At 48.7% G+C, this 124,531-nt stretch overlaps 2 protein-coding genes, 1 long non-coding RNA gene and 6 pseudogenes across 9 annotated transcripts; 4 read left to right on the top strand and 5 right to left on the bottom strand.

The window, feature by feature from the left end:
* The first annotated feature begins 15,918 nt into the window (after positions 1 to 15,918).
* Positions 15,919 to 26,043, top strand: LOC136165149 (UL16-binding protein 1-like). Of its 2 annotated transcripts, XM_065931141.1 has the most exons (5): positions 15,919 to 16,071; positions 23,576 to 23,839; positions 24,078 to 24,353; positions 24,976 to 25,108; positions 25,943 to 26,043. In XM_065931141.1, the coding sequence occupies exons 1-4, from the start codon at positions 15,999 to 16,001 to the stop codon at positions 25,089 to 25,091; spliced, it is 729 nt and encodes a 242-aa protein (XP_065787213.1). In that variant the 5' UTR covers positions 15,919 to 15,998; the 3' UTR covers positions 25,092 to 25,108; positions 25,943 to 26,043. The 2 variants fall into 2 exon arrangements, with proteins under 2 accessions (XP_065787213.1, XP_065787214.1); XM_065931142.1 differs by lacking the exon at positions 25,943 to 26,043 and having other exon boundaries at positions 24,078 to 24,366; positions 24,976 to 25,038.
* Positions 17,464 to 19,475, top strand: LOC136162878 (tyrosine-protein kinase RYK-like; annotated as a pseudogene).
* Positions 26,044 to 35,216: 9,173 nt separating the features above from the next.
* Positions 35,217 to 78,791, bottom strand: LOC136165144 (UL16-binding protein 3-like). Of its 6 annotated transcripts, none has more exons than XM_065931133.1 (5): positions 78,619 to 78,791; positions 74,721 to 74,984; positions 74,074 to 74,349; positions 72,863 to 72,992; positions 35,217 to 35,723 (listed from the first exon to the last, which is right to left on the bottom strand). In XM_065931133.1, the coding sequence occupies exons 1-5, from the start codon at positions 78,704 to 78,706 to the stop codon at positions 35,579 to 35,581; spliced, it is 903 nt and encodes a 300-aa protein (XP_065787205.1). In that variant the 5' UTR covers positions 78,707 to 78,791; the 3' UTR covers positions 35,217 to 35,578. The 6 variants fall into 6 exon arrangements, with proteins under 6 accessions (XP_065787205.1, XP_065787207.1, XP_065787204.1 ...); XM_065931132.1 differs by lacking the exon at positions 35,217 to 35,723 and adding an exon at positions 71,193 to 71,695; XM_065931137.1 differs by lacking the exon at positions 35,217 to 35,723 and adding an exon at positions 71,193 to 71,695 and having other exon boundaries at positions 74,074 to 74,238.
* Positions 36,846 to 38,900, bottom strand: LOC136165158 (uncharacterized). Its single transcript, XR_010662466.1, has 3 exons — positions 38,765 to 38,900; positions 38,097 to 38,355; positions 36,846 to 36,976 (listed from the first exon to the last, which is right to left on the bottom strand). It is a non-coding gene; the product is annotated as an uncharacterized lncRNA (long non-coding RNA).
* On the bottom strand, positions 42,833 to 59,926 carry LOC136162867 (UL16-binding protein 3-like; annotated as a pseudogene).
* On the bottom strand, positions 57,610 to 59,782 carry LOC136162874 (tyrosine-protein kinase RYK-like; annotated as a pseudogene).
* Positions 78,792 to 83,372: 4,581 nt separating the features above from the next.
* On the bottom strand, positions 83,373 to 97,955 carry LOC136164159 (tyrosine-protein kinase RYK-like; annotated as a pseudogene).
* Positions 97,956 to 103,922: 5,967 nt separating this feature from the next.
* Positions 103,923 to 115,557, top strand: LOC136165157 (UL16-binding protein 3-like; annotated as a pseudogene).
* On the top strand, positions 107,460 to 108,703 carry LOC136162863 (tyrosine-protein kinase RYK-like; annotated as a pseudogene).
* Positions 115,558 to 124,531: the final 8,974 nt, after the last annotated feature.

The raw sequence follows: 124,531 nt of genomic DNA, 5'->3' as shown, positions 1-124,531 counted from the left end.
TTCTAAAATCAAAGTTATAAATTATATTTATCTATTTATTTAGTCTCATGTACTTAATTCCTATTGATCTTCAGGAATTAGTCAGATTTTCTATTATAGTGTGCCATTTGTTACCCAATTTAGTGGCATTACCCAGTTAGTGGCTATCAGAAACTTACATATTTTTTAAACAGGTTCTTTTTATGAGTCTTTTTGAAAATCTTTGTTTTGTACAAGCAGTGCAAAATTATAATACTCTATGAAGGACAAATTTAAAATAGTATAGTTAAAAATTTGCATACAATGAAACTAGCAGGAAACTTGGATATTTCTGTAACATATAACCTTTTAGGATAATAACTAGATTATGACTGATAACATTATGTCAGGACATATCAGATGTTAGTGATAAATTTTAGAAAATCTATAATAATGACATTTACCTATACATTACAACCTAAAGTTTACCTTCAATAACTTGACAATGTTTTTGAATTAAAAATAAACTTAATTTAGTATTTCTCTCTGAGATGTCTCAGAGATTTTTTTTTTTATGTTCTTTTTTTTCATTTATTTTTACTAGTTGGAGGCTAATTACTTTACAATGTTGCAGTGGGTTTTGTCATACATTGACATTAATCAGTCATGGATCTACATGTATTCCCCATCCCGATCCCCCCTCCCCCCTCCCTCTCTACCCGATCCCTCTGGGTCTTCCCAGTGCACCAGGCCAGAGCACTTGTCTCATGCATCCAACCTGGGCTGGTGATCTGTTTCACCATAGATAATATACATGTTTCGATGCTGTTCTGTCAAAACATCCCACCCTCACCTTCTCCCACAGAGTCCAAAAGTCTGTTCTGTACATGAGAGATGTTTTTTTGAAGCATCCCTGAGCCAGCTGGAGACTAAAGGAGCTTTAGTTAGATTTTGCTATTTGGGAAGCTTGTTAGAAATTCTGAAAGAGACACGTGCACCCCAATGTTCATCGCAGCACTGTTTATAATAGCCAGGACATGGAAGCAACCCAGATGCCCATCAGCAGATGAATGGATAAGGAAGCTGTGGTACATATACACCATGGAATATTACTCAGCCTTTAAAAAGAATTCATTTGAATCAGTTCTAATGAGATGGATGAAACTGGAGCCCATTATACAGAGTGAAGTAAGCCAGAAAGATAAAGAACATTACAGTATACTAACACATATATACGGAATTTAGATAGATGGTAGCGATAACCCTATATGCAAAACAGAAAAAGAGACACAGAAGTACAGAACAGACTTTTGAACTCTGGGGGAGAACGTGAGGGTGGGATGTTTTGAAAGAACAGCATGTATATTATCTATGGTGAAACAGACCACCAGCCCAGGTGGGATGCATGAGTCAAGTGCTTGGGCCTGGTGCACTGGGAGGACCCTGAGGAGTCGGGTGGAGAGGAAGGTGGGAGGGGGGATCGGGATGGGGAATACGTGTAACTATATGGCTGATTCATGTCAATGTATGACAAAACCCACTGAAATGTTGTGAAGTGATTGGCCTCCAACTAATAAAATAATATTAAAAAAAAAAAAAAGAAATATTAAAAAATGTTTTAAAACACAACACGATCGTAGGTCACTGAAACAGTACTTATTCACTTCACCAAAGTCACAAAAACAGTGAAAATAAATATGGCTCACGTAAGGGCACAGACACCCATGCGATTTGCTCTCGAACAGGAGCGCTTTGAACAGAGAGAGAAATCAGATTCCAGCCTTGCGATAGCTTCCTTAACAAAATCCGTTTATTTAGCTTCAATCTAAGTGTTGTCCATCCTAACTGTGTATAAAATTTTTCCTCCTCACGGTTCCTTTCATTAATCTCTCATCACTGTCTGTATTCATCCTGTCTCTCATTTTTCCATATAAATATGATCAACCAGCTAATTTTTTTCCTCCATAAAATGTAATCTCATTTCTCATATCTTTTTGAACTGAAAACATATATTTTACTTCTTCCTATATACTGAAATGCTACTGTATTATTCCTTATAGCTTTACTGACATGTTTAAATTAGAATCCTCAACACTTAAAAACTTAGTTTTTAGTAGAAGCTAAGAGTTAAGCAATGAACTGTCTTTTACACTGGCATTTTATAGACTGGTTATCATAAACACCAGTGATAAGTTTTTTAAATTTTTGTTCTCTAATAGAGAACATCTCGATGTGATACCAACATTTTTATTGATATTTCTAAATACCTTTAGTTTTTTTAATCTAGTAATTGATGTCTCAGTATCTTTTATTTAATAAACTTTTATCACTTAAATTAACACAGTTCTAGAACTTTCAGTCAGTCAGTCATTTCTGTTGCTCAATCATGTCCAACTCTGCAACCCCATGGACTTCAGCATGCCAGGCTTCCCTGTCCATCACCAATTCTGGAGCTTACTCAAACTCACTTATCAAGTATCTAGAAAGATTATTTTAAGTAGACATTTTTAAAATATAATTATTTTAAAGAGTTTATCCCAATGTTTTCATCTCATTTGCATTTATTTTCAGATTTCATCATATCAAGTCATTTTTCTTATAACAGATCTAGTAAGGTCTTATGTATTAAATCTAGGTACAATAAACAGTTACATAATTTTGATGACTCTTGACATATCTATATCAATTAGATAAACAAACAAACATTAATACCAGATATCAACCAGATATCAACTTGAATATTTCCCATTTCACATGAACCTGAAAGTCACTTTAGCCACGGTCTTTGAATGTAAGTGCTTTTTTATTAAAATTAAATAGTTATTTATAAAGCTAATATTGATAAAACTTTTTGGAACTAGAAATATCTCCAAATTTAGTTATTATCTCCTGGGTGGCAATCTACATCTTTTATCTTATTACCACAAAGGAGAACTATTCTCCAGTGAAAAATGTCTATCCATAGTATAATTAAACAAGAGATTTAACCATTTTCCATAAATCCGTTTAAATATACCAATTTTATATACTTTTATCTAAATTTCATTAAATTATATACCTCTTAACTTTAGTTTCTATCGTTATTGTTGTTGTTCAGTAGCTCAGTCGTGTCCGACTCTTTGTGACTCCATGGACTGTGGCCCATCAGGCTTCTCTGTCCATGGATTTCCCAGGCAAGAACACTGGAGTAGGTTGCCATTTCCTTCTCCAGAGGATCATCCTGACCCAGCGTTGGAACCTATGCCACCTGCATCACAGGCAGATTTTTTACCACTGAGCCACAGGGGAAGCGTATTGGAAGTTTTTTGTTGTTGTTGTTCCCTGTCCATTTTATCTGGTTTTATATAAAAAACTCTGGAATCCCCAGAGTGGGGTTGAGCCAAGATGATCAGGCCCCTTGGCCTAATTCTCACCCCAAATAACTGTTGGTCAGATATCTCAACGTACATTTTTCTAGCTCCTTAACTAACGGCTGCAGCCTGATGGCTGCTAGATCACAGGTGTTCTTCTCCTTCCCGAGTGGCCTTAGGGCTCACCAGCTCTCATAGGAAGGCTACAATCACTGGTGACTATAGCACCCTTGTTTGCCGATATGGCAGAAGATATTCCATTTCTCACTTTCTTAAACATCTTTTATCCCCCCTAATCCTACATCTCTCTCCTCTCTCATTTCCTTATTAATGGGATATTTTGTGTGTATGTGATATAAACTGCTTTTTTTTATTTATTAATTTTTTTGGATTGTGGTATTGAGATATCTATTATATAAGTCTCAGGTGTATAGCGCAGTGATTCACAGTGTTAAAATGTTATTCCCCACTTATAGTTATAAAATATTGGCTGTATTCCCTGTGGTATACAATTAAAGGTAGTATTTAAGTCTGAATTCTAAGGAGATACTCATTTTCCCCTGGGTATCTCCCATATGTACATGATGTATACATGTTAATAAACTTAGCTACCTGATGCAAAGAACTGACTCATTGGAAAAGACCCTGATGCTGGGAAAGATTGAAGGCGGGAGAAGAAGGGGACAACAGAGGATGAGGTGGTTGGGTGGCATCACTGACTCGATGGACATGAGTTTGCTTAAACTCTGGGAGTTGGTGATAGACAGGGAAGCCTGGCGTGCTGCAGTCCATGGGGTTGCAAAGAGTCAGACACCACTGAGCAACTGATCTGAAGAAACTTTTATTTCTTTTTCTCTTGTTAATCTGTCTTTTATTACAGCCTAGAACTCAGAGGGGTGGAGGGGAAATTATTTTTCCTCCCCTACAGTACGAATATTTTATTTCATAAAATAATTTTATGTATCTATTTATTTAGTTGTGGCTGTGCTGGGTCTTCGTTGCTGTGAGGCTCTTCTCTAGTTACGGAGAGCTTTTCTCTATGAGGAGCCGGGCTCTGCTCCAGCGTGGTGTGCAGGCGTCTCCCGCCTTGCAGCGGCTTCTCCCGCCGTGGAGCACCGCTCTAGGGTGCGAGGGCTTCAGTGGCTGAGCCCCACGGTCTCAGGAGCTGAGCTTCCCGGGCTTTGGAGCAAGAGCTGTGGCAACGAACCCCTGTCTGCTGCATTGACAGGCAGATTCTTTCCCACTGAGCCACCAGGGAAACACCCCAGTGTTTACAGAAAACTCATTCTTTCTCAAGCTGAGTGCCTTGCTGGGCTTGAGAAGGTGGACCTCAGGCCTTGCACTGCAGTGTGCTTACTTGACCACAAGCCCCGAGCTGAGCTCTGAAGTCCATCACTGTGCTCGTGTCAAGGTCATTCTCCCCACATCTGCTCCCAGCCAAGAAATAAGCCTGATAGTCTTGGGGGCTGAGGCAGGCCCCTTCCTGGGGGACACAGATTTCTCATGAGGTTACGGAACTTTCCCCAGACAACCCAGCAGTGTGGGATGCCACCACCCTGCCTCCCACCCCTCTCTCCTTCACTTTGGGTCAGAACTGTGCCCGTCTGAGTGGTTCTCCAGCTCCTCAGACTTCCTCCTTTTCTCTCACAGGGGTTTTCTTCAATAAAATCCCTGTGGGTTAATCCCATCTTGCCATCCACTTCTCATACCTGGACTACCATCTGGATTTATGAGCTGAATGCATCTTATTTATTGAATATCAGGAGAAAAGTAAGAGAAGGGGGAATGTGTAAATTAAGCAGGGCTGTCCAGGTTTGGAACGAGTGTGGAGAGTGAAAAGGTAGTCCAGAGAGTGAGCAACTGAGAGCGGAACACTCAGATGACTGCTGGTTGGGCAGAAAAGGATGCTTTATGTCCCCGGTGTCCCTGAGACCACAGGGAAACCTTTAAAGGGCTGGGCCAACAGTGGGAGGGGCCTCCATTCTGGGTCCCAGCAGTCTCAGCCCCCAGATCCTGAGCCCTAACTCCTCTGACTCTCTGAAGTTCAGAAAAAATGGCAGATTCTGCAGATCACTAAGCGTGTTCACTGTTGCCAGGTGCATTCCCATGGTCAGACGCTGGGGGAGCAGCTACTATAAGCAGAGTGTGAGGTAGGGTCCGGGGCAAATTATGACAGTACAAAACAGGGTCCGTCCTCCACCAGGGCTTCCCAGGTGGCTCAGCAATAACAAATCTGCCTGCAATGTAGGAGGCTCGAGTTCGATCCCTGGGTTAGGAAGATCCCCTGGAGAAGGAATGGCAACCCACTCCAGTATTCTTGCCTGGAAAATCCCTGGTGGGCTACAGTCAGTGGGGTTGCAGAATCAGACATGCCTGAGCTACTAACACACGTATCCTCCAAAGGTTCACAGTCTTTCTGGACTCATAAGATGTTCAGTGGACAGTGAAGAGGCAGAACATCTTGGGAAACATGGTAAATGAACACAGGGCCCAGGGTGGCCAGAGGCCTCCTGGGGAAGAAGGTGGGACTCAGCAACAGGCAGAGTGAAGAGGAGGAAGACTAGAGGGAGGAGTTATAAACCGAGGGTCCGCTTTCCAGAAGATCCAGAGAAAGGGGCAATGCGAGGAGAGATCTACCTTGGGGTGTAAGAGGCAAGATTCAAGAGTAGTGATGAAAGAGATTTTCAGATATTGAGAAACGGGGAAGTCATTCTGGCTTATACATGAGTTCACTTGAATTTTATGTCAGTTAAAATAGCCTATCAAACATACATTGTACATCTGCTTTAATTACTGGGGCAAAGGGCACCCTGACCAGAAGTAAAGAATGTCCATGCTAAAATTGAAGAATTAAATGCCCTTCCTCCTGGGATTCCAGTCCTGGTCCTTCTTTAATGGTAAGACGCCCTTCCCAGGGGCCAAGGCTGTAGTGATAGATGTATATATGCTGGTTTGTGCTTTTTTGAAACATTGGAGAAATGTAAACCTCACTTGTTTAATGTTCTTTGTTCTGACAAGATATAAGACTGGGCCAAAAACCCTGCTTCTCTGGAACATTTACAGAGTAATCTGAAAGCTGGCTTCTGGGCTAGTTGTTCGTTTGGCTCCAATAGAACTCTTTTCTATCCTTATTATAAAATGTTTTTTGATTATTTCTGTTGACAGAGGGCCGGGCTCTCTCTCAAATACTGGGAGGGAACAACTTCCCTGGTACCTCTTGGATAATCTACAGGCCCCTCTAAACACACTTGGAAATCAGACAGACAGACAGACAGACACACACACATTGGAAGAAAGAAACAGGCAAAGTCCAAGCACCTGGCTCAGAAGATCGAGGGAAGGATGAGAAAGACTCATCTTCTTCCTTCACCAAGACAGAGTTCCCTCCTCCTTGGCCGGGTCCATGTCCTAATTGTGGCATAAAGGGATGTTGGAAGGTAGACTGCCCTAATCCCCCTTAGGGATCCGGACATCTCCTCCCAGTCCTGAGCAGGAGTCCTCAGACCCAGCTCTGCCCAGGCTCTTCGGACTGGCTGCTGAAGACTGAAAGTGCCCAAGGCCCCAAGCCCCAACTCTCATCACCTTTTCGGGGCCCAGATTATCTCACAGTGGCAGGGAAGCAGATTTCTTTTCTTATCAACACAGGGGCCGCCTATTCTGCCATGCCTGCTTATTCCAGAAAAACCAAAGTCTCTCAGATCTCTGTCGTGGAGGTTGGTGGTTTAGCGCCGACACCACGGACTACCAAGCCTCTGCCTTGCACACTTCAAAATACCCCATTCTCTCATTCTTTCCTCGTACTCCCAAATTGCCCCCCTCCAATCCTTGGAAGGGATCTACTCTCCAAATTCAAGGCTTTCCTCACTGTTCCAAACCTTTCTCCCGACCTGGCCTGGCTACTGCTTCTCCAATCTACTATTTCCTCGCCTCCCCCATTACCCTCCTCATCGGTAAACCCTATAGTCTGGGATACTAATAACCCGTCCATCGCCTCCCACCATACTCCCATTTATATTTGTCTAAAAGATCCAACAAAGTTTCCCAATCAACCTCAATATCCTATTCCCCAAACACATCAACAGGGACTAAAACCCCTCATCTCTAAGCTGCTGCATCAGGGTCCCTTGTGCCCTACTCACTCTCCTTATAACACACCTATTCTACCAGTTAAAAAGTCAAATGGCTCCTACAGCCTGGGTCAGGACTTGAGACTTATTCATGCTGCTGTTGTCCCCTTTGACCCAGTAGTCCCAAATCCTTAAACCCTTCTTTCCCTTATTTCTCCTTCTACCAACTATTTCAGCATCCTGGACCTCAAGAATGCATTTTCCACCATCCTTTACACCCAGACTCTCAAAATCTTTTCACTCCTACCTGGACAGATCCAGACACTCATCGCTCCGAACAATTAATGTGAACTGTCCTTCCCCAAGGATTTCATGATAGTCCTCATTTCTTGGGCCAAGCCCTGACCTCAGACTTAACCTTCATCATTCTTGCCCCAATCTCCATCCTCCAATATGTAGATGATCTTCTTCGCAGCCCCTCACTCATACACTCTCAGCGACAAACAATACAGCTCCTCAACTTCCTAGCCAAGCGGAGCAATCAAGTATCTCCTATTAAAACTCAACTTTCCCTTCCTGACGTCACCTATCTTGGAGTTCTCCTGATACCAACAAAGAGACATATAACTACTGATAGAAACTCCCTTATATCTGCCCTACCACTCCCTACATCAAAAACAGACATTCTGACCTTTTGGGGCTTGGCAGGGTATCTACACCTCTGGATTCGCAGTTTTGCCCTTCTAGCCCAACCCCTATACCAAGCTACCCGGGGGGATCTTTTGAAGCCTCTTGAGCCTAAGTCAAACATCTTTTAGCCTTTAATGCTCTAAAACAAGCTATTCTCTCGGCCCCAGCTTTAACATTGTTTGATCTTTCTCGCCTTTTTATACTTATATTACTGAGAGACATAAAATTGCCTTAGGAGTCTTAGGACAGATGAAGGCCCTTCCTTGGCCCCCATGGCTTATCTGTCAACACAACTGGATACCACCCTACAGGGATGGCCAGCCTGCCTTCGTGCTCTGCCCATGGCTACACTACCGCTCAAAGCAGCCAAAAACTTACTTTGGGCACCCACGGTCATTTGCTCACCACATGACCTTAAGGACTTACTCTCACACAAGGCCATGGCTTCCCTATCGCCTTCTCGTATCCAACTAATTCACGTCACCCTCCTCAAATCTCCCGAGGTCTCTTTTGAATGCTATCCTCCTCTTAGCCCTGCCACTCTCATCCCTATTCTTCTTAGCCTCTGATTCACACTTGTAATGAGACATTAGAAGCCTTGATACCTCATTTCCCCCATATCTCCTCAGTCCCTTCAATAACCCTCTTCTTACTTGGTATATCTCTGTTGCTCCTAACAACAAAACCCTCCCTATCACACTAACCCAAGTAAGCAATTCAATTTATTCTGTTATTGATAAGCTTAGGAATAGCAGTGGTATTGGAACAGGGACTGCAAGGCTCACGAACTCTTTAAACTACCATCAGAGTCTATCTAAGGATCTTACTGAAAACCTAGAAGAAGTAGCCGCCAGCCTCATCACTCTCCAGAGCCAACTAGATTCCCTGATAGCTGTGGTCCATCAAAACAGAAGAGAGTTAGGCCTAGTCATAGCAGTAAAAGAGACCTATATCTTTTTCTAGATGAAGCTTGCTGTTTCTACACCAATAAATCAGGTGTTGTAAAAGAAGCAGCAAGGAATGTGACAAATAGGGCCTCAAGAATATATCAACATCTCAATAATTCATGGGAAAACCAGTTAAGCAATTGAGATTGGATGCTGTGGGTCCTAACTTGCCTGGGCCCCCTTCTAATATTAATGGTCATTCTAATTTCAGCCCGTGTCTAATGTGTGTTTTTTCAAAGTTTCTCCAGGATCGCCTATGAGCCTTCACCAACCAGACTGTTCATGAGCTACTTCTAACTCCCTTCAGTTATCAAAAGCTTTGAGCCCAGTCAGACTTCCTCTAACCCACATACCAACCTTTTCTTATATTGCCCCATGACGTCACCCCAAACCAGCATGAAGCAGATACAGAAGACTGACCTTCAGCCCTTCATTTCAGTTCAGCTCAGTTCAGTCGCTCAGTCGTGTCCAACTCTGTGTGACCCCATGAACTGTAGCACACCAGGCCTCCCTGTCCATCACCAACTCCTGGAGTTGACCCAAACCCATGTCCATTTTGGTGATGCCATCCAACCATCTCATTCTCTGTCGTCCCCTTCTCCTCCTGCCCTCAATCCTACCCAGCATCAGGGTTTTTTCAAATGAGTCAGCTCTTTGCATCAGGTGGCCAAAGAAATGGAGTTTCAGCTTCAACATCAGTCCTTCCAATGAACACCCAGGACTGATCTCCTTTAGGATGGACTGGTTGGATTCCCTTGCAGTCCAAGGGACTCTCAAGAGTCTTCTCCAATACCACAGTTCAAAAGCATCAATTCTTCTGTGCTCAGATTTCTTTATAGTCCAGCTCTCACATCCATACATGACTACTGGAAAAACCATAGCCTTGTCTAGACAGACCTTTGTTGACAAGTAATGTCTCTGCTTTTTAATATGCTGTCTAGGTTGGTCATAACTTTCCTTCCAAGGAGTAAGCGTCTTTTAATTTCATGGCTGCAATCACCATCTGCAGTGATTTTGGAGCCACCCAAAATAAAGTCAGCCACTATTTCCACTCTTTCCCCATCTATTTGCCATGAAGTGATGGGACCGGATGCCATGGTCTTAAATTTCTGAATGTTGAGCTTTAAGCCAACTTTTCACTCTCCTCTTTCACTTTCATCAGAGGCTCTTTAGTTCTTCTTCCCTTATCCTATATCAAAAAGCCTGGAAGTTAGGGTTCACAAGGGGCTCTTAGTGTGTAGTTAAAATATGGCCCATTGTGGTGGCCTGAAAACAAGGGATGAAGTCACAGTGGCCACATTGCCCTCGTGGGCATCCTGTTTCTTCCTTAAGGTGATATCTTGTTTTTCCTGCTGGTGCCAGTTTCTCAAGACTCCTTGACCACCCGCCTGTGAGGCCCCTTCGCCTAAGTGACCACAAGACCCCAGCGGTGGGCTAAAGATAAACTGGGGCCCCCTCCCTCTGGGGCACAACTTCCCATCAATAGGGTATAAGAAGGGCTGGCTGTAAAAAGAGAGAACTGGTTTCTCTCTAAAGCCAGTCACATTATTCTCTTCCTATGAGAAAATCTTTCTCTACCTGAATTCCCGGCTCACTCTCTTTTCCTCCACACTCACCTTACAGCACAGGCATCTTGGGGAGGGTCCATGCACCAGTCAGGTGTGAAGAAAGAAACAAGATAATTGGCCAAAGGTGAACAAAGGCCCGGAAGGAATGTCCTATATAAGGAATTTACATCACCTTCATGCTGAGCTCCTCCTCACTCAGGATGCCAGCACTCCTCTCCCGTGTGTGTCTCTACAGGGCTTCTGACATTCTGCACTCCTCCTTGTTAAGGACGATGCCCATACCCTTTCTCTCTGGGTGTTTATTTCTGCCTTGCTTCTGTCTTAAATAAACAGCCAGTTTCTCTGTGTGCTCTCTCAAACATTGAACTGTGTCTCTAATAATAAGCTTTGTACCTATTTTACAGGTTTTGCCTCCTTGAAACATTCTTGCTTTCAAATGGGGCAAAGAGCTAGAGCCACGTTGCTTCTAGCCTCCAGTCCCTGGTCGTCTGGTGGCTAAGGTTCCGGGGTTTTCATCCAGGCTACCCAGGTTCAATCCCTGTCCAGGGAAGCAAGGTCTCTCTTTAGGACCACTCACTGCTCTCCCTCCAAAATCACTGGGAGTATTTAATCAATAGAAATTGATAAGAGGCCAGACGAGAAATTCAGGCAAGCTTTTATTGGTGTTCCTGAAACTAGGGTCTGGCTACTTGCTGCTCAAAAGTCATTAAAGAGGTCAGGTTGATGCAAAGGAAAGTTTGCTTTATTTTGGATGGCAGCAATAGTTGGGGGGGGGGGGGGTAGGGAACTTCCATGGTGGCACAGTGATAAAGAATCTGCCCAGAATCCACCTGTCAATGCAGGGGATGTGGGTTCAATCCTGCCTCAGAAAGATTCCTTGCAGAAGGAAATAGCAACCCACCCCAGTATTCTTGCCTGGAAAATCCCATGGACAAAGGACTCTGCAGGCGACAGTCCATGGGGTCACAAAGAGTCACACACTTAGCGACTAAACAACAAATAGAGGTGAGGGGGGAGTGGGAAAGATGGACATCTGTCCAAAGGCTGACTCCCCCCAGCCGAAAATCAGTGGGCAAGAACTTTTATAGACAGAGGGAGGGGGCTGCATGCAGATACAGCACCGTCAGCTCTGAGTCAGCTCCAAATGGGTAATGGATGGTCTGACCAGAGTCATCTTGATTGTTTCAAGTACAGTCCATCTTTGGTTCCATGTTTGGTTTGTTCTACAATTCTTGGAATTGTGACAGCTTATGTCATGGCTACAGTCTGGTCATCAAGTAGCTAACTTCTTCCAGTGGTGGGAGTTTCTGGGTCTATAAGACAGCTCACAGGATAGAGCTCAGAATATTAACCATAGCCCTTGAGAAGGACCTAAAAGTCCTTGACTACGCTTAATGACTACATTATTCTTATTTGGTCTCCTTTGACTATTTTCTTAGTTTCTGCATTTTCTCACTTCTCTGATTAAGCTTAGCATGTGGCTAAAGCTCTTCCACAGACAAAAGGCAGGCTGAGGCCATGGTGGGGCAAGGACCATAGGGTCCTGCTCTGTTTCACTGGAATTCTTGCTACAGTTCGAGGGAAGGGAAAGAAGTTCCCTCGCTCGACCCTGAGGGGGACAAGCCGGTCCCTTATGTGGGGTGGGGTTGGGGGCGGATCCGTGGCTCGGGCAGGAGGGGTGGCTTAGGTGGTCTGCCCACCCCCTTGGTGGTGCTGTGTGCCGGCTTATACTCAGTACTTGCTTTTGCTCCCAGCACCTCAGTAGAGGCAGCTGGGGTTTGATCTTTTTGTATCTTGTTGCTCATAATTTGTCCCAACTGGGCCTGCATGCAGCACTTTTTCTCCCTTTATAGCGTCTTTGCCTTTTGATGCTTGGTGAGACCTTTGTTCAGGTCCCAGCCTGTCTCAGGAGTGAGAGAAGCAGGAGGAGAAGAGGGAATTCTGGCTTGGGACTCCCGGTCATAAACTTTCCCACGGTCTATACTCAACACCTAGAAAATGATTTCTCAAAATAAGTGAACCCCTTCCATCTGATTTCATCAATCTTGTTAATTGGAAGAACCGCTATATGGAGTTAATTTCACAGTGTGTAGTGAATTAACTTCTCATCCAGACGTCTAAAAATGGTTCTGACTACGTGCCATCTTGTGGGATGAATTGAGGATATGGTCACTGAACTCAATTACTGTGCTCCATGGTTCAGATGAAGAGTGTAGTTGACACAGAGAGAGATCCTGGCCACACTGTGTGAGGAGATGGTCAACAGGGGCAGCTGCTGTCTCGATGACTGCCAAGTTCCCATTTCTCAGCAAGAGTCCAATAAATATTTATTGAATGAATACATGTTCAGTCACTGCTTGTTTTCTAGCATTAATGAATATGTTATCAGCCCAGGATCATCAATAGATGGTAAAATTATGGGCTGAAATAATGTCAGGGAACAGGATATTCCTGTTTTATAAGAGAGGAATATTACAATATTTCTATTATTTTTATTGTTTTATAATAGAGGAATATCCCTCTATTCTAACACAGAAATGAAGTTTCAACCCACATTTTTTTGTCTGTGCAAATATCAGAATCAAACTCACCTTTTATTTTTATCGTCATCATTGTCATCGTGATCATGTGCTAGTCTTTGTATCTTATTGACATTCTGGAGACTTTGGTTTGACCGCCTTTATCCTGACTACTGAGGACTTTTTCTTCCTTATGTGAGTTGCTCTGTGGTTTCCATTGGCTTTATTTTGAGAAGTGTGACCAGGGTAACCTTAATATTTCTTTTAGCTGCACTAAACTTGACATGAAACTTGAGCTCTTTCCAGGCTCTATCTAGGCCCCTGACTTCCATTTTCTTACAGTATCCTGTTTCAAAATCTTGTCATTGTCATTTTTTTCTCTTACCAGTTTTACAACTCAGGACTGTTTCCGCAAGGCCCTGGGAGCCATCTCTTTCTTTCTTTCTCTTAAGGTGACTTTTTAAGGCCATTTATTGCTTAAACGTGCGAGCATACTCTATGACTAACCCCACCCAGATGAAAGGTAGAACGAGAAACTCAGACAAGCTATCCACCTAGTGGAAAAGGAATCAGTGAAGGATAATAATTTGCCAGTCTATGTGACACGAGCTTTTCTCCTGCGTATTATCTATTAAGGTGTAACTTCCTGTGCTGCTGTTTAGTCCCTAAGTCATGTCCAACTCTTTGTGACCTCATGGCTGTAGCCAGCCAGGCTCCTCTGTCCATGGGATTTCCCAGGGAAGAATCCTGGAGTGGCATCTGTTTATGGATTTTTTTTTTTTGGTGCCCTGGGTCTATGTTTCTGCATGCAGGCTTTCTCCAGCTGCAGCTAGCAGGGGCTACTCTCTAGTTGCGGTGCTTGGGCTTCTCACTGAGGTGGCTTCTCTTGCTGTGGAGCACTGGCCTTAGGCGCGTGGGGTTCAGTAGTCACGGTACTGGGTTCGGTAGTTGTGGCCTGCAGGCTCTGGAGCCCGGGCACTGGGAGCCATCTCTTTGACTCTGAAGTGTTAAAGGAGATAGTGCTGGCATCTCCCAGTCTCTGTAGGAGGGTAGGAGCCTATATTTGGCTCCCAACTAGCTCAGCTGGTAAAGAATCCACCTGCAGGGCAGGAGTCCCTGGTTTGATTCCTGGGTTGGGAAGATCCCCTGGAGAAGGGATAGACTACCCACTCCAGTATTCTTGGGCTTCCCTTGTGGATCAGATGGTAAAAGAATCCACCTGCAATGCCAGAGACCCAGGTTCAGTGCTTGGGTTGGGAAGATGCCCTGGAGGAGGGCCTGGCAACTCACTCCAGTATTCTTGCCTGGAGTATCCCTGAGGACAGAGGAGTCTGGGGGGCTATAGTAGGTGGAGTCGCAAAGAGTCAGACAGGACTGAGTGACTAAGCACAGCACCGGAGCCTGATGAGTCAGCTTCTCCTTCCACACAAAGGACTGCAGGCTGCGTGGCTCACACAGCAAACCCAGGTTTTCCTACAGTTCTGGAGGTAGGAAGTCCAAGACCACGGGGCTGGAGGGTTTGTATCTTCATAAGATCAATGTATCCTATTTTTTGATGCATTTCAAACTTGAAGACAATACATTTGCCTCAAACACTTCATCATGTATTTCAATAACTAATAGTCTTTTCTGCCTTTGAATCTGTACTCTTTCCCCATGTCACCTTGAACTTCTAATTTAATGAATATTGCTGCATTTTCTTTAACGGACTGTATTAATTTTTTAGTTTTAATATTTAAAGGTTAAGGTTTAAAATTTAGTTTCCCTGGATGGACATTAAGATGCATCATTTTTATTTTTTGACTGTGCCATGAGGCATGTAGGATCTGGTTCCTTAACCAGGGATCAAACCTCACCCCTGGCAGACTAAGCATGGAGTCCTTACCACTGGACCACCAGGGAAGCCCCCCTGATCCACCATTTATATATATATATATGTGTAAGTATATATTTATAATACAGATATTATGAATATATTTTACATTTACCTTTTGACTTCCCCGGTGGCTCAAACAGTAAAGCGTCTGGCTACAATGCAGGAGACCTGGGTTCAATGCCTGCGTTGAGAAGATCTCCTGGAGAAGGAAATGGCAGCCCACTCCAGTACTCTTGCCTGGAAAATCCCATGGACGGAGGAGCCTGGTAGGCTACAGTCCATGGGGTTGTGAACAGTGGAAAAGACTGAGCGACTTCACTTTCACTCTATCTCGGTAAGAGATAAATGACGACTAAAGGGAAACTCCCCAACTGCATAAATCGTACAAATTGAAGAGTTCAGGTCTTGGATTTGCATTGGATGCAAATGAAGAAGAACATAAGATAAAAATAGACATCAGGATTCAAACTCCAATCCTTTGGCCACCTGATGCAAAGAACTGACTCATTGGAAATGACCCTGAGCTGGGAAAGATTGACGGCGGGAGGAGAAGGGGACGACAGAGGATGGTTGGATGGATCACAGACTCTGTGGACATGAGTTTGAGTAAACTGCAGGAGTTGGTGATGGACAGGGAGGCTTGGCGTGCTGCAGTCCATGGGGTCGCAAGGACTCGGCCAGGACTGAGCGACTGAACTGAACTGAACTGAATTGAAGGAAAAGAGCGTTTCGGTCTCCTGTAACGAGCGCACGGTGGCGCCCAGTGTAAACTGGCGGGTAGGCTGGTTTACAGGAAGGCGGGCGTGTTAGTGAGGGAGCTGGCAAGAAGGCCCCGCCCAAACCCCGGGGCCCAGCCCCCGAGTGGAAACCTGGGGCGGGGCCTGTCGGCCGAGGTGCCGCCCAGGCAGTCTGCGCAGAACCGGAGGTCCAGACGCAGCTGCGGGCTAGCGGGAGAGGACCATAGGTTCTAACTTGGCAGCCTCGCACTCCTGCAAAATTGGGATCCAGGTGGCAAAGGGAGAGATGGGTGGCTCCAAGACCAGTCTTGGCTTCCTCATTTTGCTTCTGATTGTCTTGTTGAGCGGGACGTCCAGCGGTGAGTTCGGGGATGACCCTGCGGGGGAACGTGAGGAGGTTGGATGGGTTACGACCTGGAAAGGGGATGGGGGTGGTGTCCGCGGGGGCTCGCGAAACTTCTTACAAGGTGGCGCCGCCGCCTCCACCTCTTTCCCTTCCCTCGGCCTGTCTGGTCCCCGGAGGCTCCTCCCGGCTTCTTGCCGGCTCTCCGGGCCAGAACAGGGGTGCCTTGGGGAAAGTAGTAATGCCGGGAGTTTGGGAGGTGACGCTGGGAGAAGAGGGGGCCAGGACGCGGCAGGAAATGCGGTTGAAACCCCCCAAGGGTCCAGACCGCCCCTGGGAAGTGGGAGCCCTGGAGCCGGGCGGTTTGGGACCAGTCGGCCTTCCCGCGGAGAAGGGACCCAGACCCGCCCCGAAAAGCACACCCTCCCGCCCCGACCTGTGCAACAGAGACCCTTCTGGTCCCTAAATCTCCCGGTCCTTGAAGGACGGGCGCTCTTTCCCGGCCGCGTAAGTTATAAACGCAGAGCGGACCCGGGTGCCCAGGAGGCGGCGGCGGCGCGCCCCCGGCTGAAACGTGCTTGAGTTGCTCTTGTCTAAGTCGCAGCTGCTGGCTCCACCCCAACCCCCGGGCTCCGCGGTGTGGCTCCTCCCGGATAACGGGGCTCCGCGGCGCGGCTCCACTCCGATCCCGGGGCTCAGCGGCGCGGCTTCATCGGCGATCCTGGGGCTCCGCGGCGGGGGTGCATCCGCGATCCCCGAGACTCCGCGGTGCGGTCCACCCGCCATCCTGGGGCTCCGCGACTCGGCTCCTCCCGGATCCTGGGGCTCCGCGAAACGGCTCCTCCCCGATCCCGGGGCTCCGTGGCGCGGCTTCATCGGCGATCCCCGAGACTCCGCAGCGCGGCTCCTCCGGTATCACCGAGACTCCGCGGCGCGGCTTCTCCCCGAACACCGGGCTCCGCTGCGAGGCTCCACCCCCCGACCCCGAGGCTCTTTGCGCGGCTCCACTCGCGATCGCCGTGCTCCGCGGCGCGGTTCCTTTCCCATTCCGGGGCTCCGCTGCGCGGCTCAGTCCCCGGCCCCGGGGGGCGGTTGCAAGCCTCTTCCTGAGCTGGGACCAGGGGCGCTGGCTCCTTGGTCTAGAGGAAGAACTTTTTTATTAGAGAAGTGACCTTGTTGGGCACTACTTCTATCCTTTAACCTGTTAGTACCCAGCGAAACAGATGTTCTGCCTATTACTTGGCCTGCAGAGTCCAAGTCGAATATAAAAAGGTTTCCAAGTAGACAGTTTCGTGGACTTGCCCCAGGTCAGCATTTCTGCTTGGTGGGGGTGGGGGTGCGAGGGGCACGGGGGGGGGGGGATTTCCACGCACTTTATCGGCTCTAGCTTTCCTTTTCTGCAAAGTAGATGGTGAGGTTATGATACTAAATGCAGCTCAACTTGACAGTAAATTCTTCAAAAACTTCACTTCTTCAAAAATTTGAAACGAAGGAAAATCTGCTACCAAAATCTTGAAGTAAAAACTTCGGTCTTGGACAAAGCCACTAGCAAAACTATCTGTGATCCTGTTCATGCAGCTCAGCTACTTCTACCCGCGTGTTTTATATCAGCTCAGGGGTTTGCCGTGCAGTTATATTTCTTGTAGTGATAATATTCGAACTGGAAGACAGCATCAGTGCACAGTAGTTCCCAAGGGTTGTCTCAGCCATGTCCCAGATGACTCAGAATCTGAGAGGCCACACACCCAACAATGGTACGTCCTCCCGGTTATCCTACCTTGTGGGCGGGTAGAGGAGTGTCTTGAGAAGTGCCACTCTTTTGGAGGCCAGAGCTAAGGTGAAGGATTTCGAAATATCCAAGGAGAGGATAACTGTATCCACGGAGAGGATGTACTCCAAAAAGGTAGTTTTGCTCGTATTTTCCATGGGATTTAGGTAGATGCTGCTGCTGTTGCTGCTAAGTTGCTTCAGTCGTGTCCGAATCTGTGCGACCCCATAGAGGCCAGTCCACCAGGCTCCGCCATCCCTGGGATTCTCCAGGCAAGAACACTGGAGTGGGTTGCCATTTCCTTCTCCAATGCATGAAAGTGAAAAGTGAAAGTGAAGTCACTCAGTACTGTCTGACTCTTTGAGACCCCATGGACTGCCGCCTACCAGGCAAGAGTACTGGAGTGGGTTGCCATTGCCTTCTCCTTAGGTAGATGAAAAAGATCCAAATAAAGAACAGCAATCATTTGTAAAAACAGAGATTAAGTTTCTGAAATCCAGGTGACAATGATACTCACTAAATGTTGTAAGCTATGAGATCTTCATTACAGAAATCTTCCTCCTATTTCCCTTGTGTGTATAGAAGAAAGAGAAAACCCCTCGTGATATTGCCTTACATGAATTGGGAGAATCCTAAATAGTTTTCACAGCATTGCAAATTGTGTGTCTGTGTGTATTAGTCAGTCAGTCCTGTCCGACTCTTGCCACCCCATGGACTGTAGCCCGCCAAGCTCTTCTGTCCGAGGAATTCTTCAGGCAAGAATACTGGAGTGGGTGGCCATTCCCTTCTCCAGGCATCTTTCCAACCCAGGGAACAAACTCGGGTCTCCTGAACTGCAGGCAGATTCTTCACTGTCTGAGCCACCAGGGGAGCCTGCAGCACCAATTAATAGAGGCCAGTAATCCGCAGGCGATTTCTCAACAGGACCTGGTCCACAAGGTCAGACTGCCTGTGGAATGAGTTACCTGGTCAGAAGAGAAGTCCTCCACAAAGAGCTGGCTGCTAGGAGCTCTGCCATTGATGATAACCTCCTGTTAAGAGTACAGATAGCCCCTCTCCAGAGTCTTGTTCCACATGGACTCTCACTGTCTGGGGGCGAATGAAAACGTGGGATCCATGGATGGCTATGAAAGTCTGGTTAAGAATGGGTTCTCTGGAGTTCCCTGGTGATCCAGTCGCTAAGACTCCACACTCCCAATGATGGGGCCCTGTTCGATCCTTGGTCGGGGAACTGGATCCTACATGCCACGACTAAGAAGTCGGCATGTTGCAACTAAGAGTCTTCATGCTGCAAAAAGACCCCAAGTGCCACAACTAACACCCAGTACCGCCAAAAAAAAAAAAAAAAGATATTAAAGAAATAATTTTTTTTTAGTTCTCCAGTGCTAGTGATGTGTGGGCCTTCAGAGTGATAGGGTAGGAGCTCATGGCTCTGGGCCAAACACCCTACACGGTGTTTTGACTGTGTAGTCAGTGTTGACTGTTTAGAGATCTGAAAGAAGGTTACCGAATACCCCAGCCTGTCAACTGTCCTGATGAACCGTTTGCTGTGATGGCTTGTGCTGGGCCTTAGATTCGGAGGAGAGGCCCAGTTCCAGCAGCTGACCCCGTGTCTCACAGAGGTCCATGCAGCCCTGGGGGCCTGTGTCTGACTGTCCTCTCTCAGTCCCCCAGCGTCAGGAGGAAGGTGCCCGCTGAGGCCCACTTGGAGCCAGCCGGTCACGTACATCACCCAGCACCACAGAAGCACATTGTCTTCTAGAACACTGTGCCTTAGGAATGCCATAGCATCTAAACTTTCTGAGACAGACTTAGTGATGTGGAGTATTTTCTAGATATCACTTTCATTAGGTTGAACTGAAAGTGTTTGTATAAATTTTTTGATGGAGAAATTTTTAAACAATGTTATAAAATAAATAGCTTTTAAGATTGTTTCAACACTAATACTTGGACCAGCTTAGTGCCACGTGCTTTTTAGTTTCTACTTCCTCAAAGTAATGTAGTTGATTCACGCTTGAATGTGCCCTGCTTAGTTGCTCAGTTGTGTCTGACTCTTTATGACCCCATGGACTACACAGTCCGTGTAATTCTCCAGGGTTGAATAGTGGAGTGGATAGCCTTTCCCTTCTCCAGGGGATCTTGCCAACCCAGGGATCGAACTCAGGTCTCCCACATTGCAGGTGGATTCTTTACCGTCTAAGGCACCAGGGAAGCTCAAGAATACTGGAGTGGATAGCCTCTCCCTTCTCCAGGGGATCTTTCTGACCCAGGAATTGAACTGGGGTCTCCTGCATTGCAGGTGGAGTCATTACCTGCTGAGCCACCAGGGAAACCCTTAAGTTTCTTTCTTTTTCTTTTTAATATTTATCACTAGTCTTGGGAATTATTTGTCTATAAGATGAAATACTTTGTCTTAGGAAAAGAAAAACGAAAAAATGCTGTTGCCTTGTACAGGAAAAAGCAGTGTTCAAGGAAAAAAACTTAAAAGCTAGAAGGAAAAAAAAGAGAAAAATACAATATAATAATAAAAAATACAATAGAAGCAGAAACTACTCTTTCATAGAAAATTGCCTTTTTAAATTTTTTTTAATAAAGAGGAGTCTGCCTTCTTACTTTGGGGAAAGTAGGAATGGAATTCACTGAAACATCTTAAATTTGATCCTAGCATTTCTGAGAGCCAGAAGTGGGCTTGGGGCAGGTCAAGAGTAAACAGTTGTGATTTTATTTATTTTTACTTTCTGGAAAAGGAGATAACACAATTACAGAAGGTGCAATCATGTTTTTAAGGTTAAGAATCCATTTTACTGCACTTAGAATAGTGCCATGCACAGAATGGGTGCCCGAGTTGTGTTGCATTAAAAAAAAAAAAAAAAAGTAAACAGATTTTGTGCTTATCTTCAAGGCTGGCTTAAGTATAAAATGGATTTTTAAAACCACTTGAAAAAATTAAAGCATTCAATTTATTTAAAAAAAAAAATTACATATGCATCCCAAGGAAGGCACTCAATGCCTAGCCACTGATCAGTGCCTCCCTGGAGTCAAAGCTCCTCCCAGACAGCTCACGCTGTTGCTTATTGAAGCTGGTTATGACTGAGATCCTAATACTGGTGAAGTTAACAAGTGTGGAAAAGGAAAAGTCGGTTTGTTCAGGAGCCCTGGGAAAACAGTGACCTAATGTGCTCAGATGTCTCCAAGCTTCCCGGTTAGAGAAGGGGGCGGAGGGGCTGCTGCGGGCGCATCCGCGTCCTGTGCAGTCAGTTTTTTGGCACAAGGCGGACGTCTGAGCCTCACCAGGCTTATGGTTTCAGCCAGTCTGGGGGTCTGTGTGCTTGCAGTCAGCAGTTTTTATGTGCTGGGGGTCTGCTTCCTGTAGAAACAACTTGAGACTTGTGTCAGATCTTTGTTATCTTTCAGGGAACTGGTAATTTCATGACACTGCTATGTGGCTGGTCACAGTCTGAATTGTCACCAGTTTCCCAGCCTAAGGAGTATTCATTTCTCCATCTCTACATGTCCTAATCCTTAACTCAAACCACTGTTTTGAGACTCACAGGAGGCCTGGCTGACTAAAACTTTTCTACAAACAAGAGGAAGGCCGAGACGATGGGGGACGGGTCTTTCCACTAAGGCCGCCTAGAGCCCTTTTGGTTACAAGACCATTTATTACCCATTTCCCCATGGTCCCAAGAAGCCCAGGGCCTCCAGCAGCTTCCTGTCTCTTGAAGAGAATCTAAACATGGCCTCTCTCAACTGGCATCCTATCCCTTTGTCTGATAACTCGCCCAGCAAAACCCCCGACCTGGCCCACAGTACCTAAGGTAGGAGGGACGGGACAGGGTCTCCCAGAGTGTGACACAGGGCCCGAGGGTGAGGCTGGGCATGCCCACGTCTACCCTCTAGTCCCACACTCATGTTGTCTAGGAATTGGGACGGTGGCAGCCTCTAATGGTTATTGATTAAGGCAGGAGCTGACAGATTTTTTTCTACAGAACAAAGTAAATGTCATTGTCTCTTTAGGCCATTTGGTATCTGTCTCTGGGTGCAAAAGGAGCTTCCACATTTGTGGAGCACCAGAGGCAAAATATAATGTGTAAATCAACAGAGAACCAGACTTGTCCACTGTCCTGGTTTCTGACCCCGTAATGAGTGACCCACCCCCTAGAGAATCATCCAAGAGCTGCCTCAGTTGTCTGTTTATGAACCAGAAACTTACCCTGTCCTGCCCTGTAGCTTCTGGTGGTGGGAATGTGATAGGAGTGTGGGTCTGGCTGTTATGAGCTAATGCACCCCCTTCTGCTGTAGACTGGCTTTCTTGGTTCAAGGAGCGGTAGGGGACACTGCATGAAGCCCCAGGTGTGAGCAGGGGATAGTGGCCCTGTATCAACTCTGGTGTCAGGCCTAGGTCACCTGCTGGTACATCTCATTTGTTCCCTGTGGCCCTGGTTATGCCAAGCCACATAATCACTTTTGTCCTATGACAGCTGGTCTATCTGAAGTAATGGTTAGGGGTTGATGAACCCAGATCATAATGGGCAACTCTGACGTTCCATGACCAGAAGCCTCATCTCTGACAGGCCCTAGGACCATACCAGGAGCCAGTTGGTAAAGAATCTGCCTGCAATGCAGGAGACCCCAGTTCAATTCCTGGGTTGGGAAGATCTGCTGGAGAAGGGATAGGCTACCCACTCCAGCATTCTTGGGCTTCACTAGTAGCTCAGCTGGTAAAGAATCCGCCTGCAATGTGGGAAACCTGGGTTCGATCCCTGGGTTGGGAAGATCCCCTGGAGAAGGGAAAGGCTACTCACTCCAGTATTCTGGCCTGGAGAATTCCATGGACTGTATAGTCCATGGGGTCACAAGAGTCAGACACAAGTGAGCGATTTTCACTAGTCGCTTTGACCATTGTACCAACTTTGCTTCTGACATACAACACTCCACCTGGAATCTGATCTTCCTGCATTTTCCATCCCTGTTCCTGCTGGAAGCCCACAGCGACACCATCTCCTACCACCATCCCTGACCTTCCACAAAAGTCAACCTTGAGCTGTTGGAGATGCTTCTCATCCACGCTTTCCTCTCGGACTCCATAGAGTCCATCAGGCTTTCGCATGGCGCCTGGTGGCCTGGACACTTTCCTGCCCTTTCACACCATGTCCGCCCTGGCAGATTCACTTCTCTGAGCCTTGGATCCCCTCCTCTACCACCTGCCTCGGAAGTTCTGGATTTTCTCTTTCATGCCATGTGGGCCAGGCCTTCTCCAGGCTTCCAAGACCCATCCTAGTGGGAGATCAGCAGCGTCTCCCCGACCTTGCTAAGTCCTGTGACCCCTGATTGTGAACTCTCCCTTCTCCAGCTTTGGGTTCTGTGTCACCCGCCACCTCTTTGCCCCTCTCCCTGTGATCCTGCTTCCTCAAGAGCAACCCCACAGGCTCCCCATCTCTCACAGGACATGGGGTTAGACTCTGACAGTCCTCTGTCATCTAGACTTTTCCTGCATAGCAGCCTGGCATGTCTGTGCAAAGGTTATGATGCTGGGACCTGACCTGGTGGACACGGGGACACACCCCGGATGAGTGACCTTTGCCAGGCGGGGCTCCTCCTTCTCCACGAGGAGGGGGCACTGGTGTGTGTGTGTGTGTTGGGGGGGTCATTGCTCTGTCAGCCCCGCCCTGCACTTTGCTCTCACATAACTGGGGGAAGGGGCCTGCGGGGCTTTTATCCCAAGCTCACCTTCACTGTTTTGCCTTCACAGATGCTGATTCTCTTTCCTGTAACATCACCATCGATGCTTGGCCCAGATATGGTCAGTCATGGTGTGAGGTTCAAGGCAAAGTGGGTCAAAAGGTCTTTCTCTCCTACGACTGTGACAGAGCTGAGATCAAGTACCTGAGTCCATTGGGAGAGGAAGTGAAACGTATGAACGTATCGGAAACACAGACAGACACACTCAGAGACACTGGGGACTTGCTCAAGGAGCAAATGTCTGACGTTACACCAGAGAGATACATAGAAAAGGGTGAGTGAGGAAGTCCAAATGCAGGAGGAGCAGACTGGGGGCTCAGCTGCATCCACTGTTTTGGGGTAAAAAAAAAAAAAAATGGATATTGTCCTTCCCTAGTAGCCCAGTGGAAAGAGCAGCTGTTGCAGGAGAGACCAGGGCCAGATTAGCTGGGCCCAGGGGAGGTTGACCCAGGTGGGGCAAAGAATCTGTCAAGCCCAGAGGCTGAGCTCTTTCTTTTCCTTGGTGGGGTCAGGCCCTCTGATCCTGCAGGCCAGGATGACGTGCTGGCGTGAAGACAACAGACACATCAATGGATCCAGGAAGTTTGGATTCCATAGAAAACTGTGCCTCCTCTTTGATTTGGAGAATGGACATTGGACACTGGTTCATTCTAAAGGGAGGCTGATGAAAGAGAAGTGGGGGAATGCCAGAGCTGTGACTGACTTCTTCAAAAAGGTCTCCATGGGAGACTGTTGGCGCTGGTATCCGGCTTTCTTGGAGCGCTGGGAGAGAATGTTGAAGACCACGGGTAAATGACAAGAGTAAGAGAAAGTGGTAGTTCTCTCGTGGTGACATGGACACACCCCTGTGTGTGTGTGTATGTGTGAAAATGATCTGTCAGAAGTGAGTTGCTCCTGAAAGAACAATGACCCGGGGATGCTCTGTCATCCTCTTTCCTCTTTTACCTCCTGACGTCTCTCCTCACAGCACAGGCCTTTGTATGATTGAACATGGATTCTCACTGATCCTAAACATGAGAGCATCTCTATGATTCCAATCTCCTTCTTACTCTTCCCTCTTTCCAGAACCTCCTTTTAAATGTCACCAATTCTCCTTCTGGAAATCTGGCACCTCCTTCTGGAAATCTGGAAAGCTGACACCTCTGCTGTCAGCTCCTAAGGAATCCATTCTCATGTCACCGTCTCTGACGTCACAGCAGGACTGAGTGACTGTTGGAAACCTTGCTCCCCCATCAGCTGTCAGAGTCCCATGGGGACGGGGCTCCTCCCTCCTCCTCATCTCTCCTGAGGACCTGTCACAGGGCCTCCACGTGTGGGTGGAGGGGTAGGGGTACCTGGGTCAGAGGGGCTGAGGCGGCATCTGCCGAGTTTGGGGTCTGGACAAGGGCTTCACCCTTACTCTCCTTGCAGCATCACCGACCACAGGCCCCCCTACAGTCCATTCCTCAGCTCCAGCCATCAAGCATATCACCTGGATCCTCCCCGCGGTCTTCACCAGTTTCATCATAACTGTCTTCCTGGGCTGAGTCCTTTCCAGGAGCAGGTACTGAGGGCAGAATTCAGAGGAAGGGCAGGGGCACAGGGCCTGGTGTGAGGACGGGGAAGGTGAATCCCAGCCGACCCCTGCCCTCACTGAACCTCCTCATCCTGGAAATGAGCAGGTGGCTAAGATCCCATATCACCTGAGAGAAATAATTGCAGACCCAGCTCCAAAGGCCTGTCCTCACAGGAAGTGGCTTGGGCCAAGCAGGCAAGGCAGGAGCCCCCAGCAGAGACTGTGGGGAGGGGCGAGGCCAGGCCTGACTCAGCCTGTGGCCTGCCCATCACCAGCCTCCTGGGGACCCAGAGCCTCCATCACTGAGCGGCTCTGCCTTGAGCAGAGGTGCCTGGGGGTGGTGGGCCTGAGCTGGGGTGGAGGCGCCCAGCTGGGCGGGACCAGGAAGAGATGGGGGCAGGGACCCTGGTCCTGAGAGCTGTGTGTGCTGCTGACTCAGAGGCTGGAGGGGAGCGAAGGGAGGAGGTTTGCCTGCAGCCCCCCAGGGCTGTCAGGAAGCAAGGCCCCTCCTCTGGGGACTTGCTCCCTGGCCCTGTAGGCCCCCCTCGGGGAGGATCCGGACCTGAGTGAAGGGAGCAGGTTGATTCCTCACTGGCTCCTGTCCTGAGCCTGAGCAGGGCGTGTCAGGCCTGGGGTGACTCTGTGATGCAGGAAGGAAGGAGGAGGGGACAAGAGGCTGCTGGGCCTGGGGTGGGGGTGGGGGTGGAGGACATAGGAGCCCCTCAGTGAGGGCGGGGCTGGAGGGGGCTGGGGAGGAGCAGCCCCAGGAAAGTGACAGGAGTTCCTCCGCCCCCTGGACCAAGGCCTCTTTCTTTTCTGCAGGAGACGGTGCTCCCAGGAAGCCCACAGGTGCTCTGTCTGCCTTTCTTCTGCTCTTCACTTTAGATCCAGGAGATCAGACCCCATGGATCCTGAGTCTGTTTTCCAGTTACGATGACACAGTAGACACATCATCTCATGGGTTTTATCACGTTTGACAAAATCCTACTCAGCATCTTAAAAAAAAAAAGAGAAACAAGTTATTTCACCACTTTCTCCTGGTGCTAAGCGATGGAATTTCTACGCTGAAATGTCCAGGTACTTGAAGAAATCTCCACAAACAGGACATTTTTCATCGTATTCTAGTTTGTGGATAATTAACTCTGCCTCTTGACCTCATTCTTGCAAATGGTATTGCAAGAAAAATACCATCTGCTATTATAGGGCTCAGGGATTCTTTCTGTGTCTGGAGAAACCACCTCAGCCTATTTTCAATAGAACAAAGTTTTATTTATGACTGTTTCTCTTAGTAATTTATTATGCTGAAAGTGACAATGTTATTTGCTCAGTCGTGTCCGACTCTTTGAGACCCCGTGGACTGTAGCCCGCCAGGTTCCTCTGTCCATGGGATGCTCCAGGCAAGAACACTGAAGTGGGATGCTGTTTCCTTCTCCAGGGACCTCTCCAACTCAGGGATTGAACCTGCGTCTCCTGTGTCTCCTGCATTGACAGGCAGATTCTTTACCATCTGAGCCACTGGGGAAGCCCATTTATTATGCTACTGCTATGTAAATCAAAATCTCAGTACTCCAGAAAACTTGAAGTAGTTAAGTTTCTCTCTCACGAGAGAAGTCATGATGTGTCACCATTTCTCCACCTTATGGGATTAAATGTACCTGGTGCTTCTGAGAAAACATGGTCTGAGCGGATGCATGCGCCCTGTGTTCACGGCAGCGCTGTTCCCAGCAGCCAGGCCTGGAAGCCACCTCGTGTCCACTGACATATGAATGGAGAGAGAAGATGTGGACATATATCCAGTGCAATATTACTCAGCGTCAAAAAGAATGAAATAATGCCATATGTAGCAACATGGATGGACCTGGAGATTGTCATATTGAGCGACATACGTCAGACAGAGAAGCAGAAACACCTTTGGACATCACTTATATGTGGAATCCAAAAAGTTGTGATACAAGTGCTGAAACTTACAAAACAGAAAGGGACTCACAGACTTAGAGAATGAATTTATGGTTGCCAGGGGGAAAGGATGGGGGGGATAGTTAGGGAGTCTGGGATCAACATGTACACACTGATTTATTTAAAGTGGATAACCAGCAAGGACCTTCAGTGTAGCACATAGAACTCTGCTCAATGTTATGTGGCAGCCTGGGTGGGGATGGGAGGGGAGTCGGGGAAGAATAGATGCATGTATGGAAGTGAAAGTGAAAGAAAGTTAGTTGCACAGTCATGTCTGACTCTTTGGGATCCCGTGGGCTGTAAGCTGCCAGCTCCTCTGTCCATGGATTCTCTAGGCAAGGGAGTACTGGGGTGGGTTGCCGTTTTCTTCTCCAGGGGATCTTCCCAACCTGGGGATCGAACCCGGGTCTCTTGCATTGCAAGCAAATCCTTTACCAACTGAGTCACCAGGGAAAATAGAGACATGTATGTGTGTGTTAAATCCCTAGCCTGGCTTCTTTGTGCTGCTCATTCAGGACGCCTACACTCCTCTCTGGGTGTGTATTTCCACTTTGCTTCCATCTTAAATAAGCAAACTGTTTCTCTGTATGTCTCCAGTAATTACTTTGGTAGCTGTTTTTGCAGTTTTTGCCTCCTTGAAACATGCTTGCTGTCAAAGATGGTAAGAGCGAAGGGAACTTTGCATCTGGCCCCTGGTGTTCGGTGTCTAGAATTCCTCGTTTTACACCAAGCTTCCCAAGTTCAATTCCTGTGTAGGAAACTAAGGTCCCTCTTTAGCATAGCTCACTGCTGCCTCTCTGAGATCAATATTAAGGTAATATACATCTTATATCAAGGTGGAAATATGCACCTTATATTTACAGGTTGAGGGGCTTCACAAGTTTGTCATGGGAGATTTTGCCACCGCCGAGAGTTTGGAACAAAAAAAGAAAATCCTTTCAAAGTTAACCTGGTTCTTTCCCTCTCTAGGCCCTTTAATGGCTATTTTTCTTTCCTTTCTAGTCCTTGTTTATTTAACCTTTTGATTGACTTTGTGTCTGTAGGATCTACCAGTTTGAAATAACACTCATGGTGGCTCAAGGAATATACCTTGTACCAGTGGAGGGTGGCCCAGATCCATGTAGGTCCTTGTGAGGCACTTCTGCACCTTGAGGGGAGGCTCAGTTCAGTGGTCCCTGTCCAGCAGGGAGAAGGTTGGATAGAAGAAAGCTTCGGCCCCTTAACCCTTAAGAATAAGGGTGTGGAACCCCTCAGTGGGTCATGAGACAGACTGGGACAGTTTGCTGCAGTGAATGTACCTGGACAAAAGTCACATCAAGCATCAAAATATAAAGAAATTATAAGGGGCTAAAAATAATTGCATGCATGTGCAGTTGGGGCAAATAATCAACAACAAGATACAAAAAGACCAAAAACCCAAGGCGATTTCAGAGCAGCCAGGAGCAAAAGCAGGTACTTGGTCATGATCCCTGCACACAGCACCACCAAGGGGGAACAAACCACCCAGGTCACCGCTCTGGTCTGAACCCAGGACCCGCCCCCACCCTCATCTCATATGTGGGACCGGATCCCCCACGCTTTGGAGCCCGCAAGGGAACATGTTACTTGTTTTTGTTCCCTCATGAGTCCCAATAAATCTGTTTTCCCCCCTGAATCTGTGTCTTGCCTTTTATCAACTTCTATTGATTGAGTCCAAGAACTCTGGTCGGTAACACAGGAGGACTTTGGCTAAAGTTCAGGAATGCTGGTTGGAGATGGGGTCTCCAGTGGGCTTCAAGCAAAAACAGGGATTGAACACATGCAGATCCCAGGTGGGGGCCCACGGTGTCAGGAACAGAGTAGGTGCAGTGGCTGATGTGAGCAGAGAGATGAGAAGACCAGCTGGGTCCTGACCGCAGAGAGTGTGATGCTGGTTCACAGCACATGGAGACCCTAGAGGCAGACAGCCTGGATGGGTGGCCAACCTGGATACAAAGTGCACGATGGAAAGGAAAGAAAGATAGGAGTTCCCTGCTGGTCCGCTGGTTAGGACTCTGGGCTTTCACTGCCAGGTGCCCGGGTTTGATCACTGGTCAGGGAACTAAGATTCCAAAAGCCAGGCAGCCAACCAAAAAACAAAAAACCCCAGAACGAAAAGAAAATAAAACACAAGCTAGATGATCATGAGGCTGAAAACAGCCATTGCAACAGCTTGTCTGGATACTTTGCCTTGTTTCTAGAACTGAGCCAGTTATCAGAACCGAGAATCTGTTACTAGAGAGAGATGCCAGTTTCCAGCAGGAAGGCCTTCTTATCACCATGGCAAGGGCAGTTCAGCAGTCTCTGGCCTTCCCCATCCTTGGGAGCCACATGGCAGAAGCCACCCCACATTCCTATGGACCCAGTGTGTGACTCACATCATGTCCAGGGATCTGAAGCATCGTCATGGTCCCACTGTTATTAATGTATCCAGGAGATGCAGGATATTGAATGCATAACCATCCTGCTTCCTGCTTACAGGGGTATCACCGTGTCTGAAGACCCATACAGTGGGTCAGATTTATCTTCTGTAGAAGATTTCCCCAGCTCCTGTCTTAATAAATAACCATTATAAGCTGCCATCTCCACAGTCTCTGGATGATATGAATGTGGGACCAAAGGGTAGAAGTGGGGTGCCCCTCCTCACCCTCAGGCACCATGTCACAATTTGGGGGACTGGGCTCCTGTCCCTCCTGGGGACCAGGCTGGGAGATTTTTACTGGGGGGAGTCCTCAGGCAGGGGATAAGATGCCAGGTGGTGGAGAGTGTGACTCGGGTCCCTTCTCAGGTGGGAAGGTATTGGCAGCCTGGGCTTCTCGGGATGCAGAAGTGTGGAGTGAACTCAGTGAGCTGCAGGGGAGGAGCTGTGACCCCAAGGGGATGTTTCTGGGGAAGTGAGAGCCCAGGGTGGCACGGGTGGTTTATGGCTGGTAAAGTGGCCTGGGAGTTCAAGGGCAGGAGGTCATGTGGAGGAAAAGGGTCTGTGTGAACAGATGAGGTCAGTGCTGTGCTTCTCAAGGGGTGTCTGTGCTCCCCCCACAGGAAGGGGGCCTGTCCCAGTCCTGCATCAGGGGCTCCCACTCCTGGGGGCGTGGGTGAGGGGCTGGAAGCTTAGGGATAGCAGTGTTCCCTCCATGTTCCCTCCTCGGCCTCTCGCCGCCCCACCTCCCACTGTCTGAGCATTGCTTTTTCAACCAATTTGCCCTTTTGCTGGCCTGAAAGTGGCCAACCAGCCCAGCAGCTGCCAAGAAGGAAAGGAGCTCACCTAAGGATTGGGAGGCGGAGGTGGAGGCAACCCCGCGCCCGTAGGCTCTCCAACCAAGGCCAGCTTAGGTCCTGCTCTCTGGTTATAATGCATCATCCCGCCTTCTCCCAGCTGGTCTCCAGGAGCTACCACCCTGCGCTCCATGGACACAGTTGGGCCGCAGAAGCAGGACCAGGAAGCAAGACTGACGTTGGTGCCAGCAGCCCTTGTCACCTGGAGCCCGGGGTGACCCACCATGGGGAGGAGCCTGGCTGGCCAGCGGAGGAGGGGATGAGTTCCCAAAGTCCTCCCACTGGAGTCTCTCCTGGGGGCTCCCCCCAGGCTCCCCACACCCTCTGTGGGACTGTTGTTCATCAAAATTGCAATCATCTGTGCCTCACCTTTCTTCTGTCCATCCCCTTCTCTGGATCCCCGGTTCCTTGTGTATCTTTAGGGGTAGTAACACCTGATAAGGGGCTTCCCAGGTGGCTCAGCAGTAAAGAATCTGCCTGTCAGTGTGGGAGATGTCTGTTCCATCCCCGGATGGGGAGGATCCCCTGGAGGAAGAAATGGCAACCCACTCCACTATTCTTGCCTGAGGACATCTCATGGACAGTGGAGGCTAGCGGGCTACAGTCCACAGGATCACAGAGATACGACTTAGTGACTCAACAACAACTCCTGAGAGAGGGGTTGGTGAATGCTCAGATATACAAATTAGGGTTAGCTGCATGATCGCCTCAGGTCCTAAGTGGATATTTAGCCTCTATTTATTCCCTTAGGTAGCGTTTCCCATTTACAAATGTGTAAATTGAGGCATGGCAAGATGAAGAAACTAGCACAGTCAGAATTGTGTCCAGATTCCTGTTTCTATAGTCCACATCCATGAAACTGCTTCAGGTACTAATTCCAACATCCCCAGCCCTCCGCCTCCGACCTCCCACCTAGGGATCTGGGTTGAGTCCGGGGGTCAGGGGCATGCATGGGGTGAGTCTGGTTACTCAGGTCCCTGGGGCCCACGCTCCTCACACGGGGCTGACCTGGCTCATCTCTGATGGCAGCTTCTGACTTCCTTCTGTTCTCCCAGGCCTTTCTCCCTATGGTCTGGGTCTACCAGGGGCTTCCAGGTTGCCTCCTCCAGGGGATTCAACCCAGGCTCCCGCCCCCAGCCCTTCATAATGGAGTTTCTCCCCACACAGGTCACCTGGCCCCACCAAGCTCTTGTCCAACCCACCCTGAGTCCTGCCCACCCTTGTGGGTCTCTTGTCCTCCAACCGGCCTCCCAGCACAGGTCTGTCCCACACAGAGACTCTAGTGAGTCCGTTGAGAACCTTCTTGCCTCCTTCGCACCTGTTGATTCACAGAGTTTGCTGCTCTCCGTGGGTGGCAGCTGGGTGACCCCAAGGTAGAGCATGGTGGTGGGATGTGAGTCAGGGCTTCTACCAGATGAGCCTGCGTGTGGCCATGCAGTCACACAGCTCATCAGGATCCCAGGGACCTGCGACGATTGTCTCAGCCTGGGCTGGGGTCACATGGAGGCGGGGCAGAGCGGAGGAATGGAGAGAGCCAAGCTTCGGCTCCTCTGTGTGTGTGTGTGTGTGTGTGTGTGTTGGTGGCGGGGGGTGGGGGTGTGGCAGTTTGTGGAGAGTCTTCTATCTGAGTCCTGTTGGCTGTGAGCCCCAGCCAAGGCTAGGCATGGTCTCCAAATGCTGGCCAGAGCACCAGACCCTTTGCACTCTGCTGACTCTGAGCTGGGACAGGTAGCAAGCAATTCTGTGCCCATGGACTCTAAGAGTGGAGTCTCCATTTCCCACAGTCCTCCAGTGCTCCAGATCATAAACCCTCTTGGTTTCCAAAATGGGAGTTGGGGAATGGGGGCATGGGGCTGCTTCTCCGAGCTCTGCACCAGGGCTGCAGTGCCTGATGTAGGACCAAAATCTCCTGCTCCTTACGCAGAATGCTCCAGTTTGTGATGACCCCTCCGTTTGAGAGTAGCTGGCCAAAGGGTCCCAACTAGATCCCTTTGTTTCTGCCCCGGCCCTTCTCAGTGTGGTTCTTTCTCTATGCTGGTTGTAGAGGGGATGTTCTGCCGGTTTCAGGTCATTTTCTCTGAAGGAGAACTGTTTTGTCCGTGGTTGTACTTTTGGTGTGTTCATGGGAGAGCGGACCTCAGGGCGTCCAACTTCGCCATCTTGATTTTGCCTTTGTGTGATCAATGATGTTTCATGTTAGTATTGTAATTGTTTTGGGGTGCCAGGAACCATGGGCACATTGCCATCCGATATGTGTGTGTGTCCTGACTGCTCCGTTGACCCGTCCATCTCTCTCCTGAGATGCCTGAGTCCCTGAGACACAACAATATGGAAACCAGCCTTACCTCTACATGTCCCATTGACAGGAAGAATCACGCCTCTCTCACTTTAAATCCAAAGACAGAAATGGTTAGGCTTCTGAAGAAGGCATGTCAAAACCAAGATGGGCCAGAAACTAGACCACAATAGTCAAGTTGTGAACACAAAGGAAAAGTTCTTAAAGGAAATGAAAAGTGCTCCTCCAGCGAACACACACATGAGAAGATAGCAAAACAGCCTAACTGCTGATATGGAGAATCTTTCAGTGGACTGGACGAAAGATCACAACACTGCCTTAGGCCGAAGCCTAATCCAGAGCAAGGTCCTAGCTCTCTTCAATTCTACGAAGGCTTAAAGAGGTGAGGAAGCTGCAGAAAAAAAACTTGAAAGCCAGTAGAGGTTGGCTCATGAGGTTTAAGGAAAGAAGCCATCTTCCTAACATAGAGCACAGAGTGGAAGAGAGAGGGTTGATGCAGAAGCTGCAGCAAATCATCCAGAAGATCTCATAAAATCATCTCTGAAGACGGCTATCCTAAATGAGAGCTTTCCAGTGTAGGGAAGAGAGTGTTCTATTGGAAGAAGATGCCCCCAAGGACTTGCATGGCTAGCAAGAAGTCAGTGCCTGACTTCAAAGATTGAAAGGACAGGCTGACTCTCTTGTTAGGGGCTAATGCAGCTGGTGACTTGAAGTTGAAGCCAAGCCTCACTTACCTTCTGAAAATCCTAGTGACTTTCAGAATTATACTAAATCTACTCCGCCTGTGCTCCGCAAATGGAACAACAAAGTCGAGATGACATCTATTTACAACACTGATTAGCAAAAATATTGAATCCACTGTTGAGACCTACTGCTTACAAAAAAGGATTCCTCAAAATATCACTGCTCATTGAGAATGCACCTAAGGGTCTGATGGAGAAGTACGATATTCATGTTGTTTTCACACCTGCTAACACAGTATCCATTCTGTAGCCCAGGATCAAGGAGTAGTCTTGATGTTCAAGTCCTGGTATTTAGGAAATAGTTTCTGCATGGCTATAGCTGCCAAAAACAGTGATTCCTCTGATGGATCTAGGCAAAGTCAATTGAAAACTTTCTAAAGTGAATTCATGATTATAAGTTCCACCATGAATTCGAGATTCATGAAAGAGGTTGAAATTTCAACATTCATAGAAATTTAGAAGTTGATTTTAACCTTCTTAGATGACTTTGAGGGGTTCAAGAGTTCACTGGAAGAAGTAACTACAGATGTGGCAGAAATAGCAACAGAGAGAAGTGGAGACTAATGTAAAGATGAGACTGTTGCAATCTAATGATACAATTGGAATAAATGAGAGTTGACTCTAATGGATGAGCAAACAAAGTGGTTTCTTGATATAAAATCTCCTCCTGGTGAAGATTCTGTGCAGATTGTTGAAGTGACAACAAAGGACTTAGAATATTCTAAGTTTAGAATGAATTTAGTTGAAAAGACAGGAGCAGGATTTGAGAGGATTAACTCCAATTTTGAAAAAAGTTGTACTATGGGTAAAACGCTGTCAAAGAGCATTGCTTGCTAAGAGAATTCTTCTGTGAAAGGAACAGTCAAATGATGTGGCAAATTTCATTGTTTTCTTACTTTCAGAAATTGTGCTACCCATCGCAACCCTCAGCCACCACCGCCCTGATCAGTCAGCAGCCACAGACACACTGAGACAGGACCCTCCACCAGCAAAAAGATGGTGACTCCCTGAAGGCTCAGATGATGCCCACATATTTTATTTTAGAAACAGTGTTGTGTATTAAGGTCTGTGCATTGTTCATTTAGACATAAAGGTATTGCACACTTAACAGACTTCCATGTCAACATACTATTATGTGCAGTGTAAATGAAAAAAATTTGTGTGATTCTCTTTATTGTGACATTTACTTTATTGCCCTGGTCTGGAACCCAGCCCACAATATCTCTGAGGTTGGCCTCTATCTACATGGCTTTTGGTCCATGTTTTCCAGCCTGGAACTAACACTCGGATGGCTGCATAGTAGGGTGAACACATGACGTACTGCTGGGATATGGTGAAATATGCATTTAAAAATCCAGAGAATTTAAGGTTCACTTCACAGCTGGACTGCATGTTACTTTAGGAGTGATCCTTAAATCCTCTATTTCCACAAGATATAAAGCATTATCATTGGTTTTATTTAATCTCATAATGTGGAGGAATGGTGAAATACCATGACTTTTCTCCTGGGTTAGAAAACAGGCGTGAAGTACTTAACTTTTCTGCAATATAGAGATGTTGATTTAAGAATCACTATAAAGGCTTCCCAGGTGGTGCTTGTGGTAAAGAATCAGCCTGCCAACGAATGAGGTACAGGAGACACAGGAGACATGAATTTGATCCCTGGACCAGGAACATCCCCTGGAGAAGGAAATAGCAACCTACTCATGTTCTTGTTTGGAAAATCCCATGGACAGAGGAGCCTGGTGGCCTACAGTGCATGGGGTCACAAAGAGTCGAACACAACTCAGCACCAGGAGGGTAATAATTTATGAAGGGAACCAGTCAATGAAAAATTTTATTCCTTTGAAAATATAACAAAGTTGTTTCTCTGGATACTGAAAAAAAAATCCCTGAGTCCTAATAGGCAGATGTATTTTTCCAGTAATATCATCATTTTTAAGAATAAGGTCATGATGCAGGGAAAGGTCTAATTTTCCAAAAACTAGAAGATTGAAAGTGTTATGTTTGTGGTGATCTCTTGTTCAAGTAGTTGAAAGCATCAGTGCAGAGACTGCATCACTGAACACCAAGAGAAATTGGGAAAGGAGATTTGAAAAAAATAAAGAGGTTGAGGAGGATGTTCATCAGATGCGGCAAGAGACACGAGATGGTGCAGCCACTGTGTCATCATAACTGGTAGACAGACTTGGGATTCCGAAGCTCGGACTTCTTGGCTCTAAAGTGAACAGCAGGAGAAGAAAAGCAGCCAAGCAAAGACTGAGTCCTGAGGCAGAAAGAGCACCTGTCAGGGGCTTCCTGGGAGCACCATCTCCTGCAGAAAAGAAAGAGGCCTTGGTCCAGGAGGCTGAGGAAATCCCGTCCCTTTCCTGGGGCTGCCCCTCCCCAGCCCCCCAGCCTCACCCTCAATAGGGGCTCTGATGTCCTTCACTCCCACTCCTAACACAGGCCCTGACAGCCCCTGCTCAGGCTCAGGACTGGAGCCAGTGAGGAATCAACCTGCTCCCTTTACTCAGGTCCGGATCCTCCCTTTATTCAGGCCTGAAGGGCCAGGGAGCAGGTCCCCGGAGGAGGGGCCTTGCCTCCTGACAGCCCTGGGGGGCTGCAGGCAAACCTCCTTCCTTCGCTCCCCTCCAGCCTCTGAGCCAGCAGCACACACAGCTCTCAGGACCAGGGTCCCTGCCCCCATCTCTTTCTGGTCCCGCCCAGCTGGGCGCCTCCACCCCAGCTCAGGCCCACCCACCCCTAGGCACCTCTGCTCAAGGCAGGGCCGCTCAGTGATGGAGGCTCCGGGTCCCCAGGAGGCTGGTGACGTGCCGGCCACAGGCTGAGTCAGAACTGCTGCAGCTCCAGGAGCTCAGGCCTGGCCTCGCCCCTCCCCACAGTCTCTGCTGGGGGCTCCTGCCTTGCCTGCTTGGCCCAAGCCACTTCCTGTGAGGACAGGCCTTTGCAGTTGGGTCTGCAAAGGCCTTCCCACCCCTTCCTCCTGGGATGAGAGCCCGGCCCCTCTCATCTTGGCCCCTGGGTGGGTCCCCTGCCCGCTGACACGTCATGTGGAGCCCCCATGCTGCTCTCAGCCCCGGAAGTCCTGCCCTCGCCCTGAGCGCCTGCTGTCCTCACACCACCCATCCTGGGCCCTGCCAGCCCGCGGTCTGTGCTCAGTCAGGGGACATGGCTGAACCCTTTCAGCATCAATAGGCCCTCAGCCTAGTGCGGGCCCCTCCCTTTTCACAATGTCACCTGACAGTGAGGACCTCTCAGAACTCGGGGCTGAGCTTGTCCGAGTACTGCTTTCAGGTGATATGGGTTCTTATCCACTGGCTCATTTCCAGGATGAGGAGGTTCAGTGAGGGGCAGAGGTAGGCTGGGATTCACCTTCCCCCTCCTCACACCAGGCCTTGTGCCCCTGCCTTCCCTCTGGATTCTGCCCTCAGTACCTGTTCTTTTAAATGATCCAGGCTAGGATGATAATGCCAAAACTGGCTGGAACCCCGGCGGTGATCCCTGCGGTGAGAAGGATGGCTGTGGACCTGGGCTGGACTGCAGAGGGGCCCATGTTCGGTGATGCTGCAAAGAGAGTGGGAGTGACGCCCTTGTCCAGACCTCAAACTCGGCAGATGCCTCCTCGCCCCCCTGACCCAGGTACCCCTATTGTGCAGACAGTTTACACCCATCACATGGAGGCCTCTGTGATAGATCCTCAGGCTAGATGGGGGGGAAGGAAGGAGCCCAGGAGCAGTCAGGGGGCTCTGACAGCTAACGGGGGAGCAAGGTTTCCAACACAGCCACTCAGTCCTGCTGTGACATCAGAGACGGTGACATGAGGATGGAGTTCTCAGGAGCTGACAGCAGAGGTGGTATTGATAGATTTCCAGAAGGACGATTGGTGACATTTAAAAGAAGATTCTGGAAAGAGGGTACAGTGAGAAATAAATCCCAGAAATCAAAAAGATGTCTACAGGTTTGGGATCAGCAAAAATCAATGTTCAGTCGTTCAAACGCCTGTGCTGTGAGGAGAGACGTCAGGAGGTGGAAGAGGAAGGAGGAGGACAGAGCATCCCTGGGACATTGTTCTCCCAGGACAACTCACTTTATTTATTTCTCTTTTTACATTCTTTTATTTTATTTAACAGCAAAAGCATTGTGTATTGGGGTATAGCTGATTAACAACGCTATGATAGTTTCAGGTGAACCGTGAAGGGATTCAGCCATAGATATACATGCACCCCTTCTCCCCTAAGCACCTCTCCCATCCAGGCTGGCACATAACATTGAGTAGAGTTCCATGTGCTATACAGTGGGAGCTTGTTGGTTATCCGTTTGCATATAGCAGTGTGTACATGACCTTCCCAAAGTCCCTAACTATCCCTTCCCCCAGGGAACCATAGCTTGTTTTCTAAGTCTGTGAGTCTCTTTCTCTTTTGTAAGTTGCTTTGTACTATTTCTTTTTCGATTCCACATATAAGGCATGTCATATAGTATTTCTCCTTCTCTTTCTGACTTACATTACTCAGTATAACACTCTCTAGGGCCATCCATGTTTCAGGAACAGCTCACTTTCAATGAATCACTTTGCTAACACACACACACACACACACACACACACACACACACACACACACACACAGAGGGGTGGGTCCATGTCACCCTGAGTAGACTACCACTTCCTTCTCCTCATTTCACTTACCCGTGGTCTTCAACATTTCCTCTCAGCGCACCATAAAATCCTGAAGCCAGGCCCAACAGTCTCCCATGGAGACCCTCTTCAAGAAGTCAGTCACAACTCTGTCATTCTCCCATTTCTCTTTCATATGACCCCATCCAGAATGAGCGACGATCCAGCGTCCATTCTCTGAATCAAAGAGGAGGCACATTTGGCCATTGAAACTGAACTGCCAGGATCCACTGATATGTCCATTCTCTTCACACTGGCACATCATCCTGACCTGCAGGGTCAGAGGGCCACACCCACCAAGGAAAAGAAAGAGCTCAGCCTCTGGATGTGACAAATTCTTTGCCTCACCTTGGTCCACCTCCACTGGCCCCACCTAATCTGGCCCTGTTCTCTCCTCCAAGGCCCACTTCTTCCACTGGTCTCCTAGGGCAGGACCAATATCCAGTTGAATTTTTCACCCATAAACAATGGATGCAGCTAAGCCCCCAGTGTGCTCCGTCAGTATGTGGACTTCCTAACTCACCCCTGGACTCGATGGACATGAGTTTGACTCAATGGACATGAGTTTGAGCAACTTCTGGGAGTTGGTGAAGGACAGGGAACCCTGCCATGCTGCAGTCCATGGGGTTGCCAAGAGTGGGACATGACTGAGCGACTGAACTGAACTGAATTGAACTCACCTCTGGCCGTGTGTTTCTCCAGGATGATGTCAGGCATTTGCCCCTTGAGAAAGTCCCCGATGTCTCTCAGTGTTTCTGTCTGTATTTCCCAAGTGTTCATAGTTTTCACCTCTTCTCCCAGTGGACTTGTGGATTGGATCATGGCGCCACCACAGTCATAGGAGAGAAAAACATTCCCATCTACCTGGCCTTGAACCACACACCACGGCTCTCCAGGACTGGGCTGAGGATCGACAGTGAAGTTGTAGCAAAGAGAGTGAGCGTCTGTGAAGGAGAACGCAGGAGAGGGCAGGGTTGGGGAAAGAAGACCCGTTACCTCCTCCCCCACTTATGTGAGAGCAGAGTAAACCTGCAGGGCTGGGTTGGCAGAGCAGGAAGGCCTCCCTGCCCCCCAACACCACCCACAGGCTGAGCAAGCAGAGAAACCACATAACATTATCTCTACTCTGCTCCTAAGGCCAACACAGAACCCCAAGCTGCAGAAAGGAGAATTCACAATTAGGGGTCACAGGACTTAGCAAGGCCAGGGAGATGCTGCTGACCTACAACTAGGAAGGGTCTTGGAAGCCTGGAGAAAGGCCTGGCCCACCTGGCTTGAAAGAGAAAATCCAGAACTTCCGAGGCAGGTGGTAGAGGAGGGGATTAAAGGCCCAGAGAAGCGAATGTGCCAGGCTGGACATGGTATGAAAGGGCAGGAAGGTGTGCGGTCCACCAGGTTCTGTGGAGCCCGAGAGGAAAGCGTGGAGGAGAAGCAGCTCCAACAGCTCCAGGATGAGTCTTGCTGAAGGTCAGCGATGGTGGTAGGAGATGGTGTCCCTGTGGGCTTCCAGCAGGGAGAAGGATGGACAAGGTGGAAAGAGCTGATGCCAGGCGGAGTGCTCTATTTCAGACACAAAGCAGATGCAGTGGTCAAAGTGACTAGAGAGTCCCAAGTGAGCCAGGCCTGACTGCAGAGAGTGCGATGCTGGCTCATAGCACAGGGCGATCCTAGAGGCAAACGGATGAGCAGTGAGCGCTGTTAAAAACTACATGATGAAAGGAAATATTAAAAACAAACAAAAAAACAAACAAAACAGAGACAAACACAAGACTGGATGTTCAGGAAGCTGAGTGCTGACATTCCAACAAAACGTCCAGATCCTCTGTGCAGCATCCAGCACTGAGTCAGGTCTTATATTCAGAATCCATTACTAGAGACAGATACACCAGGCACCAGGAAGGAGGCCCTCTTATCACCACAGCAAGTGCACAAGTCCTTCTGGCCTTTGGAAGCCACATGGTCAGTGACTGGGGTAAGTGTACACTTGGCAGAGAAGCCACGCCCACATTCATCAGGACCTAGAGTGGGACTGACATCGTGTCCAGCAATCTGAGACATCACCACGGCTGAATGTTATCACTGTGGCGCCTGAGATCTGTGGTTAGGAATACACGTCTGTCCCACGTGCTGCCCACAGGAGTGCCACCCATCCACTGATCCTCATAGTGCTCATTTCACATCCGTTGCATTTGCAATATGAAAGAAAAATCTTCACAGTTAGTAAATTACTGTGAAGGCTAACATTGAAGCAATCTCCAAGTTTACACTTCTGACACTGACCTTCATCCCCCAATAGTACGTGTAAACAATATCATATCCTGGAGAAAATGACACAGTAGCAACCTACAACCTCTTCAGGGCTGCAGGAGTATCACCCCTATCCTATCTCCATTTAATTCCCAGTGTGGCCCATAGATTTCTATAATTGTACATATGACATAATTCAGGCTCTGCAGACCATAGTTTTCTGTTACAACTGCTGTCCTAGCACAAAAGCAGTCACAGACAATTAGTGAACGATGACCTGCTTCTTGGGCAGATGACCCAGCAGAACCTGTGACGTCAGAGCTATCTGTGGTCAGAAAGGTGCTATGTGCCATCTATGGCATTTTACTTGGAGGGTCACAACACAGACCCTTTATGTCCCGAACAAGGCCACGGGATTTGTTGTGGGGAATACCACACCATATAAATGTGGCTCCTGGTATGGTCCTGGGGGCTGGTAGAGATGAGGCCTCTGGTCATGAAATGTTAATGTTGTCCATCATGATCTGGGTTCATCAACCCCTAATCATTAGTTCAGATAGACCAACCATCATAGAATTGAAGTGATATTGTGGTTTGGCATTAGAAGGGCCAGAGGCAACAAATAAGAGATAGCAGCAGGTGGCCTAGGCCTGACATCAGAATTGTTTAGGACTACTATTCTCCAAGGCCTGCCTCCACAGCTCAGCAGTAAGGAATCCGCCTGCAATGTCGGACCTGGAGTAGATGTGGGATCTATCCCTGAGTGAGAGAAGATCCCATGGAGGAGGGCATAGCAACCCACTGCAGTATTCTTGCCTGGAGAATCTCTTGGACAGAGCACCCTGGTGGGCTATAGTCCATAGGATCATAAAGAGTTGGACATGACTGAAGCCACTTAGCATGCACACACTATTCTCTGCTCATGGCTGAGACTTCATGCAGTGTCCCCTATATTTCCATGGACCAAGGAAGCCAGTCTAGGGCAGAGGGGGTCAGGGGACACTAGCCCATATCTGCTGGATCCACGATACTTTCACATTCACACCACTCAGAACCTACATGGTAGGACAGAGCAAGTGTTCGGTTCCCCAACAGGCAGCTAAGGCACCCCTTGCACTAGTCCCTGGGGGATGAGTCATCCATTACTATTTTGTGACCCAGGGCAGTCACATGGTTCTTTTGGTTTTTTCAGGTTGTCTTTGCCTGCTCTTGTACCACACATGTGGAGTGTATAACACACAAGACACCAAAGGGCCTGTCGAGACCAACAGATTTACTCTCTGTCTTTTAAAGAAAAGGTTCTCCAACTCCTGTCTTAAATAATAGCTATTATAGACCACTCTCTGCATAGTCTCAGGGAAGATGAATGTGGGACCGAAGGGTAGAAGTAGGGGTGCCCTGTGTCACACACTTTGGGAAACTCTTCTCCCATCTCTCCTGCTTTATGTCCTGGGGGCCAGGCTGGGAGGCTTCTGCTGGGATGAATTCTCAGGCAAGAGGATAGAGTGGCTGTTGACAGAGGCCAGGTTTAGGGTCTGTTCATAGATGGGAAGTTGTTGGTGGCCCTGAAGTTCTTGGGATGGGGAGGGACATGGAAAAAATAGTGTTGCAACCAAGCAGGACTCTAAGGAGGCTTCCTAGGCCAGACTCCACCCATCTCCCCGCCCCTTCCTCCTGCAGGGGTTCAGGCCTCAGTCCTCAAACTCTTTCTAATGAGCAGTTACTTTGGCCCACAAAAGGTCTAGGACTACTCTGGGGCAGAAATTATTAGAAAACATATTGCTGATGACATTGCAGTTAAGGCCTGTCTGTTTTCAGGCCCTTTCAAGAGCTCAGCAGAGTTCTCCGGTGGGGGTGATGTTTTCTTGGCGGGGCGGGGGGGGGGGGGGGGGAAGGGGGCGGATCTTGAGTCTTTTAAGGGCAGGGCTTCCCTCGTAGCTCAGTCCTTAAAGACTGTACCTTCAATGTAGGAGATCCAGCTTCGATCCCGGGGTCCGGAGGATCCCAGGAGGAGGGCATGCCCCCCCACTCCCAGCCCAAGTGGCGGACTCCACCTAGACGCTCGCCCGTCTCCCCCCAGCTTCTCTGCGCCCAACGCAACCAGTCAGACTCCACCCAGCCTTCCCCTGAACCCCGTGGGTTCTGTCCCTCGGAAGCGGCCGCCACCTTTCCTGCACGCACTTCAGTGACTCCGAATTCCCGACGAGGCGGGGGTGCAGGGGGGCTGCAGCAGCATTTCGTGACGCCGCCCTGGATCTCACGGTCTCCCTGCCTCCCCTCCCTTCCTGCTGGGATTCGGTTTTCACCCACATCTTGTCTTTTCCCTGCCGAGGAACGGCAACCAGCCGCGAGCGGGGGCGCGGAGCAGGAGCCCAGCGGGAAAGGAGCGCGCTGAGCTTTAAAAGCAGGTGGGGAAAAAAAAAAAAAAAAAGCAGGTGAGGCGTTCCCCGAACCGCCTCGGACACCCCCATCCCTCTCGGGTCTTAAGGCCCCGTGTCCGCTCACCGCACGTTAATCCCCGAACTCACCGCCTCGCGCCGTGCATAACCTGAGAGGCACGGTTAGAACAAGAGCCGCGAAACCAACCAGCGCTCCGAGGCCAACCGTCCATTCCATCATCACCTGGAACTGCTTGGATCCGATTGCGCGGGGAGCTATTTATAGGCGGGCTCGCTCCGCCCTCCCGCCGACTCTCCGCCCCGCGGCCCCGCCCACTCGCCGCCCCGCGGCCCCGCCCACTCTCCGCCCCGCGGCCCCGCCCAGCCTCCGCCCCGCGGCCCCGCCCACTCTCCGCCCACTCCCCGCCCCGCCCTCCTCCCCGCCGGACTGAAGCCGGTAGTAGCCGCCCCCTCCTGACGCAATCCTTTCTCCTCCTTTCTCAGTGTCTCTTTTCTCCTCCTAGGCCTTCCGGCCCATCAAACCTTCCTCCCCATTCCCGCCTGCAGTCGTTCTACTCGTGGTGGTTTACTCGCTTGCGACCCCGAGGTTTGTAGCCCGCAGGGCGTCCCTGTCCCTGGGGATTCTCCAGGCAAGAGTCCTTCAGTGGGTCGCCATGCCCTCCTCCTGGGATCCTCCTGACCCCGGGATCGAAGCCGGATCTCCTACACTGAAGGTAGAGGCTTTACCGACTGAGCTACGAGGGAAGCCCTGCTCTTCTTAAAAGCCTCAAGATTACCCCCTCCCCCAAGAAAACATCACCCCCACCGGAGATCTCTGCGGGTCTCTTGAAAGGGCCTGAAGACAGACAGCCCTTAACTGCAGTGTCATCAGCAATATGTTTTCTAGTAATTCTGCCCCAGAGTAGTCCTAGACCTTTGGTGGGCCAAAGTAACTTCTCATTAGAAAGAGTTTGAGGACTGAGGCCTGAATCCGATTTTCCGGGTTCTGCGTGGAGACAGGGAGCCTGTGCTGCCCCCGGGCGCCCCCTGGCGGTCTCTTCCGGCTGCTTGTTCCATCTGGTGCCTTTGTGCAGGCGAAGTCGCTTCGGTTGACTCTTGACTCCTTGGAACCCCAAGGATTTTAGCCCACCAGGCTCCTCTGTGCACGGGGATTCTCTAGGCAAGAATACAGGAGTGGACTGCAATGCTCTCCTCCAGGGGATCTACACTGGTAGCCTGTGTGATCCATTTTCTTCCCCCTCATAATTTACTTTTATGCAGTGTCCAAGGAGCATTGAGCATCTCACGTCCACGTCTCAGGGCTATCCGCTGATAAAGAGTGAGGTCATCCATCACTTGTCAGTTGAGACTGACAAGCCCTCCTAATTCTTGAGAAGTGGGTCTACCAATGACATTGAGAGGTCAACGTCTCTGACAGAGGGCTCCATCTCTCTGTTATCACGGGGCTCCTGGTCTTTGCTAGCTTTGGGGGTGACTGAGCCCTGACCTCAGAAGTCATGCTGACACCTCAGCACGCGGAGTGCTCCATTTCATGTCTTGTCACTGAGTGAGGCTGGGTTCCCTATTGATAGATGTGGAAATGGATGCCAGCAGAGTTCTAGGGAAGTAGCAAGAGCAATCAGGTGGAGTTTCATGTTCTTGGAAGTATGCTCGTTGTCAACACTCATTAAAATCATCTCCCAGTTGATTCCACTCCCATCTGGGGTCTCCTCTGTGTCCAGGTGCCAGGAGCACGCACGGGTGGGGGTGGCCAGGCCTGTCCAGAGAGGCCCGTCGTCCCCCACCTGGCTGTCCTGACCAGGACTCTAATGCTGTCCTTCTGTCTTTCTCCTGCTCTCCCAGTCACTTGCCTCTTCACCAGCCTCCTCCACTGGGGCTATGTGCGCCCCGTGTTGCCTCTCCCCAGACATTAAACCCAGGCCCCTGTTCCCCAGGCCTATGCATGAGAGTCTTTCCCTGACACATCCATCACCTGAACCCACCAAGCTGGTGCCCCACCCGAGTCTGAGTCCAGTCCTCCTCCCAGCCCCCATGTGTCTCTTGTCCCCAAATTGTTACACACCAGGCTCTTGGCCTTCTTCATCAATAGAAATTAATCAGAGGCCAGACAATAGAAATAAATCAAATTTCTGAATCAAAAGAAATTGAGGCAAGGCTTTATTGGGGCTCCTGCTGCAGCAGAAGGGAGTGAGAAAAAATGACAGGTTCCTTGCTTGCTCACTCCCCGAGGTGGTGGGGTGAGCTCGTTCCTTCTATGGGGTGAGGGGAGGGGTGTGCCCAGGGGTCAGTCAGAGGGGTGGCTTAGGTGACCGGCTGATCCCTTAAGTGTTGTTGTGTGCTGGGGGCATGTGAGGCATGCTGCTTTTGCTCTGGGCTCTTCAAAAGTGGCAGTTGGGTTTTTCATCTCTCAGAATAGCTTGATCTACTCCAACTAAAAAGCACTCTATTTTAAAAAACCTTTTTGTATTGTGTCTAGCTGATTTACAAGCAGTGTTGGGATAGTTTCAGGTGAACAGCTAAGGGACTCACCGGTATACATACATGTATCCATTCTCCCTACACTCCCATCCTGATAGGGCACTCACATAACATTGAGCAGAGTTATGGGTTTGTTCCTTGTGGGGGGAAGATCCCCTGGAGAAGGAAAGAGCAACCCACTCCAGTGTTCTTGCCTGGAAAATTCCATGGACAGAGGAACTGGCAGTCTACAGTCCATGAGGACAGAAAGAGTTGGACACACACAGAAAGATACACACACACACAGACACACCATGTCTTAGGCCCTTGACGGCTCTCCATTTTAAATAGAGCAGGGTGTACATGAACTTTCTATTCTCCCTAATGATCCCTTTCCCCCATCCTTCCCCCAGCAACTAGAAGTTTGTCCTCTAAGTAAGTCTGTGAGTCTCTTTCTGAGAATGCAAAACATCCTTATTGCTGATATGAAGAAAGTTTTATGGTTTTGGATAGAAGATCCAACCAGCCACAACATTTTCTGAAGCCAAAGCCTAATCGAGATCAAAGCCCTAACTCTCTTCATTTTTATGAAGGCTGAGAGGTAAAAAACCTGCAGAAGAAAAATTTGAAGGCAGCAGGGGGTGGTTTATGAAGTTTAAGGAAAGAAGCCGTCTCCACAACTTAAAGTGCAGAGTGTAGTAACTAGACGTGCTGTAGAAGCTGCTGCAAGTTCTCCAAAAGATTTAGCTAAGATATCTACGAAGGTGGCTCCACTGAATCAGAGATTTCCAGTGTAGACAAAATATCCATCTATTGGAAGAAGATGCCTGCCAGGATTTTGATACCTGGAGAGGAGTAGTCCATGCCAGGCTTCAAAGATCCCAAGAACAGGCTGTTTCTCTTGATAAGGAATAATGCAGCAGATTACTGGAAGTCGATGGTCATTTACCACTTGGAAAATTCTAAAGCCCTTTAGAATTAGGCTGAATGTCCTGCCTGTGCTCTGTAAATGAGACAATGAAGACTGGATGACAGCATACCTGTTTACAACATTGGTAGCCAAATATTTCTTTTTTTTTTTTTAATTTTTTTTTTATTAGGTGGAGGCTAATTACTTCACAATATTTCAGTGGGTTTTGTCATACATTGACATGAATCAGCCATAGAGTTACACGTATTCCCCATCCCGATCTCCCTTCCCACCTCCCTCTCCACCCGACTCCTCTGGGTCCTCCCAGTGCACCAGGCCAGAGCACTTGTCTCATGCATCCCACCTGGGCTGGTGATCTGTTTCACCATAGATAATATACATGCTGTTCTTTCGAAACATCCCACCCTCACCTTCTCCCACAGAGTTCAAAAGTCTGTTCTGTACTTCTGTGTCTCTTTTTCTGTTTTGCATATAGGGTTATCATTACCATCTTTCTAAATTCCATATGTATGTGTTAGTATGCTGTAATGTTCTTTATCTTTCTGGCTTACTTCACTCTGTATAATGGGCTCCAGTTTCATCCATCTCATTAGAACTGATTCAAATGAATTCTTTTTAACAGCTGAGCAATATTCCATGGTGTATATGTACCACAGCTTCCTTATCCATTCATCTGCCGATGGGCATCTAGATTGCTTCCATGTCCTGGCTATTATAAACAGTGCTGCAATGAACATTGGGGTGCACTTGTCTCTTTCAGATGTGGTTTCCTCAGTGTGTATGCCCAGGAGTGGTATTGCTGGGTCATATGGCAGTTCTATTTCCAGTTTTTTAAGAAATCTCCACACTGTTTTCCATAGTGGCTGTACTAGTTTGCATTCCCACCAACAGTGTAAGAGGGTTCCCTTTTCTTCACACCCTCTCCAGCATTTATTGCTTGTAGACTTTTGGATAGCAGCCATCCTGACTGGCGTGTAATGGTACCTCATTGTGGTTTTGATTTGCATTTCTCTAATAATGAGTGATGTTGAGCATCTTTTCATGTGTTTGTTAGCCATCTGTATGTCTTCTTTGGAGAAATGTCTGTTTAGTTCTTTGGCCCATTTTTTGATTGGGTCATTTGTTTTTCTGGAATTGAGCTTCAGGAGTTGCTTATATATTTCTGAGATTAATCCTTTATCTGTTTCTTCATTTGCTATTATTTTCTCCCAATCTGAGGGCTGTCTTTTCACCTTACTTATAGTTTCCTTTGTAGTGCAGAAGCTTTTAAGTTTCATTAGGTCCCATTTGTTTAGTTTTGCTTTTATATCCAATATTCTGGGAGGTGGGTCATAGAGGATCTTGCTGAGATTTATGTCGGAGAGTGTTTTGCCTATGTTCTCCTCTAGGAGTTTTATAGTTTCTGGTCTTACATTTAGATCTTTAATCCATTTTGAGTTTATTTTTGTGTATGGTGTTAGAAAGTGTTCTAGTTTCATTCTTTTACAGGTGGTTGACCAGTTTTCCCAGCACCACTTGTTAAAGAGGTTGTCTTTTTTCCATTGTATATCCTTGCCTCCTTTGTCAAAGATAAGGTGTCCATAGGTTCGTGGATTTATCTCTGGGCTTTCTATTCTGTTCCATTGATCTATATTTCTGTCTTTGTGCCAGTACCATACTGTCTTGATGACTGTGGCTTTGTAGTTGAGTCTGAAGTCAGGCAGGTTGATTCCTCCAGTTCCATTCTTCTTTCTGAAGATTACTTTGGCTATTCGAGGTTTTTTGTATTTCCATACAAATTGTGAAATTATTTGTTCTAGTTCTGTGAAAAATACCGTTGGTAGCTTGATAGGGATTGCATTGAATCTATAGATTGCTTTGGGTAGAATAGCCATTTTGACAATATTGATTCTTCCAATCCATGAACATGGTATGTTTCTCCATCTGTTTGTGTCCTCTTTGATTTCTTTCATCAGTGTTTTATAGTTTTCTATGTATAGGTCTTTTGTTTCTTTAGGTAGATATACTCCTAAGTATTTTATTCTTTTTGTTGCAATGGTGAATGGTATTGTTTCCTTAATTTCTCTGTTTTTTCATTGTTAGTATATAGGAATGCAAGGGATTTCTGTGTGTTAATTTTATATCCTACAACTTTACTATATTCATTGATTAGCTCTAGTAATTTTCTGGAAGAGTCTTTAGGGTTTTCTATGTAGAGGATCATGTCATCTGCAAACAGCGAGAGTTTCACTTCTTCTTTTCCTATCTGGATTCCTTTTACTTCTTTTTCTGCTCTGATTGCTGTGGCCAAAACTTCCAACACTATGTTGAATAGTAGTGGTGAGAGTGGGCACCCTTGTCTTGTTCCTGATTTCAGGGGAAATGCTTTCAATTTTTCACCATTGAGGGTGATGTTTGCTGTGGGTTTGTCATATATAGCTTTTATTATGTTGAGGTATGTTCCTTCTATTCCTGCTTTCTGGAGAGTTTTTTATCATAAATGAGTGTTGAATTTTGTCAAAGGCTTTCTCTGCATCTACTGAGATAATCATATGGTTTTTATCTTTCAATTTGTTAATGTGGTGTATTACATTGATTGATTTGTGGATATTAAAGAATCCTTGCATTCCTGGGATAAAGCCCACTTGGCCATGGTGTATGATTTTTTAAATATGTTGTTGGATTCTGTTTGCTAGAATTTTGTTAAGGATTTTGCATCTATGTTCATCAGTGATATTGGCCTGTAGTTTTCTTTTTTTGTGGCATCTTTGTCTGGTTTTGGAATTAGGGTGATGGTGGCCTCATAGAATGAGTTTGGAAGTTTACCTTCTTCTGCAATTTTCTGGAAGAGTTTGAGTAAGATAGGTGTTAGCTCTTCTCTAAATTTTTGGTAGAATTCAGCTGTGAAGCCATCTGGTCCTGGGCTTTTGTTTGCTGGAAGATTTGTGATTACAGTTTTGATTTCCTTGCTTGTGATGGGTCTGTTAAGATCTTCTATTTTTTCCTGGTTCAGTTTTGGAAAGTTATACTTTTCTAGGAATTTGTCCATTTCATCCAAGTTGTCAATTTTATTGGCATAGAGCTGATGGTAGTAGTCGCTTATGATCCTCTGTATTTCAGTGTTGTCTGTTGTGATCTCACCCCTTTCATTTCTAATTTTGTTAATTTGGTTCTTCTCTCTGTTTCTTAATGAGTCTTGCTAATGGTTTGTCAATTTTGTTTATTTTTTCAAAAAACCAGCTTCTGGCTTTGTTGATTTTTGCTATGGTCTCTTTAGTTTCTTTTGCATTTATTTCTGCCATAATTTTTAAGATTTCTTTCCTTCTGCTAACCCTGGGGTTCTTCATTTCTTCCTTCTCTAATTGGGTAGCCAAATATTTCAAGTCCACTGTTGAGATCTACTGCTCAGAAAGAAAGATTCCTTTCAAAATATTACTGCTGATTGACAAAACATCCAAGAATCTGATGGAGAAGTACAATGAGATTCAGGTTCTTTTCATGGCTGCCACACAACATCTGTTCTGCAGCACGTGGATATAGGAGTAATTATGATGTTCAACTCATAGTATTTAGGAAATACATTAAAGGCTATAGCTGCATAGATAGTTTTTCCTCTATTGGATCTTGGCAAAGGCAACTGAAAAATTTCTGCACTGATTTCATTTTTTTTAAAAAGTGATATAACCTTTTAAAAAAGCATTTACTTATTTATTATTTTGGTTGCGTTGGTCTTTATTGAGGCACGTGGTGTCTTTGTTGGGTCTTGCAGAATCCTTCATCACAGCACACAGACTTGCTAGTGGTGTTGCCTAGGCTCAGGAGTTCCAAAACATGGGCCTTAGTTCTTCGGTGACATGTGGGATCTGAGGTCTGTGAACAGGTAGTTCACTGAACAGGTATCAAGCCACTATTTCTTGCATTGCAAGGGGGATTCTTCATCACTGGGCCACCAGGAACGTCCCTTTATAGTGGATTCATGATTACAGAGTCCCCTGAAAACACTGAATCAGGGGAATAGATTGAAATATCAACACTAATGCGAGTTTGGGAGAAGGTGATTCCTACCTTCACAGATGACTTTGAGGGGTGTAAGGTAAAATTCAGGCAAGGCAGCAAAGGAAAGACGACCTCAACAGAAATCGGTTACCTTTATTCAGGCAAGGAGGGGTGACAGTCGGCCTAACGACCAGGCTGAGGGATCAGAGAGGCTCCATATTTATAGGGAGGTTTGTGGAAGTGATAAGGGAAACATTAATCAGGTGGGATATTTTGAGTATTCTTTTGTTGAGATGACATTTGTAGTTGGGCAGGGGCTGATAAGTCTTCTGGGCTGGTGTAGGGGGTGGAAAGTTTCTGGACAGGGGGCGATAAGTCCCAGGTAGATGCAACCAGCCTGGAGCATCAGGGTGGAACTAAAGTTCTGTTTTGTTTTCTCTGAATTTATATGATTCAGCAAGGGCCTTTGAGACTGCTGTTCTCTTTTCTAGGCCTGAAAGACTCCTTCAAGGGGTTCAAGAATTCACTGGAGAAAGTAACTGCAGATATAGCAGAAATAACAAGGAAGCTAGAGTTAGAAGTAGAGCCTGAAGATGTGGCTGAATTGCTACAATTTCATCATAAAGCTGAAATGAATGAGAGTGCATTTTCATTCTTATGGATGAGCAAAGAAAGTGCCTTCTTGAGACAGAAACTGCTCTTGGTGAAGAAACTGTGAAGATTGTTGACAACAAAGGATTTAGAACATAACATAAACTTAGGTGAAAAAAACAGCAGCAGGCTGCAGAGGATTAACTCCAATTTTGAAAGAACTTCTGCTGTGGGTAAGAACACTGTTAAAGGGCACTGCATGCTCCAGAGAAACCTGTGAAAGGAAGAGTCAGACGATGTGGCAAACTTCATTCTTGTCTTCTTTTCAGAAGCAACCACCACCCTGATCAGTCAGCAGCCACAGACACTGAGACAAGACCCTCCACCCCTAAAAAAGATTTGAACTCGTGAAGGCACAGGTGATGCTCAAACTATTTTATTTTAGGAACACAGCGTTGTTAATTAAACTCTGTATATTATTTAGTCATAAATCTATTGCACACTTAGACTTCAGACAGTGTCAACAGAACTATATACATAGTGGGAAATGAGAAATTTGTGTGATTCACTATTATGATATTCAATTTACGGCCCTGATCTGGATCCCAACCTGGAATATCTCTGAGGTTCCTGTATCTACATGGCTTTTCATGGCTGTGTCTACATGTCTTCACATTTTCTATCTGGAACTAACATTGGGTTCATTGTGTAGCAGGATGGACAACAATCTCCTGTTGAGATACAGTGAAATATAAATCTCAAGACAAGATTCAATTTTATCCCTACAAACAATGTATAAAAACTGCTACTGTATTTATTTCCTGTACCACTTGATCCTGATTTATTTAAAAGGCTGTCAGTTATATGAATATGTGAGGGTATCCCAGAATTCTTTTTTTCAGGTTCATTTTTCAGGATATGGTCAATCTTTTCACAGGTTTACAGTTCTATGAAGACCTACATGATCTTCTAGACTAACACCAAAAAAGATGTCCTTTTCATTATAGGCGATTGGAGTGAAAAAGTAGGAAGTCAAGAGATTCCTGGAGTAACAGGCAAGTTTGGCTTCAGAGCAAAAAAAAAAATGAAGGGAGGCAAAGGTTATTTTGAGTTTTGCCAAGAGAACACACTAGTCATAGAAAAAACAGTCTTCCAATAAAACAAGAGAAGACTCTACACATGGACATCACCCAATGGTCAGTACTGAAATCAGACAGATCATATTCCCTGTAGCCAAAGGTGGAGAACCTCTATACAGTCAGAAAAAGCAACACTGGGAGCTGACTGTGACTCAGATCATGAGTTCCTTATTGTAAAATTCAGACTTAAATTGAAGAAAGTAGGAAAAACCACTAGGCCATTCAGCTATGACCTAAATCAAATCTCTCATAGTATACAGTGGAAGTGACACATAGATTCAAGGGATTATATATTGTACACAGAGTGCCTGAAGGACTATGGACAGAGGTTCATGAAATTGTACAGAAAGTGCTGACGAAAAGCATCCCCAAGAAAATGAAATTCAAGAAGACAAAATGATTGTCTGAAGAGGCCTTAGAAATAGCTGAGAAAAGAAGAGACGTGAAAGGCAAAGGAGAAAACGAAAGATATATCCATCTGAATGCAGAATTCCCAAGAAGGGCAAGGAGAGATAAGAAAGTCTTCCTAGATGATCAATGCAAATAGAGGAAAACAATAGAAAGGGAAAGGCTAGAGATCTTTTCAAGAAAATTCGAGATGCCAAGGGACCATTTCATGCAAAGATGGGTTCAATAAAGGACAGTAATGGTATGGACATAAGAGAAGCAGAAGAGATGAAAAAGGGGTGGCAAAAACAGACAGAAGAAGTGCACAAAAAAGATCTTACTGACCTGGAAAACCACAATGTTCTGGTCACTCATCTAGAGGTAGATATATTGGAGTGTGAAGTCAAGTGGGCCTTAGGAAAAGTTACTAAGAACAAAACTAGTGGAGGTGATGGAATTCCAGCTGAGCAATTTAAAGCCTTGGTCCAGGGGGCGGAGAAATCCTGTCACTTTCCTGGGGCTGTCCCTCCCCAGCACCCGCTTCAGCCCCGACCTTTCTGAGGGGCTCCTATGTCCTCCACCCCCCACCCCTATCCCCACCTCAGGCTCTGATACGCCCTGCTCAGGCTCAGGACTGGAGCCAGTGAGGAATCAACCTGCTCCCTTCACTCAGGTCCGGATCCTCCCCCAGAGGGGCCTACAGGGCTAGGGAGCAGGTCCCCGGAGGAGGGGCCTTGCTTCCTGACAGCCTTGGGGGGCTGCAGGCAAACCCCCGTCCTTCGCTCCCCTCCAGCCTCTGAGCCAGCAGCACACACAGCTCTCAGGACCAGGGTTCCTGCCCCCATCTCTTCCTGGTCCCACCCAGCTGGGCGCCTCCACCCTAGCTCAGGCCCACCATCCCCAGGCACCTCTGCTCAAGGCAGGGCCGCTCAGTGATGGAGGCTCCGGGTCCCCAGGAGGCTGGTGACGGGCAGGCCACAGGCTGAGTGAGAACTGCTGCTGCCCCAGGAGCTCAGGCCTGGCCTCGCCCCTCCCCACAGTCTCTGCTGTGGGCTCCTGACTTGCCTGCTTGGCCCAAGCCACTTCCTGTGAGAACAGGCCTTTGGAGCTGGGTCTGCAAAGGCCTTCCCAGCCCCTCCTCCTGGGATGAGAGCCCGGCCCCTCTCATCTCGGCCCCTGGGTGGGTCCCCTCCCCGCTGACACGTCATGTGGAGCCCCCATGCTGCTCTCAGCCCCGGGAGTCCTGCCCTTGCCCTGAGCGCCTGCTGTTCTCACACCACCCACCCTGGGCCCTGCCAGCCAGCGGTCTCTGTAACTTCAACAGGCCCCCAGCCTTCCTGCACCCCAGCCACCCCCCACTTCCCACTGTCATCTCACAGTGAGGAGCCATCAGAACTGAGGCCTGAGCTTGTCTGAGTTCTTGCTGTCAGGTTATATGAGGTCTTACTCACCTGGCTCATTTCCAGGATGAGGAGGTACAGTGAAGGGCAGGCGTTGGATGGGATTCCCAATCCCAGGAGGAAGGAGTGGGAAAGCGTTTGCAGACCCAACTCCAAAGGCCTGTTCTCACAGGAAGTGCCTGGGTCAGGCAGGCAAGGCAGGAGCCCCCAGCAGAGACTGTGGGGAGGGGCAAGGCCAGGCCTGTGCTCCTGGGGCAGCAGCAGTTCTCACTCAGCCTGTGGGATTCGCCTCCCTGTCCTCACACCAGGCCCTGTGCCCCTGATTCCCTCTGGATTCTGCCCTCAGTACCTCTTCTTGTAAAGGATCTAGGCTATTATGATGCCCATTATGACGAAACTGGCAAGAACCAGTGGCAATCCCTGTGGTGATATTGATGGCTGTGGCCGTGGGCTGCACGGTAGGGGGGCCTGTGGTCGGTGATGCTACAAGGAGAGTAAGAGTCAAGCCCTTGTTCAGACCCCGAACTCAGCAAATGCTTCCTTGCCCCCTTGATGCAGGTACCCCTACTGTACAGACAGCCTGCACCCATCACATGGAAGCCCCAGTGATAGACCCCCGGGCGAGATGGGGGTAAAGGAGGAGCCCAGTCCTCAGGGGGCTCTGACAGCTAATGGGGGACCAAGGTTTCCAACACAGCCACTCAGTCCTGCTGTGACATCAGAGAAGGTGACATGAGGATGGAGTCCTCAGGAGCTGACAGCAGAGGTGGTATTGACAGATCTCCAGAAGGAGGACTGGTGACATTTAAAAGAAGATTCTGGAAAGAGGGTACAGTGAGAAATAAATCCCAGAAATCGAAAGATGTCTACAGGTTTTGCATCAGCAAAAATCTATGTTCAATTGTCCAAAGGCCTGCGCTGTGAGGAGAAACGTCAGGAGGTGGAAGAGGAAGGAGGATGACAGAGCATCCCCGGGTCATTTTCCTCCCAGGACAACTCACCTCCGATGGATCACTTTCTCAAACACACACACACACACACACACACACACACAGGGTCCATGTCACCATGAGGGGACTGTCACTTTCTCCTCCCTTCTCACTTACCCGAGGTCTTCAACATTTTCTCCTAGCGCACCATGAAATCCTGAAGCCAGGCCCGACAGTGTAGCATGGAGACCTTCTTCAGGAACTCAGTCACAGCTCTGTCATTCCCCCACTTCTCTTTCATCCATCTGCTTCCAGGGTGATCCACTCTCCAGTGTCAATTGTCCAAATCAAAGTGGAGGCTCATTAGTCCATTCAAGCCAAACTGCCAGGATGCACTGATATGTCTGTCATCCTCACAGCAACATGTCATCCTAGCCTGCAGGGTGAGAGGGTCTGCTCCCACCGTGGGAAAGAAAGAGCTCAACCTCTGGGCTTGACAGATTCTTTGCCCCACCTGGGTCCACCTCCCCTGGGCCCAGCTGATCTGGCCCTGGTCTCTCATGCAGCAGCTGCTGTTTCCACTGGACAACTAGGGAAGGACAGACATCCAACTGCATTTTAAGCCCCCATCTGCTCCTCCTGTACTTGGACTCTCTAACTCACCCGTGACCCTGGGTTTCTCCAGTGTAAAGTCACTCACATGGTCCCTGATGTCTCTGAGTGTTTCGATCTGTGTTTCCCAGGCCTTTAGGGTTTTCACTTCTTCTCCCAATGGACTTGTGAATATGATCTTAGCACGACCACAATCATAGGAGAGAAAAACCTCTCTGTCCACATGGCCTTGAACCTCACACCACGGCTGTCCAGGTCTGGGCTGAGGATCAATTGTGAAGTTATAGGACAGAGAGTGAGCGTCTGTGAAGGCAAACCACAGAGAGGGTGAGGGTGGGAGAAGAAGACCCGTAGGCCTCCTCCCCCAGGTCTCTGAGAGCAGGGGAAGGCTGCGGGCTGGGCTGACAGAGCAGGACCCCCGCCTGGCCCCCCCACCCCTCACCAGGCACAACTGAGGAAGATGACGAAGCCTCAGGCAGGCAATAAACCCCACAGCCCTGGATACGCCCCGTTTCCACTCTGCTCACGAGCTCCGCACATGGCACTAACCCACATATACGTTTCCCAGGGATGGGCCAGGCTGGTTCAGAAGGAAAGACCCAAACCCAGAGGATGTCAGGTTCTCTCTGAGTGTCTGTGGGAGATGCAGAGGGTAAGGGGGCTGTTCCTGAGGAAGCGGATCACAGCCAGGGGGGCGTGTGAATAGGGAGGATGAGCACAGAACCCAAAGGTGGAGAAAGGAGAGTTAATAATTACGGGTCACTGGACTTAGCAAGGCCGGGGAGACGCTGCTGATCTCCCACTAGGATGGGTCTTGGAAGCCTGCAGAAGGCCTGGCTCACGTGGCATGAAAGAGAAAATCCACAACTTCCGAGGCAGGTGGTGGAGGAGGGGAGACCCAAGGCTCAGAGAAGTGACTCTGCAGGGCGGACACGGTGTGAAAGGGCAGGAGTGTGTGCAGTCCACCAGCTCCATGGGAAAGCCTGATGGACTCCATGGAGTCTGAGAGCAAAGCGTGGATGAGAAGCATCTCCAATAGCTCCAGGTTGTCTTCTGAGGAAGGTCAGGGATGGTAGGAGGACATGGTGTTCCTGAGGGCTTCTATCAGGAACAGGGATGGAAGTTGTGAAAAAATCAGATTCCAGGTTGGGTGCTCTAGGTCAGCAGAAAAGTAGGTGCAGGGGTCAAAGTGATTAGAGAGTCTCAATGCCAGCCAGGGCCTGACTGCAGAGAATATGATGTATTAATGAAGTCCAGATTCAAACTTCAGACCCTACCTCCCCATCTGCCAATAGTCCGTGTACACAATATCCTGGAGGAAATACAGAGAAAAGTACCAATCTACAATCTCTCAAGGGTTGCAGGGCTGTGGTCCCTCTCCTATCTCCATGTAACTAACACTGTGGCCTTAGGTTTCCTGTAATGGTTCAGAAGAAATATTTTAGGCTTCGCAGACCCTAGGTCTCTGCTGCAACCTGCTGTCCCAGCACAAAAGCAGTCACAATTGGTGAATGATGAGCATGGCTGGAGCTGCTTCTTGGACAGATGACCCAGCAGAACCAGTGACATCAGAGGTATCTGTGGTCAGAAAGGTACTACATGCCATTTTCTACTTGAAGGCTCACAACAGAGACCCCGAGTGTCCTAAAGGGGGCCATGCCACTTGCAGTGGGGAAAGTCACACCATTTAAATGTGGCTCCTGGTGTGGTCCTGGGGCCTGGCAGAGATGAGGCCTCTGGTCATGGACTGAGGTTGCCCATCGTGATGTGTACTCATCAACCCCTAATCATTAGTTCAGCTAGACCAGTCGTCACAAGATAGAAGTGATTATGTGTTTTGGCATAAGCAGGGCCACAGGGAACAAACAAGCAGCTGGCCTAGATGTGACACTAGAGCTGTTATGTGGCCACTATCCTCTGCTCATGCCTGTGGCTTCCCCTAGGGCACTTTGGACCAACGTAGTTACGCTGCAGCAAAGTAGAGGGGGCATTAGCCCATGACAGCTGGACGGTTTTTATTTTCCTAAGAAAAAGTACTGCATGTTGAAGACAAATCATTCTGAAACTAGTGAAAGAAAGCAAAACTTTAAAGGTGAATCAACTGCATTACCTTGTAGAAGTTAAGAAAATAGAAAGCAGTTGGTAGTAAGATTGTCAGTTCAAATATGTGTGTTTAAACACTTTTAAAGCTCTTTTGTAAGAATATACCTATACCTCAAAGGCAACTATGTGTAAAAAATTTACACAATTTCAGTTCAAGCTAATAAAAGTGATATTGAGAAAGTAGCCCACATCATTAAATCTGTCTTCAAAGTTCAGATGCTAAAGCATTTCTAAGGCATGTTGTTCTGGAAGACAAATGCACTTCTCTGATGCTGGTGATGCATGTGACTGGCTGGCTCCAAGTGGGCCTCAACAGTCACCTTCTTCCTTTCACTGGAGGACTGTGACAGGAGAGTCAGACACAGGCCCCCAGGGCTGCACGGACCTCTGTGAGACACCGGGCCCTTTGCTGGAACTGCACCCCTCCTCTGGATCAAAGGCCCAGCACAAGCCATCACATAAATGGTTCATCAGGACAGGTGATAGGCTGGGCTATTTGGTAACCCTCTTTCAGGTACTCAGCCACATTAAACAGGTAGATGTCCACTGAAGGGTGTTTGGTCAGAGTTATAAACATGTGGCTCTTTAGTAGCAGCATGCTGACTCCTTAGTTGTGGCATGCAGGATCCAGTTCCCTCACCAGGGATCGAACCCAGGCCCCTGCATTGGGAGTGTGGAGTCTTAGCCACTGGATCACCAGGGAAGGCTGGAGAATTCATTGTTAACCAGACTTTCAAAAGTCATCCATGTATCCCGTGTTTTTGTTGTTCCCCAGACAGTGAGAGTCCATGGGAACAAGACGCTGGAGAGGGACTGGCTTTGCTCTTAACTTGAAGTTGTTCAATGACAGAGCTCCTAGCTGCCAGGTCTTTGTGGAGGACTTCTTTCTGAGCAGGTAGCTCATTCCACAGGCAATCTGAGCAGCCATGTGAACCAGCTTTTGCTGAGAAGTTGCCTGTGGACTGATGGCCCCTACATATTTGCACTGTCATAGAAACAATGTAAGGTACCCCCAGTTCATGTAAAGCAGTCCACCATGGGCTTTCCCCTTCTTCTGTTCACACGTGGGTAATAGGAAGATTTCTGTGATGAAGATCTCCTAGCTTACAACTTTCGGGGAGCATCATTGTCACCTGAATTTCAGAAGCCTGATCTCTAACTCTTTTTACAAATGCTTGTTGCTCTTTATCTAGATCTTTTTCATCTACATAAACCCCATGGAAAGTACACCAAAAGGTACCTTCTTAGAGTACATCTTTTGAGTTCCTCTCCATGGATAGATACTTTGATATCATTCACCTTAGGTTTGGCCGCCAAAAGAGTGACACTTCTCGAGTCCTACTCCTCTACCCACAAGGGAGGATAACTAGAGATGGGGGCTGTACTGTTGGGTGTGTTCCCTCTCACATACTGAGACATCTGGGAAGGACTGGGACAGAGACAGCCCTTGGGATCTACTGCTGGTGCTGATGCTATCTTCCAGTTCAATCCTTATCACACTATGAAGATGCGAAACAGTTAGTACTAGTACTACAAGAAATATGCCTGGACAGCAAATCCCTAGGCTGATATAAAACACACATGTAGACACGGCTGGAGCTGCATGTGTGGGATCATAAATGGGTTCCTCTGCTGGTCGTTTTGTCCAAGGCTGAAGTTTTCCTTCCTCAATTTCTAGATGGCAACTTCTCCTTCCTTTCAACTCTAAGACTGTGAAGCTTTCTTAAGTTACTGTCAAGTTGAGCTGCATTTAGTATCATAACTGCGGAATCTACTTTTCCAGGACAGGACAGCTGGAGCCCAAACACTGATACAGTGCGTGGCAGTTCCGGGGCCAAGGGGTGCCGGGCGGCAGGCAGCCTAGCGGACCGGGGCGGTACCGGCGGCGGCCTTTGGCAAGCGCGTCCCCGGAAGACCGGCCCGCACATCCATTCCTCTCGGGGCTACCGCCTCCACCGCCCAGGAGAAGCTTGGCCACCCGCTGCCGCCCACCCCCGCCTGAGCCCGGACGGCCGCGGTGCTCTCCTCGCCCCGGCCGCCCTGCAGGTGTTAACTAACAGATCGGTGATAAAGAGCGCTGGTCCTTCGAGAGCCGACAGCAGTAGGGCCCAGAAGGGGCTCTGTGCGCAGATCGCGGGCTTGTGCTTTTCGGGGCGGCTCTGGGTGCCTTCCCCGCGGGGAGATCGACGGGTCCCAGCCCGCCGGACTCCAGGACTCCCACTTCCCAAGGGGCGGGTTGGGCCCTGGGGGCCTCAACAGCATTCCCTGTAGCGTCCTGGCCCCCTCTTCTCCTAGCGTCACCTCCCAAACTCCCCGCATTACTGCTTCACCCAAGGCACCGCTGTTCTGCCCGGGAGAGCCGGCAAATAACCCGTGGGAGCCACCGATGCGCAAAGGGGCCAGGCGAAGGGAAAGAGGAGGGGGCGGCGGCGTCACCCCGCAAGAAGTTTCGCGAATCCCCGCGCACACCACCACCCCAGTTCAGGTTGTAACTCACCCAACTTCCCTGCGCCCTCCCGCAGGTTCATCCCCGAACTCACCTCCGGGCGTCCCGCTAAACCAGACAATGAGAAGCAGGACCAGGAAGCCAAGACGGCTCTCGGAGCCACCCATCTCTCCCTTTGCCACTTGGATCTCAATTTTGCAGGAGAGGAGGGTGCCAGGTCAGTGGAGCGGATGTTCTAAGGGGAGGTTGCTCTCCACTTCTTGTGGGTGCGTGCTTTCCTCCGACCGGAGGCCCCGCCCCGGAACACGCCGGCGCTGGCGTCATCGCCTGGTTGGGACTTTCCTGCTTGCTTGCTGCCTGGCTGTTGCCACTGCCTACTCTTCCCACCCTTGGAGCTGTACTTGAGCTGCGCTTGGGCTGATGGCCAAAGTCTTCCTAGTGAGATCATTTTGTCATTTTGGTCTCCCTAATTAATAGAAATAGATCAGAGGTCAGGAATAATTTCTAGCAAGAAGGTCATGGAGGGGAGACCTCAGGGCTTCCTCCTTCCCCATCTTGAGCTTACTTTGGATGATCACTGACCTTGTCACTGTACTGAGTTTCTCAGGGTTTTCCACACCATCTTATGAAAACCTGAAGGAGCTTTTCAGACAACCCAGTTGTTGTTTCCGGTGCCAGTTCAGGTGGCAAACTTTACTGATAAATGTTGTCTGTGTTGTGGCTGTTCCACTGACCAGGAACAGTCATCTCTCTCATCTCTCTCCCTCTCCTCCGGCTTCCTGAGTCCCAGAGACACATCAGTATTGAAATTAAGCCAGTTCATCACTCTGCAAATTTGATTCGGTCCCATTTGTTTATTTTTCCTTCAAAATTTCAATACCAATGAATTTTGAAGGTTTCTGTGTAATTCTACAGGTTGTTTGCCCCTCCTTTTTTTTTTTTTTTTTTGTATAATTGTACAACCCTTGAAAATTATATAGGTTATAATGATCCAGTATTGTTTGTCATTCAAAAAACAAAAAAAACCAACTTTCTCTTCCTCCCAGCAACCATCCAGGAGGAATTAAAGTTTCTGAAAGAAGGACAATTCAAGATGGCTTCTACTCTAGTAGAAACAGAAAGCGAAAAGATGAGAAAAAGCAATAAAGAAATGGGTCCTCATCAAACTTATATACCTTTGCACAGCAAAGGAAACCATAAACAAAACAAAAAAGGCAAACTACAGACTGGGAGAAAAGATTTGGAAATGATGCAGCTAACAAGGGCTTAACTTCTAAAATATATGAAAAGTTCTTACAACTCAATAATAAAAACAGGGAACCCAATCAAAGAATGGGCAGAAGATCTAAATAGACATTTCTCCAAAGAAGGCTGACACATGGCCAATAGGCACGTGAAAAGATGCTCAATATCAATATTTATTATGTTTAATTAATTAATTAAGTATTTTTATTGTGTATTGGAGTATGTAGTTGATAAAACATGCGTGTTAGTTTCAGGTGTACGGCGAAGTGATTCAATTATACACATACATGTAACTATATTTTTTACAAATTCTTTTCCCATTTATGCTATTACAGAATATTGAGCAGAGTTCCCTATGCCACAGAATAAGTCCTTGTTGGTTATCTATTTTAAGTATAGTAGTTAGTATATGCCAACCCTAACCTCCCAGTTTATCTCTCTCCATCACCTATCACCTCTGGATATATGCCCAGGAGTGGGATTGCTGTATCATATGGTAGCTCTGAATCTGCCTGCAATGCAGGAGACACGGGTTTAATCCCTGGGTCAGGTCCTGACCCAGGTGGTAGGAGCCATTTGGCTTTTTAACAAGTAGGATAGGAGTGTTATAAGGAGAGTGAATAGAGCACAAGAGATCCTGATGCAGCAGCTTAGAGATGAGGGGTTTTAATCCCTGTTGATGTACTTGGAAAATAGGATATTGAGGTTGATTGGGAAACTTTGTTGGATCTTTTAGACAAATATAAATGGGAGTATGGTGGGAGGCGATGGAGGAGTTATCATCAGTATCCCAGACTATAGGGTTTACAGACAAGGGGGATAATGGGGGAGGGGAAGAAATAGTAGGTTGGAGAAGCAGTAGCCAGGCCAGGTCAGGAGAAAGGTTTGGAACAGTGAGGAAAGCCTTGAATTTGGAGAGTAGATCCCTTCCAAGGATTGGAGTGGGGGATTTGGGGAGTACGAGGAAAGAATGAGAGAATGGGGTGTTTTGAAGTGTGCAAGGCAGAGGCTTAGTAATCTGTGGTGTAGGTGCTAAACTGCCAACCCCCACAACAGAGATCTGAGAGACTTTAGTTTTTCTGGAATAAGCAGGCAGGTGGCCCCTGTGTCGATAAGAAAAGAGATCGGCTTTCCTGCCACTGTGAGATACCCTGGGCTCCGAAAAGGTGACGAGAGTTGGCGCCTGGGGCCCTGGGCACCTTCAGTCTTCAGCAGCCAGTCCGAGGAGGCTGGGGAGAGCTGGGTCTGAGGACTCCTGCCCGGGACCGGGAGGAGATGTCCGGATACCTAGGGGGGATTAGGGCAGTCTATCTTCCAATGTCCCTTTGTGCCACAATTAGGACATGGACCCGGAAGGGGCCTGGGCTTTGGGCATAAGCGGGCTCAGTGCCCATCTTTACCGCACTTGTAACAGGGCCTAGATGATTTCTTTTCTCTGTCAGAGGATTAAGGTTTGGAGCTGTGTAGAGCAGAGGTTAAGAGATGATATTTAGCCTGATCTCTTTGAGCCTTTTCTAGTTTTGCCTGTTCTTCCCAGTTATTAAAAAATTTTAAAGCCAAATTTAAAAGATTTCGTTGAGAGGTTTGAGGGCCTCCCTCTCTGCCTTTTTTAGCTTCTTTGAGTGTCTGGGGACGACTGGGAGATAAAATGGGTATTCAGGACAATAGTACCTTCTGTTGAAGTTGGATCTAATTTTGAAGTTGGATCTAATATTTTTGTAGGGACAGAATTCTAGCTAGATTAACAGAACAATGCCTTCTGTTAATCTAGCTAGAATTTGTGCTGCATTTTTACCTGGTCTTTGGGTTATTTCTCTGAGTTTATCAAAGTTAACAGCCTTATGTCCTGCTTTTTGGAGGCCTGCAGTCAGGCGAGTCATCATGTGATTATAGGCTGTTCGCCCCAGAAACCCAGCCTGGTAGGCCCAATTAGGGTCGTCCCTGGGAATGGCAGCTAGGCCTAAGGTTTAGTACCATCAGTTTGATGTATTTCATGGGCATGAGCCTGAGAAGCTTGACAGACTCATTCTTTCTCTTCTGGGAGGAGGGTAGAAGAGAGTTTAATGTAAATATCAACCCAAGTCAAGTCATAAGACTGGGTGAGGTATTTAAATTCTTTTAAATACGTGTCTCTTGAGAGTCCCTTGGACAGCAAGGAGATCCAACCAGTCCATTCTAGAGGAAATTGGTCCTGAATATTTGCTGGAAGGACTGACTGAAACTGAAACTCCAATACTTTGGCCACCTGATGGGAATGACTGACTCATTGGAAAAGACCCTGATGCTGGGAAAGATTGAAGGCAGGAGGAGAAGGGGATGACAGAGGATGAGATGGTTGGATGGCATCACCGCCTTGATGGACATGAGCCTGAGTAAGCTCTGGGAGTTGGTGATGGACAGGGAAGCCTGACGTGCTGCAGTACATGGGGTCTCAAAGAGTCAGACATGACTGAGTGACTGAACTGAACTGAAGCAAGTGTCAGGGTCAGAGGAAAAAGAGCCAAGACGTTTTTTGATTTGAGGTAAATCGGAGAGGGAGAATGGGATGTGTACCAGAACAGTGCTTTCTGTACGAGCCACCTCTACTAAGGGCAGGAGGGGAGCAGGAGGGATTCAGGGTCCTGTTTCTCTAAGGCCCTTCACAGCCAGGTGTGAGGAGGGGATTTAGGGAGGTCTGGATGGAACTTGAGACTCTGGTACCAGGGGTGGAGCCAAAGCCCCAGAGCCCCTTCCAAACAGGCATGGAGGGAGGGTCCAAAGTGGTGGCAGCCTGCGCCTAAGAGCAAGAGGAGACGGGGAACCTAAGGTGGAGGTTGGGGAACCGGGTCTGCTATGGTGGGATTAGAGGCAATTGGAGGTGCACTGTGGTCAGAAGCGTCAAAAGAAGAGGAGGAAAAATTCGAACAGGATCAGGAGATACAGTTTTAGGGGGGTGTGGCCCAGGATAGGCTAAAAGGATATGAGAAGTAGAACAGGAAATACAGAGAGAGGGCCAAGGGCAGAAAGCCAAGAAAGCCTAAACATAAGGGATTTCTGACCACCTGCCATTGCAGCCACAGAAGTTATCCAGGTCCCCTAAAGTGCTGTAATCGGGATTTCTGTTTTCTGGCCACTGGGACCTAATATCCAGTCGATATTGTGGCCAGACAGTGTTAGAGTGATAAGTGAGTTGCGTTGACCTTGTATCTCCTTGAAAACCCGTTTTTAGGTTTTGGATAAGGTAGCCTAAAGGGGTAGATTTTGTATGTTGGGACTGAGAATTTCCAACTATAGTCGAATAGGGAGGGAGGACAAACTAGGACCAGGGAAAAATGAGGAGAAAGGTCCGAGAGAAAAGGTGTACCCATTCTCGTGGGCTTCTCAGACAGCGACAGGGTCTACCTTGAAATCAGTTCAGTTCAGTCGCTCAGACGTGTTTGACTCTTTGCGACCCCATAGACTGCAGCACGCCAGTCTTCGCTGTCCATCACCAACTCCTGGAGCTTACTCAAACTCGTGTCCATCAAATCTGTGATGCCATCCAACCATCTCATCCTCTGTCATCTGCTGGTAGCCATTATGGGAGGTCCCGTCCGTGACGAGGTTGTGAAGAAAATACCGGGCAGGCAAGGCCGTCCGGGACCCCATCCATGACGAGGTCATGAGGAAAATACCTGACAGGCAAGGCCGTCTAGGATAAGGGACCCTCCAGGTTGGCCTCGGCCTCTACCCCACCCTGTATCCTCCCCCCTTTTCTGCTGTTGTTCTTGTTTGCTCTGTTACAGATTCTTGTGTTGCCTGCCGAGAGCTCTCCTGCTCCTCTTTCATTGAATGAGGACCAACTTAACACCCTAATTAATAAATGTCCTAGATGCTGGTACCCTATGAAAGGGCCAGGGATGAAGGAAATGCTTCAATTCAAACCCTTTTGCTGGCATTCTGGCTTGTTTGATAAATGTGTGCTCTCATGGCAAAAAATGCTTATGATTATTCTAAACATCCTAAGCACAGTACGCTAACAAAAGAAACTATTAAACATAGGTCCCTCTGCAGGGTGAGAAAAACCCCACAAATATTATAGCCACAAATGTGCCTAATAGAAAATAGTTTAGATACAGATTAGCTGGTGACTTCTTGCAGGTGATTAACTTTTAGACTAAGAGCCTGTTTTGTGCCATATCTGCTGTTTTTTGCAATCCTTTGCATTTCTGTTCTGTAAAAATGTAATCCTATCTAGTTCTCATGGAGATGACACCTAATAGAAAGAAAATAGATTAACCACAAAAAAGACAGTGTCAGCTACTGAAGTTGCTTAAAGTTGCACCAGGTGCAAGCCATAAATTGTCAACAGGCCTGAAAGCCAAAAGATATTATACATAGAGATTAACCATTAAAAAGGCCCTAATAGGCACAGAGCTGTTTGGGGGGTGAGGAAGCCCTATTAGAAAATACAAAGCATATTGTTTTAAAAGTGGTTATGGGATCAACGTTTGATTGATGTTAATGTGCTGAGGTTGTGCAGTGGAAACGATTGTTAATATAGTTGGAGATCTAGAAAAATAAGAGTTTAGCCCTGGTGTAAAAACAATAAGATAATTGTTAATTTTAACCAAGAGTGTTAAACAGGGGCTGCCTCACCAGAGCCACAGAGTCTTTGTGTGTTAAACTTTTTAGATAAATTTAGCTGAGAACTTCTGCAAAAAGACTGACTTTTATGTTAACAGGATTGTACTTCTATTATGTTGCAACTTGCTGTACCATGAGACTGCTAATTTTCTGTTTTCTGGTAACCTCAATGCCAAAAGATAATGTACAAAATATCTAAGGAAAAAGACTCTCATAAACAAAAAATATGCAGAGCACACCTGGTTTCGTGAAGGACAAGCTGATACAATGTTAAACTAAGTCTGTGTGCTTATCTCCCCCTTAGAAATGTACCAACTTAGGGTATAAAGGTGATAGTGAAAAATAAAGCAACTGCCAGACTCTGCTGCATATCCTGGTCTGGTCTCTCTCTCTCTCTCTCTCTCTCTCTCTCTCTCTCTCTCTCTTTCTCTTTCTCTCGCCGACGCCGTTCATCCTGAGGGTTCCCCTGGATCCTGCTGGGGCTGGACCCCGGCAGATGAGGTCAGTGCTATGTGCTTCTCAGGGGGTGTCTGGGTCCCCCCACAGGAAGGTGGCCTGGCCCAGCCCTGCCACGGGGGATCCCACTCCTGGAGGTGTGGGTGAGGGGCTGGGAGCTTGGGGATAGCAGTGTTCCCTTTATGCTCTCTCCTTGGCCTCTCACCGCCCCACCTCCCATTGTCTGAGCATTGCTTTTTCAACCAATTTGCCCTTTTGCTGGCCTGAAAGTGGCCAACCAGCCCAGCAGCTGCCAAGAAGGAAAGGAACTCACCTAAGGATTGAGGAGGAGGAGGAGGCGGAGGCAGCCCCACGCCCGTAGGCTCTCTAACCAAGGCCAGCTTGGGGGCGCTCTCTGGTTATAATGCATCATCCCGCCTTTTCCCAGCAGGTTCACCAGGAGCTCACCACCCTGCGCTCCGTGGACACAGTTGGGCCGCAGAAGCAGGACCAGGAAGCAAGACTGACGTTGGTGCCAGCAGCCCTTGACACCTGGAGCCCGGGGTGACCCACCGTGGGGAGGAGCCTGGCTGGCCAGTGGAGGAGGGAATGAGTCCCCAGAGTCCTCCCACTGGAGTCTCTCCTGGGGGCTCCCCTCAGGCTCCCCACACCCTCTGTGGGACTGTTGTTCATCAAAATTGCAATCATCTGTGCCTCACCTTTCTTCTGTCCATCCCCTTCTCTGGATCCCCAGGATCCTTGTGTATTTTTAGGGGCATTAACACCTGATAAGGGGCTTCCCAGGTGGCATAGCGGTAAAGAATCTGCCTGTCAGTGTGGGAGATGTCTGTTCCATCCCCGGATGGGGAAGATCCCCTGGAGGAGGAAATGGCAACCCACTCCACTATTCTTGCCTGAGGACATCTCATGGACAGAGGAGGCTAGCGGGCTACAGTCCACAGGGTCACAGAGATACGACTTAGTGACTCAACAACAACTCCTGAGACAGGGGTTGGTGAGTCCTCAGCATATACAAATTCGGGGTGACCTGCATGATCACCTCAGGTCCTAAGTGGATATTTAGCCTCTATTCATTCCCATAGGTAGCGTTCCCCATTTACAAATGTGTAAATTGAGGCATGGCAAGATGAAGAAACTATCACAGTCAGAATTTTGTCCAGATTCCTGGTTCTGGAGGTATCTATAGTCCACATCCACGAAACAGCTTCAGGTGCCAATTCCAACCTCCCCAGCCCTCCACCTCTGACCTCATGCCTGGGGATCTGGGGTGAATTCGAAGGTCAGGGGCATGCATGGGGTGAGTCTGGTTGCCCAGGTCCCTGGGGCCAATGCCCCTCACACCGGGCCGACCTGACCCATCTCTGATGGCAGCCTCTGACTTCCTCCTGTTCTCCCAGTACTTCCTCCCTGTGGTCTGGGTCTACCAGGGGCTTCCAGGTTGCCTCCTCCAGGGGATTCAACCCAGACTCCTGCCCCCAGCCCTTCATAAGGGAGTCTCTCCCCACACAGGTCACCTGGCCCCACCAAGGTCTTGTCCAACCCACCCTGAGTCCTGCCCACCCTTGTGGGTCTCTTTGTCTTCCAACCAGCCTTCCCGCACAGGTTTGTCCCACCAGAGACTCTAGTGAGTCTGTTGAGAACCTTCTTGCCTCCTTTGCACCTGTTGATTCACAGAGTTTGCTGCTCTCCGAGGGCAGCAGCTGGGTGACCCCAAGGTAGAGCCAGGTGCTGGACGGATGTGAGCCAGGGCTTCTGCCAGATGAGCCTGCGTGTGGCCATGCGGTCACACGGCTCACCAGGACCCCAGGGACCTGCGACGATTGTCTCAGCCTGGGCTGGGGTCACACGGAGGCGGGCAGAGCTGAGGGATGGCGAGAGCCAAGTTTGGCTCCTGTGTGTGTGTGTGTGCATGCGTGTGTGTGGTTGGGGGGTGGCGGTTTGCGGAGAGTCTCCCGTCTGGAGCTCTGTTGGCTGTGAGCCCCAGCCAATGCTAGGCATGGTCTCCAAATGCTGGCCAGAGCGCCAGATACTTTGCAGTCTGCTGACTCTGAGCTGGGACAGGGAGCAAGCAATTCTGTGCCCATGGTCTCTAAGAGTGGAGTCTCCGTTTCCCAGAGTCCTCCACTGCTCCAGATCATAAACGCTCTTGGTTTCCAAAACCGGAGTGGCGGGGGTGGGGCTGCTTCTCCCAGCGCTGCACCAGGGCTGGGGTGCCTGATGTAGGGCCAAAACCTCCTGCTCCTTAGGCAGAATGCTCGTGTGATGACCCCTCTGTTCAAGAGTAGCTGGCCAAAGGGTCCCAACTAGATCCTATCTTGTCTGCCCCTGCCCTTCTCAGTGTGGTTCTTTCTCTATGCTGGTTGTAGAGGGGATGTTCTGCCGGTTTCAGGTCATTTTCTCTGAAGGAGAACTGTTTTGTCCGTGGTTGTAGTTTTGGTGTGTTCATGGGAGAGCGGACCTCAGGGCATCCTACTTGGCCATCTTGATTTTGCCTTTGTGTGATCAATGATGTTTCATGTTAGTATTGTAATTGTTTTGGGGTGCCAGGAACCATGGCCACATTGCCATCCGATATGTGTGTGTATCCTCACTGCTCCGTTGACGCGTCCATCTCTCTCCTGAGACGCCTGAGTCCCTGAGACACAACAATATCGAAATTAGGCCAGTTAATAACCTTACCTCTACATGTCCCATTGACCGGAAGAATCACGCATCTCTCACTTTAAATCCAAAGACAGAAATGGTTAAGCTTTTGAAAAAGGCATGGCAAAGCCAAGATGGGCCAGAAACTAGGCCTTTTGCCCCAAATAGTCAAGTTGTGAATGCAAAGGAAAAGTTCTTAAAGGAAATAAAAAGTGCTCCTCCAGTGAACACACAAATGAGAAGATAGCAAAACAGCCATATTGCTGATATGGAGAATCTTTCAGTGGACTGGACAAAAGATCACAACGCTGCCTTAGGCCAAAACCTAATCCAGAGCAAGGTCCTAGCTCTCTTCAATTCTATGAAGGCTGAAAGAGGTGAGAAAGCTGCAGGAGAAAAGTTGAAAGCTGGTAGAGATTGGCTCATGAGGTTTAAGGAAAGAAGCCACCTTCCTAACATAGAGTGCAGAGTGGAAGTGAGAGGGTTGATGCAGAAGCTGCAGCAAGTCATCCAGAAGATCTCATATAATAATCTCTGAAGACAGTTATCCTGAATTAGAGCTTTCCAGTGTAGAGAAGAGTGTTCTATTGGAAGAAGATGCCCCCGAGGACTTGCATGGCTAGCAAGGAGAAGTCAGTGCCTAGCTTCAAAGATTCAAAGGATAGGCTGACTCTCTTGTTAGGGGCTAATGCAGCTGGTGACTTGAAGTTGAAGCCAAGCCTCACTTACCTTCTGAAAATCCTAGTGACTTTCAGAATTATGCTAAATCTACTCTGCCTGTGCTCTGCAAATGGAACAACAAATTCAACATGACATCTGTTTAGAACATTGATTACCAAAAATATTAAATCCACTGTTGAGACCTACTGCTCACAAAAAAGATTCCTTTCAAAATATCACTGCTCATTGAGAATACACCCAAGGGCCCTGATGGAGAAGTACAATAATATTCATGTTGTTCTCACACCTGCTAACACAGCATCCATTCTGTAGCCCACGGATCAAGTAGTCATGGTTTTCAAGTCGTGGAATTTAGGAAAGTTTCTGTAAGGCTATAGCTGCCACAAATAGTGATTCCTCTGATGAATCTGGGGAAAGTCAATTGAAAACTTTCTAAAGCGAATTCACGATTATAAGTTCCACCCAAAACATTTGTGATTCATGAAAAGAGGTTGAAATTTCAACATTAATAGAAAATTAGAAGTTGATTTTAAACTTCTTAGATGACTTTGAGGGATTCAAGAGTTCACTGGAAGAAGTAAATACAGATGTGGGAGAAATAGCAAGAGAGCTAGAATTAGAAGTGGAGCCTAATGTAAAGATGGGACTGATTGTTGCAATCTAATGATAAAATTGGAATAAATGAGATTTGACTCTAATGGATGAGCAAACAAAGTGGTTTCTTGATATAAAATCTACTCCTGGTGAAGATTCTTGAAATGACAACAAAGGACTTAGAATATTCTAAGTTTAGACTGAATTTAATTGAAAAGGCAGGAGGAGGATTTGAGAGGATTAACTCCAATTTTGAAAGAAGTTCTACTATGGGTAAAATGCTGTCAAAGAGCATTGCATGCTAAGAGAATTCTTCTGTGAAAGGAAAAGTCAGATGTGGCAAACCTCATTGTTGTCTTACTTTCAAAAATTGTGCTACCCACCGCAACCCTCAGCCATCACCACCCTGATCAGTCAGCAGCCACAGACACTGAGACAGGACCCTCCACCAGCAAAAAATGGTGACTCCTTGGAGGCTCGGATGATGCCCATATATTTTATTTTAGAAACAGTGTTGTGTATTAAGGTCTGTACATTGTTTATTTAGATGTAAAGGTATTGCACACTTAACAACTTCCATGTCAACATAATATTATGTGCAGTGGAAATGAAAAAATTTGTGTGATTCTCTTTATTGTGACATTTACTTTATTGCCCTGGTCTGGAACCCAGCCTCCAATATCTCTGAGGTTGGCCAATATCTACATGGCTTTTGGTCTATGTTTTCCAGCCTGGAACTAACACTCGGATGGCTGCATAGTAGGGTGAACACATGACCTACTGTTGGGATATGGTGAAATATGCATTTAAAAATTCAGAGAATTTAAGGATCACTTCACAGCTGGTCTGGATGTTACCTTAGGAGTGATCCTTAAATTCTGTTTCCACAAGAAATAAAGCATTATCATTGGTTTTATTTAATCCCATCATGTGGATGAATGGTGAAATACCATGACTTTTCTCTTGGTTTAGAAAACAGGCATGAAATACTTAACTTTTATGCAATATAGAGATGTTGATTTAAGAATCACTATAAAGGTTTCCCAGGTGGCGCTTGTGGTAAAAAATCAGCCTGCCAATGAATGAGGTACAGGAGACACAGGAGACATGAGTTTGATCCCTGGACGAGGAAGATCCCCTGGAGAAGGAAATAGCAACCCACACCAGTATGCTTGCTTGGGAAATCTCATGGACAGAGAAGCCTGGTGGCCTACAGTGCATGGGGTCGCAAAGAGTCAAACACAACTCAGCACCAGGAGGGTAATAAATTATGAAGGGAACCAGTCAATGGAAAATTTTATTCCTTTGAAAATATAACAAAGTTGTTTCTCTGGATAGAGAAAAAAAATCTCTGAGTCCTGTAATAGCAGATGTATTTTTCCAGCAATATCACCATTTTTAAGAATAAGGTCACGATGCAGGGAAGTCTAATTTTCCAAAAATTAGAAGATTGAAAGTGTTATGTTTGTGCTGATCTCTTGTTCAAGTAGCTGAGGTATCAGTGCAGAGATTGCATCACTCAACACCAAGACAAAGTGCGAAAGGAGATTTGAAAAAAATAAAGACGTTGAGGACGATCTTCATCAGATGCGGCAAGAGACACGAGATGGTGCAGCCACTGTGACATCAGAACTGGTAGAGAGACTTGGGATTCCGAATGTCTGATTTCCTGGCTCTAAAGTGAACAGCAGGAGAACAAAAGCAACCAAGCAAAGACTGAGGCCAGAGGCAGACAGAGCACCTGTCAGGGGCTTCATGGGGGTAGCATCTCCTGCAGAAAAGAAAGAGGTGTTGGTCCAGGAGGCTGAGGAATCCTGTCACTTTCCTGGGGCTGCCCCTCCCCAGCCCCCATCCAGCCCTGCCCTCACTGAGGGGCTCCTATGTCCTTCACCCCCACCCAACGACAGGCCCAGCAGCTTCTTGTACCCTCCTCCTTCCTTCCTGCATCACAGAGTCACCCCAGGCCCTGACAGCCCCTGCTCAGGCTCAGGACTGGAGCCTTTGTGAAGAATCAATCTGCTCCCTTTACTCAGGTCCAGATCCTCCCGAAGGGGGGCCTCAAGGACCAGGGAGCAGGTCCCTGGAGGAGTGGCCTTGCTTCCTGATAGCCTTGGGGGGCTGCAGGCAAACCTCCTTCCTTCTCTCCCCTCCAGCCTCTGAGCCAGCAGCACACACAGCTCTCAGGACCAGGGTCCCTGCCCCCATCTCTTCCTGGCCCCACCCAGCTGGGCGCCTCCACCCCAGCTCAGGCCCACCATCCCCAGGACCTCTGTTCAAGGCAGGGCCGCTCAGTGATGGAGGCTCTGGGTCCCCAGGAGGCTGCTGACGAGCAGGCCACAGGCTGAGTCAGAACTGCTGCTGCTCCAGGAGCTCAGGCCTGGCCTCGCCCCTCCCCACAGTCTCTGCTGGGGGCTCCTGCCTTGCCTGCTTGGCCCAAGCCACTTCCTGTGAGAACAGGCCTTTGGAGTTGGGTCTGCAAAGGCCTTCCCACCCCTTCCTCCTGGGATGAGAGCCCGGCCCCTCTGATCTTGGCCCCTGGGTGGGTACCCTCCCCGCTGACACGTCATGTGGAGCCCCCATGCTGCTCTCAGCCCCGGGAGTCCTGCCCTCGCCCTGAGCGCCTGCTGTTCTCACACCACCCACCCTGGGCCCTGCCAGCCAGCGATCTCTGCTCAGTCAGGGGACATGGCTAAACCCTTTTAACTTCAACAGGCCCCCAGCTACCCCCCCACTTCCCACTGTTATGACAGAGAGGACCTTTCATAGCTGAGGCCTGAGCTTGTCCAAGTTCTCCTCTCAGGTGATATGGGGTCTTATTCACTGGCTCATTTCCAGGATGGGAGGTTCAGTGAGGGGCAGCGGTCAACTGGGATTCACCTTCCCCTCCTCACACCAGGCCCTGCGGCCCTGCCCTCCCTCTGGATTCTGATCTCAGTACCTCTTCTTGTAAAGGATCCAGGTTAGGATGCTCATGCTACAACAGGCGAGAACCGCAGCGGTGATCCCTGTGATGAGATGGATGGCTGTGGCCCTGGGCTGAACTGAAGAGGGGCCCATGGTCGGTGATTCTGCAAGGAGAGTAAGAGTGAAGCCCTTTCCAGACTCCAAACTCAGCAGATGCCTCCTCATCCCCCCTGACCCAGGTACCCCTATTGTGCAGACAGTTTACACCCATCACATACACCCAGGGATAGATCCCCAGGTGAGATGGGGGAAGGGAGGAGCCCAATCCTCATGGGACTCTGACAGCTAAAGGGGAAGCAAGGTTTCCAAGACAGCCACTCAGTCCCGTTGTGACATCAGAGACAGTGACATGAGGATAGAGTCCTCAGGAGCTGAGAGCAGAGGTGGTATTGACAGATTTCCTGAAGGAGGACTGGTGACATTTAAAAGAAGATTCCGGAAAGAGGGTACAGTGAGAAATAAATCCCAGAAATCAAAAAGATGTCTACAGGTTTGGGATCAGCAAAAATCAATGTTCAGTCGTTCAAACGCCTGTGCTGTGAGGAGAGACGTCAGGAGGTGGAAGAGGAAGGAGGAGGACAGAGCATCCCTAGGACATTGTTCTCCCAGGACAACTCACTTTATTTATTTCTCTTTTTACATTCTTTTATTTAACAGCAAAAGCATTGTGTATTGGGGTATAGCTGATTAACAACGCTATGATAGTTTCAGGTGAATAGTGAAGGGTCAGCCATAGATACACATGTACCCCTTCTCCTCTAAGCACCTCTCCCATCCAGGCTGGCACATAACATTGAGTAGAGTTCCATGTGCTATACAGTGGGAGCTTGTTGGTTATCCGTTTACATATAGTAGTGTGTACATGACCTTCCCAAAGTCCCTAACTATCCCTTTCCCTGGGTACACATAAGCTTGTTTTCTAAGTCTGTGAATCTCTGTTTTGTAAGTTCCTTTGTACTATTTCTTTTTAGATTCCACATATAAGGCATTTCACATGATATTTCTCCTTCTCTTTCTGACTTACATCACTCAGTATGAGACTCTCTAGGTCCATCCATGTTTCAGGAACAGCTCACTTTAGATGGATCACTTTGCTAAAACACACACACACACAGACACACATGCACACAAAGGCTGGGTGCACATCACCTTGCGTGGACTACCACTTCCTTATACTCGTCTCACCTGCGCTCTTCAACATTTTCTCCCAGCGCACCATGAAATCCTGAAGCCCGGCCCAACAGTCTCTCATGGAGACCTTCTTCAAGAAGTCGGTCGCAGCTCTGTCATTCTCCCACTTCTCTTTCATCCGCCTCCCTTCAGAATGAACCACTGTCCAGTGTCCATTCTCTGAATCAAAGAGGAGCCACGTTTGACCATTGAAGCCAAACTGCCAGGATCCACTGATGTGTCCATTCTTTTCCCACCGGCACATCATCCTGGCCTGCAGGGTCAGAGGGCCTGACCCACCAAGGAAAAGAAAGAGCTTAGCCTCTGGATTTGACAAATTCCTTGACTCATCTTGGTCCACTTCCCCTGGTCCCGGCTAATCTGGCCCTGTTCTCTCCTTCAAGGCCCTCTTCTTCCACTGGACTACTAGGGAAGGACCAATATCCAATTGAAGTTTTCACCCATAAACAATGGATGTAGCTAAGCCCCAAGTGTGCTCCTTCGTATCTGGACTTCCTAACTCACCCCTGGACTCAATGGACATGAGTTTGAGCAACCTCTAGGAGTTAGTGAAGGACAGGGAAGCTTGGCATGCTATAGTCCATGGCGTTGCTAACAGTGGGACACGACTGAGCAACTGAACTGAACTGAATTGAACTCACCACTGGCCATGTGTTTCTCCAGTATGACGTCAGGCAATTGCCACTTGAGGAAGTCCCCGATGTCTCTCAGTGTTTCTGTCTGTGTTTCCCAAGTGTTCATAGTTCTCACCACCTCTCCCAATGGACTTGTGGATTGGACTTTGGCGCCACCACAGTCATAGGAGAGAAAAACATTCCCATCTACCTGGCCTTGAACCACACACCACGGCTCTCCACGACTAGGCTGAGGATCGATGGTGAAGTTGTAGCAAAGAGAGTGAGCGTCTGTGAAGGAAAACGCAGGTGAGGGCAGGGTTGGGAGAAGAAGACCCGTTACCTCCTCCCCCACTTATGTGAGAGCAGAGTACAGCTGCAGGGCTGGGTTGGCAGAGCAGGAAGGCCCCCCTGCCCCCCAACACCACCCACAGGCCTAGCAAGCAGAGAAACCACATAACATTATCTCTACTCTGCTCCTAAGGCCAACACAGAACCCAAAGCTGCAGAAAGGAGAATTCACAATTAGGGGTCACAGGACTTAGCAAGGCCGGGGAGATACTGCTGACCTACAACTAGGAAGGGTCTTGGAAGCCTGGAGAAAGGCCTGGCCCACATGGCTTGAAAGAGAAAATCCAGAACTTCCGAGGCAGGTGGTAGAGGAGGGGATTTAAGGCCCAGAGAAGCGAATCTGCCAGCCTGGACACGGTGTGAAAGGGCAGGAAGGTGTGCAGTCCACCAGGTTCTGTGGAGCCCGAGAGGAAAGCGTGGAGGAGAAGCAGCTCCAACAGCTCCAGGATGACATTTGCTGAAGGTCAGCGATGGTGGTAGGAGATGGTGTTCCTGTGGGCTTCCAGCAGGAATAAGGATGGAGAAGGTGGAAAGAGCAGATGCCAGGGGGATTGTTCTATTTCAGACACAAAGTAGATGCAGTGGTCAGAGTGACTAGAGAGTCCCAGTGTAGCCAGGCCTGACTGCAGAGAGTGAGATGCTGGCTCATAGCACAGGGCGACCCTAGAGGCAAACGGATGAGCAGTGAGCGCTGTTAAAAACTATACGATGAAAAGGAAAAATTAAAAAAAACAAACAGAGACAAACACAAGACTGGATGTTCAGGAAGCTGAATGTAGACTTCCCAACAAAATGTCCAGATCCTTTGTGCAGCATCCAGCACTGAGTCAGGTCTTATATTCAGAATCCATTACTAGAGACTAGATGCCAGGCACCAGCAAGGAGGCCCTCTTATCACCACAGCGAGTGCACAAGTCCTTCTGGCCTTTGGAAGCCACATGGTCAGTGACTGGGGTAAGTGTACACTTGGCAGAGAAGCCACCCCCACACTCATCAGGACCTGGAGTGGGACTGACATCGTGTCCAGCAATCTGTAACATCACCACGGCTGAATGTTATCACTGTGGTGCCTGAGATCTGTGGTTAGGAATACACGTCTGTCCCACGTGCTGCCCATAAGAGTGTCACCCATCCACTGATCCTCATAGTGCTCATTTCACATTCGTTGCATTTGGAATATGAATGAAAAATCTTCACAGTTAGTAAATTACGGTGAGGGCTAACATAGAAGCGATTTCCAAGTTAACACTCTGACACTGACCTTCATCCCCCAATAGTACATGTAAACAATATCACATCCCGGAGAAAATGACAGAGAGGAGTACCAACCTACAACCTCTCCAGGGCTGCAGGAGTGTCATCCCTATCCTATCTCCATTTAATTCCCAGTGTGGCCATTGATTTCTATAATTGTACATATGACATAATTCAGGCTCGGCAGACCATAGTTTTCTGTTACAACTGCTGTCCTAGCACAAAAGCAGTCACAGATGATTGGTGAATGATGACCTGCTTCTTGGGCAGATGACCCAGCAGAACCTGTGACGTCAGAGCTATCTGTGGTCAGAGAGGCGCTATGTGCCGTCTATGGCATTTTACTTGGAGGGTCACAACACAGACCCTTTATGTCCTGAAGCAAAGCCACGCGATTTGCAGTGGGGAATACTACACCATATAAATGTGGCTCATGGTATGGTCCTGGGGGCTGGTAGAGATGAGGCCTCTGGTCATGAAATGTCAACATTGTTCATCATGATCTGGGTTCATCAACCCCTAATCATTAGTTCAGATAGACTAGCCATCAGAGGACTGAAGTGATATTGTGGTTTGACATAAGAAAGGCCAGAAGCAACAAATGAGAGATAGCAGCAGGTGGCCTAGGCCTGACATCAGAATTATTGTAGGACCACTGTTCTCTGGGGCCTGCCTCCGAAGGCTCAGCAGTAAGGAATCCGCCTGCAATGACGGAGCTGGAGTAGATGTGGGATCTATCCCTGAGTGAGAGAAGATCCCATGGAGGAGGGCATAGCAACCCACTGCAGTATTCTTGCCTGGAGAATCTCTTGGACAGAGCACGCTGGTGGGCTATAGTCCATAGGATCATAAAGAGTTGGACATGACTGAAGCCACTTAGCATGCACACACTATTCTCAGCTCATGCCTGAGACTTCATGCAGTGTCCCCTATATCTCCGTGGACCAAGGAAGCCAGTCTAGGGCAGAGGGGGTCAGGGGACACTAGCCCATATCTGCTGGACCCACGATCCTTTCACATTCACACCACCCGGAACCTACAAGGTAGGACAGAGCAAGTGTTCGGTTCCCCAACAGGCAGCTAAGGCACCCCTTGCAATAGTCCCTGGGGGATGAGTCATCTTTTACTGTTTTGTGACCCAGGGCAGCCACATGGTTCTTCTGGTTTTTTCTCGTCATCTTTGCCTGCTCTTGTACCACACATGTGGAGTGTATAATGCACACAGACACCAAAGGGCCTGTCGAGACCAACAGATTTACTCTCTGTCTTTTGAAGAAAAGGTTCTGCAACTCCTGTCTTAAATAATAGCTATTATAGGCCACTGTCTCCATAGTCTCAGGGAAGATGAATGTGGGACCGAAAGGTAGATGTGGGGGTGCCCTGTGTCACACACTTTGGGAAACTCTTCTCCCATCTCTCCTGCTTTATGTCCTGGGGGCCAGGCTGGGAGGCTTCTGCTGGGGTGAATCCTCAGGCAAGAGGATAGGGTGCCAGTTGACAGAGGGCAGGCTTAGGGTCCCTTCACAGATGGGAAGCTGTTGGAGGCCATGGGCTTCACAAGAAGGGGAGAGATGCAGAAAAATAGTGTTGTAACCAAGCAGGACTCTAAGGAGGCTTCCTAGGACAGACTCCACCCATCTCCCCCCTCCTCTCCGGCTGCCAAAGTAACTGCTCAGACTCCACCCAGCCTCCCCTGAACCCCGTGGGGTCCGTCTCTCGGAAGCGGCCGCTATTTTCCTGCGCCCGCTTCTGCTGCTGCTTCAGTCGTGTCTGACTGTGCGACCCCGCAGACGGCAGCCCACCAGGGTCCGCCGTCCCTGGGATTCTCCAGGCAAGAACGCTGCAGTGGGGTGCCATTTCCTTCTCTAATGCAAAGGAAAAGTGAAAGTGAAGTCGCTCAGTTGTATCTGACTCTTCCCGACCCCTTGGACCGCAGCCTACCAGGCTCCTCCGTCCATGGGATTCTCCAGGCAAGAGGATTGGAGTGGGGTGCCATTGCCTTCTCCATCCTGCACCCGCTTCAGTGACTCTGAATTCCCGACGGGGGCGCCGAGGGGCGGCAGCAGCATTTCGTGACGCCGCCCTGGCTCTCACGTCTTCCTGCCTCCCCTCCCTTCCTGCTGGGATTCCTTTTTCACCCAGATCTTGGCTCTTCCCTGCCGGGGACGGCAACCAGGAGCCCAGCGGGAAAGGAGCGCGCGGAGCTTTAAAAGCAGGAGGCGGCCCCCCGCGGCGTTCCCCGAACCGCCTGGGACACCCCCATCCCTCTCGGGTCTTAAGGCCCCGTGTCCGCTCCCCGCCGCTTAATCCCCGAACTCACAGCCTCGCGCCGCGGAGATACTGAGCCGCCCGAGTAGAAGCAGAGCCGCGAATCCAAGAGGCGCTCTGGGCCCAGCCGTCCAGTCCATCCCCACCTGGAAACTGGTTGGATCCGACTATTTATAGAAGAAGCTGTTTACAGGTGGCTAGCTCTGTTCTCCAGGCCAATCTCCGCCCCGCCCTCCTCCCCGCGTCACTGACGCCGGCAGTTGCTGCCCCCTCCTGACTCCTGTCTCTTACTGTCCCTCAGCGTCTCTTTTCTCCTCCGAGTCCTTCCGGCCCCTCAGCCTTCCTCCCCATTCCCGCTTGCAGTCCTTCCTGTGGTGGTGGTTTACTCGCTCAGTCGTGTCCGACTCTTGGCGACCCCGAGGCTGTAGCCCGCCGGGCGCCTCTATCCCTGGGGATTCTCTAGGCAGGAGTACTTCAGTGGGTCGCCATGCCCTCCTCCTTGGGATAGTTTCGACCCTGGAATCGAAGCCGGATGTCCTACGTTGCTGGCAGAGTGTTTACTGACTGAGCTTGGAGGGAAGCCCTGCTTTCCTTAAGAGACTCAAGATCCCCTCCAAACCGCCCCCACCGCACCAGAAAAACCACCACCCCCACCGGAGAACTCTGCGAATCTCTTGAAAGGGCCTGGAGACAGCGCTTAACTGCAGTGTCATCAGCAATATATTTTCTAGTAGTTTCTGTCCCATAGTAGTCCTAGACCTTTTGTGGGCCAAAGTGATTATATTCTCCCAATGGACTTGTGAATGTGATCTTAGCATGAGCACAATCATAGGAGAGAAAAGCCTCTACTGTCCACCTGGCCTTGAACAGGTCTGGGCTGAGGATCGATGGTGAAGTTACAGGACAGAGAGTGAGCGTCTGTGAAGGCAAACCGCAGAGAGGGTGAGGGTGGGAGAAGAAGACCCATAGGCCTCCTCCCCCAGGGCTGTGGCAGCAGAGGAAGGCTGCGGGCTGGGCTGACAGACCAGGACCCCTGCCTGCCCTCCCATCACCAGGCACGACTGAGGAAGACGACGAAGCCTCAGGCAGGCAGGAAACCCCACAGCCCTGGATACGCCCCGTTTCCACTCTGCTTACAAGCTTCCCACATGGGACGAACCAACACATACGTTTCCAGGGACGGGCCAGGCTGGTTCAGAAGGAAAGGCCCAAACCCAGAGGATGTCAGGTTCTCTCTGAGTGTCTGTGGGAGATGCAGAGGGTAAGGGGGCTGTTCCCGAGGAAGCGGATCACAGCCAGTGGGGGTGTGGGTGGGGAGGATGAGCACAGAACCCAAAGGTGGAAAAGGGAGAGTTAATAATTACGGGTCACTGGGCTTAGCAAGGCCGGGGAGACGCTGCTGATCTCCCACTAGGATGGGTCTTGGAAGCCTGGAGAAAGGCCTGGCCCACAGGGCATGAAAGAGAAATTCCAGAACTTCTGAGGCAGGTGGTGGAGGAGGGGATCCAAGGCTCAGAGAAGTGACTCTGCAGGGCGGACACGGTGTGAAAGGGCAGGAAGTGGGCAGTCCACCAGCTCCATGGGAAAGCCTGATGGAATCTATGGAGCCCGAGAGGAAAGCGTGGATGAGAAGCATCTCCAATAGCTCCAGGATGATTTTTGCAGAAGGTCAGGGATGGTGGTAGAACATGGTGTTCCTGTGGGCTTCCATCAGGAACAGGGATGGAAGTTGTAGAAAAATCAGATTCCAGGTGGGGGTGCTCTAGGTCAGCAGAATAGTAGGTGCAGGGATCAAAGTGATTAGAGAGTCTCAATGCCAGCCAAGGCCTGACTGCAGAGAATATGATGCTGGCTCATTTCACAGTGCGACCCTAAAGGCAAACAGATGGGCAGGAACCTAGATACAAACTGTACCATTGAAAGAATTAAAGAGAGACAGCATAGAAGGCTGGATGATCAGGAAGCCAAAGGCAGCCATCCCTACCAAACATCTGATCCAGGCCCATTTTCTGGATCTGAGCCACTTCTCAGAAGGTATCACCAGAGAAAGAAGCCACATTCTAAAAAGGAGGGCCCTTTCATCACCACATCTAGTGCAAAATTCCTTCCATTCTTTCCCAAAGAGCCACATGGTTAATTGCTGGGGTAAGTGAACCTGCAGAAGCAGAAACTACTCTCACATTCATATTGCACCTAGTGTGTTTCTAGTATCAGGCACAAGAACCATAGCATCATCAGTTCAGTTCTGTTCAGTTCAGTTCAGTCGCTCAGTCGTGTCTGGCTTTTTGCGACTCACATGAATCACAGCACGCCAGGCCTCCCTGTCCATCATCAACTCCAGGAGTTTACTCAAACTCATGTCCATCGAGGTGGTGATGCAATCCAGCCATCTCATCCTCTGTTGTCCCCTCCTCCTCCTGCCCCCAATCCCTCCTAGCATCAGGGTCTTTTCCAATGAGTCAGGTCTTCACATCAGGTGGCCAGAGTATTGGAGTTTCAGCCTCAGTATCAGTCCTTCCAGTGAACAGCCAGGACTGATCTCTTTAGGATGAACTGGTTGGATCTCCTTGCAGTCCAAGGGACTCTCGAGAGTCTTTTCCAACATGACAGTTCAAAAGCATCAATTTTTCGGTGCTCAGCTTTCTTTATAGTCCATCTCTCATATCCATACATGACCACTGGAAAAACCATAGCCTTGACTAGACGGACCATTGTTGGCAAAGTAATGTCTTTGCTTTTTAATATGCTATCTAGGTTGGTCATAACTTTCCTTCCAAGCAGTAAGTGTCTTTTAATTTCATGGCAGCAGTCACCATCTGCAGTGATATTGGAGCCCAAAAAATAAAGTCTGACACTGTTTCCACTGTTTCCCCATCTATTTGCCATGAAGTGATGGGACCAGATGCCATGATCTTAGTTTTCTGAATGTTGAGCTTTAAGCCAACTTTTTCATTCTCCTTTTTCACTTTCATCATGAGGTTTTTTAGTTCCTCTTCATTTTCTGCCATAAGAGTCGTGTCATCTGCATATCTGAGGTTATTGATATTTCTCCCGGCAATCTTGATTACAGCTTGTGCTTCTTTCAGCCCAGTGTTTCTCATGATGTACTCTGCATAGAAGTTAAATAAGTAGGGTGACAATATACAGCCTTGACACACTACTTTTCCTATTTGGAACCAGTCTGTTGTTCCATGTCCAGTTTTAACTGTTGCTTCCTGACCTGCATATAGGTTTCTCAAGAGGCAGGTCATTTGGTCTGATATGCCCATCTCTTTCAGAATCTTCCAGATTTATTGTGACCTATACAGTCAAGGCTTTGGCGTAGTCAATAAAGCAGAAATAGATGTTTTTCCTGAAACTCTCTTGCTTTTTTGATGATCCAGCGGATGCTGGCAATTTGATCTCTGGTTCTTCTGCCTTTTCTAAAACCAGCTTGAACATCTGGAAGTTCACGGTTCACATATTGCTCAAGCTTGGCTTGGAGAATTTTGAGCATTCCTTTACTAGCGTGTGATATGAGTGCAATTGTGCGGTAGTTTGACCATTCTGTGGCATTGCCTTTCTTTGGGATTGGAATGAAAACTGGCCTTTTCCAGTCCTGTAGCCACTGCTGAGTTTTCCAAATTTGCTGGCATATTGAGTGCAGCACTTTCCCAGCATCATCTTTGAGGATTTGAAATAGCTCAACTGGAATTCCATCACCTCCACTAGCTTTGTTCGTAGTGATGCTTTCTAAGGCCCACTTGACTTCACATTCCAGGATGTCTGGCTCTAGGTGAGTGATCACACCATCATGATTATCTGGGTCGTGAAGATCTTTTTTGTACAGTTCTTCTGTGTATTCTTGCCACCTCTTCTTAATATCTTCTGCTTCTGTTAGGTCCATACCATTTCTGGTCCCCCAATTGTTGAAATGATGCTCAGACTACCAGGCCATCAACGGACAGCGGTACAGGTTCTGCTTACAGTTGTTGTCACTGGGTCCACAGACCACAGAGTGGTCATTTCACATGCCCTGGACTTGTGACATGCATGGAGACCTGAGTAGCTAGTAAATTATCGTGGGATGAAGGCTACTGTATTAGTGAATTCCAGATTCAGACTTCAGACCCTACCTCCCCATCCCCAGTAGTATGTGTACACAATATCCTGGAGGAAATATAGAGACAAGTAACCAGGCTATAACCTCTGGAGGGCTTCAGGGTGTGGTCCCTATCCTATCTCCAGTTAATTACTACTGTTCCTTAGGTTTCCTATAATGGTACATAAGAAATATTTTAGGCTTCGCAAACACTAGGTCTCTGATGCAAGCTGCTGTCCCAGCACAAAAGCAGTCGCAATTGGTAAATGAAGAACATGGCTGGAGCTGCTTCTTGGGCAGATAACCCAGCATCAGATATAGGCCCCCAGGGCTGCACAGACCTCTTTGAGACACCGTACCCTTAGCTGGAACGGAGATAACCCAGCATCAGATATAGGCCCCCAGGGCTGCACAGACCTCTTTGAGACACCGTGCCCTTAGCTGGAACTGCACCTCTCTTCTGGATCAAAGGCCCAGCACAAGTCATCACATAAATGGTTCATCAGGAAATTTGATAGGCTGGGCTATTTGGTAACCCTCTTTCAGGTACTCGGTCACATTAAACGAGTAGATGTCCACTTAGGGCATTTGGCCAGAGTCATAAACACCTGGGCTCTTTTAGTAGCAGCATGCTGACTTCTTAGTTGTGGCATGCAGGATCCAGTTCCCCCACAGGGATCGAACCCAGGGCCCTGGATTAGGAGTGTGGAGTCTTAGCCACTGGATCACCAGGGAAGGCTGGAGAACTCATTATTAACCAGACTTTCAAAAGCCATCCATTGATCCTGTGTTTTTGTTGTTCCCCAGACTGTGAGAGTCCATGGGGAACAAGACTCTGGAGAGGGACTGGCTTTGCTCTTAACTTGAAATTGTTCAATGACAGAGCTCCTAGCTGCCAGGTCTTTGTGGAGGGCTTCCTTCTGACCAGGTAGCTCATTCCACAGGCAATCTGAGCAGTCATGTGAACTAGCTTGTTGAGAAGTTGCCTGCGGATTATTGGCCTCTACATATTTGCACTGTCATAAAAACAATTTAAGGAACCCCCAGGTCATGTAAGGCAATCCACCATGGGCTTTCCCCTTCTTCTGTTCACACGTGTGTAATAGGAAGATTTCTGTGATGAAGATCTCCTAGCTTACAACTTTCAGGGAACATTGTTGTCACCTGAATTTCAGAAGCTTGATCTCTAACTCCTTTTACAAATGCTTGTTGCTCTTTATCTGGATCTTTTTCTTTCATCCAAATAAACCCCATGGAAAGTACACCAAAAGGTACCTTCCTAAAGTACATCTTTTGAGTTCCTCTCCCTGGTTAGATATTTTGATATCATTCACTTAGCTTTGGCCTCCAAAAGAGTGACACTTCTCAAGTCCTACTCCTCTACCCACAAGGGAGGATAACTAGAGATGGGAGCTGTATTGTTGGGTGTGTTGCCTCTCACATACTGAGACATCTGAGAACGACTGGGACTGAGACAGGCCTTGGGAACTACTGCTGGTGCTGATGCTATCTTCCAGTTCAATCCTTTTCACACTATGAAGATACAAAACAGCTAATACTAGTACTACAAGAAATACAACTGGACAGCAAATCCCTAGGCTGATATAAAACACACATGTAGACACGGCTGGAGCTGCATGTGTGGGATCATAAATGGGTTCCTCTGCTGGTCGTTTTGTCCAAGGCTGAAGTTTTACTTCCTCATTTTCTGGATCGCAGCTCTAAGACTGTGAAGCTTTCAGAAGTTACTGTCAAGTTGAGCTGCGTTTAGTATCATAACTTCAGAATCTACTTTGCCAGGACAGGACAGCTGGAGCCCAAACACTGATACAGTGCGTGGGAGTTCCGGGGGCAGGGGGCGCCGGGGCGGCAGGCAGCCTAGCGGACCCGAGCGGCACCGGCGGCGGCCTTTGGCATGCGCGCCCCCGGGAGACCGGCCCGCACATCCGTCCCGCTAGGAGCTCCCGCCTCCACCGCCCAGGAGAAGCTCGACCACCCGCCGCCGCTCACCCCCACCCAGGCCCCCGGATGGCCGAGGATATCTCTTCGCCCAGGCCGCCCTGCAGGTGTTAACTGATCGGTGATAAAGAGCGCTGGTCCTTCAAGGGCCGACAGCAGCAGGGACCAGAAGGGGCTCTGCGTGCAGATCGCGGGCTTGTGCTTCTCGGGGCGGCTCTGGGTGCCTTCCCCGCGGGGAGGCTGACGGGTCCCAGCCCGCCGGGCTCCAGGACTCCCACTTCCCACGGGGTGGGGTGGGCCCTGGGGGGCCTCAACAGCATTCCCTGTAGAGTCCCGGCCCCCTCTTCTCCTAGCGTCACCTCCCAAACTCCCCGCATTACTGCTTCACCCAAGGCACCTTGTTCTGCCCCAGAGAGCAGGCAAGTAGCCCGGGAGAGCCACCGAGGGACATAGGGGCCAGGGGAAGGGAAAGAGGAGGGGCCGGCGGGGCCACCCCGCGGGAAATTTCGCGAATCCTCGCGCATGCCTCCACCGTTTATGTCGTAATGCACCCAACTTCCCCACGCCCCCTCCCCCACCGCAGGTTTCCCGCCCGAACTCCCCGCCTGGCGTCAGGCTGAACCAGACAATGAGAAGCAGGACCAGGAAGCCAAGAAGGGTCTCGGGGCCACCCATCTCTCCCTTTGCCACCTGGATCTCAATTTTTCTGGAGAGGAGGGTGCCAGGTCAGCGCAGCGGATCCTTTCCAGGAAGGCAGGCTCAGCACTGCTTTGGCCGCCGGGCTTTCCCCCGCGCGGAGGCCACGCCCCGGACACAGCGGCTGCTGAGCTGCGGTTACGGGGTGAGAACGCTTACTTCCTGGACGCTGTTCATTCGCTGCCTCAAGGGCTGTTGCCACTGCCTCCTCCTCCCACTCCTTGGAGCTGTACTTGACCTGTGCTTGGGCTGCTGATAGCCAGACTTTTTTTAGTTCGATCATTTTGGTCTCCCTAATTAATACAAATTGATCAGAGGTCAGGGAAGAATTTCTGGCAAGAAGCTCATGGAGGGGAGAGCTCAGGGCTTCCTCCTTCCCCATCCTGAGCTTGCCTTGGATGATCACTGACCTTTCCACTGTACTGAGTTTCCTCAGGGTTCCCCACACCATCTTATGAAAACCTGAAGGAGCTTTTCAGCCAGCCCAGTTACTGTTTCTGGTGCCAGTTCTGGTGGCAAACTTACTTGATAAACATCCTCTGTGTCCTGACCCTTCCACTGACCTGCCCTTCTCTCATCTCTCTCCCTCTCCTCCGGCTTCCTGAGTGCCAGTGACACAATAGTATTGAAATTAGGCCAGTTCATCACTCTGCAAATTTGTTTCGGTTCCATGTTTTTATTTTTCTTTCAGAATGTCAATGCCAATGCACTTTGAAGAAGGATTCTGTGTAATTCTACAGATTGTTTGTCCCTCCTTTTTTTTTGTATAATTGTACAACCTTTGAAGATTACATAAGTTATAATGATCCAGTATTATTTGTCATTCAAAAAAAAAAAAAAACTTTCTCTTCCTTCCAGAAACCATCCAGGGGAAATTAAAGTTCCTGAAAGAAGGACAATTCAAGATGGCTTCTACTCTGGTAGAAACAGAAAACAAAAAGATGAGAAAAGGCAATAAAGAAATGGGTCCTCATCAAACTTATATACTTTTGCACAGCAAAGGAAACCATAAACAAAACAAGAAAGGCAAACTACAGACCGGGAGAAAAGATCTGCAAATGATGTCACCCTTGCAGGTGACAAGGGCTTAATTTTCAAAATATATGAAAAGCTCTTACAACTCAATAATAAATGAAAGGTCGGGCATATTGAGACATGCCCCAGAAAAGTGCCGCAAGGCAAATTCCGGAGGCTGGCTAAATTCTGGGGACCGACCCCCTGCAGCCTGGTCCAATCATGTGCCAACACGGAGCCCTTGGACACTGACCGCCGCTGTAGCCCGCGTTTTCTTCCTTATATGAAAAGACCTGGCTTAAACGCCGGCCCTGGCTATAAAAACCTCTCCCCACCCCTCATACCTCACAGACTCCCTTTGTCCCCTCGCTCACCTGCCCCCAGGAGTTCTGCCTGAGAGCGACTGCCCAATAAAGGCCTTCACCAACGGTCCTTAGAGGCGGCTCTTTCTTCCCTCGGCATTTTCTAACAATGAAGACAAGGAACCCAATCAAAGAATGTGCAGAAGATCTAAATAGACATTTCTCCAAAGAAGGCTGACACATGGCCCATAGGCATGTGAGAAGATGCTCAATATCAATATTTATTATTTTTATTTAATTAAGAATTTTTATTATGTATTGGAGTATGTAGTTGATGAAAAAAGTGTGTTAGTGTCAGGTGTATAGCAAAGTGATTCAATTATACATATACATGTGACTATTTTTTTTTTTTTTTACAAATTCTTTTCCCATTTATGCTATTACAGAATATTGAACAGATTTTCCTATGCCACAGAATAAGTCTTGTTGGTTATCTATTTTAAGTATAATAGTGAGTATGTGTCAATCCTAACCTCCCAGTTTATCTCTCTCCATCACCTATCACCTCTGGATATATGCCCAGGAGTGGGACTGCTGTAACATATGGTAGCTCTGAACCTGCCTGCAATGCAGGAGATCTAGGTTTACTCCCTAGGTCAGGAAGATCTCCTGGAGAAGGAAATGGCAACCCACTTCAGTATTCTTGCCTGGAGAACTCCATGGACAGAGGAGTCTGGTGGGCAACAGTCCCCTGGGTGGCAGAAAGTCGGACACGACTTAGCAGCTAAATCACCACCACATGGTAGCCCTGTTTTTAGTTTTGAAAGGAATCTCCATACCATTCTCCATAGTGTGTGTATCAATTTACATTCCCACCAACAGTGTAGGAGGGTTCCCTTTTCTCCATAGTCTCTCCAGCATTTATTTGTTTAGTTCAGTTCAGTTCAGTCACTCAGTCATGTCTGAATATTGTGAGCCCATGGACTGCAGCACACCAGGCTTCCCTGTCCATCACCAAGTCCCGGAGCATCCTCAAATTCATAGATTTTTCAATATGGCCATTCTGAACAGTGTGAGGTTCCTTGAAGGGGGAAGGAGAACAAATGTCAGAGAATGAGGAGTAAAGCTAACGTGTCTCAGCTCCAGGATCCAGGGAACCTGCTGGGCAACAAGGACAGGCTTTGGGGACAGAGCAGGGTTGGTGCGCACAGGCCTCGCTGCAGAGGCTTCTCTTGTTGCAAAGCCCCGGTTCTGGTTCGCTTGGGCTTCCAAAGCACATGGTTCAGTCATCCCGGGGCACGTGGGACCTTCCCTGACCAGGGTCACACCTGTGTCCCCGGCACTGGCAGGCGAACTCCTATCACTGGCTCACCGGAAAGCCCCCGCCACATCTTCTTTATCCATTCATTTGTCGATTGTCATTTAAGCTGCTTCTATGGCATCTCAATAGCTCAGACCGTAAAGAATCTGCCTGCAATGTGGGAGACCTGGGTTCAGTTCCTGTGTTGGGAAGATCCCCTGGAGGAGTCTATGGCAACCCACTCCAGTATTCCTGCCTGGAGAATCCCATGGACAGAGGAGCCTGGTGGGCCACAGTCCATGAGGTCGCAAGGTGCTGAACACAACCGAGCCTTTAATCACACACACATTCTCCTTCCCCTGAGAGTGTCCAGGCCCGGGTTCCAACCTCTGACCTGGGCCCACAATTCTCCAGCTGAGCGGCCTCAGGTTCTGAGGCCTTGCCCCATGTCTCCCCCAGGGTCTGGGTCATTCTGAGCAGGCCTTCAAGGCATTAATTCTCCTCCAAGAGAAGCAAGGGTTTGGGCCTGTTACTGTCATAATGAAGGAAAATCTATTTCTGCAATGCCCCCGTGGAGCCTCCATCTCACATCAGGGCTGGAGTGACAATGACGTTGTAGCCGAGTTAAGTGTCTGTGAGAGAACTCAGGTACTAGCTGGCATGGGGAGTGCCGACTCACTCTTCATGTGCCCTGCAAAGTTCGTCTGTTGCAACCTTGGCCCTGAATGCGATGGTATCAGGGAAGATGGGTGTGTAGGAAGTGATGGGTGAGTTTAGTTCAATTCAGCTCAGTCTCTCAGTCATGTCTGACTCCTTGGGACCCCCTTGGACTGCAGCACGCCAGGCTTTCCTGTCCATCACCAACACCCAGAGCTTGCTCAAACTCAAAACGATCAAATCAGTGATGCCATCCAACCATCTCATCCTCTGTCATCCCCTTCTCCTCCTGCCTTCAATCTTTCCTGGCATCAGGGTCTTTTCTAATGAGGCAGTTCTTCACATCAGGTGGCCAAAATATTGATGTTTCAGCTTCAGCATCAGTCCTTCCAATGAATAATCAGGACTAATTTCCTTGAGCATGGATGGTTGGATCTCCTTGCAGTCCTAGGGACTCTCAAGAGTCTTCTCCAACACTACACCACAGTTCAAATGCATCAGTTCTTTGGCATTCAGCTTTCTTTATGGTCCAACTCTCACATCTCTACATGACTACGGGAAACCATAGCTTTGACTAGATGAACCCTTGTCTCCAAAGTAATGTCTCTGCCTTTAGTATGCTGTCTAGGTTGGTCATAGCTTTTCTTCCAAGCAGCAAGCTACTTTTAATTTCGTGGCTGAAGTCACCATCTGCAGTGAGTTTAGAGGTCAAGAAACAAAATTCTGTCACTGTTTCCATTGTTTCCCCATCTATTTGCCATGAAGTGATGAGACCAGATGCCATGATCTTTGTTTTCTGAATATTGAGTTTAAGTCAGCTTTTTCACTCTCCTCTTTCAGTTTCAATAAGAGGCTCGTTAGTTCTTTTTTGCTTTCTGCTTTCTGCGGTGTTATCTGCATATCTGAGGTTACTGATATTTCTCTCGACAGTCTTGATTCCAGCTTGTGCTTCATCCTGCCAGGCATGTCGTATGATATACTCTGCCTATAAGTTAAATAAGCAGGGTGACAATATACAGCCTTATTGTGCTCCTTTCCCTATTTGGAACCAGTCTGTTGTTCCATGTCTAGTTCTAACTGTTGCTTCTTGACCTGCATACAGATTTCTCAGGAGGCAGGTCAGGTGGTCTGGTAATCCCATCTCTTTAAGAACTTAGCAGAGTTTGTTGTGATCGACACAGTCAAAATAATGGGTGAGAACCATTATAGAAAATGACCCTGTGTTCCCCCCACCCTTCCACACGGTGAGTGCACCGTGAGAAGACAGCCCTCTGTGAACCAGACATCTTCCACTGCCTTGATCTTGGACTTGCCAGATTCCAGAACCATGGGGAAAACTTTCCTGTTGTTTTTAAGCCACCCAGTGTATGTTACTTGTTTTAGCAGTCCCAAGGGACTCAGACAGGGAGGAAGGGAGCTCTCAAAATCCTGGTGTCTATAACACGGGGTTCAAGTCCCCTGAAAGGCAGGACAGGCAGAGGGGACCCCAGAGTTAGGTCTTTCCACCCTTCCCACATCCCCACTGGTGTCTGCATTTAGCCCCTGATATTCTGTGGCTGAGGACTTCCCCAGGGTATATGCTGATGCAAGGACAGTAGCCCAGCACACGCTGGGGAGAGGAGTCAGCTACATGGAAAGGAGAGCGCCAAGGGCAGAACATGTGAAAAAAATATGTGACCGTGTCTGAATCCCGCAGTTATCAACCTAGCTGAGAAAACAAACCGTCCCATGGAAAGTAGTGGTAAGTATTAGGGTGACCTCTTCAGGACAGCAGGGAGGACTTGGCAAGGTGGGCATTGGCTCTGGGGTTTCCTGGAGGGGGGCCAAGGGGAGGTGTGTGGGGGGGGTGGGGTGGAGGGTGCTGGGGTTGGAGGGGGAAAGGGGGAGGGGGGAGGGAGGGGAGGTTGTATTTAAAAGCTGCTGGGGAGTAGTCTCCAAGGTCACAGCTCAGGCTCCCAAGTTCCCACTTTTCTGTCGAAGTTGCTTCTGCTCCCGCTGGACAGAGCCTAGGACACACGGGCCGTGAGGGTCTAAGGGTGGGCCTGGGGGTTTTGCCATGAAGGCTCCTGGCTTCCCAGCTGATCTGCTGGACAGACCTGGGAACACCTGCGATGAGCGGTAAGAGATGAGGGAAGGTAGGGAGAAGGGCGAGGTGGGGGGGAAGGAGTTGGGGGACAGTGAGGGGTCTGGGCCTGGAGAGGTGGGAGGGCCTCGGTGGCGAGGGGTGGGGCCCTGCCCCACCTGTTGCGCCCCCCACAGGAGTCCCTCCCCCGGAGTTTAGTAGGCAGGAGGGGATTGAAGGGAATCCTATTGCTCAGAGGCTTGAAAATGAAAGTCACTCAGTCAGCTCCAACTTACAGTCCATGGAACTCTCCAGGCCAGAACACTGGAGTGGGTAGCCTTTCCTTTCTCCAGGGGATCGTCCCACCCGAGGAATCGAATCCAGGTCTCCCATATTGCAGGCGGATTCTTTACCAGCTGAGCCACCAGGGAAGCCCACGAATACTGGAGTGGGTAGACTTTATCTTCTCCAGGGGATCTTCCTGACCCAAGAATCAAACCGGGGTCTCCTGCATTGAAGGCAAATTCTTTACCAACTGAGCTATCAGGGAAGCCCCAGGCTGACGAAACACTGAGGGAGGGAACGCAGTTCAGCCTCTGGGCCTGGGGGAGGCATCAGCTGGTGAAGGCAGGTGACACTGCTTGACACCTGTCACAAGACAGATATTTTTGTGTGGTGTTTCCAAGCTGAAGAAAGAAAGTAAATGATAAAGCGTAAAGAGGAGAGAGAAAAAGTTGGCTTAAAGCTCAACATTCAGAAAACTAAGATCATGGCATCTGGTCCCATCACCTCATGGCAAATAGATGGGGAAACAGTGGAAACAGTGTCAGACTTTATTTTTCTGGGCTCCAAAGTCACTGCAGATGGTGATTGCAGCCATGAAATTAAAAGACACTTACTCCTTGGAGTGAAAGTTATGGCCAACCAAGACAGCATATTGAAAAGCAGAGACATTACTTTGTCAACAAGGTCCGTGTAGTCAAGGCTGTGGATTTTCCAGTGGTCATGTATGGATGTGAGAGTTGGACTGTGAAGAAAGCTGAGCACCGAAAAATTGATGCTTTTGAACTGTCATGTTGGAAAAGACTCTTGAGAGTCCCTTGGACTGCAAGGAGATCCAACCAGTCCATCCTAAAGGAGATCAGTCCTGGGTATTCATTGGAAGGACTGACACGGAAGCTGAAACTCCAATACTTTGGCCACTTCATGTGAAGAGCTGACTCATTAGAAAAGACCCTGATGTTGGGAGGGATTGGGGGTGGGAGGAGGAGGGGATGACAGAGGGTGAGATAGTTGGATGGCATCACTGACTCGATGGACATGAGTTTGGGTAAACTCCGGGGGTTGGTGATGGACAGGGAGGCCTGGTGTGCTGCAATTCTTGGGGTCGCAAAGAGTCAGACACGGCTGAGTGACTGAACTGAACTGCACCGAACTGAACAGCTTCTTCCCTGTCCCGGCCAATGTTTGGTTCCCTTGGGACCTCGGGGTGATGCTGTGCAGGCCAGAGGGTCCAGGCCCAGAGAAGGGAGAAGCTGGGGAGCCGGTCACATCTGAGGCCTCTTCAACACTAGTCCTGACGCACTGCTCACCCCACACTCTCCATGCACACCTGTCCTCCCACACTTCAGCCCCGAGAGTTACACATACAAGCCCCCTCGGCGTCCACAGCGCCCTACATCACCCACAGCCCCCCTGACTCTCCAGCCTCCCACACAGCCCCCCTCACACACACGTGCTCCCCACACAGGCTTCACGCTTCTCACTCATATCTTTCCATGCTTCCGCACATCACCCGTCCTGAAACTGTCCGTGCAGGTCTCCTCACACCCGCTTCCCTCCGTGCACACCCCACCCCCCACCCCCACACACTTCCTTTCACACACAAGTGCCCGCTTGCCTGCCCCACTGGCTCTCCACTCTCTGCAAAGTCACACCGCGTTCCCTTCCCTCAGGGACCCTGGCTTCCTCACACTGTCTGTACACACTGCTTCACACAAATTCCACACAGAAGGCTCCCGTCTACTTCCGTTGCCCTCCAGAAACTTTCCCCTCACGGCATTTCCCTTCACTCTCCTCCTCTCTGGGTCCCCAGGGGATCGCCTCCCAGGCCCTCTGCGTACACATACTGTCCACTCCCCTTCTGCCCCAGGCTCACCTATCCACACTCACACACACATACACACACACACACACACATCAAGGGTCCCAACATTCTCACAAACTAGTTGTGGCTGCTCTCCACACATCCAAGACACTCTTTCCAGCATTCCCTCACTCTCTTCACATTCGCCTTCCTATCACAGATTAGTGTCACTGCCCCACACAACCTAAGAGGGAAATGGCAGCCCACTCCAGCATTCCTGCCTGGAGAATCCCATGGACGGAGGAGCCGGGAGGGCTACAGTGCACAGGGTCGCAAAGCGTCAGACATGACTGAGCAGCTAACACAGTCATTCCTCTCTCCTGCCCTCCTCCTCTCACGCACACACTCTCTCTCTGTCTCTGTCTCTGTCTCTCTCTCTCTCTCTCACACACACAGTCACACTGACCAGTTCTCCCCAAGATACTGGGCCTTCCAGCTGCCCCAAAGCCACACACAGCTCAGGGTGGTTCTGGGAAGGGGCTGGCTGCCAGGACTCCGCCCCAGGGCTGAGCCAGGAATTTTAGGTCTCTGTCTGGGTCCTACCTGGAATCGTGCCTTTCTCCTTTTTAATGCTCCAACCCCATATCTAAAACTACTTACCAAACATGCTCCTACTGGCATACAGACCCGAGTGCCCACAAACAGTCACCTTCATGCATTAATCAACCTAAAATGAACGTTTGTGTGTTGTGCTAAATAGAAATCCTCTTTTAGTTACAGGATTAGTCAGTTCTCCCATTGTCATGTATTGATTAGTGTTCCCTTCGCTGGTATTTCCTACCTCCTCTACTAGGTGTCATGTTTCTAGACGTCCCTGGGTCTGTTTCTTGGCTCTTTTCTAAAACTGCTCTCCTGCCTTCATTCTTGCTCACCAGTTCCCTTTGCGCTGGGAATGCAGCCTAAGCCCCCGCGAGCTTGCTTGGGACAGTGAAGTCTTCATAAAGAATTACCAAAAACTCTGGCTTGAAACCAATAAAATTTATTCTTTCAAGACTGTTAGGGTTAGAAGTCTGAAATCAAGGTGTCAGTAGGGCCCTCTCTGAAGGCTCTAAGGGAGGCTCCATCTTGTGTCTTCCTGACTACTGGTGGTTGCATGGAGAAGGAAATGGCAACCCACCCAGTATTCCTGCCTGGAGAATCTCATGGACAGAGGAGCCTGGTGGGCTGCAGTCCATGGGGCCGCAAAGAGGCAGACATGACCGAGGTACCGTGCACAGCTCTGTGGTTCCCAGAACCCCTTGGCGTTGCGGAGCTCGTGTCTATTTCTGTCCTTCCATGACACTCTTCTCATGGGTCTTGTCTTCCTGTATCAGTGTCTTCTTTGCGTGTCCACATTTCTCTCTCCTGGTAAAAGCACCAGTCACTGGATTAGAGCCCACCCTAACCCACCCTGACCTCACCTTGGTTGGATTACATCTGCACACACCCTATTTCCAGGTGAGGTCTCCTTCACCTAATGGTAAGGGCTTCAACACATTTCAGCCCCTAAATAAAGGAGTTTCAATAAACATTCATGTGATTCTCATTGGGCAAAATAGATACAGTTTATGATTCAATTCTCTGAATCACTGAATACATTCCTGAGAGGAGCAAACTTCAAGTTTTGTCTAGACATTAGTGAAAACTGAAAGGTTAAAATTTTTTCCAATGTTGTCTTCTTCTCCTCCTGGTATGGATGTATGAGCTCAAACATCCTCTTGGTTTTAGCATTGTTTTAGGTGTTTCTGAGGTCAGCAGGGTTCTCTGTTAGCGAGTTCAGCACAGTCACCCTTTCTTTTTTATTTTTTAAGTGTAATTTATTTTTTTTTCATTTATTTTTATTAGTTGGGTGCTTATTACTTTACAATATAATAGTGGTTTCTGCCATACATTGACATGAATCAGCCATGGATTTACATGTGTTCCCCATCCTGAACCCCTCTCCCACCTCCCTCCCCATTCCATCCCTCTGGGTCATCCCAGTGCACCAGTCCCAAGCACTTATCTCATGCATCCAACCTGGACAGTCACCCTTTCTAAGTGGGAAATATTAATGCAAGAGTTACTTCTCTTCAGTTTTGCTGTGCATGAGCTACTTTAGAGCACCTGATAAGGGTCCATCTAGGTGGTGGATAGTCCTTTAAATAATATCTTTTCCAGTATGCATAATTTCCTGGTTGCATGTCATGGAACATCTAATCTTCATCCATAAATTACTAACATTTAGAATCAAGCTTAGAATGTCTTTTTAATAATTCAGTTACGGGCTTCGCTGTTGGCTCCTTGGTAATGAAACTGCCTGCCAACACAGGAAACACGAGTTCAGTCCCTGTCCGGGAAAATCCCACATGCTGCAACACAACTAAGCTCATGGGCCATGAGTACTGAGGCTGTGCTCTGGAGCTGGAAGCATCAGCTACTGAGCCTGTGTGCCCCAACTACTGAAGCCCACAGCCTGGAGCCTGCGCTCTGCTACCAGAAAAGCCATCACAGTGAGCTGCTCTTGTACTGTAACTAGAGAGCAGCAACTAGAGAAAGTCCACACACAGCAATGAGGACCCAGCACAGCCAGAAATAAATACATCTTAAAAAAATAATTCAGTTAAACTTCACAATAATGGAACACAACAAAAAGGAGTACCTCAGTGTATATATACTTTTGTGTCCAGCACTTGCTTCTCAAATCCTTTTGATGAGGCATCTATGTTTTTACTGTAGTAATTTATTCTTTATTTATTGGGTTATAGTGTTCCATGTGTGACTGTATCACACTTTATCCTTTCTTCTCTTCTGGATACATTATTATGCATTAACATGTCAGTATGTTAATACAGATTTTAATCTACATGATAATTCTACTGGTAACTTCATACTTTTGTGTCATGACATCTAGGCAATTAGCACTTGACTGTGGTTTCTGCATATGTATTAGTCTGCTAGATCTCTAAAGAAAATCTATTTTGCTATACTCAGAACACCAAATATGACACCAAAATGTGGGTTTTAGAAACTCTCCTCCAGGAACCAGGACTGCAACCAAACGTATACTTCTATGTATCACAAAACAGACTGTAACCACTACCACCGACTGTGTGGTTTCAACAAGTCTTCCGGGAAATGAAGACTTTATCACATGAATTAAGAAGAACACATTCAGCTCACAAAAGCATGCAGTAAAATACTATACATGAAAGTGAGTGTGAACACATAAATTATGTCTCATTAAATCACATAAGTATATCCCTAATGCATTATAATCTTAAGAGAATTTTTACAATGCCAACCCCAATTTACAATGCCCTCCACCCCAATTCCACCCCATGAAGGGAAGTCTGATGGAAAGAATAGAACTGGAAGTCTTAACTGATTGTGAGCAAATATTTGACTCTCGCAAATCCTCAAAATGACCAAGCAATACATCTTAAGGGCCCATCAACAGTCGTGCAAATTGAAGGAATTCTTAAGCATAAGCTTCTTTAGCGTCTTGTTAAACCCCACTCTGAGTAGAAGGTAGTATATTAAATCAACAGCCAGACTATCATCAAGGGTCAGTTTTTGCCACCAAGAGTTGGTTTAACATTGTACCTTCTCATAGTCCAGGGAGAAACATCCAGATGATGGAATAGCTGTTAGAACATTGGGGGAAATGTTGAGCTACATAATGCTATCATCAGAGAAGAAAAGGTTTTTTTCATCCAAGGGCTGGGAAAGCCTGAGTAAGGTCTCAGGACAACACCCCACCACATCTACATCATGTACCTGGTGCCCCCATAGGAGAAGACACTTGTCTTCATCCCCACTCCCACTGCACTGTTCTGCTGCCCACACCAGCCTCTTCTACCCCAACAACAGAGTGGTTCCCAACCCTACAGGGAAGAATGGGGGCCCAAGAACAAGACAGAACATCATCTAGGTAAAGATGGGTCCAGTGGACAGGGGCTTGGTGAGACCTGAGGCTCACCTCTCCCAAGTCCTGACCAGAACAACCCTACCTAGGAGCCAGAGGCCGGCCGGCTTCTCACCTGCTGTGGTCCCTGATTTCATCATAAGATTCATGATGATGAAGCAATTCGAACTAACTGGGTGATGATCAATAGGATAATGCAAGTGACCAAAGGGATGGATGCAGACTGGCTGATACCTGGGGCCATTATTAGTGGTTCTAAAATGAAAAAGCAAAAGCCTTGTCAAATCTAAGAATACACCTTCCTCAGCACCTGCTGTCCCTAGAAAGCACATGTTCCCCATAGAGTTACTGACTCACATGAAGCCACTCTTCAGGTCTGGGTGTGGAAATACGAATGGGCTTGTGCTCTGTCTTCATGAAACTAATATTTCTCCTGAGTTGTGTTAGTTGTGTTAGTCATATCCGTTCTTTGTAAGCTCGAGGACTGTAGTCAACCAGCCTCCTCTGTCCATGGGATTCTCCAGGCAAGAATACTGGAGTGGATTACCATTTCCTACTCCAGGGGATCTTCCCAACCCAGGGATTGAACCTGGGTCTCCTACCTTGCAGGCAGATTCTTTACTGTCTGAGCCACTGAGACAGCAAATGTCCGTCTGATTACCTTTCAGGTGGACATGTTTAGCGTGAGAAGTCCTTTTTTAGGAGGAAACAATTAGGGGTATTTAATTCTGTCTGGAAAGGAATAAGGGCTTCATTAAGTGACATTAGAGTTGGTTAAAGCATCAGTACAACAGGGGGGAGAGAAGGCCTGAAAACATAATGTGTATATAGATTTGGGGATGGTCAAGCAGTGCCAGGGGACTGGGTCATTGGTTAATGAGGAAGGGGGCTCCTGTGCTGAGGTTGGTGGGCTGGGAAAGGAGGGTGCTGGCAAGTTCTATGCTATGCCCATGACTGACTCTCCAGACAGAAAGTCCACCAAGAGATCAGTCACTCTCTCCATTCATCATATTTTCAGTTGCACAAACATATGTGCTCATATCCACACATGAAGGCACTAGACCTTTGAAGAAAGCTACCACCTCCCCTAACTCTCCCACACCCGACTCAGTTACCTGTGGCTCTGGGAGCAGCATGTTCTCCCAGTGTTCCAGGAATTCCCTAAGCCAATAACTGCAGTCTCCCGTTGAGATCTTCCTGATGTACTCTGCCAGTTCCTGGTTGCTCTCCCACTCCTCCTTGAGGCCTGTGGCTCCAGGATCGATGACTGTCCAGATTATGTTCATGGTGTCAAGGAGGAGGGCAGTCCGTCCATTGAGGTTGAAGAGCAAGGCTGCACCAGACCATTGTTCAGCTTCACACTGACAACACAGCCTGACCTGCAGGGAGGGAGGACCTGCGCCCCTCTCCCCCCGCCCCCAGACACACAGTGAATCTTTCTGGACTGTCCACAGTCCATCCTCCCCAGTCAGTAAAGTGTGTCTGCACATCTATAGGTCCGTAATCTTCCGACCAGGACCTCCCCCTCTTACCCATCAGGTCCAGCGGGTCTCTAAGGCTGGACCGTGTTCAGTCTTTTCACAGTAAGGGCCTCCCTGCATGCACTCCGCCCCACCCCTCTCTTGCTGTCTCCAGCTCCCCACCCCCTCCCATATTACCCCTCATCTCCTTTCTGTCCAGTTTGATGACAGGCAGGACCATCCTGAGCTTTCTTCCTGCTTCTCCCAGCGTTTGGCTTAATTCAGTCCACGCTTTGGTGTTGTTTACCTCCTCCCCCAGGAAACCCAAAGGTCTGACCTTGTTGCTGTCACTGTCATTCTGGAGGAAAGGCTTTGTGTCCACGGAACCCTGGACTTGACACCAGGGCTGGCCAGGTCTGGACTGAGTTTTGACAGTGAGGTCAAGGCACAGAGAGTGGGCATCTGTGAGAGAAAACCACAGGTGTGTCTGGGAGATTCCCCTCCAGGGCCTGGTTGCAGAGGGAGGGGTCTCTATCCCAAACCCCCTCCTCTGCTGCATCCTCAGTCCTGCCTCATCTTCAACTGTCTGAGCTTTAATCTCTTGGATGCTGTAAGAACGCTGCGACAAGACAAAGGGGCGCCGGAATATCAAAAGGCTTTTATTGGGCAATCGCTCCGGGCAGAGCTCCGCCGCGGGAGCCAAGGGAAAAACGGGAGTCTGCAATCTGCGGGGAGGCGGGGCGACACCTATATACCTATATACCCTATATACCCCGGATACAGAAGTGGGGGGACCAGGGTGCTGATTGGACTTCTAGGTCCCGTGTCGGTTTTTTGATTGGCCGAAGTCTTGGCGCCTTCGCGTCCATCAGTCTGCCTGGCAACGGCCGTTGATTGGTGGATGTCTGTCCCTGGGGCTTATCTGAGACCTTTCGGCGCGGGGCTTCCCTGTCAGAATTTTCTGGCTGGCGCCTTCCAGCATGCGATCAGCGTGACCTTTCAGATGCCACTGTGGATCCCTTGGGTCCAATACTGTTAGCAGGAAGATTTATCTGACACGTTTTTACCATCATGTACCAACTTCTGAGGCAGCAACAACAGAAGACAATGTCTGCCTTCTAGTGGCTTAAAAATCCATCTGAACAAACAGGACTTTCAACACGAGTGGGAACAAAAAGACCACAGAATACAGGCTACATTCAGGATGGGCCCCTAATCAGCAGGAAAGTTTTTACTGCAGAAGGAGGTGGGGTTGGCAGGAGAGGGCAAGCTGCTCCAGGAGCACAGGCGCAGGCACCCAGTCTTGGGCTGGAGTCCCGGCACACTGGGTGTCACCTCCTGGGCAGCCCGTCCAGCTACACCACACCTGATCATCCTCAGAGCTGGAAGACAGGCGCCCACCAGGGTGGAGCCCCTTCCTTTCCCCTCCTCCCCTGCTCCACTCCCCCTGCCAGAGCCCCAGATCCCAGGACACTCACTGCCCAGAGTCTTCCTGGGTTCTATCAGCTGCAGTATCAGCGAAAGATGGCCTGCGGTGTGAGCTAGAGACATTCCTTCCAGCAGTTTTAGAAGAGTAAGGGGCAAATTGTAGCCTGGAGTGTGTCTATACCTCCACCTCTGCCCACCACCGAAAAGTCTTCAGTCTGAGACTGAGGAAGCCCTGTTGAAAAACAATGCAAAGAACAATTATACCGAGGAAGTATCTTGCAAGTATTCAAATGTAATTCCTCATTAAAAACAGCAACAACAACCACAAAAAAAAGCCTCAACATTAAAAAAGAAAATTCACTTTAAATACCCCACCCTCCAAGACCCCTTAACTTTTGTGAACAAAATACTCCAGGTTATGTTGGCTTCTCCCCTCCTTCCAACAAAGGCTGCCCCCACCCCACCCCCGCCTCCCAGCTGCTTCTTTTGCTTTTTTTTCCATCTTCTGCTCAGTCCTCCTGCATTTTTTTTTCCTACCTCCTTCTCCATTCTAACCTGGCAGACTTTGTCTTCACTGATCATGATTCAATCTCTCCCAATGCACCCCAGTGTTAATCCGACTGGCCGCAGGCGACTGCATGTGATCTACAATGGAAGGCGTGTGTACAAGAGTAGTGTTGGAGCCAAGACTCCAGAGAGGCCAGGAGGCAGTAACTAAATCAGTCAGTCAAATCAGTCAGTCAGTCACACAGTCAGTTCCAATAACTGGAGCTAAATGTAGTTAAATGACTTGCTATAACTTGTCATGCTGCCAACTTGACAGCTCGACCGCATGTAAGAGCAGTCTCTTTTTATTCTCTGCTTCCACAATAAATGTAGCTGAATCATCAATTCTATTCAATCCCATAAGGTGTAAAAAGGGTGAAATGTTCCGAGTTCCCTCCTTGAAGAAAAAGAAGGTGAAGAATTTATGTTTTTTGCAATATCAAGATACTGACTTAAGTATTAGTATTAGGAAATAAAATGACTAAAAGAGACACTCACATAATATTTTTCTCTGTTGAAAATACTCTGAAGTTGTTTCTCTGAACAGAGAAAGAATCCTTGAGTCCTGTAATAGAAGATGGTATTTTTCTTGCATTGTCATCATTTGCAACAATGAGATTGCCATACAGAGAAGAGTCTGATTTTTCACAAACTAGAAGACAGAAGGAGTCCTATTTGTGGAGGTTTGTTGTTCAAGTAGTCGAACATTTCATTGCAGGGATTCCATCACTTAGCATCCACGAAAGAGGTAGGATAGATTGGGGAAAAAAAAGAAAAAGAGACTGAGGAGTCTGTTCCCGAGATGTGACAAGAGACACGAGGCAGCGCAGCCACTTGTCATCACAACGGAAATGCAGGCTCCAAACTCCTGGGTCTGACCTCCTGACTCTAAAGTGAACAGAAGGAGAACCAAGGCGGCCAAGCAAAGACTGAGTCCTGAGTCCGACACAGCACCTGTCGGGCTTCCTGGGGGCAGAATCACCTGCAGAAAAGCAAGAGGTGTTCGTCTGGGAGACTGAGGAAATCCTGTCCCTTTACTGGGGCTGCCCCTCCCCAGCTGACCTCCAGCCCCACCCTCACTGAGGGGCTCTTATGTTCTCCACCCCCACCCCCGCCCCAGGCCCAGCAGCTTCTTGTCCCCTCCTATTTCCTTCCTGCATCACAGAGTCATCCCAGGCCCTAACATCCCCTGCTCAGGCTTAGGACTGGAGCCAGTGAGGAATCAATTTGCTACCTTTACTCAGGTCCGGATCCTCCCCGAGGGGGGCCTACAGGGCCAGGGAGCAGGTCCCCGGAGGAGGGGCCTTGCTTCCTGACAGCCCTGGGGGGCTGCAGGCAAACCTCCTTCCTTCGCTCCCCTCCAGCCTCTGAGCCAGCAGCACACACAGCTCTCAGGACCAGGGTCCTTGGCCCCTATCTCTTCCTGGTCCCGCCCAGCTGGGCACCTCCACCTCAGCTCAGGCCCACCATCCCCAGGCACCTCTGCTCAAGGCAGGGCCGCTCAGTGATGGAGGCTCTGGGTCCCAGGAGGCTGGTGACGGGCAGGCCACAGGCTGAGTCAGAACTGCTGCTGCCCCAGGAGCACAGGCCTGGCCTCGCCCCTTCCCACAGTCTCTGCTGGGGGCTCCTGCCTTGCCTGCTTGACCTAAACCACTTCCGGTGAGAATGGGCCTTTGGAGCTGGGTCTGCAAAGGTCTTCCCACCCCTTCCTCCTGGGATGAGAGCCCGGCCCCTCTCATCTTGGCCCCTGGGTGGGTCCCCTCCCCGCTGACACGTCATGTGGAGCCCCCATGCTGCTCTCAGTCCCTGTGAGTCCTGCCCTCGCCCTGAGCACCTGCTGTTCTCACACCACCCACCCTGGGCCCTGCGAGCCAGCGGTCTGTGCTCAGTCAGGGGACGTGGCCAAACCCTTTTAGCATCAATAGGCCCTCAGCCTAGTGCGGGCCCCTCCCTTTTCACAATGTCACCTGACAGTGGGGACCTCTCAGAACTCAGGGCTGAGCTTGTCTAAGCTCTGTTCTCAGATGATATGGGGTCTTATCCACCTGCTCATTTCCAGGAATAGGAGGTTCAGTGAGGGGCAGGGGTCGGCTGGGAATCACATTCCCCATCCTCACACCAGGCCCTGTGCCCCTGCCTTTCCTCTGAATTCTGCCCTCAGTACCTCTTCCTGGAAAGGACTCAGCCCAGGAAGACAGTTATGATGAAACTGAGGAGGACCACGGGGAGGATCCAGGCTTTGGTCTTGATGGCTGTCGCCCCGGGCTGGAATCCTGGGGGGCCCATGGTTGGTTTGCTGCAAAGAGAGCAAGAGTGACGCCCTTGTCCAGACCTTAAACTCGGCAGATGCCTCCTCGCCCCCCTGACCCTGGTACCCCTACTGTGCAGATAGTTTACACCCATCACATAGAGTCCTCTGTGATAGGTCCTCAGGCGAGATGGGGGGGAAGGCAGGAGCCCAGTCCTCATGGGGCTCTGACAGATAATGGGGGGAAAGAGTTTAAAAACAAAACAAATAAAAAAGGGAGCTTGCATTTCTCCCCTCCAACAAAGTAAGTCTTTCACCTGGGTTCTCAGGAACCATCTGATTCATCTGTGTTCCCCCAGAGTGAGGGGGGAAAAAATAGCATTTTTAACAGTGAAGCAGTAAAACAAGGAGATCTCTGGTTCTGTCTTTACATGGAAATGAATTTGTAACTGAGCTGGCTTTAATTGGGTTAAGGGAAAGTATGCACTATATAAATAAACTCTCAGAAATATCAAATAAAGCTCACCAGAACACATTTCTGACACCAGGAACGACCCTGAGTCTGAATGATTGGCCAGAGATGACCCAGAATCTAACTCCATTACCAAAGAACCTGAAACTACAAGCCATGTGTCAGAGCAGTTCTCCTGGGTTCCCTTACCCTGAGGCTCTCCACCCTGTAGACCCTTCCCCAAAAAGCCTCTTCCTTGTCAGCATGTGTGTCTCCTGGAACAGTCCATTTCCCAGTGTTAGACAAAAGCCCACTCTCAGACCCTGCAAGGAGTCCCCCTTTCTGTAACAGATGTGGACTGTGGTGGGATTGCCTCACTGCGACTGATGCTCTGATCATTCAAGTACTTAGGGACAAGTTTGTCCGCTGACTGACACGACCCAGTGGCCGGAACAGGGATTTTCTTTTGTCCCGTGTCTCCTCCCAACTCAGATGACTGGCCTGGGCGCCCCGATCTGGTAAGGAACCAAGACTTAAGACTGATAAGGAACAGGGTGAGGAACTAGAGCCTTCAGTTCAGTCGCTCAGTCGTGTCCGACTCTGCGACCCCATGGACTGCAAGTCCATCACCAACTCCCGGAGTTTACTCAAACTCATGTCCATCGAGTTGGTGATGCCTTCTAACTATCTCATCCTCTGTTGTCCCCGTCTCCTACCGCCTTCAATCTTTCTCAGCATCAGGGTCTTTTCCAGTGACTCAGTTCTTCGCATCAGGTGGCCAACGTATTGGAGTTTCAGCTTCAGCAACAATAACTTGGCGGTCTCCTCTCACCAGTGCAAGTCGGGCACCGCGTAGGCAGGTGGGCAGGCGAGTACACAGGGAAACCTGGCGAGAGAGCGAGCCAGCTGGCAAGAGAGCCCCGCCCAGGCCCCGGCGCGCGGCTTCCTAGTGGTTACCTGAGAAGCCTGGGGCGGGGCCTGTCGGCTGATGGGCGGGCCAGGCACTCAGCGCCGGAGCTGAGGTCCAGACCGCAGCTGCCGGCCAGCCGCGAGGATCGCCGGTTCCGACTTGGCAGCCTCGCACTCCTGCAAAATTGGGATCCAGGTGGCAAAGGGAGAGATGGGTGGCTCCAAGACCAGTCTTGGCTTCGTTTTGCTTCCGATTGTCTTGTTGAGCGGGACGTCCAGCGGTGAGTTCGGGGATGACCCTGCGCGGGGAGTGGCGGGGGAACGCGAGGAGGTTGAATGGGTTACGAACCGGAACGGGGATGGGGGTGGTGTCCGTGGGGGTTCGCGAAACTTCTTGCAGGGTGGCGCTGCCGCCCCCTCCTCTTTCCCGTCCCTCGGCCTGTTTGGTCCTCGGAGGCTCCTCCCGGCTCCTTGCCGGCTCTCCGGGCCAGAACAGGGGTGCCTTGGGTGAAGTAGTAATGCCGGGAGTTTGGGAGGTGACGCTGGGAGAAAAACGGGCCGTGCCGCGGCAGGAAATAGGGTTGAAACCCCCCAAGGGTCCAGACCGTCCCTGGGAAGTGGGAGCGCTGGAGCCGGGTGGTTTGGGACCAGTCGGCCACTCTGCGGAAAAGGGACCCAGACCCGCCCCGAAAATCACACCCTCCCTCCCCGAGCTGTGCAACAGAGACCCTTCTGGTCCCTACATCTCCCGGCCCTTGAAGGACAATCACCCGTTTCCGGCCGTGAGTTACAAACTCAGAGCGGACTCAGGTGCCCAGGAGGAGGAGGCGGCGCGCTCCCAGCTTAAAAGTGCTTGATTGTTTTGGGGTGAAATGTCCTATAGATATCAATTAGGTCTAGCTGGTCCATTGTATCATTTAAGGTTTGTGTTTCCTTGTTGATTTTCTGTTTAGTTGATCTATAAAACACTGATGAAAGAAATCAAAGAGGACACAAACAGATGGAGAAACATACCGTGTTCATGGATTGGAAGAATCAATATTGTCAAAATGGCTATTCTACCCAAAGCAATCTATAGATTCAATGCAATCCCTATCAAGCTACCAACGGAATTTTTCACAGAACTAGAACAAATAATTTCACAATTTGTATGGAAATACAGAAAACCACGAATAGCCAAAGTAATCTTGAGAAAGAAGAATGGAACTGGAGGAATCACCCTCCCTGACTTCAGACTCTACTACAAAGCCACAGTCATCAAGACAGTATGGTACTGGCACAAAGACAGAAATATAGATCAATGGAACAGAATAGAAAGCCCAGAGATAAATCCACGAACCTATGGATACCTTATCTTTGACAAAGGAGGCAAGGATATACAATGGAAAAAAGACAACCTCTTTAACAAGTGGTGCTGGGAAAACTGGTCAACCACTTGTAAAAGAATGAAACTAGAACACTTTCTAACACCATACACAAAAATAAACTCAAAATGGATTAAAGATCTAAATGTAAGACCAGAAACTTTAAAACTCCTAGAGGAGAACGTAGGCAAAACACTCTCTGACATAAATCTCAGCAGGATCCTCTATGACCCACCTCCCAGAATATTGGAAATAAAAGCAAAACTAAACAAATGGGACCTAATGAAACTTAAAAGCTTTTGCACTACAAAGGAAACTATAAGTAAGGTGAAAAGACAGCCCTCAGATTGGGAGAAAATAATAGCAAATGAAGAAACAGACAAAGGATTAATCTCAAAAATATACAAGCATCTCCTGAAGCTCAATTCCAGAAAAATAAATGACCCAATCAAAAAATGGGCCAAAGAACTAAACAGACATTTCTCCGAAGAAGACATACAGATGGCTAACAAACACATGAAAAGATGCTCAACATCACTCATTATTAGAGAAATGCAAATCAAAACCACAATGAGATACCATTACACACCAGTCAGGATGGCTGCTATCCAAAAGTCTACAAGCAATAAATGCTGGAGAGGGTGTGGAGAAAAGGGAACCCTCTTACACTGTTGGTGGGAATGCAAACTAGTACAGCCACTATGGAAAACAGTGTGGAGATTTCTTAAAAAACTGGAAATAGAACTGCCATATGACCCAGCAATACCACTTCTGGGCATACACACCGAGGAAACCAGATCTGAAAGAGACACGTGCACCCCAATGTTCATCGCAGCACTGTTTACAATAGCCAGGACATGGAAGCAGCCTAGATGTCCAACCGCAGATGAATGGATAAGGAAGCTGTGGTACATATACACCATGGAATATTACTCAGCCGTTAAAAAGAATTCATTTGAATCAGTTCTAATGAGATGGACGAGACTGGAGCCCATTATACAGAGTGAAGTAAGCCAGAAAGATAAAGAACATTACAGCATACTAACACATATATACGGAATTTAGAATGATGGTAACGATGACCCTATATGCAAAACAGAAAAAGAAACACAGAAGTACAGAACAGACTTTTGAACTCTGTGGGAGAAGGTGAGGGTGGGATGTTTCAAAAGAACAGCATGTATATTATCTATGGTGAATCAGATCACTAGCCCAGGTGGGATGCATGAGACGAGTGCTCGGGCCTGGTGCACTGGGAGGACCCAGAGGAGTCGGGTGGAGAGGGAGGTGGGAGGGGGGATCGGGATGGGGAATACGTGTAACTCAATGGCTGATTCGTGTCAATGTATGACAAAACCCACTGAAATGCTGTGAAGTAATTGGCCTCCAACTAATAAAATAAAATTTAAAAAAAAAAAAAAAAAAAGTGCTTGAGTTGCTCTATAGGAACCTCGGCTGCTGGCTCCACCCCGGACCAGGGACTCCGCGGCGCGGCTCCATCAGTGTTCCCTGGGCTCCACCCCTGGCCCCCAGGCTCCACCCCTGGCCTCTGGGCTCCACGCTCGAGCCCGGGGACCGGTGCGAGCCTCTTCTTGAGCAGGGACCAGTTGCCCAGGCTCATTGGTTTAGACAGAACTTTTTTTATTAGAGAAATGACCTTGTTGGGCACTACGTCTATCCTTTAACCCAACGAAACAGACGTCCTGCCTTTCACTAGGCCTGCAGAGTCCAAGTCGAATATAATCAGGTTTCCAAGTAGACAGTTTCGTGGACCTGCCCCAGGCCAGCATTTCTGCTTGGTGGGGGTGGGGGTGCGAGGGGCACGGGGTGGGGGGTTTCCACGCACTATATCGGCTCTAGCTTTCCTTTTCTGCAAAGTAGATGATGAGGTTATGATACTAAATGCAGTTCAACTTGACAGTAAATTCTTCAAAAACTTCCCTTCTTCTAAAATTTGAAAGGAAGGAAAATGTGCTACCAAAATCTTGAAGTAAAAACTTCCGTCTTGGACAAAGCCACTAGCAGAACTAGCTGTGATCCTGTTCATGCAGCTCGGCTACTTCTGCCCGCGTGTTTTGTATCAGCGCAGGGGTTTCCCGTGCAGTTATATTTCTTGTAGTAATAATATTAGCTGTTTTGCACCTTCATTGTGTGACAAGAATTGAACTGGAAGACAGCATCCTTGCACAGTAGTTCCCAAGGGTTGTCTCAGCCTCTTCCCAGATGACTCAGGATCTGAGAGGCCACACACTCAACAGTGGTACTTCCGCCCTTTATCCTACCTTGTGGGCGGGTAGAGGAGTGTCTTGAGAAGTGCCACTCTTTTGGAGGCCAGAGCTAAGGTGAAGGATATCGAAATATCCAAGGAGAGGATAACTCTATCCATGGAGAGGATGTACATCAAGAAGGTAGTTTTGGGTGTATTTTCCCTGGGATTTATGTAGATGAAAAAGATCCAAATAAAGAACAGCAATCATTTGTAAAAACAGAGATTAAGCTTCTGAAATTCAGGTGACAATGATACTCACTGAATGTTGCAAACTATGAGATCTTCATCACAGAAATCTTCCTCCTATTTCCCTTGTGTGTATAGAAGAAAGAGAAAACCCCTCGTGATATTGCCTTACATGAATTGGGAGAATCGTACATAGTTTTCACAGCCTTGCAAATTGTGTGTCTGTGTGTGTATTAGTCAGTCAGGCATGTCCGACTCTTGCCACCCAAGGACTGTAGCCCGCCAAGCTCTTCTGTCCGAGGAATTCTTCAGGCAAGAATACTGGAGTGGGTGGCCATTGCCTTCTCCAGGGATCTTTCTGACCCAGGGAACAAACTCCTGCATAGCAGGCAGATTCTTTATGTCTGAGCCACCAGGGGAGCCTGCAGCACAAGTAAGTAGAGGCCAGTAATCCGCAGGTGATTTCTCAACAGGACCTGGTCCACAAGGTCAGACTGCCTGTGGAATGAGTTACCTGGTCAGAAGAGAAGTCCTCCACAAAGACCTGGCTGCTAGGAGCTCTGCTACTGATGACAGCCTCACGTTAAGAGTGCAGATTGCCCCTCTCCAGAGTCTTGTTCCCCATGGACTCTCACTGTCTGGGGGCAAATGAAAATGTGAGATCCATGGATGGCTCATGAACATCTGGATAAGAATGGGTTCTCTGGACTTCCCTGGTGATCCAGTCGCTAAGACTCCACACTCCAAAGAAGGGGCCCGGTTTGATCACTGGTTGGCGAACTGGGTCCCACATGCCACAACTAAGAAGTCAGCATGTTGCAACTAAGGGTCTTCATGCTGTAAAAAGATCCCAAGTGCCACAACTAAGACCCAATACAGCAAAAAAAAAAAAAAAAAAAGATATTAAAAAATAATTTTTTTTTTAGTTCTTCAGATGTGTGGGCCTTCAGAGTGATATTGTAGGAGCTCATGGCACTGGGTCAAATAGCCCACACAAATGTTGACTCTTTAGAGATATGAAAGAAGGTTACCGAATACCCCAGCCTATCAACTGTCCTGATGAAACATTTGCTGTGATGACTTGTGCTGGGCCTTAGATTCGGAGAAGCCCAGTTCCAGCAGCTGGTCCGGTGTCTCACAGAGGTCCTTGCAGCCCTGGGGGCCTGTGTCTGATTCTCCTCTCTCAGTCCCCCAGCGTCAGCAGGAAGGTGCCTGCTGAGGCCCACTTGGAGCCAGCCGGTCACATACATCACCCAGCACCACAGAAGCACGTTGTCTTCCAGAGCACTGTGCCTTACGAATGCTGTAGCATCTAAACTTTCTGAGACAGACTTAGTGATGTGGAATATTTTCTAGATATTACTTTCATTAGGTTGAACTGAAAATGTTTGTATAAATTTTTTGACCAAGAAATTTTTAAATAATGTTATAAATTAAATAGTTTTTAAGATTGCTTCAACACAAATACTTGGACTAGCTTAGTGCCACGTGCTTTTTAGTTTCTACTTCCTCAAAGTAATGGAGTTGACTCACCCTTGAATGTGCTCTGCTTAGTTGCTCAGTCGTGTCCGACTCTTTGCGACCCCATGGACTATGCAGTCCATGGAATTCTCCAGGGTTGAATACTGGGGTGGATAGCCTTTCCCTTCTCCAGGGGATCTTCCCAACCCAGGGATCAAACCCAGGTCTCCCACATTGCAGGTGGATTCTTTACCATCTAAGGCACCAGGGAAACTCAAGAATACTGGAGTGGGTAGCCTCTCCCTTCTCCAGGGGATCTTTCTGACCCAGGGATTGAACTGGGGTCTCCTGCATTACAGGTGGAGTCATTACCTGCTGAGCCACCAGGGAAACTCTTCAGTTTCTCTCTTTTCTTTCTTCTTCTTCTTCTTCTTTTCTTTTTTAATGTTTATCACTAGTCTTGGGAATTATTTGTCTATAAAGTGAAATACTTTGTCTTAAGAAAAGAAAAACAAAAAAAAAGCTGTTGCCTTGTACAGGAAAAAGCAGTGTTGGAGGAAGAAAACTTAAAAGCTTGAAGAAAAAAAAAGAAAAATACAATAGAAACAGAAACTACTCTTTCATGGAAAATTGGCTTAAAAATTTTTTTTAATAAAGAGGAGTTCTGCCTTCTTACTTTGTGGATAGTAGGAGTGGAATTCACTGAAACATCTTAAATTTGGCAGACCCTAGCATTTCTCAGAGCCAGAAGTGTGTTTGGGGCAGGTCAGTAGTAAACAATGATGATTTTATTTATTGTTACTTTCTGGAAAAGGAGATCACACAATTCCAGAAGGTGCAATCATGTTTTAAGTTTAAGAATCCCTTTTATTGCACCTAGAACAGTGCTATGCACAGAATGTGTGCCTGAGTTGTGTTGCATTAAAAAAAAAAGTAAACAGATTTTGTGCTTATCTTCAAGGCTGGCTTACGTATAAAATGGATTTTTACGAACACTTGAAAAAATTAAAGGATTCAATTTATTAGAAAAAAAAAATTACATATGCATCCCCAGGAAAGTGCTTAATGCCTAGCCACTGATCAGCGCCTCCCTGGAGTCAAAGCTCCTCCCAGACATTTCACGCTGTTACTAATTGAAGCTGTTTATGACTCAGATCCTAATACTGGTGAAGTTAACAAGTGTGGAAAAGGAATAGTCGGTTTGTTCAGGAGCCCTGGGAAAATAGTGACCTAACGTCCTCAGGCCGTCTCCAAGCTTCCCGGTTAGAAAAGGGGGCGGAGGGGCTGCTGCGGGCGCATCCGCGTCCTGTGCAGTCAGGTTGTTGGCACAAGGCGGACGTCTGAGCCTCACCAGGCTTATGGTTTCAGCCAGTCTGGGGGTCTGTGTGCTTGCAGCCAGCAGTTTTTATGTGCTGGGGGTCTGCTTTCTGCAGAAACAACTTGAGACTTGTGTCAGATCTTTGTTATCTTTCAGGGAACTGGTAATTTCATGACACTGCTATGTGGCTGGTCACAGTCTGAATTGTCACCAGTTTCCCAGCCTAAGGAGTATTCTTGTTTCTCCATCTTCACGTGTCCTAATCCTTAACTCTTAAACCACTGTTTTGAGACTCACAGGAGGCCTGGCTGACTAAAACTTTTCTACAAACAAGAGGCAGGCAGAGGCCATGGGGGACGGGTTTTCCCACTAAGGCCCCCTAGAGCCCTTTTGGTTACAAGACTATTTATTACCCATTTCCCCATGGTCCCAAGAAGCCCAGGGCCTCCAGCAGCTTCCTGTCTCTTGAAGAGAATGTAAACATGGCCTCTCTCAACTGGCATCCTATCCCTTTGTCTGATAACTCACCCAGCAAAACCCCCGACCTGGCCCCCAGTACCTAAGGTAGGAGGGACGGGACAGGGTCTCCCAGAGTGTGACACAGGGCCCGAGGGTGAGGCTGGGCATGCCCACGTCTGCCCTCTAGTCCCACACTCATATTGTCTAGGAATTGGGATGGCGGCAGCCTATAATGGTTATTGATTAAGGCAGGAGTTGACAGATTTTTTTCTACAGAACAAAGTAAATGTCGTTGTCTCTTTTGGCCATTTGATATCTGTCTCTGGGTGCAAAAGGAGCTTCCACATTTGTGGAGCACCAGAGGCAAAATATAATGTGTAAATCAACTGAGAACCAGACTTGTCCACTGTCCTGGTTTCTGACCCCGTAAGGAGTGACCCATCCCCTAGAGAATCATCCACGAGCTGCCTCAGTTGTCTGTTTATGAACCAGAAACTTACCCTGTCCTGCCCTGTAGCTTCTGGTGGTGGGAATGTGATAGGAGGTGGGTCTGGCTGTTATGAGCTAATGCGCCCCTTCTGCTGTAGACTGGCTTCCTTGGTTCAAGGAGCAGTAGGGGACACTGCATGAAGCCACAGGTGTGAGCAGGGGATAGTGGCCCTGTATCAACTCTGGTGTTAGGCCTCGGTCACCTGCTGGTACATCTCATTTGTGCCCTGTGGCCCTGGTTATGCCAAGCCACATAATCACTTCTGTCCTATGATGGCTGGTCTATCTGAAGTAATGGTTAGGGGTTGATGCACCCAGATCATGATGGGCACCTCTGACATTCCATGACCAGAGGCCTCATCTCTGCCAGGCCCCAGGACCATTCCAGGATCCAGTTGGTAAAGAATCTGCCTGCAATGCAGGAGACCCCAGTTCAAATCCTGGGTCAGGAAGCTCCCCTGGAGAAGGGAAACGCTATCCAATCCAGTATTCTGGCCTGGAGAATTCCATGGAGTGTATAGTCCATGGGGTCAGAAGAGTCAGACACGACTGAGCGACTTTCACTAATTGCTTTGACCATTGTACCAACTTTGCTCCTGACATACAACACTCCACCTGGAATCTGATCTTCCTCCATTTTCCATCCCTGTTGCTGATGGAAGCCCACAGGAACACCATCTCCTGCCACCATCCCTGACCTTCCACAAAAGTCAGCCTTGAGTTGTTGGAGATGCTTCTCATCCACACTTTCCTCTCCCATAGAGACTATCAGGCTTTCCCATGGAGCTGGTGGACTGCACACTTTCCTGCCCTTTCACACCATGTCCGCCCTGGCAGGTTCACTTCTCTGAGCCTTGGATCCCCTCCTCTACCACCTGCCTCGGAAGTTCTGGATTTTCTCTTTCATGCCATGTGGGCCAGGCCTTTCTCCAGGCTTCCAAGACCCATCCTAGTGGGAGATCAGCAGCGTCTCCCCGGCCTTGTTAAGTCCTGTGACCCCTAATTGTGAAGTTTCCTATCTCCAACTTGGGGTTCTGTGTAACCTGCCACCTCTTTGCTCCTCTCCCTGTGATCCTGCTTCCTCAGGAGCATCCCCACAGGCCCCCCATCTCTCACAGGACACGGGGTTAGACTCTGACAGTCCTGTTTCATCTAGACCTTTCATGCATAGCAGTCTGGCACTTCTATACAAAGGTTATGATGCTGGGCCCTGACCTGGTGGACACGGGGACACACCCCGGATGAGTGACCTTTGCCAGGCGGGGCTCCTGCTTCTCCACGAGGAGGGGGACACTGGTGTGTGGTGTGTGGGTGGGGTGGTCATTGCTCTGACAGTCAGCCCTGCACTGTACTTGGCTCTCATAACTGGGGGAAGGGGCCTGTGTGTCTTTTTTCCCCAACTTCACCCTCACTACGTTTTGCCTTCACAGACGCTCATTCTCTTTCCTATAATTCCACCGTCGATCCTCGGCCCAGACATGGTCAGTCATGGTGTGAGGTTCAAGACGAAGTTGATCAAAAGGTCTTTTTCTCCTGTGACTGTGGTACAGCTGAGATCAAGTACCTGAGTCCATTGGGAGAGGAAGTGAAACGTATGAACATCTGGGAAACACAGACTGACACACTCAGAGACACTGGGGACTTGCTCAAGGAGCAAGTGTCTGACGTTACACCAGAGAGATACACAGACAAGGGTGAGTGAGGAAGTCCAAATGCAGGAGGAGCAGACTGGGGGCTCAGCTGCATCCACTGTTTTCGGGTAAAAAAAAAAAGTTGGATATTGTCCTTCGCTAGGAGTCCAGTGGAAAGAGCAGCTGTTGCAGGAGAGACCAGGGCCAGATTAGCTGGGCCCAGGGGAGGTGGACCCAGGTGGGGCAAAGAATCTGTCAAGCCCAGAGGCTGAGCTCTTTCTTTTCTCGGTGGGGTCAGGACCTCTGACCCTGCAGGCCAGGGTGACACGCTGGTATGAAGACAACGGACATACCAGTTTGGCTTCAGTGGAAAACTGTGGCTCCTCTTTGATTCGGAGAATGGACACTGGACAGTGGTTCATCCTGGGGGGACACAGATGAAAGAGAAGTGGGAGAAGGACAGAGCCCTGACCGACTTCTTCAAGAAGGTCTCCATGGGAGACTGTCGGGCCTGGTATCAGGCTTTCTTGGTGCGCTGGGAGAGAATGTTGAAGAGCACGGGTAGGTGAGAAGAGTAGGAGAAAGTGGTAGTTCTCTCATGGTGACATGGACTCACCCCTCTGTGTGTGTGTGTGTGTGTGTGAGTGTGCGTGTGTGTGAAAATGATCTGTCAGAGGTGAGTTGCTCCTGAAAGAACAATGACCCCCGGATGCTCTGTCATCCTCTTTCCTCTTTTACCTGCTGACATCTCTCCTCACAGCACGGGCCTTTGTACGATTGAACATGGATTCTTACCGATCCTAAACATGAGAGCATCTCTATGATTCCAATCTCCTTTTTACTCTTCCCTCTTTCCAGAACCTCCTTTTAAATGTCACCAGTCCTCCTTCTGGAAATCTGTCAACACCACCTCTGCTGTCAGCTCCTGAGGACTCCATCCTCATGTCACCATCTCTGATGTCCCAGCAGGACTGAGTGACTCTGTTGGAAATCTTGCTCTCCCATCAGCTGTCAGAGCCCCTGAGGACGGGGCTCCTCCCTCCCCCATCTCGCCTGAGGACCTCTTACAAGGGCCTCCACGTGTGGGTGGAGGGGTAGGGGTACCTGGGTCAGGGGGGTGAAGAAGCATCTGCCGAGTTTGGGGTCTGGACAAGGGATTCACCCTCACTCTCCTTGCAGCATCACCGACCACAGGCCCCCCTACAGTCCAGTCCACGGCCGCAGCCATCAAGCACATCACCTGGATCCTCCCCGTGGTCCTCACCAGTTTCATCATAACTGTCTTCCTGGGCTGAGTCCTTTCCAGGATCAGGTACTGAGGGCAGAATCCAGAGGGAGGGCAGGGGCACAGGGCCTGGTGTGAGGAGGGGGAAGGTGAATCCCAGCCGACCCCTGTCCTCACTGAACCTCCTCATCCTGGAAATGAGCAGGTAAGTAAGACCCCATATCACCTGAGAACAATAATTGCGGGCCCAGCTCCAAAGGCCTGTCCTCACAGAAAGTGGCTTGGGCCAAGCAGGCAAGGCAGGAGCCCTCAGCAGAGACTGTGGGGAGGGGCGAGGCCAGGCCTGAGCTCCTGGAGCAGCAGCAGTTCTCACTCAGCCTGTGGCCTGCCCGTCACCAGCCTCCTGGGGACCCAGAGCCTCCATCACTGAGCGGCCCTGCCTTGAGCAGAGGCGCCTGGGGATGGTGGGCCTGAGCTGGGGTGGAGGCTCCCAGCTGGGCTGTACCAGGAAGAGATGGGGGCAGGGACCCTAGTCCTGAGAGCTGTGTGTGCTGCTGGCTCAGAGGCTGGAGGGGAGAGAAGGAAGGAGGTTTGCCTGCAGCCCCCTAGGGTTGTCAGGAAGCAAGGCCCCTCCTCCGGGGACCTGCTCCCTGGACCTTTAGGCCCCCCTCGGGGAGGATCCGGACCTGAGTGAAGGGAGCAAGTTGATTCCTCACTGGCTCCTGTCCTGAGCCTGAGCAGGGCGTGTTAGGGCCTGGGGTGACTCTGTGATGCAGGAAGGAAGGAGGAGGGGACAAGAAGCTGCTGGGCCTGGGGTGGGGGTGGGTGTGGGGGACATAGGAGCCCCTCAGTGAGGGCGGGGCTGGAGTGGGGCTGGGGAGGGGCAGCCCCAGGAAAGTGACGGGATTCCTCAGCCCCCTGGACCAAGGCCTCTTTCTTTTCTGCAGGAGACGGTGCTCCCAGGAAGCCCACAGGTGCTCTGTCTGCCTTTCTTCTGCTCTTCACTTTAAGTCCAGGAGATCAGACCCCATGGGTCCTGAATCTGTTTTCTGGTTACGATGACACAGTAGAAGCATCATCTGATGAGCTTTATCACATTTCACGAAATCCTACTCAGCATCTCTTAAAAAAAAACAGCAACAATTTATTTCACCACTTTCTCCTGGTGCTAAGTGATGGAATTTCTACACTGAAATGTTCAGGTACTTGAAGAAATCTCCAGAAACAGGACATTTTTCATCGTATTCTAGTTTGTGCATAATTAGACTCTGCCTCGTGACCTCATTCTTACAAATGATATTGCAAGAAAAATACCATCTGGTATTATAGGACTCAGGGATTCTTTCTGTGTCTGGAGAAATCACCTCAACCTGTTTTCAATGGAACAAAGTTTTATTCATCACTGTTTCCCTTAATAATTTATTATGCTGAAAGTGAAAGTGTTAGTCGCTCAGTCGTGTCTGACTCTTTGTGACCCCGTGGATTGTAGCCCGCCAGGCTCCTCTGTCCATAGGATTCTCCAGGCAAGAACACTGAAGTGAGTTGCTGTTTCCTTCTCCAGGGGACCTCTCCAACTCAGGGATTGAACCTGCGTCTCCTGTGTCTCCTGCATTGACAGGCAGATTCTTTACCATCTGAGCCACTGGGGAAGCCCATTTATTATGCTACTGCTATTTAAATCAAAATCTCAGTACTCCAGAAAACTTGAAGTATTTAAGTTTCTCTCTCACAAGAGAAGTCATGATATTTCACCATTTCTCCACCTTATGGGATTAAATGTACCTGGTGATTTTGAGAAAACACGGTCTGAGCAGATGCATGGACCCTGTGTTCATGGCAGCACTGTTTCCAGCAGCCAGGCCTGAAAGCCACCTCGTGTCCACTGACAGATGAGTGGATAGAGAAGATGTGGACATATATCCAGTGCAATGTTACTCAGCGTCAAAAAGAATGAAATAACGCCAGATGTGCAACATGGATGGACCGGGAGATTGTCATATTGAGCGACATACGTCAGACAGAGAAGCAAAAACACCTTTGAACATCACTTATATGTGGAATCCAAAAAGTCGTGATACAAGTGCTCTTACTTACAAAACAGAAAGGGACTCACAGATTTAGAGAATGAATTTATGGTTGCCAGGGGGAAAGGATGGGGGGAAGGGATAGTTAGGGAGTCTGGGATCAACATGTAGACTCAGATTTATTTAAAATGGATAACCAGCAAGGACCTCCCGTGTAGCACATAGAACTCTGCTCAATTTATGTGACAGCCTGGGTAGGGATGGGAGGGGAGTCGGGGAAGAATAGATGCATGAACGGGAGTGAAAGTGAAAGTTAGTTGCACAGTCATGTCTGACTCTTTGGGATCCCGTGGGCTGTAAGCTGCCAGCTCCTCTGTTCATGGATTCTCCAGGCAAGGGAGTACTGGGGTGGGTTGCCATTTTCTTCTCAAGGGGATCTTCCCGACCCGGGGATCGAACCTGGGTCTCTTGCATGGCAGGCAAATTCTTTACCAACTGAGACACCAGGGAAGATAGAGACATGTATGTGTGTGTGAAATCCCTAGCCTGGCTTCTTTGTGCTGCTCATTCAGGACGCTGCACTCCTCTCTGGGTGTATATTTCTGCTTTGCTTCCATCTTAAACAAACTGTTTCTCTGTATGTCTCCAGTAATAACTTTGGTACCTGTTTTTACAGTTTTTGCCTTGAAATATTCTTGCTTTCGAAGACGGTAAGAGCCAAGGGAACTTTGCATCTCGCCCCTGGTGTTTAGTATCTAGAATTCCTCATTTTACACCAAGCTACCCAGGTTCAGTTCCTAGGTAGGAAACTAAGATCCCTCTCTGGCACAGTCACTGCTTTCTCTCTGAGGTCAATATTAAGGAAATACACATTATATTATTTTATATTAAATTTATTTATATTAAATTATTTATATAAAAGTTTATTTAAAATTTATATAAAATTAATATAAAAATTATTTTTATTAAATTATATTATTACACTTTATGTTAAGGTGTAAATATGCACCTTAAATATACAGATAGAGGGGCTTCACAAGTTTGTCATGGGAGAATTTGCCTCCACCAAGAGTTTAAAAAAAAAGAAAGTCCTCTCAAAGTTAACCTGGTTCTTTCCCTCTCTAGGCCTTTTAATGGCTATTGTTGGTCTTTCCTTTCTAGTCCTTGTTTATTTAACCTTTTGATTGACTTTGTGCCTGTAGGATCTACCAGTTTGAAATAACACTCAAGGTGACTCAAGGAATATAGCCCGTCCCAGTGGAGGGTGGCCCAGATCCGTGTAGGTCCTTGTGAGGGACTTCTGCACCTTGAGGGGAGGCTCAGTTCAGTGGTCCCTGTCCAGCAGGGAGAAGTTTGGATAGAAGAAAGCTTTGGCCCCTTAACCCTTCAGAATAAGGGTGTAGAACCCCTCAGTGGGTAATGAGACAGGCTGGGGCAGTTTGTTGCAGTGAGTGTAACTGGACAAAAGTCACATCAAGCATCAAAATATAAAGAAATTATAAGGGGCTAAAGATAATTGTGTGCCTGTGCAGTTGGGGCAAATAATCAACAACAAGATACAAAAAGACCAAAAACCCAAGGCAAGTTCAGAGCAGCCAGGAGCAAAAGCAGGTACTTGGTCATGATCCCTGCACACAGCACCACCAAGGGGGAACAAACCAGCCAGGTCACCGCTCTGGCCTGAACCCAGAATCCGCCTGCACCCTCATCTCATATGTGGGACCGGATCCCCCACGCTCTGGAGCCAGCAAGGGAACATGTTACTTGTTTTTGCTCCCTCGTGAGTCCCAATAAAGCTTCCCCCCCGCCCCCCGAATCTGTGTCTTGCCTTTTATAAACTTCTGTTGATCAAGTCCAAGAACTCTGGTCGGTAACACAGGAGGACTTTGGCTAAAGTTCAGGAATGCTGGTCGGAGATGGTGTCTCCAGTGAACTTCCAGCAAAAACAGAGATTGAGCACATGCAGATTCCAGGTGGGGGCGCACGGTGTCAGGAACATAGCAGGTGCAATGGTTGATATGAGCAGAGAGGCGGGAAGGCCAGCCGGGTCCTGTCCGCAGAGTATGATGCTGGTTCAAGCACAGGGCGACCCTAGAGGCAAACAACCTGGATGGGCAGCCAACCTAGATACAAATTGCATGATGGAAAGGAATGAAACAAAGGAATTCCCTGCTGGGCCACTGGTCAGGACTCCAGGCTCACTGCCAGGTACCTGGGTTTGATCACTGGTCAGGGAACTAAGATCCCCAAAGCCAGGCAGCCAACCAAAAAACAAAAAAACCCAGAACGAAAAGAAAATAAAACACAAGCTGGATGATCAGTATGCTGAAAATAGCCATCACAACAGCTTGTCTGGATACTTTGCCCAGTTTCTAGAACTGAGCCAGTTATCAGAACCGAGAATCCATGACTAGAGAGAGATGCCAGTTTCCAGCAGGAAGGCCCTCTTATCACCATGGCAAGCCAGTGCAGCAGTCTCTGGCCTTCCCCATCCTTGGGAGCCACATGGCCATTGACTCAGGTAAGTGCACACTGGGACGCAGAAGCCACCCCACACTCCTATGGACCCAGTGTGTGACTGACATCATGTCCAGGGATCTGAGGCATCATCACGGCCCCGCTGTTATTAATGTGATGCATGAGATGCAGGGTATTGAATACATAACCGTCCTGTATCCACTTACAGGGGTATCACGGTGTGTGAAGACCCACACAGTGGTTCTTTCACATTCTCTGGATTTAAACCAGTGATAGAAAAGTCTCTGTAGGTAGGAATGGGGTGAAGGTTGCCATAGTTGAGAAGTACGAGTACATTCTCATATTGTCTTTCCTTTGCTACAAATAGAATGTTGCAAGACCACCTTTTTCTGGCTATAATGACAGAGATTAGTGACAATCATGGCCCTAAAGCATGCAGGCCTGTGATCCCTTCACATCTCCTTTTTATATCTACCTAGTCTAAAGCATTTCTATCAATGGCTGAATACTAAATATTTCAGAATTTGCAGACCAGAGGCCTCTGCAACTGCTTAACTCAGCTGTGGAAGGTGTTCATGGAAGGACATGAAGGAATGAGTGTGGTGGGATCTGCTACGAGGACCCTAAGACCCTGCAGCACCCATGACACAGAAGTCCATCAGGGGGGAAATCGTGCCGGGGGTAACCTGCCTGCCTGCTAAGTCACTTCAGTCGTGTCTGACTCTGTGACCCTATGGACTGTAGCCCACCAGGTACCTCTGTCCATGGGATTCTCCGGGCAAGGATACCATTGTGGGTTGCCATGCCCTCACTCATGGACAGCTTGTGACATCCTAATCAGAGCATCACAACCCAGCCCCACAGGGTCAGAGGCACGGCCACGCCACTTGTAGTGGGGAAAGCCCAACATTTAAACATGGCTACTAATAGGGTCCTGAGTCTGGGAGGGAAGGGACCTCCGGTCTGGATGAACTGGGCTCATCCACGCGGTAATCATCACAGAGAGGCCAGCTGTCCTAGGATAGAAGTGACTGTGTGGTTTGGCATAAGCAGGGCCCCAGGGGACAAATAAAGTGACCAGCAGGGGACCGATCCTGACCTCAGAACTGTCGTACCTCCCCTATCCTCTGCCAGCTCTGCGGCCTCACACAGTGTCCCCGTGGCCCCTGGGACCGAGGAAGCCAGTCTACAGCAGAGGATGGGGCGCTAGCCTGTAACTGCAGGACCCACCCTCCTGTCACATCCCCACCACCAGAGGCTACAAGGCAGGTCCATGCAGGGCTGTGATTCATGAACAGACAGCCGAGGCAGCCGCTGGATAATTCCCCAGGTGATGAGTCACCCAGTGCCGGGGTTCGCAAACCAGGGCAGTGGTCAGAGGGATTCCTTTGGTTTTTCACATTGTCTTTGCCTGTTGTCACACCACAAACATGGAGGTGCACAGAGACAGACGCCAAAAGGCCTGAAGAGATGAACAGATTTATTGTCTTCTGCAGATTTCCCAGCTCCTGTCTTAATCAATAAACATTACAGGCTGCCATCTCCACAGTCTGTGGACGATATGAATGTGGGACCGAAGGGTAGAAGTGGGGGTGCCTCTCCTCACCCTCAGGCCCCATGTCACACTTTGGGGGACTGGACTCCCGTCCCTCCTGGGGACCAGGCTGGGAGGCTTTTGCTGGGGGGAGTCCTCAGGCAAGGGGGTAAGATGCCAGGTGGTGGAGAGTGTGATTCGGGTCCCTTCTTAGGTGGGAAGGTATTGGAGGCCTGGGCTTCTCAGGATGCAGAAATGTGGAATGAACTTAGTGAGCTGCAGGGGAGGAGCTGTGACCACTCAGGGGATGTGTCTGGGGAAGTGAGAGCCCGGGGCGGCACAGGTGGTTTATGGCTGGTAAAGTGGCCTGGGAGTTCAAGGGCAGGAGGTCATGTGGAGGAGAAGGGTCTGTGTAAACAGATGAGGTCAGTGCTGCACTTCTCAGGGGGTGTCTGGGTTCCCCCCACAGGAAGGTGGCCTGGCTCAGCCCTGCATCGGGGACTCCCACTCCTGGGGGCGTGGGTGAGGGGCTGGGAGCTTGGGGATAGCAGTGTTCCCTTCATGCCCTTGCTTGGCCTCTCGCCGCCCCACCTCCCATTGTCTGAGCATTGCTTTTTCAACCAATTTGCCCTTTTGCTGGCCTGAAAGTGGCCAACCAGCCCAGCAGCTGCCAAGAGGGAAAGGAGCTCACCTAAGATTGAGGAGGAGGAGGTGGAGGCAGCCCCACGCCCGTAGGCTCTCTAACCAAGGCCAGTTTAGGTCCTGCTCTCTTGGTTATAATGCATCACCCCGCCTTCTCCCAGCAGGTTCACCAGGAGCTGAGCTCACCACCCTGCGCTTCGTGGACACAGTTGGGCAGCAGAAGCAGGACCAGGAAGCAAGACAGAAGTTGGTGCCAGCAGCCCTTGACACCTGGAGCCTGGGGTGACCCACCATGGGGAGGAGCCTGGCTGGCCAGTGGAGGAGGGGATGAGTCCCCAGAGTCCTCCCACTGGAGTCTCTCCTGGGAGCTCCCCCCAGGCTCCCCACACCCTCTGTGGGACTGTTATTCCTCAAAATTGCAATCATCTGTGCCTCACCTTTCTTCTGTCCATCCCCTTCTCTGGATCCCCATGTTCCTTGTGTTTTGATAAGAGGCTTCCCAGGTGACACAGTGGTAAAGAATCCACCTGTCAATGTGGGAGATGTCTGTTCCATCCCTGGATGGGAAGGATCCCCTGGAGGAGGAAATGGCAATTCACTCCAATATTCTTGCCTGAGGACATCCCATGGACAGAGGAGGCTAGCGGGCTACAGTCCACAGGATCACAGAGATACGACTTAGTGACTCAACAACAACAACTCCTGAGACAGGGTTGGTGAGTCCTCAGCATACACAAATTCGGGTTATCTGCATGATCGCCTCAGGTCCTAAATGAATATTTAGCCTCTATTCATTCCCTTAGGTAGCATTTCCCATTTACAAATGTGTAAATTGGGGCATGACAAGATGAAGAAACTAGCACAGTCACAACTGTGTCCAGATTCCTGTTTCCGGAGGTGTCTATAGTCCACCTCCATGAAACTGCTTCAGGTGCTAGTTCCAAGCTCCCCAGCCCTCCACCTCTGACCTCACACCTGGGGATCTGGGGTGAGGCTGGCGGTCAGGGGCATGCATGAGGTGAATCTGGTTGCCCAGGTCCCTGTGGCCCATGCTCCTCCCACAGGGCTGACCTGGCCCATCTCTGACTTCCTCCTGTTCTCCCAGTCCTTCCTCCCTGTGGTCTGGGTTTACCAGGGCCTTCCAGGTTACCCCCTCCAGGGGATTCAACCCAGGCTCCTGCCCCCAGCCCTTCATAATGGAGTCTCTCCCCCACAGGTCACCAGGCCCCACCAAGCTCTTGTCCCACACAGCCCTGAGTTCTGCCCACCCATGTGGGTCTCTTGTCCTCCATCCAGCCTCCTCGCACAGGTCAGTCCCACCAGAGAGTCTAGTGAGTCTGTTGAGAACCTTCTTGTCTCCTTTGCACCTGTATATTCAGAGTTTGCTGCTCTCCATGTGGGGCAGCTGGGTGACTCCAAGGTAGAGCATGGTGGTGGACGGATGTGAGTCACGGCTTCTACCAGATAAGCCTGCGTGCGGCAATGCAGTCACACGACTCATCAGGATCCCAGGGACCTGGGACAATTGTCTTAGCCTGAGCGGGGGTCACATGGAGGCGGGGCAGAGCTGAGAGATGGCTAGAACCAAGCTTTGGCTCCTCCCTCTGTGTGTGTGTGTGTATGTGTGTGTGTGTGTGTGTGCGTGCGTGTGTGTTGGTGTGGGGGTGGTGGTTTGCAGAGAGTCTTCTGCCTGGAGCTCTGTTGGCTGTGAGTCTCAGCCAATGTTAGGCATGATCTCCAAATGCTGGCCAGAGCACCAGACCCTTTGCAATCTGCTGACTCTGAGCTGGGACAGGGAGCAAGCAATTCTGTGCCCGTGGTCTCTAAGAGTGGAGTCTCCGTTTCCCACAGTCTTCCAGTGCTCCAGACCATAAATCCTCTTGGTTTCCAAAACGGGAGTGGGGGGAGTGGGGGCATGGGGCTGCTTCTCCCAGCACTGCTCCAGGGCTGGGGTGCCTGATGTAAGGCCCAAATCTCCTGCTCCTTAGGCAGAATGTTCCAGTTTGTGATGACCCCTCCGTGTGAGAGTAGTTCGCCAAAGGGTCCCATCTAGATCCCTTCTTTTCTGCTCCTGCCCTTCTCAGTGTGGTTCTTTCTCTATGTTGGTTGTAGAGGGGATGTTCTGCCAGCTTCAGGTCATTTTCTCCGAAAGAGAGCTGTTGTGTATGTGGTTGTAGTTTTGGTGTGTTCATGGGAGAGCGGAGCTCAGGGCGTCCAAATTCGCCATCTTGATTTTGCCGTTTTTTATCAATGATCTTTCATGTTAGTATTGTAATTGTTTTGGGGTGCCAGGAACCATGGGCACATTGCCATCCGATATGTGTGTGTGTCCTGACTGCTCCGTTGACCCGTCCATCTCTCTCCTGAGACGCCTGAGTCCCTGAGACACAACATCGAAATTAGGCCAATTAATAACCTTACCTCTACATGTCCCATTGACAGGAAAAATCACGCCTCTCTCACTTTAAATCCAAAGATAGAAATGGTTAGGCTTTTGAAGAAGGCATGTCAAAGCCAAGATGGGCCAGAAACTAGGCCTCTTGCCCTAAATCGTCAAGTTGTGAACGCAAAGGTAAAGTTCTTAAAGGAAATCAAAAGTGCTCCTCCAGTGAACACACAAGTGAGAAGATAGCAAAACAGCCTTACTGCTGATATGGAGAAACTTTTAGTGGACTGGATGAAATATCACAACACTGCCTTAGGCCAAAGCCTAATCCAGAGCAAGGCCCTAGCTCTCTTCAATTCTATGAAGGCAGAAAGAGGTGAGGAAGCTGCAGAAAAAAAGTTGAAAGTTGGTAGAGATTGGTTCATGATTGGTAGAGATTGGTTTCAAGGAAAGAAGCGTTTCCTAACATAAAGTGCAGAGTGGAAGAGAGAGGGTTGATGCAGAAGTTGCAGCAAGTCATCCAGAAGATCTCATAAAATCATCTCTGAAGACGGCTATCCTAAATGAGAGCTTTCCAGTGTAGAGAAGAGAGTGTTCTATTGGAAGAAGATGCCCCCAAGGACTTGCATGGCTAGCAAGAAGTCAGTGCCTGGCTTCAAAGATTCAAAGAATAGGCCGACTCTGTTAGGGGCTAATGCAGCTGGTGACTTGAAGTTGAAGCCAAGCCTCACTTACCTTCTGAAAATCCTAGTGACTTTCAGAATTATGCTAAATCTACTCTGCCTGTGCTCTGCAAATGGAACAACAAAGACGAGATGACTTCTGTTTACAACACTGATTACCAAAAGTATTAAATCCACTGTTGAGACCTACTGCTCACAAAAAAGGATTCCATTCAAACGATCACTGCTCATTGAGAATCCACCCAAGCACCTGTTGGAGAACTACAATGACATTCATATTGTTCTCACACCTGCTATCACAGCATCCATTCTGTAGCCCACGGATCAAGTAGTCATGATGTTCAAATCGTTGAATTTAGGAAATAGTTTCTGCAAGGCTATAGCTGCCACAAATAGTGATTCCTCTGATGGATCTGGGGAAAGTCAATTGAAAACTTTCTAAAGTGAATTCACAATTATAAGTTCCACCCCAAATATTCGTGATTCATGAAAAGAGGTTGAAATTTCAACATTCATAGAAATTTAGAAGAAGTTGATTTTAACCTTCTTAGATGACTTTGAGGGGTTCAAGAGTTCACTGGAAGAAGTAACTACAGATGTGGCAGAAATAGCAAGAGAGCTAGAATTAGAAGTGGAGCCTAATGTAAAGATGGGACTGATTGTTGCAATCT

The sequence above is a fragment of the Muntiacus reevesi genome, chromosome 3 (genome assembly GCF_963930625.1).
Source record: "Muntiacus reevesi chromosome 3, mMunRee1.1, whole genome shotgun sequence".
NCBI classification, from domain to species: Eukaryota; Metazoa; Chordata; class Mammalia; order Artiodactyla; family Cervidae; genus Muntiacus; species Muntiacus reevesi.
Note: the sequence above shows the minus strand (reverse complement) of the source record. Positions and strands in the feature narration are given on the sequence as shown.

Bases quoted from the DNA above. Each gene is read 5' to 3' on its own strand.
- LOC136165149 (XM_065931141.1), top strand. From the start codon at position 15,999: ATGGGTGGCTCCAAGACCAGTCTTGGCTTCCTCATTTTGCTTCTGATT. The intron at 16,072-23,575 runs GTGAGTTCGGGG...TTGCCTTCACAG, and splicing joins GTTGAGCGGGACGTCCAGCG to ATGCTGATTCTCTTTCCTGT. The intron at 23,840-24,077 runs GTGAGTGAGGAA...TGGTGGGGTCAG, and splicing joins AGAGAGATACATAGAAAAGG to GCCCTCTGATCCTGCAGGCC.
- LOC136165144 (XM_065931133.1), bottom strand. From the start codon at position 78,706: ATGGACTGGACGGCTGGGCCCAGAGCGCCTCTTGGATTCGCGGCTCTG. The intron at 74,350-74,720 runs GTGAGTTCAATT...TTGGTGGGTCAG, and splicing joins GGAGAAACACATGGCCAGTG to GCCCTCTGACCCTGCAGGCC. The intron at 72,993-74,073 runs GTGAGACGAGTA...CTCTCCTTGCAG, and splicing joins GAAAATGTTGAAGAGCGCAG to AATCACCGACCATGGGCCCC.